Below are 144,179 nucleotides of genomic sequence, written 5' to 3'. Positions count from 1 at the left end.
GGTGGGACACTGTGGGTCTTATTATTATGTATATACTAATTTTTCTCCCTTGGCAATAGAGGGCTTGCTAATTAGTAGTAGCCAATCATAAAACTATCATTGAATTTATGTATTTCTTGTTTTTTCTATTTTTGAAGATTTATTTTTTTTTATTTGTATGTGAGTGTTCTATCTGCATGTAACCTGCATGCCAGAAGAGAGGGCATCAGATCCCAGTACAGATGGCTGTGAGCCATCATGTAGTTGCTGGTTATTGAACTCAAGACCTCAGGGAGAACGGAGCCATCTCTCCAGCCCCACCCCCCCTTATGACATTACAGCTTTTATTCAGTCCATAGGGATCTGCTAAAGGATAGATAGATGTACAGTTGAAAAGAACAAATGAGAGCTGCTTTATGTTTGTTACCGTAGCGCTCCTTGTTTTCCCTAACGTGCATTTTGTATACTTAAAAATACACACTCACTGACAGGACTGGAAACCTCAGCTCTCTAGCTGCCTTCTGTCTTCAGCTTTTGAGTTTCAGGTCCTCGCACAACTGCTAAAATGTACGATATTGGTTTTGCCCTAATCTTGCCAGAGAACACTTTGGATAGGTATCCCTCTGTGTCTCCCAACGCTGGTTCTCCCTCTTCCTAAATGGCACTCACTCATCTCCTTCCCTCTGCCCAGTGCTTGTGTACTTCTTTTGTGAAGAGGTTAGGCTGGGGTTTCCCTAAACAGTCTAGGATGGCCTTGAACCTGCAACCTTCCAGTTTCAGGCAATATACTGATCAGATTGCAAGCCTCTGCCATCAAACCCAGATATGTGTGCTACTCTAGCAGGTGGTCCTGAAATGTGAATGAATTCTTTTCCATTTGGCATCTGGCGACTTTCAGAGCCAAGCTCACACCCAGTTTACCTTGTAATGCCTATTTGGAAAGTCGTTCAGCTTTTGACCAAAGCTAGAGGCAGCTTGGCACCACTGCTACTCTGTAGATTCCTTAAGCAAATCTAGAAGAGATTGTGTCAGACTCTCGATGCTGTGTCACTTTGTGTCACCCTTTGTGACCCTAGATCTTTTGACTTCCACTGTGTTTCATTTCTAGAGTGTTACCTGTTCTTATAATGTTCACTGAACTATTTCTCTCCAAACAGTTGTCCCAGTTGCTTCTAGAGATGTGTGTGATACCATCCCTACACGTCACAATTTCCATCATGGGAAATGACTCTCTTTTCTGGGGAGCTTGATGTAATTATCTTCCTGTAGATTTAGAAATGGCATTTACAATGGCACTGATAATCGGTGAACTGAATGTCACTTAATTTCAACAACAATCTTAAGAGTCTAATCTATTCATATATGTATGTATTATATATGTGAATATCTTTGAATATGTGTATATTATTCTAATATATAATATATTAACATATATACTTCCATATATAATCCCTAATCCTTATCATTATACTAATATGTATTCATAATACTTAATATGTATACATAATACTCCATAGGCTAGTCATTTGGCACTTCATAGCTGGGCTTTCCACTTGATTATGCTGAACTTAAAATATCAGCCTGTTTTCACCTGGAGCTGAGGATTTCTAAGATCTTCTGTTATCAACAACATTCTACCTCTTGAAGCTACACGAGTGGATCTCTGTTTGCTTCATGGCTTTATGGTAGAGCACCTCAAGTTTTAGATTTCTGTCACAGGAACCCTTCTAATTTTAAGCCAGCAATAGTGTCTCAGATTCTCTTTAGCAGCCAGGGATGACTCCATTTGCAAAATGTTCATATAATTATACTACACTCATTTATGCAAGATCATATCTGGCTTACATGAGCCTTATACTGCAAAAAGGAGAAGCTCTATGATGTTTGAAACTGGAAAGAGTCTGGAGTATCTACCAACAATGCATGCTGGGACTCAAACTGAAGTTACTAGAAGCAAGGAAGCTGATCTCCACAGAGCCAATGGGCTTATCTTTCCCCTCTGCAATAGTCACACAACCTAGGATGTACAACATCTGCCTCAGATTTTAATAAATGTCCCTGTGGGAGACTGCAGAAGACAGCTGTTGTTACTGGAAAACACAGGAGGCCATGTAATGGTGCAGCGCTCACCACCATGTCCTAGCCCAGAAGACTGGCCAGTAGGAACTTCCTGTTTATCCTAAGAGTCCCTCGACGTCGCTCAAGTCAGCAATTAAAGGAGAATTTATAGCTGCTGGGTTTCTAGGTGGCTTTCCTCTGCAGCCGTTCCTGAGAGCCAGAAAATTTCACAAGTAACTTATTTCCAACTCTGTAAGAAATGCTGACCTTTTTAGCTTTCTTTGCCGTGTTTCTTCTCATCTTTGCAAAGTGTGCCTTCTAGATTTGAGAAACTGTGGTTTGTGGTGTATATTTATATTTCTCAACATATGCTGTGTAATAATTAATAAATAAAATATTTTGAAACCACTAGTATAATTACTGTGTTTTGTGATATTTTCCTGTCATGCTATTTTGTTTCAATTGTTTCCTTTAAGTCAACTTCCCGCATTTACGAGCTGAACTGAAATCAGTGTGAGCTACCTAGGGAAATTTGCTTATAGTCATTTATGAGTTTGAGGAAAGCATCTGGGGTGGATTTACAAGGATCTATTGAATGCAACAAAACTATAGGCATCAACCAGAACATTCAAACAGATGAAACTAAGATGTTCTGCAGATGAAGGGTCAGCTTAGAAGCCAATATCTATAGCAGTCTGACACATCTATTATCTTTTGTTACATGAAGTTCAGGAAGCCCACTATTGCTAGCTCCATGTTTCTATGGAGACGTTCTAAGAGAATGGTAAAAGTCTGATTAATGCAAAGTTGATGCGGTACACATTGGGATCTCCAAGAAGACTAAGTGAAGGGCGACCAGGATTGCCCAGTGATTACAAACATTTGCAGCATACAACTCAAGACTCGCTGCGGGGGAGATCCAGCTTGTAAAACTTGTCCTCTGACCTCCACACACTTAGGAATATATATACCCACATTCACAAACATACATCACACACACACACACACACACACACACACACACACACACAAAATAAATAAATAAATAAATAAATAAATAAATAAATAAATTTTAAAAGACTAAAGAGGGAGAATTTCTACAAGTTACTATCCCGTTGCTGCAATTTATAGAGAGGACACAGCTGACATTCATCTGTTCCTTATGCCATCTGTCCTTTGATCCTGAGAACAGCAAACGTACCCAAGAGCATCTCAACCTGACTGCGGTGTTATATTTTTAGCTTATAAGGCTAATTTTGCGATCACCTCTATGTGATATAACTTCTGGAATGGGAAAACTGCCTTGTTTTTTATACAACTCAATAACATATCCCCACCTGTTTTCAGCATTAGCTAGTCTTTCAGCTAAGCTTGGTTGTCTGACGGGCTCAGATAATTCAGGCCTTGATCCCTATAATACCTGAATGTGTACTGTTTTTACCCCTACTCAGTGAGATTTTTGTGGTCGCTTATAAGTGGTCATTACTCAACGTGGGAATGTAAAGAACAACCCAGCCATTACATGATTTCTCCAGATTCCAAACTTGCTCGCCTGGTGTGCTTACACCTCTTCTGCTTACGATGACAGGGTAAGTAGCCATGGCCAGCACGAGCTGTGCTTCCTCATCTACTCCTCCAGTGACCTGGTATTGTCCCCAAACAATTGATCTGAATTCAGGATAGTTCTTCCAATGACCCCTGGAAAGGGGTTTATTTCCACTATAGAACTTCATTTTTACAAGTAAGACAAAGCCCAGGATGAAGAGAATGAAGCACTGGTATTCTTCATCTTAGACCCAAATTTGTGACTGTTAGTCGGACCTTATCCAAGACGTGTTGGGATTCACACTTTCATGTATGTTAAGTCAACTCCTATCACCCAAGTGTCCTAGATCTATACCTTTTAACTGGTTCCCTTTTTGACAGGAAACATCTACACAGGAAACTTTCCTCCTAGACTCACACAGAGCCCCGTCACAGGCGTACACAGAAGAAATGCCCCATCCCCGTGTGTCCACTCCTTAGCCCACTCAGTCTGACACCTGCGGCTAACTGTCATGGAGCCTTTGCTTGTTTCTGTACCGCTCTCCCAGTCTCTCACTTGTTATTGTGTGTCTCTGGTGTTACCACATACAGCCAATGCACTCTGCCCCGTTACCAATTAAAGACTATCACTTTTCTTGTGCACCCACGTCTTATTGTCCAGTGGCAAAAAGGCAGTTATCCACTAACGGAAAACTAACTGATGACACGGCACAACATTTTACTACCAGCCATGGATGCTTTTTGCTTTTAGTCAGGAAGCAATATGGTTTTAAATGTCTATTTTCTAGAATCACACTTTAGCCAGATCTTCATGACGCACAGACAAGAGACAAAAGAAGTGAGATGGCAGCACTCTAACTAAAGGACAAAGCCTTAGGGTGAAAACAAAGAAGACAGGTGAATTCGGGCAAGGAAATGCCAAAAGACAGGTGCTGCCTGGCTTGAGCCATATGTCTTTCCTCAAATTCGGGAAAGGCACAGACTTTTGCTGTCAAAAACATTTGCTTAGTATTCAGCAGTCTTTAAGAGGCTGCAAAGAACATTTTCTTCTCAGTCGAATCCACAGGAGAAAAATTAGATGGGTCCAAAGTATGTGACTCCACACAAGAAATCTGGTCCAGGATGTGGGAGGCTATAGGTTCATTTCCCAAGATGCTTCCCAAAAGGACAATCACACGAACGTTCTCACTTCTATGTACTGTCTAGCTTTCTTGGGGCCTTGTCCCACTGCAGGAAAAAAATTCCGGCAGCAGCAGAGGCAACAGCACTGTCTGAAGTAAATGTGTGTCCCTGATGGGACCAAACATCTGGACACGATGCACAACATTAAGAAACTAGATAGACACAATACTCTAACTCTTAACCATGGTCCTGCACGTCACAGATATTCCATGGAGAAGAGGAGCAGAGAAAGCCAATGGAGCCAACACTCCATAGAGAACTCATAGAAAGTTTCTTCTGATTAACATGGAAGTGTGTTCATATTATATTAGAAGTCAAAAAAGTCACAATATTTGTATAGTCTATGCTAAAAATTACATTTATTCTTCAACAACTAAAATGGTGTAAAAATAAATACATACAATTTAAAATGACATATTAACTTAAATCATTTTATTTGTGGTTTGCTTCAGTTTGGATTTTAAATCATATATATATATATATATATATATATATATATATATATATATATACACATTTTATTCTCTTATTCTCCAACATGTGCTTTTGAGGTGGTGGAATCTTTAAGGCAGGAGTGACTAGATGGTTTTCAAGGAATCAGGGGTATGCTCTGTAGTTTGTCTCTTTTTCCTTCCTTTCTTTGACACCTGAGGAGTGAAATGAGTATTTTTTGCTCTACCAAATGCCCCTATTATGGTCTAATGCACTTGCCAGAGGTTCAATGTTTCTGCCTTATCTTGGATTGAAGCTTCTAAATTCATGAGCCAAATAATTTTTAAATTTGTTTTAAATTATAAATTGTCTGCATCAGATATTTGTTATGACAATGAACAGCTGATTTCTATACCTTTTAAAAATTAATTTTTACATATACATTTGTACTACTACATATAAATAAACTAAATATAGAAAGAAGAACCATGAAACAAACAAGAATTATATAAGTGTTACATTCATAGTGATTTTGCTTTTTAAGTAAACATCTTTCTTATCTTGTTGAGTCTAAAATTATGAATGAAAATCAATATCTATAATATCCCATCTCTATCAATGTAAACATCTATCTAGACCTAAAAATATCTTAACACCTAAACAGCTAAGCTTAAGCCTAAGACTAAACTATGTGGTCTTCAACCGCATCAGCATCTTGAGAAGGAACAGAATTTAATTACCTGAGTAAACCAGAAGTGTAGGTTAGCAGCTTCCAAAGTGAACAAATGACAGAGACAATTTGCTGCCTGAACAGTCACCCAAAACTCTTTATAACGGTGGATTTCCATCCTTTTAAAACATAAAAAAGGCCAGGTTATATGACAGAGGCAAAGGTAAAATACAGAGAGGCACAGGGAGAAACCACTCATATATCTCTGAGCCCATGCCAAAAGACGTATCTTTCTCCTGAAGTATACTAAAGTATAATAAAAAGCATAGCATTCTGTCACATATACGTGGTGTTGTTCTTTTGTTACAGCATTCTGTAATGTGAGGTATATGTTTTTGTGACCAATGCGTATAGTATATTGAATTTGGCAAGTATCCAGTTACTATTTGTTGAATTAAAGAATCAATCAGTTCCAGGAGAACCTGCAATATTTTTGTAGGCTGTCTAGATTATTTTAGCCCATACCACAAGTACAAATTACCTTAGTTAAGTGATATTTGCATGAATCTTCACCATCTTTCTCATAACTAATTCTCAGTGCCATAAATACAAAACTGAAAGTCATGTGGCTGAGGGGTGAGCCTTCTAAGCTAATAGCTGACCCCCTGAATTGGGCGTGGCGGAGTTCCCTTCAGTGGGACTTGGAGGCTGAATTGGGCGTGGCGGAGTTCCCTTCAGTGGGACTTGGAGGCTGAGTTGGCCGTGGCGGAGTTCCCTTCAGTGGGACTTGGAGGCTGAATTGGGCGTGGCAGAGTTCCCTTCAGTGGGACTTGGAGGCTGAATTGGGCGTGGCGGAGTTCCCTTCAGTGGGACTTGGAGGCTGAATTGGGCGTGGCGGAGTTCCCTTCAGTGGGACTTGGAGGCTGAATTGGGCGTGGCGGAGTTCCCTTCAGTGGGACTTGGAGGCTGAATTGGGCGTGGCGGAGTTCCCTTCAGTGGGACTTGGACGCTCCCTGGACATGGGATCATGTTGATGCTCACAGGCTTCAAAGCGAAGTCTGGGAAATTTATTTTCTTTATAAAAATATGAAAAGATGGATTTTTGTAGGTTTGTTTGACAAGTCCCTCAGGCTGGAATTATTTAGTTCTTACCATAGGGCAAAATTTCATATAAATAGCACTTTTTTTTTTTACTATTTTCTTAGTTGTTATGTCTTACTCCTCATAGAAACAGAAGCCTAATTTTGACCAAGTCCTTGATCCAGCACATGTCTCTACCTCATGAGTAGAACTAGAAATGAACAGATACTTAATGTGGGCTTTAAAATGACATTGTAATCTTCTATCAGGATTTAATACTGCTAGTGTGCATTAGTTTTTCTACGCCAAACAATTTACTGTGGATAGCTCTGGTTGTTCTTTGGAAGAATGAGTGGTCATGGAACTCCCTGGATGATTCCATGGAGATGCAAAACAGCTGATAAAATTAAGATATGGAGAGAAACGAGATTTTAGTTGCCAGTGAAACTGATGAAAATCTTATTAACCCTGGAGGTAATACTTATGTAAAGAGTAGTGTTGGACAGGTAACATTTACCAGAACTGATGACTTCCATGAAAGTAATTTCATAGGATAATAGCTCAGGCCACTCAGTGACCAGTACCATTCTAGACACATAGGACGGACACACACATGATCTCACAGAGATCTGTGGCCGCATATAATGGGCACATACATGTCTAAGCCACCTGAGGCCCAAGCACAACATATGGAAGTGGTCACAAGCCCCATCTCTAACCAAGAAGCTAGCGCCAAATGATAAACACTCTCCAAGGAAAACTCCCTTTTCTCCCATGGAGTCTCACTGGGTACATACTTAACAGCCAGTCCCATGGCCACCAGTCATTGGCTAGATAACTAAGTTTCCCAGGTTACCCAGTTCTGTTAAACAGGGAACTGATGGAATTATGTCACTTGTAGAAAAATAGGTAGACCAGGAGATCATCATGGTCAGCAAGCTAAGTCAGACCCAGAAAGACAAACAGTGCACATTTTCTCTCATGTAAAATCTGAACTTAATAGTAAGACAAGAGGGAGCTCAGTGGCTAATAGCACTTAAAGTTCTTCAAGTGCCCCAAGCTCAGTTCCCAGCACCAAGTGAGGTGACCAAAAACCACCTTTAGCAAGAGCACCTAGGCATTGGATGCTTTCTCCTGGCTCCTGTGGGCATCTGCATCTTCACATGTGCATGTGCAGATGTACACGTTCATATAAATAAGAAGTAATGAATCTTGTTTAAATATAAGACTACAAAGCTTTTAAAAACAAGGAATTCCCGAAATTTATGGACAAATGGATTGAACGAGAAATGATCATAATGAGTGAGTTAATCCAGAAGCAGAAAGAGTCAAAACTTATATCTGGACACTAGCCCAAGGGGCATGTCCCATGAAAGTCTTCACTTACCAGGAAAGTGGGACAGAGGGGAGGACATCCTATTGGGACTCTAGGTGAGAGAAGCATGGGAGAATGAGGAAATAGAAGGATCCAGAGGGTCCTAGAAACTGACAAGAAGAACATTATGATGGGCAGATCTGGGCCCAGGGGTCCTGCTCAAACTATGGCACCAGCCAAGGACAATATGTGCAGTAAACTTTGAACCTCTACACAGATCTAGCCAATGGACAGGACATTCTCCACAGTTGAGTGGAGAGTGGGGTCTGACTTTCACACAAACTCTGGTGCCCCATATTTGACCACATCCCCTGGATGGGGAGGCCTGGTGGCACTCAGAGGAAGGAGAGCAGGCTACCAAGAAGAGACTTGATATCCTATGAGCATATACAGGGGGAAGAGGTCTCCCTCAGTCCCAGTCATAGGGGAAGAGAGTAAGGGGAAAATGGGAGGGAGGGCAGAATGGGAGGATACAAGGGATGGGATAACAATTGAGATGTAATATGAATAAATTAATAAAATACATTTTTAAAAAAGACTTGAAACCATAGGAGAAACTTTGTAGAAAGAAGAACGGGTCCAGTTGGGGTCCAAAGCAGGACAGCAGAAAGTAGTCATGGGTGAACAAAAGATCCGAGTACATAATACACGCATACGAGAATGACATCATGAAAACACTGTTTTGTGTAAAGAATATATGATCATTAAATGAATATATATTTGATGAGCTATTTCCAAATATAAATTTAGTATAGATTTTATGAAACAAAATTGGTGACAATTTTAAACTTTCATTAGAACATATCAATTATACAAATTGAGGGGCTTCATTATGATACTTTCATTATGATACTTTCATCATTTATCTAATGTACTTTGGTCTCATTTATTAATCAATACGCTTGGCTGTCTCCCTTCCTCTGCCACTGGTCCCTCTTCTTCTCTCAAATATATCCACATCTAAGGACTATTTTTTTTATTTTATGTGTGTGAGTGTTTTCCTTGCATGTATGTCTGAATGCATGCCTAGAGCCCGCAGAAGCCAGAAGACGGCATTAGACATCCTGGAACGGAGTTACAGGCAGTTATGAGTGGCTATGTGGATGCTGGGAACCTAAAAGGCCTCCTCTGGAAAAGCAGCAAGTGTTCTTAACTTAATTCATCATCTCTCCAGCCCATCTAAAGGTCATTTTAAGGAAAGAACTGTAAGGTATCTTTACAGGGTTGGTAGAAATATGTGGCTTTGTTTCAAAGGCCTCCCTCCTGGAATCTTAAAAGGACCTTACAGAAATGAAGATCCCAAAACTTGGGCTGCTCTAGTTTTAACCTTGCTTCCTCTTAAATTTTAAGTCAAATAATCAAGGAGTTGATTGGTTGTATGCTCAGAAATATAACAAAAATGGTGGGGCATAACTGTGATCCCAGCACTCTGGGAGGCAGAGGCAGATGGATCTCTATGAGTTCGAGGACAGTCTGGTATACAAAGTGAGTCTAGGGGAGCCAAGGCTACACAGAGGAACTGTCTCATAAAACCAAAATGAGAGAGAGAGAGAGAGAGAGAGAGAGAGAGAGAGAGAGAGAGAGAGAGAGAGAGAGAGAATAGCTAATAGATGGGACACATGGTTGAGAATTCCAATGAATTTTAAGCTTTGAGAGAAGACTTAGTTTTCAAGAGCCCACTTCATTAAATGAAAGTGTGTTCCTTCACTATGCTATTTACTTAGAGTTTCGTTGCTGTGAAGAGACATCATGACCACAGCAACTCTTATAAAGGAAAACATTTAACTGAGGTTGGCTTAGTTTCAGGGGTTTAGTCTACCATCATCAGAGTGAGAAGCATGGCAGCGTGCAGGCACACATGGTGCTGGAGGAGCCGAGAGTTCTACATCTTCACCTGCAGGCATCAGAAGGAGACTGTGTAAAACACTGGCATGGCGTGCCCACATATGACCTCAAAGCCTACCCCACATTGCCACACTTCCTCTGGCAAGGCCATTCCTGCTCCAACAAGTCACACCTCCTAATAGTGCCACTTTGTATGGACCAAACATTCAAACACACAAGTCTATTCAAACCATCATAATTGATAAATTATGGGGAATACTTAGGGAAAGGGCCTGGCATACAAATCTTGCCATGCAGATGGCATGTCTCACAGGCCATCTTTCTGTTAGGAAGTCTGAAGAGATGCTGCCTCACATGGTCAGTGTACAGGGTCCCATTTGCAGAGTGGGAGCCCTTAACTCTCACACGTTTTACCTGAGCCAAAACAACCAGGCCCTTTACTTGAGATTCCTCAATGTCTTCAGCCATAACTCAGCCAGCTCCATGAGGAAACTTTTCAAGGCTCCAAGCAAAGTTTTTTTGTTACTTTCATAGGAAAAATTCTGCTCACACATCATCTTCTAAGACATTCTCAGAGGCATGTCAGTGACCTTCTGTATAAATACTTTATTGATGGTTGTGTTAACCACATTTTGAAGTCCAAGCTGTCCTTTCTAAACTTCTATATATCCCCTATATATGGGGAATATAATATCCATATTCCCCATTTCATATATGAGTTATACCAAAATCCTGACCTTAAAAATATAAATTATATGAATAGAACAATGGTCTGAGGAGATGGTTCAATGAATAAAGCTCATGAGTCTGTAATTGCAGCATTCCATTGGTGACATGGGAGGAGGAAACAGGGAAGGGCCTAGAAAATTTGAGGTTAACCAAACTAGCATATGCAGTGGCAAACACAAGAAGACTCTGTCTCCAAGGAAATTGGAGAAAGGTATAGACCAACACCAGATGTTGTCCTCCAACTTTTCATGCACACCATGGCATGTGTGCATCCACACTCACATATATTCACATACACACACAAAAGATAATATTTATAGTAGTATTATATTCTCAGCAGGGTATAGTACCTAATATTTAGTAGGTACAGTTCAATATACTTTTGGGTGAACAAATAAATGACTGAGTGTGAGATACACAACGGAAGAAACTAGAGGCTATTGTAAGGATGGACTAATGAATCAAATATGAGAAAATTGCATAGCTCATATGTACAGTGGTTATATATGTTGTAAGGGAGCCAGTTCTTCATGCCTGTAGCCACTCAAATAGAAATTCATGAATATTGGCCAGGGATTCTGCAAAGAAAAAAAATCACTCTGGCATTGGATTAAAGGTACAATTCAGTTTTCCTTAATTTCTACTTCAATAAGAAATAGATACTGCCTTTAACTCATCTGCTAGACTGTTAGCTAGCCTGTGACAGTTAGGGCATGGCTGACATGGACCTGATTCTATCCCTGTCCCAACCCTTGTGGCTTAGCCGAGTTAACTTCTCTGAACTACAGCGTCTGAACCTGGAGACGGAAATTTACACAAATATATCAAAGTGCTTCGGATTAAGTTAGGAATAACTTTAAGGTACAGCTTCAGTATCCACTAACTGAGCACAAATACTAAGTTCCTGCTCAGTTCACACTCCTCAGACTCTTGGTGTCATCCACAAACCATGCAGTTTCAGAAACTATGGCCTGCAGCAGGAGTCCGCTTCTGAATCTAGAGGCGTGATCTCAAAAGCTGCCTACGGTCCTGATCACACCTCGTGATGTTAAATAATTCATACAATGTTCAGCCGCTGGTGCTTCCGTTTAAACTGGGGAGATGGGGCGGGGGGGGAGGGGGGGCTCGGTGAACCAGAAGTGCAGGTTAGCAGCTTCCAAAATGAAAAAAGGATAGAGACAGTTTACTGCCTGAACAGTCACCCAAAACTCTCTCTAACCTTGGAGCATCATCTTCAGTCTTCTGGCCCAACATCTCTGACAGATATATTTGTGAGACAGGAACTATCGAGAATATGCTTACTCTGTCTTGGCATAGTTTGGCCGTCGACTCTGCCTGCATCCAAGCTTGCCCATTTTTAAACAGAATTTTGTTTAAAATTCTGTTTATTCCTTCTCAAGTACTGATGGGGTTAAAGACCAGATAGTTTAGTCTTACAGCTAAGCTCAATTGTTTAAGGGCTAAGATGTTTTTAGATCTAGATAGATGTTTTAAGTTAATAGAGATGAGATATGATAGATATTGATTTTCATTCAGAATCTTAGACCAAACAAGGTATGAAAGAGGTTTACCTCAAGTTTTCCGAATACAAATAGCCAAATCACTATGGACGTAACATGTATATAATTCCTGATTGTTTCATGGTTCTTCCTGATGTATGTAGCTTATTTTATTCATGTGTAATAATATAAATTCATATGTTAAAAAAGAAGTATAATAATAATAAAAAATTTTATTTAAACAGGGAGGCCCCAAATTACGAATTTACTTGATTTTCCTATTTCTTAGAGATACTAGTTTATCTCCCCTATATTTTGGAAATTGCTAAATATTCACAGAAATAATATCTGGGAAAACCTTCGCATGCCTGTCGAGCTGTCTGACTATTGTGTACCAGATTCTAGTATGGGCTGACCCTGACGTGGTCAGAGTTTTACTGTGTATTTTGGGCTTTGTGAAATGCAATAAGGCAAATGTAATTGGCCTTAATCACCTGCCGTAATCCACCCGCCTCATCAGCTATTCTTTTCAAGGCAGACCTCTTTTGTAATAACTTCATTTCTTCCTAGAAGAAGACCAAAAAAATGAATACACTACAGCTATTAGGTTGATATTGCAATTTTTCAGAAGTGAATGATCCTAACAGGAGGCTTCTTCCCTGCTGCTACACAGTGGGAGCCTCTGGCTCCGTCTTTGAACCCTCCATCTAAAGCCCTGAAATCTCATTCTTAACTCGCTATGAGCTTCTTGAACCATGGGGGAGGACATCTTACTTTAACCTCCTGCCTTGAAGTTCTACAGCACATTGGCGTATCATCCTAAAATTGGATTAGCTCTTCCCATAAAAATCCTCATACTTATTGTTGTACCTCCCGTCCCCACCCAACTCTGCCTCTGAACAATTTTCAATACTAGTGAAGCGAATGACGGAGCTCAGCATTAAAGCGGAGTGAGCTGCTCCGTGGAGGTGAGGAGCAAGGAGCGAATAAAAAGACTCCTTTGCCTCTAACTGGGAAATTAAGCGACTTTCTCAGTTTGGGTTATAAAAGGAAGAAAAGATTGTCACTCAGCCCCGAAGGGAGGAGATTTGATTGATGGAGCTGTTATCCTTGGTTAGCTTTATAATGACTTCATTTGGGTGATTTGATTTTAAGAAAAACTTATTTCAAAAATCTGCCTTTGCCTTCATGTCCTCAGTGAAGTCCGTCCCCACTCCCCACTCCCCACCCCCCACCCCACATCCCACACACAGGCACAACGCTGTCCCTTCCACAGCCCCGTCCTCATACACGGCCAGTGTCCAGGTTCTGATGAGGGTGTGCCGGCACACACTGGCTGTGCTAAGTTTGAAATGTTCACCCAGAGGTTGCAATGGCAAACACGTGCTCCTGCTACCTGTCCATAAACTCAAAAGTTTGCTGCTCTGAGGCTGTCTCCGAACTCCCTATGGACAAAATGACCGTGACTCAAAGAGTCCCCCCTGGGTCTTGGAACCAGGAGACAGAGAAATACTGTGGACTACATGAACTCACAGAGAGACCGCTGCAAGCAATGTGGCCACCACCAACCCAAAACGGCTTCTGGATAGAACAAGAGAGCATTACCGAAGTTTCAGAATCCGATACCAACAAGGTCCTCTCTGAGGGGCATCTGTAAGCCAGAGGCATGCCGTGTTTTTCAGCATGGAGTATGCCAATTGAAGCAGTCGTTACTGGCTGATTTATATCAAGAGTGGATTGAGGCTTAAAAAGTTTGCCTAAGCTTCCCCAGGTGACAGATTGCCTCAGGTGAAACCTGAACGCTGCTGAAAATTCCCATCCTGTCTATGGTCGTCTTTCCCTGGGAGACCCGAGTGCTGCACCTGTTGCTCAGTCCCTTGCCCTCTCTAAGTCTCTTCTTTTCCCTAGGGGTGAGGAATGTCCCAAGGGATGCTCCAGCAAAGTGATGCACCAAAGCAAGACAATTCCTCGTGCATCTGGCGGGAGAGAAACTGTCTCACGGCAAAAGGAGCATGACGGAAGCTGCTCCTCAGCCAGCTCTGAAGAACTGCTTGGAGCCACTAAGACTGCATTTTGCTGGTGGCCTTGGCTGTTTATAGTTTCCAGGATAGAGTTGAAGCTTCCTGGCTTAGCCCTGTGGGCCGTTCACCACTTCCCGGCTGCCACTCCGCTCTTCTCTCTTAAGTCGATGGCTTAGTTGTCAACATATCATCTATTTAGCCAGTGAATTCAGAAGCTGAGACTTGAGCACCTTTATCATCCTCGTTCTTCAGTCAATTCAGACTTGCCTTTAAAAGCCTACTATTTACTTGCTTCTTCTAGAAAGCACATCCTCACTCAAATTTAATTTAGAGAACTTTGCTCTGTGTGCCCTAGAGGCCATGAATACCTTGCTCATAGCATTACTGTAATGGCTGACAGAGGTTTCTTGGCCCTCACAGGTTTAATGTTCACTAAGGATAGGGTTAAGGGGGTGTGGCTTTTTAAATTTTTTATTTACAGTTTTTAATTATTTTTTACATACACGTTTATATTATTGCACACATATAAAATAAACTACATCCAGCAAGAAGAACCACAGAACAACCAGGAATCACATTCATGTCATGTTCATAGTGTTTTGGCTGTTTGTATTTGGCAACCTTGAAGAAAACATTTTCCTATCTCAGTGAGTCTAAAATTCCGAATGTAACTCAATTTCTATATCTCATCTCTATCAGCTTAAAACATCTAGACCTAAAACCATTTTAACTCCTAAACAACCAAGCTAAATTGTGAATCTAAACTATTCGGACTTCAACTCCATCAGAGACTTGAGAAGGAGTAAAATTAATTACTTGAGTAAACAGGAAGTTTGGGTGGCTTTTTTGAAATAGGTGTGGCTTGGTTGGAGGAAATGTGTCACTAAGGGGTGAGCCTTGAGGTCCCAGTGTGTCTCTATTCTTTCCCTGATGCCTGTGGATCCAGATTTACAACGCCCAGCTACGTCTCCCACACCATGTCTGCCTGAATACCGCCATGCTCTCACCATAACAATAGTGGACTAAACCTCTAAACTGCAAGCCAGCCCCAATTTTCCTTTATATGAGTTGGCGTGGCCCTGAACCTTAACTAAAGCACCAACCATAGCAGTTATATGGGGCTTGTTTGCATGCTCATATTCTTATTGTGTCTTATATTCTACTTTAATTGAAATGCTATTTACTACTGAAACTGTATTCCATACACCAAAACATTCTACAGACTTGGTATAAATCCATTTACAGAGAGCAATAAACGTCCACATCTGCAGAACTTACCCAATTTGGAGATTGTCCTAGTTTGCTGTATATTACTGAGATAGACCAATGATCATGTGGGGAGGACAAGGTTTATTTCATAGTTAGAAGGTCATAATCTGTCATTGCAGAAAGCCAAACATGGAACTCAGGGCAGCAATCTAGTGGCAAGAGCTGGAGCAGGAGCCACGGGAAAATGCTACTTATTGACTTGTTCCGTGGCTTGCTCAACCTGCTTTCTTTTTTTTTTCTTATTTAAACAAGTGCTTTATTTATTTTTTTAAATAATAACACATTTTTATTGAAAAATAAAATAATTCCTATTACATCTCATTTTCTATCCCATCCCATGCTTCCCCCTTTCCTCCCTCCCTCCCACTTTCACCCCATTCCCCTTCCCTATGACTGTGACTGAGGGGGACCTCCTCCCCCTGAATATGGTGCTAGGGTATCAAGTCTTTTCTTGGTAGTCCGCTATCCTTCCTCCGAGTGCCATTGGGCCTCCCCAACAAAGGGACATGGCCAAATATGGGGCACCAGAGATCCTGTGAAAGTCAGTCCCCAGTCTCCACTTAACTGTGGAGAATGTTCTGTCCCTTGGCTAGATCTGGGGAGGGGTTTGATGATGACTGCACGTTTTGTCCATGTCAACCTGCTTTCTTATGTAACGCATGACCCCTGCCCAGGAGTGGCACCACCCACAGTGGCCTGGGCTCCCTCACACCTATGATTTGATCAAGAAAATGCCCCCAAAGTCTTCCCTCCACAAGTCTAACAGAAGCAGCTTCTCCACGGAGGCGCCTTCTTCCCAGGTGACTCTACTTGGTTTCAAGCTGACACAAACTAACCAGGACAAAGGCTAGTTGCTCAGAGCATTACTGTAATGGCTGACAGAGGTTACTTGGCCCTCACAGGTTTAATGCTCACTAAGGACAGGGTTAAGGAGGTGTGACTTTTAAATTTTTCAATTTTGCACGTTTTGGAAATTACTTTTAAATCAATACAATACCTATGAACAGAGTTGATCCTGATATTAACTTAGGAGTTGGGTTTTTTTTTACTTTAATAATGTATTCAGCATAAGTACATCTTCCATCTAAATATAAATGCTGACTTTCTCAGATTTGAAAACCTACAAGACAAACATAAAATGCTGGGAGAATTAGAATCAGCTCACTTCTGATGTTCTTAAATAATGGTAACAGAAAGTTTATAGGCAGCTTCCGCGATCCCTAATCAATGTTCTCTAACACATTAGCAGTTGGCGTCTGGAGACTGACATTTGCTGCGAACGCGTGCCTGACAGTTTTGGTTGTAAGTTTCAGCTGCTTTTGCCTAGCAGTTTGCGCCCTGCTGCCTTGGGGTATGGAACTTTACTTGTCACTGTTGCAGGAGTCTCTCCAGCATTAACACTCCAGCATCAATGAGGCTAGAAGATAGATGGATCCACTCATGGGAGGAAGCCAGTGGAGCTCCTGAAAGACTTCAGGTTCCAGTCAAAACGCATTCCCCTTCTCTACTCTGAAACTACAAGGAGGGGTGAGCAAGCAAGCAGAGGTTTTGAGGGTGCATGGCTTGTGGGCTTTGCTTTTGTTTTCGTTTGTTTGTTTGTTTTTTTAATTGTTGAGAGTTTTATTTTATTTTTTAAATATTTTTTATTTCTTGACATATAACTTTATATTATTACACATATTTACAATAGACTACTTACAGCAGGAAGAACCATGACACAATCAGGAATTATGTAAATGTTACATTCTCAGTGTTTTGGCTGTTTGTATTTGACAGTCTTGAAAAGAAACATCTTTCATTCTTGGTGAGTCTACATTTCTTGATGTAAATCAATATCTATCATATCTAATCATTATCAACTTGAAACATCTATCTAGACCTAAAAACATCTTAACCCCTAAACAATTAAGCTTAATTGTACAACTAAGGAGGAAACCTAAAGGCGGGACTATGAGGAGAAAGGGGAAGGTATAGGTTTAGTTTTCTTAACCAATATATATATATATTTTTAAATATATTTTATTAATTTATTCTTATTACATCTCAATGGTTATCCCATCCCTTGTATCCTCCCATTCCTCCTTCCTTCCCATTTTCCCCTCACTCCCCTCCCCTATGACTGTATATTTTATTACCAACTTATTAACTGAGCGTACGTCCCTTATAACCTGACTAACCAAAACAGTAGGAAAAAAGGATTAAAGAATAACAAAACCGTAAGGATATCAAATCCACTGAATGATTCTCCTGGCATCGTCAGCAGGACTTCTTCTGTTGGAACCTGGAGTATCCAGAATCCGGAACCTCAGCAGGAGCCCGGAGCCCTGAAGCCTTCCATCCAGCTGAGCGGTTCTCTCTAGGACAATCTCAAAGTGGAGCAATGAACAGCCAAAACTATCCCAGCTCTCCAAAAGCCCCGCCTCTAGTTTTGGGCTCATTTATATATCTCCTCCCAGAGTCTGTTCATGGGATCTTTTCAGCTGGCAACAATCAAGCTCCCACATGAGGTGGTTGGCTTCTAGTGGATTAACCTCACCTGCTCTCTCACAAGGCCGTTGTGATCCCACATTTGGGATCATAACAAAAACAGATTTATCTTTCCTTCAGGAAGGGGCTGGGATCAGGCTATAAAAAAATTAAATAAATAAGTAAAAAAAACAAAATCAAAGTTAAATATTTGGAATTGTAGAAAAATATTTTTTGAGTTGATAAACATATTTCCTGTTACAATGCTTTTGTTTTTCAAAGGCACATGTCACAGCTGGCAGGGGTAAGCTTTCGTGGGCCCCATGGTGTTGGGACCTTTAGATTTCTTTGGTCTTATCCGGCTTATTTTGCTTCAGGTAGCAAGGTGACGTCAGGTATGACAATTATCAGTGTAAGCAGTGCTTTCACTAAGTACATCAATAAATCAATATCTAATAATTGGCCATTTCTACCTTATTCTACTTCAAGCTTCCCTTCACAGTCTTAATATCAGTTTTTCAAAACATCCCAGAGCTTCTCCTCAGGATTCGTGAATGACTCTGTGTGTGTGTGTGTGTGTGTGTGTGTGTGTGTGTGTGTGTGTGTGTATGTGTGACTCTGTGTGTGTGTGACTGTGTGTGTGTGTGTGTGTGTGTGTGTGTGTGTGTGTGTGTGTATGATTTGTGTGGATGACTGTGTGTGTGTGTGTGTGTGTGTGTGTGATATGTGTGGATGACTCTGTGTGTGTGTGTGTGTGTGTGTGTGTATGATATGTGTGGATGACTCTGTGTGTGTGTGTGTGTGTGTGTGTGTGTGTGTGTGTGTGATATGTGTGGATGACTCTGTGTGTGTGTGGATATGTGGATGACTCTGTGATTCTGTGATTGTGTGGATGATTTGTATGGATGACTTGTTCCTCTTCTCTGATTTTAGGACACTTCTCAGATGTACTCATAAGTGTTCAAAATCATATAGGGAACCTCCTCTTTTCCTTAGGACCCGATGAAGACTGCTAAGGCATGAGCTGCCTGTCCTTTATGGAATAGTGACATATAGTTAGTGGTATCTATAAGCAAAACCTAACATATATTCAGCTACCTATACCGCACATGGAAGACAGCATTACTTTCTACAGTTCCAGAGGGTTAGTGAAAACCTGGGGAATTGCTGCTTTAAATTTAGGCTCCTTGTGTCTCCCATCACGTCTAAGCTCTTCTGGGTCCTCAGCTTCTGTGCCCCCTGATGTTTGATATACCTGTCTTGTCAGAGTACCTGGCCAGTGAAACCTGAAGTGAAAATTTCCCTCACTGTAGAGAAAAAAACAGTAATTATTTATTGAAGCTGAGTCCACTGGCTGTATTTCTACATAACTACTGCATTCTTACTGTGACCGTATATAAACTACACACACTGATACTATATACTTCAGCCCTACTGCTCAGACCAGAAATTTAAGGAAACACTCCTGATCTTACAAAACAGCCAGAAAGTGAGGAGAGGATATGGCTAGAGACAGCAAGCATATGGCCGTGGAAAAGGTCACTCCCGATTCTATGAAAGCATCATCACCTCTTGGGTCTCAGTTCACTTGCTGCCTCTTTTACGTGTTGATAGGATGGGAAATTGTGCTTTTGTAGTTACAGAAAAACAGAAGGCAGCACCTTTATTTCATTACCAGATACCTGGCCAAATTTAGGTGTTAAATATATTTAATTCTCAATAGTTCCTTGCCTTTTCCTTTCAAATAATCGGTGAAAAAAGGAACTAAAGCTACTTATACAAATTACAATGTCAAAAATCATTAGCAAATTTATTAGATAAAAGAAGCCATTTTTTTGATCCAGATGTGGTAGTAAACTTCTGTAGTTCCAGCCCTTGGGAGGCTGAGACAGGATGATCTCTCCTTGTGGGCAGCCAGGGCTACATAGCAAGTTCAAGACCAATGAAGGCTACATGGAAAACAAAAGGGTAGGAGAATCCATAGAGAAACAAAAAATTCAATGTATCAAAGTAGTCAATGAAAGGCAAAACTTTTGATAGCTAGGAATAAACCTTTATTTCTAATACAGGGACATAGAACATATTAGGGTTGGAAGAAACAAACTTGCCTAGAAAGGGAGGGGACAGGAGGGAGAGGGAGGGAGAGGGAGGGAGAGGGAGGGAGAGGGAGGGAGAGGGAGGGAGAGGGAGGACAAAAAAGAACAAATATTGGCAGAGAGAATTAAACTACTTGTTCCGTGTTTCCCTTTTTTTTTCTGTGTTTTGCTTTTTTTTATTTTTCACTTTTAGGAGTGATTGCATAGAACCATTTAAAACTGATTAAGTTGCATAAACAGGAACAGTTTTAACACAAACCAACTGGCAAAGGTCGTGTGATAAGAAGGGTTTCCTTAGGTAGATTCCCCTGCGATGCTGTGCTGCACCATGTTTATTTTCTAGCACTTGTGTTTACACTGACTTAGAATTTGACCAAGACAAATTCTAGTATTTAAACAGTTCAACTGTAGAACCGTAAGTTAGATATATACTCAGCATGGTCTTACATTTCTATTTTCCTATAAGGGAGATAGAGGCAGGAGGACTGCAAGGTCATAGGCAGCTACATAGGCCAACTCAGGCTACATGAAACCCTATGTCATACTAATTAAATAAATAATTAAAATAAAATTTAACATCTTGATAGCAATTTGCTATGTTAAGGCAGTAACAGGAAATCTGTTCATCATTTTTTCTCAAATTCCCAACATTTAACTTTGATTTTGTTATTTATTTATTTAAATTTGGGGGGGGGACTGATCCCAGCCCCTTTCCTTTTCTTCTCCTGGTCCCACCCTCAGGTTTCCTCTTCCTATTCCCCTGTGTCCTTCTTCTCAGAGAAGGGGGAGCCCCCAAAAGGTACCAACCCACCCTGGCACCTCAACTCTCAGCAGAACTAAACACATACTCTCCAAGTGGAGCCTGGCAATTCAGCTCAGACAGGGGAAAGGGAACCAGAGGCAGGCAGCAGAGTCAGAGGCAGGTCCTAACTCATTGTCAGGAGACTCACATATGGGCCATGCTGCACATCTGCTACATATGTGTAGGGGGTCTAGGTCCAACACATGTGGATCCTTCTATCCTTCCTCCCACTTTTACATAGAACTCCCCGAGCTCAACCTATTGTTTGGTTGTGGGTCTCTGCATCTCTTTCCATCAGCTCCTGTATGGAGCCTCTCAAGGCAGTTATGCTAGTCTCCTTTCTGCAATCATAGGAAAGTATCATTAGTAGTGTCAGGAGTTGGCTCTCTCCCATGGGGTAGGTCTCAAGCTGGGCCATCCATTGGTTTGTCATTCCCTCAATCTCTGCTCCATTTTTATCCCTACACCTCTTGCAGGCAAGACTGATTTTGTTTTTATTAGAAAGTATCTCCACACACACCCCAGTTGGCAGTACTTAATAAATGAGAAGAGATTGAATTCTTTCTCCTAAGATGAGAAAAATGTCAAGGACAGGTTTCACCAATCTGTGTTGATCTTTCTTTTCAAGGATGTACCAAGGACACAAGGGAATTTGGAGGACTGACATGGTGGTGATGATGGCTTTGTTACAGATATACTTACATATCAAATTTTAACTAATTATATGCTTTGAAATAGTGGCTTATAGCATCTATAACATATGTGAAACAAAGCACAATTGTTCTACATGCCGACTGTTTGATGTGCAGCCTTATAATTCTGTATGCTGGATGTAACCTGTAAGTTGCTGGGTAGAGACAGTCCTGGAGTTTCAAAGGAGTTTGAACATCCTTAATCAGTAAACAGCAAGCAGCAAAATGAACGGCTTCCAGAAAGCACTGCACGAGAAGCAGACAAATTACAGGTTCTGATCTCACCCGGGAGGAAAGGAGAACAGAGAAAAAGGTAAAGCACTGAGAATACATGTGCTTAAAAGTGATTTCTGGATTAACTGGGATTTCTGCTCCTTGTATGCATTTACTACACTTGCTAACTTTCCCTCCTTGCTCTGTCAAATGAAAATGATACACTCTACAAAGTGCTATGAGGAATCATGAAAGTATTCTAATTTAGGAATATATACATTCAATAAATAGTGGGTAAATTATTCCTCCCTTTTCTTAAGTCTTCTAAGTCTCTGATTTTATATTTTCTTATAAAAAGCTTTGAAAGGAATTATTTTTAATTACTCACCAAGTATAAGCCCAGTATCATGTAGTGAATATCACAGCAGGGTTCAGCACAGCTTCTATTCCAGAAAGGACTATCAATAAACAAGTACTGCATAGCCATCCCAATGCCCATGTTGGCTCTAGAAAGAAAAGAACATTGTGTAGCCTGCTTAATCAAAGCTTTTTAGTAACAAATCAAACATCAGGTCTTGAAAGATGGGTGAAAGTGAACCAAGGTTGGGTAGATTTCATTGCTCAGGGTGGCATTCGCAATGGCAAAACCCAAAAGCTGTCATTACATTCACAGCTGAATTAACCTGCTTTCATGGCTATAATCAAACATCTGAGTCAAGCTAACTTTGTAAAGGGCTTTATTCAGACTACAGTTCTGGAGGCTGAGACCCTCAGAGCAAACAACAGAAGCACATGTGGGAACAAGTGATCTAATCTTGTAAGGGGAAGCCAGGTAGAGGCTGCAGAGGGCATTCTGAAGCCTTTATCTGCAAGCTCAAATGCTCAAGCAGCAAACCTGAAACCTTTGCAGTAAGTTATTTTTGAAATGAGCACAAAAAGCCATCTATTGAATAGATCAAAGAGCATCCTTCCTCTGAGCTATGTAAGTTAATTTGACTTAGGTCCATGGGCCTCCACCTCCATTTTCATTGCTTTCCCCTGCATCCTTTCTTGAAGACTTAAGTACTTTGCTGGCTTGATTTCATCTGCTTCCTGGATGGAGATCCAGCCATGACAACTGGATGAACTGCACTCTGAATTTAAGACACTTCACTTCAGCCTGCTGATCCTCAGAGAAGGAGGGTTCCGGTTTCACCAGCCCAGAGATTAACTGGTAAGCAGGGTGCTAGATTCACAGAGCCACTATACTTAATTTATGGTGGGGAAAAAAGGAAATGCTGGTGATTAGAGAGGAGAGTCCGGGATCTGCAGTGGCATGACTTCCTTCAAAAATTTAGTAACCAGGCCAAATCAGCAATCATTGTTAATGTCTCCATTACAGAGATAAGGACACTGCGAACTGGGACAGTGGTTCGTGCACGGTCATGACCAATCAAGATGCCTAGAACCAATGACGGCTGAGTGTTCATCATTAAAGAGGAAACCCATAGCATCCCACTAAACCTCAGAGGACGTTGAAGAAGATGGGAATAAGACAATAAAATCCTCAGTGACAGGGAGAGCGCTTCAAAACAAAGTCTTCCTTCCTTTCTTTCTTTCTTTCTTTCTTTCTTTCTTTCTTTCTTTCTTTCTTTCTTTCCATGAGGTGGCCTAGACAACCGTGAACTAACTACATAGTGCCTACACCAACTGAGCCGGGAAATGGTCACTCACAGATTTTGCCAGGGATTGTGCGGCCCTGTCCAACCCTCTGGAGCGAATGGCAGTCAGGAGCTACTAGAGGCAGGAGACTCATTGTCTTTCTTGATGCCACCACTGAGGAACCATGCTCTGGCACATAGCTTTTCATGCGTGCCCATGAAAGTGGACGTGCTCATACTCAGTAATTCTGAAGGCAAAATAAGAGCAAATCTACATGAAAGTGGGACAGGGGCTTGCTGGGATGAAGACAGGTAGACATCAGGGGAGGCAAGGATAAGAGAGAATAAAGGAAAGAGAGTGGACAGAATGAATTATATACATGTAAAAAGCTGTCAAAGAACAAATTTAAAGAGTGAAAGATCACCACAAAGCCATAAGTCTTCTATAATTCATAATAATCTTACCTAAATACTACATGATACTGTATCATATAGTTCAGTTAATTCCTTCCTTTGCTCCCCACCCCCACACACACTTTTATCAGTATGAAGAGATCAGAGTGCATATTTGTCTTAATTCTATTTTAAAAACAATCACACTGGGCACAGAGCCTTAAGTCCTCTGTCCAATTTCTTGCTGAAACAAGCTTAGCTTGACGTAAAAAGAAAACAGTGAATACTATCCCATGATATAGCAATAACATTTGAGCAGGACTCCACTGAGCTGCGTTGGGCTCTAAGAACCACCAGGATATCTGTGGATTCGTATGGAGTGTGGCTCCTTCACAGTACTGACGTCAGCTTTACTATGTCTGCACCCTGGATAGGAGAGCTGGAAAGCTAGACTCAGTTGAGATTTTTTTTTACTAGACCCAACTCCACAAACTGAATGACATTTACAACCTAGAAAACCATGTATTCTGTTGGTCAAACCCATTCCAAACTCACGCAAGAGAAAGCATAGGCTTCACCATGAAGCCCTCTAGAGGCTCACAGGAAAAGTTCCAATTGTGATTTCTACCCAGGGCTTTGACCCAAATCCCATCCCTCTAATAGGTCCTCTGGGGAGCTACAAACATTTGTAGGTCTGCAGAGAATTAGGGGCCACAAAGAAAAAGGCTGATGGGAAAGAGTTGCAAACCTGAAACCACAGGCTTTCCCACCTATTGGTAGCCAGTGCTGTTGAGCTTTTATGGAAAGCTGGTCCTCCATATTTGTATGTGAGCTCTGATAGTTTTTAGTTATTGGTAAATGTTTCAAAATTTATTTTTGTTTTTAATTTATCCTCTTATATATTATATCCTGACCACAGTTCCCCTCCCTCTTCTCCTCTCACTATCTCATGCCCCCAACACACTCCCCCTCCCTCCCTTCCCCCCCACCTGACCCATCCACTCCTCTTCCATTTTCATTCAGAAAAGGGCAGGCCTCCCAGGGATATGCAACTGCTATATCCAGTTGCAATAAGACTAGGCAGTCACCCTCCCTCACATCAAGGCTGAACAAGGCAACCAAGTAGGAGGACAGGGGTCCCCAAAGCAAGCAAAAGCATCAGAAACAGCCCCCACTCCCTCTGCCACACAGCTGTAACACATATGCAGAATGCTTAGGTTAGATTCATGAAGGTTCGCTGGTCATCAGTTCACTCCCAGTGAGTCCCTCTGAGCCCAGGTTTGTTGATTCTGTGGGTTTCCTTGTAGTGTCCTTGACCCTTCTGGCTCCTACAGTTCTTCCTCTCCTTCTTCCACGGGATTCACAGAGTTCTACATAATATTTGGCTGTGGGTTCTCTGCATCTGCTTCCGTCAGGGGCTGGATGCAGCCTCTCTGATGGTTATCGCAACGGACTCCTGTCTACTACTACTGCAGAAATTGGGAATAATTTCATTTACTTTGCTTTTGCCAGGCGTGTTTGGTTCTATCCTAGGTCTCTGGGCTATGCAGTCTCTGATTTCTGGTCCCCAGGCAGGGTAAAGGGTGAGATACCTCTTGTGGAATAGATCTCAAGTTCAACCAGTCATGGGTTGGCCACTCCCACAATTTCTGTGCCCACCTTTAGCCCAGCACACATCGCTGGCAGGACGAATTGTAGGTTGAAGGATTTGTGGCTGGTGGGTGTCCCAGTGCACCCACTTGGTTTCTTGCCTGCTTACAGAAGATGGCCAGTACAGGCTTCGTGTCCCCTATTACTAGATGTCTTTGCAAGGGTTACTCCAGTAGATTCCATTGCACTAGGTTTCCATTTTGCCCCCTGAAGTGCCACCCAATTTCATCTGTTTCTCACAGAATTTTACCCCTACCCCTGCCACCTGATCCCTCCTATTCCCAGCCTCACTCATCCACGGGCTACCTGCAAATTTTATTTTATTTCACTTTCCCAGGGAGATCATTGTCTCCCCACCACCACCATCACCACGACTTAAGTTCACGTTGTTCCTTAGCCTGTCTGGACATGTGGACTGTAGTGGGATTGTCTTTTATTTCACAGCTAATATCCACTTACAAGTGGGTGCATACCATGTTTATCTTTCTGGGGCTGGGTTACATCATTTAGGACGTTTGTTTGTTTGTTTGTTTTGTTTTTTATTTTTTTTTTTAGTTCCATCTGTTTGTCTGCAAATTTCACAATGAAATTGTTTTTAAAACCTCAGTAATATTCCACTGTCTAAATAAACCATGATTTCTTTATCCATTCTTAGGTTGAGGGACATCTAGGCTGTTTCCAGTTTCTGGCTATTATGAATAAGGCTGCTATGAGCACGGCGGAGCGAGTGTCTTTGCCGTAGAATGGAGCATATGCCCAGGAGTGGAATAGCTATGCTTTGAGGTAGATCCGTCCCCAATTTCCTGAGAAACTATCATAATGATTTCCAAAGTGGCTGTACAACCAGCAGTGGAGGAGTGTTCCCCTTTCTCCAGATCCCTGCCAGTAAGAGCTGTCTCTAGTGTTTCTTATCCTAATGGCTAAGGAAGTTGAACATTTCTTTAAATTTTTCTCAGCCATCTGAGCTTCCTCTGGTAAAAATTTCTTTGTTTATCTTTGCATCCCTTTTGTAATTAGGTCACGTGGCTTCTTGAGTCCTTTATATATTTTGGAAATTACCCTCCATCTGATATATAGAGTTGGTGAAGATAGTTTTTCATCCTGTAGGTTGTCAGTTTGTCATATTGACAGTGTCTTTAGAGAAGCTTTTCAGTTTCACAAGGTCCCACTTATTAATTGTTGATTTTAATGGCCACCCTATTGGTGTTCTGCTCAGGACCTGGTCTCCTATGCCAATGTGTTCAAAGATATTCCCCACTCTCTCTTCTATCAGGCTTAGTGTCTCTGGTTTTATTTTGAGGTCTCTGATCTACGTGGACTTGAGTTTTGTGCAGGGTGATAGATATGGATCTACCCAGTCAGACCAGTGCCATTTGTTGAAGATGCTTTATTTTCTCCATTGTATAATTCTGGCTTCTTTATAAAAAAAGATGTGTCTGTAAGTGTGTGGATTTATGTCTGGGTCTTCAATTCAGTTCTATTGTTCAACATGTCCATTTTTTTCTTACCAATATCATGCCATTTTATTACTAGAGCTCTGTATTAGAACTTGAAGTCAAATAAAGAGTTGTGATTCCCCCCAGAAGTTCTTTTATTATACAGGTTTTTTAAGCTATCCTGGGTTTATTGTTTTTCTATATAATGTTGATTATTGTTCTTTCAAGTTTTGAAAGAACTGTGTTGCAATTTTTAGGGCTATTACGTTGAATCTGTCCATTGCTTTTGGTAAGATGGTCATTTTTACTATGTAATTCTACCAATCCATGAGCATGGGAGATCTTTCCATCTTCTGATATCTTCTTCCCTCTAGTATTTATAACTTTATTTTTATCTTTACATTTTGTTTTTATATCTAAGGGCAACATGAGGTAACTATTTGCCACTGTTAAAACAGTCAATGACTGGTCCAACTTAACTCCACACCATGAGAGACCACGCCTGACCCTGCGTGGATAGTAAGGAAGCAGAGGCCAAATAGCCCAGAGACCTATGACAGAGCCAAATATAACTGAGAAAAATAAAATGTCAACAAAATGGTTCTTAATGATATTCTGCTATACTCCTAGCACAATCATCAGAGAGGCTGCATCCAGCAATGAAAGGGAGCAGATGAAGTGACTCACAGCCAAACATTAGGCAAATGTTGGGGTACCCCATGAAAGAGGAGGGCGAGGATTGTAAAAGCCAGAAGGGTTGAAATCAGCACAAGAACACATCCCACAGAATTAATTAAGCAGGGCTCTTAGGGGCTCACAGAGACTAAAGCGATAATCATGGTGCTGTGTAGGACTGAGCTCAGTCCTCTGCACATATGTCACAGCTGTGTAGCTTGGTGTTCTTGTGGAACACCTAGCAGTGGGAGTGGGGGGTGTCTCTGAATCTTTTGTCCATTCTTGGGGTCCTTTTCCTCGTACTGAGTTGCCTCATCCAACCTTGACATGAGGGCTTGTGCTTAGTCATACTGTAATTTGTTTTGCTGTGTTCAGTTCACATCCCTGGGAGGACCACTCTTTTCTGAAGGGAAATGAAGGAGGAGTGAATCTGGGGGAGAGAAATTGGGTCAGGGGAGAACTGGGAAGAGTGAAGGGGAGAAAAACTGTGGTCAAGATGTAATGTGTAAGAGAAGAATACAAATAAAAAGCTAAACATATAGTCAGTATAGTCTGTAATTTCAAGTTGAGAGCCAGGGTCAGATTTTAATACTAATTTTGTCACTGTTCCTGATCTAAGTCTGTGTTGTCATCCGTAGACTAGGGATCACAGTAACACGCAACCCGATAAGACAGCCAGTTAGGTCAAAAGTGTTGAAGGGATGTAAAGAGCCTTGAAAACTCTATGGAACAAGAGCGGTGTCCAATCATCTGTACATGTCACTGTGGATCAGCCAAGCCCATCTAAGCAGAACTTGTAACAGCAGCACAGCTTGCACCAGAAAAGGCCCGTGTCCTGTTCTGACTCTGCCTTCAGCTGACTTTCTCATTCCATCTTGTCAGAGTTTTGATTACCTCATCTACAAAATGGGAATTAAAGTTCCGGCCCCACCTTCAATGCTGGGAATATCAACCAACTTCATGCATAGAAGAACTTCAGAACTTCTGCCAATATTTAAGGCAAATGCCGTAATGGGCTACTGGGCACCGGTTCCCCATCAGACGTCAGAACCGGAAAGGCAAAGGGAGCATCCACACAGATGTTACGCTGTCAGTTAGGAAGCAGAGTGGCTGCAAGGCAGGGTCCCCCACAAAGCTCTCTGCTTCAAACTGGGAAATGCACAGCTCAGCTTGTGTAAACAGAGTCACGACCTGTGTCAGGCTGAAGGACCAGGAAGGTGACTACTGAGTGGAGCAGGCCATTGCTTAGATGACCTCGGGACTCCTATATAATGTCTTTGAAGTTTTCTTGAATCCCTCTAGAATAAAAAACAATTCAATCTCCTCTTTCAAAGACTGTTGGGAAAGAACAACCGCCCAACTTTGTGTGACTCACCGCACAACACTGGCACACATTGTTAACAACAACTTGTGGAATATGGTGCTGTGCCGTGCAAAAGCTGAGCAAATCACTCAAGATTCTCCTTCAAAAGCAGGGACAGGGCACAAATGCAGTGCAATGCTTGCCTACCACTCACAAAGCCCTGCTTTTGTTCCCCAGCACCATAAAAACAATCAGAAATGACGACATCTAGGAGGAAGATGAGTTCAAGACCCCAGATACACAGAAGGCTTAAAATCAGCATGGCATGCATGAGACCCTGTCTCAAAGACAAGGGCACACACACACACACACACACACACACACACACACACACAAAAAAACCATATACACACATACACATACACACACATACACATACACACACACAAAACATACACACACACACACACATACACAAACATACACACACATACACATACACACACACACCACACATACATACACATACACACACACATACACACACCACACACACACACACACACACACTACACACACACTACACATACATACACATACACACACACTTACACACACCACACGTACACACAAACACACAAACATTGATAAAAACATGGTCTAACTCCACAGATCCACAGATTGTAACAGTGCTGCTTTACTACGGGCATGCTTTAGTATTGGAATGCAAGACCTAGAAATCACAAAGACACATCAGAGTCCCTACCTATATCTGTCTGTGTGCAGGCAGGAAGAGGATATCATGTGACTCTACAAGGCTACACTTCCTCCAAAACAGGAAAAAAAATTTAAAGAAAATAATGAGAAACACTTAACATTAGCCAAACAGATAAAGATACAAAGTTCATCAAGCCACTAGATCAGAAACCAAGGCAAAGAGACAAGAAGACCAAGTCGCAAGCAGGACCCCGTGGGCATCCAAAGACAGCGAAACGCAGGCCATCACCCTGACAGCCTAAAAATGTCTTCCCTGGCTCCTATTCTATTGAGAACAAATATCACAGAGGCAAGCCAGGCCAATGCCGACAGAGAGAAGCAGACATATAGGAGCATGTAACAAGAAAGAGATGGGGAGGCGGGGCAGGCCAGGATGAATGGGGGAGGGGGATGGCGGGGGGAGAAGACAGAATAGCGTCCAGAGAAACCATACCAAATGTGGATCCTTCACTGCAATGTGTGTGGTTTCCCGTTCTTCCTGGGGCTTGCCCTGAGGCAGGCTTGAATAGCATATTTAACTTTCTGGCGGACTAGTTATCATACTCTTATTTATTCAATCTACAGAAAGGTTAATTATGCTTATGACTGTGGTTGGAAAACAATTCTTAGAAAATGCTTTGGTAACAACAGGTTGGCAGTCTATGGAAACCATCTGTTTCCCGCAAATGTTAAGGTAAACTTTCAAACTTGTGGGGTTAGCAGTTACAGGCTGTAGAGTAGTTTAGTGGAGTGAAAATACATGCTGTGTTGATGTCGACTTTCTGAATTTTCTTGACATCCAGCCTAAGAGATGCACCATGTTATAAGAAGAGTGGTCTCCGGGCATATCAAAACCTTAAGTCGTCTTTGCTTGCACATATTAAGGCTAACAGCACAAGGGAATACAGTATTTATACTGAATGTCTTCTAAGTAAATTAAGTTGCTCTGGTTTGCTCTTGCTCTGACCTGCTAATGGGAACAGGATCGTAGAGGGAGGATTTGTTTCTTATAAAAATATTCAGTTTATTCTACAAAGGAACATAAAATGCTGCTCCCCTGACCCCATGGCCTGAGCTGCTCTCAAGGGCTAAGACGCCTTGGTACCAGCTGCATCACCATAGATCTGATCTGTCCTGGACTGCAGGCATCCTTATCTCCCCACCTCCACTCTGAGAGAGAAATGCAAATGGCCAGTGCTCTTCAGGCTTAGCCAAGGCTGCAAGGGAAGTTAATCAGTCACTTAAGGGTGCTTCTCAGAGAGACAAATTTCTGTGAAAATCACCCGGCTGAAACTGAGAGGGAGCATTTGAAGTAGAGAGAAATTCAGAATTATGAATGGCAGTGAGGAATGGACACAAATCATATTTGCTAATGGAAGTGAAAAAAATCTAATTAGTCCCTTGTGTTTCCAGCTTGCATAGCAACTCCTTCTTATGCTTAGACACCCAGGGAGAGGGGAGGGGGCAGGGAGAAGTAGCACGTGGCCATTACATATTGAGGAATGGCCACTAAGATATTTGTGCCATGTCCAGCACAAATACAGGGGCAGACCTAATTGGGCCAGTGAAGAATGAAGAAAAGAAAGACAGATGGGCGCACAGACAAGTTAGATGGACTTGACCCTCTGGTGGAGAGACCACCGCACCTCTGAAGCTCAGCTTGTTTATTATTTAGAGGCTACTGCATACAGCTGTATGAGTTGGGAGCATTTTGGGGGATACAGACAAAAAAGGAAGCAGATTTATGGCATACAGCTAGATCAAGGAGGAAAAAGTAGCTAATCTTGGTAGGGACTGGTTTCTGTAGGAGAGATTTCAGGTTGTAAATATTCAGGGGAAGGAAGCTATGGTGTACATTTTCTGCACACACTATCAACATCTATACATGGACCAGAAAGGACGGCTTTGTTATTTATTTTATTGTTTTTGCCATTTCTGTCTCGTCCTGAGGCCAGGGTTTTGATATGGCCAGGACAATGTCAGCAGCACACATCCATTCCCTCTGAGCTTCCTAAACATACACACACTCACACACACAGACATACACACTCACACACACAGACACACACACAGAGACATACAGACACACACACATACACTCACACACAGAGAGACACACAACATATACAGAAACACACACAGACACAGACACACACTCACACACCGACACACACAGAGACACACAGAGACACACAGACAACATATACAGAAACATACACACACATACACACACTCACACACACAGAGACACAGACACACACATACACACATTAGGTAATGTTTTAGGTCATACTAGACCTATATGTGATTAACTTTTTTTAAACACAGCATCTTCATTTTACCTGATTATTTCTGATGCTTATAGTAAAACCTGGACAGGTAGGAAAACAATAATCATGCGGATGAAGATGAAATAATGTAGGGATGGTTATAAAATAAGGACTCAAAGAAAAACATCTATTCGTCATAACATGATAGTGTAAGAGGTCAAGACACAGAATTGGAGATTTCCTTAAATAGAGACAACAGACGTGATTCTATATACTTAAACTTGTGCTGGGCATTTAAACCCTTCAAATATTAGAGTTCCTATCATTGAAAACTCAGCAGATGATTGGACTATGCTTCTCAGAGGCTTTCTGGAAAGAAGAGAGCTGTCAGCCTACATGGCATTTGTGTATCATTCCCTTTTTGTTCATAAAGTCAAATTTTGGTTACTCATTCTCACCATGACTACATGATCAAATAGAAGATCTCCTTCCGTGTCTAAGAGGTTATTTCTGACCAGTACATAAGCCAAATATTTCCTCTGGCAGAATCAAGTTTGGACATTGGTATGTGACTAATTTCTGGGCAAATGCTGGTGTATGGTGAGACCTTTGGAGAAAATAGGCCTTTACAAAAGTGGATTGTTCACACTTACATAGAGCTTTGTAAAGGTGAGTCTTCTTTCTATTCCTCAGGACTGTGTCAGCAAAGTGCAATGCCTAGCCCTGCTCCCAGCATGCAAGCATCATAAGAGCAAAGCTCAGAACACTTCAGAGAAGGGAAGCTAACTTGGTGATCCAATAATAGCATGAGTCCATGAATTATGCCAAGAACTAGCTTCTCTTTGATGACAGAATTATGATGTTTAAGACAATGACTTGTCCTTACAGTATAGTAAACGAAATCTATATGCTATAACACAAGAATAAAATAATAATAGTCCTAGGGGCGACACTCTGGAGAATGAAGTTCAGGCAAAGAGGACTGTATCAAAAAGGAACCCTGCTTCAAATTATGTTAGTTCTAGACTATGCCAAAGTAACCCGTCCTTTCCTTGGCAATGTGAAGATATGATGAACCTCTCTAGGGAAGAATGACATCACTCAGAAAGACCATAAGCTATCATACAAGCTATGTGACAAATGATGGCCCACACCAGGAGCATCAAGACTGAGTGAGATGATTGATTTACAGTCATCAGACATGAGCTCTAAAGAACTGTGGTTACAATGCTTTAAACAAACCTAAGACAAAAAATGTAATCAGAGTGCTAGAACATATGAAAATTAAATGACGTCTTTACAACTCAATATGCAGTGAGCCATTGTTCGCATGATCGAATCCAAGCACAAGAGGAAAAAGAAGGCTTGTTGCCCCAAAATTGGCTGTAGTCACACAGGCATGAGAATTTCGGATCTCATTCCAGATGAATCCCTGAGAAGGGCAATTGAGAGCCACAAGAAGAAGAAAAGACACCACACTGAGTAGAAACAAGCCACCTGCCCACAGGGATGTCAGCAGCCTACCTCCACCCCAGCCACCTGGGAGTGAGGTTAGGAAGTAATTCAGGGCTGACTGAAGAGCACGTTGTGTGTGGGGTTACCCTTGATGGCAAATTGTAATTAAGAGAATTTTTTAAGTTACACAATAAAAACAAAAGTACAGTATATTCTTTATTTTCAAGTGCTCAGAAAATTTAAATAAAACTTTGATAATCTTAAAAAACATTGAACTCCAGCATGATGCAACACTTGGGAAATTGAGGCAGGAGTCTTCCTCTCAGTTCAAGGTAAACCTTGGCTAACAGTGATCTCTAGGAAAGACACAGAAACTAAATAATGGTAATTTGATATGAAACAAAAATTTGATATAAACTAGGAAATAGGTAAATAGAAAATATTCAAACCAAAAAACAAGCAAACAAAAAAACAAAAGGCGGTATGTGCTGCTGGTTCTGACCCACTGGATTCTTCTAACACTGTCAAATGGCTTACATTAAGAAATGCAAAACTAAACTTCTTTTACAATACCAAATATACTCTTTAAAATTATTTTGTGTTTGTATCATGTTGCCATCTCTCCAATATTTTACTGTTTATGCCAAACAATATAAACACCCACACTACATTGCACCAAACATCAATGTTTTTATTTTACAAGACAATTTCATTTGTTTATCTACTTATGGACCTTCTTCTGCTGCCTTTATTTTTTTTCCTAATGGAGGAATGATTCATTTGTCCCAGTTAAAAGTAGCAGAGGAGCTCCATGCCCGTTGTCCTCTGCATTTGACTTGTTCTAGATTTACCCACCTATCTTTCGGTATATGAATACACTTTTAGAATGGCGTCAGAGACCATGCTGTTTTAGCAAAGTGGCAGGTATAGGTGCTCCTCTAGGGAGGGTGAACTTACCAGAGAAGGATAAAATGGCTAAATTTACTATACCAGGCACGATTAACTTCCCACTGAGTAGCCTGTCCGAGAGGGAGGAGGATCTGTAAGAGCCAGGGGACCTGGCATCAGTTTTAAAGCAGTGTGTTTTATATATGACGTAGAAGCTGTGCCTATGAATTCTTTAAAATAGGATTGTTTTTTTAAAAAAAACAAAAAAGCCTGAATACTGACTCTACTTTGAAAGTCTAGTCTAATGAGTTAGTTGTTAAGCATGAAGAACGCGTCATGATGGTTCTCATCTCTTGCTTGGTCTTGTGCTGACCCTGCTCTTCTCTTCTATAAGCATTTTTGACAACAACCGTCCAGACCCTAGTCCCTTCCTTTTTATTCATCTGTATCCCACTGAATCTAATGGTGACTCTTTCACCCTGGAGTCACTTATTAAGACTAGAATGAATGGCCAGTTGTGCTTGGCCGAGCCTGGTCACACTTCTGCCCACGGACACGTGAGGGCACTTGATCTATGTTTGAAGCCCCATCACAGACTGTGACATGTGTTGTAGAAAGAAGCATTTCTCAAGAACAGAAAGTTTAGATAAAAATCATGCTGGAAAGCCGAAATTTGATCATGGAAGTCAGTACACGTTGCGTCTCTAAGGTTAAGATCCGTGGATTGACGCAGACAATTCACAGAATCCAGCTGTGTCACTTGGTCTAAATATTCCAGTAGTCTGTGATTCATTTACTTCACATATTAAATGCAGCACATATTAAATACAACTTGACTGTTGTAATCAAATCGGTGAGAACTGCCATGATGCTTAGAAATGCTCTGTACGTAGTAGCAATTATTAATGATACTAATCCACATCTGTAAGCATTGAGAACATAAGGCACAGAGAGATTGCGCCCTGCCTTTGGCCACATATCTGAACTCATCAGTGCAGAGATTGTAACAAGTACGAGAGCCTGGAGCCCCACCAACATCCTTTAAACTCTGGGAGTTATGTACATGACTTATCAAGGATGACACTGTGTCCTCAGAGAGACAAAGGCTCACTTTAGCTGTGCTAAGGGACAATCGTATGGTAATCACGTCTTGCGCTGTGTGGTGCTTTTATTTTTCAAAGTGTTTCCCATCAATTACATCATTTTACTTTTAAATATCCCTGTGAGTCAGGGAAGACATTATCGCCATTAGCTGTTGTTCTTATTATTGATTTTTTTTTAAAAATTGTTCTGCTTGTTATGAGAAAATATAGTCATCCCCATTTTTAAACTGCTTTAAATACATTTTTCAGTGAATTCTGGTGCTTAGCTTTCTCTGACAACAGTGACTTTATCCAAATTGGAAATGATAAATTTCCTCAACAAATGCACAGCAAGATGGCTTAGGCAGAAAGCCACTCACAATCAAGAGAGCTGAAAAGTACTTTTTTTTTTTTTTTTGCATGCAAACAAATGAATTACAAAATCCTCATTTCCTAGTTCTAAACTTTTGCAGTAGTTAGAGTCATGAGGGTGAAGGGCTCTGTGAGCAAGCTAACTCCACAAGCCAGCATCTGTTCACACGGGTCCCAGGCAGCTTGTCAGAGTCAACAGGACCAATAGAAAGCCTGGGCCTGATGGAACCTTGAAATCTGAGGCACAACTCTGATACATTGAAACAAATTCTCATCTCCTCTTCCCTTTATACAAAATAGACTCTGATGCTGAAAGAAGAGAATTGGGGGAAAGTTTGAAGTCCCAGAGTGAACCACTCAGCTCTGCCAATGTCTCAATTTAGGAAGTCACATTCCCTCTCGGGGCCCCGTTGGCTCTGCAGGATAGAAGAGGAGAGCAGATATGGGTGTGAACAGTATCAAGGTGCACAGTTACTTTGTCTGCTTAGTTCATAAGTGGAACAGTTTATATTCAGAGATTTTTAATAATGCCAATATATGAAAGGACCTTTTATAACAGCCAGTGAATACCAGGATGTCAGTAATTATTATTAAAGCAAAATAAACAATAATATGTGTATATATACCTTACAGATGAAAATGCATAGATAACATACATAATTATAATATATGCATGCACATAATTAAGAGAATAGTTCTTAAAAATAAATATAGGTGTAATATATAACATGCCTCAAACTTTATATACTGCATGTTACTTAGGTTTCTTGGATAAATTTCACCCCTTTAAAATGAGAGCCACTTCACCATCCAAGGACAATACAGGTGGTAAACTTTAAACCCCTACCCAGATCTAGCCAATGGTCAGAATAGTCTCCACAATTGAGTGGAGAGTGAGATATGACTTTCTCACGTACTCTGGTGCCTCACATTTGACCATGTCCCCTGGATGGGGAGATCTGGTGGCACTCAAAGGAAGGACAGCAGGTTACCAAGAAGAGACTTGATACCCTATGAGCATATACAGGGGGAGGTAATCCCCCTCAGTCACAGTCATAGGGGAGGGGAATAAGGGGAAAATGGGAGGGAGGGAAGAATGGGAGGATACAAGGGATCGGATAACCATTGAGATGTAACAAGAATAAAAAAAAAACAGATTAAAAAATTATCTAAAATATTTAGACTTTTGTACACTTAACATTTCTATCCAATAAATTATACAAGAAATAAAAAAAAATGAGAGGCAATCTGTAAAGGGAAGAGATAGGACCATTCTCTCATGCCACAGAGGTTAATTAAGAGTGGTTTGTGTAACTCTCAGGAATACAGCAGGCATAGTCTCTGCCCCGAGCATAACGAAAAACAAAGGACTCTTCGGCTATTGGTAAAGTACCTAACAAGACCTTTTAGAAACACACAGGAGAAGCAACCGATCTGCTGAAGGTGAATACAAGCCTGGACCTAATCTAGGGAACTGATTGCAGGAAATAGAGCTCTCAGCTGCTGCCATAACATAAGCACCACCCCCCCCCCCCATGTGTTGAAGGTGCTAATAGAACATAGGTAGCCCCTGTGGTGAAGGGAGAGCTTTCTTGGTAGCAGCCTCCTTTTCTAAGATGATCAGTGTACACAGGCACAAAATAGAAGCCGAGAACCCTCAGCCACTCACAAGCTTCAGAGACAAACACTGCTGAGTGCGTCCAAATGAATGGAATCCACAGCCTAACACAGCTTCGTGGGAAGTCTGACCTTGCCATCTGGCAACCCATTCAACAGGGGTGTTTTGTGGGATGTAACTGAATACCCAGGCCTCAATTTCACTACTGTTCTGTTAGGGTAGTCATAAACCAACCTGATCCTCCTCCTCCTCCTCTTCTTCCTCCTCCTCACCTTCCTCCACCTCCTTCTTCTTTTTGTTCTTTTTTTCCGAGACAGAGTTTCTCTGTATAGCCTTGGCTGTCCTAGGCTTGCTTTGTAGACTAAGCTGGCCTCTAACTCATGAGTGCTGCGGTTAAAGGTGCCACCATGCCTGATTTCTTCATGTCTTTAATTGGCAGGAAATCTTGGGATTTCCTGTGCTGTTTCCATAGGCACACGCTATCTCCTTTGTACCCATCCTTACATCTTCCTTCCCACTGGTTTGCTCCCTTTTCCCAAGTGGTCTCCTCTTCACTCTCATGCCAGGTTTGAAACTTAGGTTCTGCATGTGAAAGAAAACCTGCTGTCTGCCCTTCTGAGTCAGGTTTATTTCATTTAACATGATGATTGCTAGTTTGATCCATTTCCGTGGAAATACGGTGATTCATTCCTCTTTATGGCTAAATAAAGCTCCGTTGTGTGTATATATACACCACATCTTCCTAGTCTTCTTTTCAACCAATACATGATTAAGGTTTTAGTGAGAGCTTGCTTTGCTGACACTTTCTGCCATGTAATTTTAAGTGTTTATCATCAAGGCTGATTTTATCATCAGGCAATAACTATTTATGAAAGAAAATCCCCTGCATAATGATACCCTGTAGAAACAGAAATTGGAGCTTACTTACAAAAATCAAGTAGCAAAATGATTTAGCTGTTGGTTTACTCCAGCCTGGGCTGTGCTTTGCATGTGAAATGAGCTCAGTCTCGAACGTAGCAGATTCTTCTTGTTTGGGTGGTGTTTCTAATCGAGGCACATATATTTTCCCTCGATTGCAGGAAAACAAATTGGCAGTGGCATATTGCTTTGATATTTCAACCATTTGCTAGATTTCCATCCCTCCAAAATATCTTGAACGGAAGCGAGAAGCATGAGCAAGCCAAACCAGAGAGCTCAGTATTTATGAGCCTATTTGAGCCTTATAAAGATTTGATCAGAAAATATGCCAATTGATACATGATAATGTTTTACAACTGCGGTTGTCTTGCTCTATAAAATGTATTACTATTCTGAAGGGATTTCTACTTTGTCTGCAGACATTTCTATTTTACTGCCACCGAGTGGTCTAGATTAGAATTGGCAGCATCCTTGCTGATATTTTAAGCAGAGGAAGGGAGGGTGTTTTTCTTCTTAATTGTAAGATGCAAATAACCAGTGTTGAGGGGAAGTTCCACTTCCTGCCAGGTCCATCCTGTCAGCCTCACCCAAACTCCTCCCTCCCAGACCCAACAAGCACAGACACATGCATGGAAATACATGTAGATGCACACGTACATAAGACATAGTCTCTCTTGATTATAATTAGGCCATCATGTGGATGACAACCTATAACATCAAATGGGCGTTCTGTCTTTGAGTAATTCAGTTTCTCTGCCTTTCAGTTTTGGCACAGAACATTTTGTTTTTCTTTTCGTCTGCCTGTTTTTGTTTTGTTTTGTTTTGTTTTGTTTTTGAGACAGTCTTATCTTGTTGTAACCTGGGATGGCTCCGCACCCTACATCCTCCTGCCTCAGCTTACTGATCTGTAAAGCAGGCTTATTGTGACCATATTAGACCTCTTTGCTCTGATGACTTTTGTATATGCAATCCTTAGACAACACTTCTGGTATTTTAACATCACAGTTTATTAGGAGCAAAACTATATTCTCAAAATACTTATATATTAAAGGCATAGCCCAAAGAATCTCAAAATCTGACGATGCAGATGAGGAGATTTAAGGAGAGTTAAGCTAATGTAAGGTCACCAGGTAGATTCTTATCCATTATCGCTGGTGTTCTTTAAGAACGAAGTCACACCAGGGACATGGACACACAATAAGAAGGTGGCTATATGCAGGACAGAGAAGAAGAAATCAAGTCTGTCCAAATCTTGAACTTGGACTACCAGCTTCTAGAGCTGTAACAAAAAAAAAATCTTTATTTATGCCACATGGTTTGTGGAACATTGTCATGGAATCTCTGTTAATATAACATAAATAACTGTCAAATGATATATGAAGTATGCATTTAGAATTATTATTAAAGAGTTTATGACATGAAATTGTGTGAATCTCCAATCAAAGGGGCAAAACTTGAAGGAAATTTAAAAAGCTTCAGCTATGTCTGTATTCATGGACATGTATGTCCATATTTACATAAGATGTATCACATATTCATAGTTACATGTATACAATGTATCTCACATTCAGAGTTACATGTATATGATTTATCACATATTCAGAGTTACATGTGTACATAAGTAAAGATACAATTATAGCCATATGCAGCACAACAGACTTGAGACTGAAGACAAGTCGCTTCTGTGGGGCATTTTGTCACAGCAACACAAAAAGTAACATCTACATTTGACAAATATAAGGCCCTGTCTGGGTGAGGGGACAATGCCACAATCTTAAAGATAGCATTCCCTTCCTGTATGATATTCTGCACATTCCTGCATGTCTGAGCCAAGTAGCTCTTGGCTAAAGCCATATCTCAAAGAAGTCTGTTCTTTAGATTTGCTCATACCTCAGGTATGAACTCAGTGTTAAGGAGATCAGGAGGATGCCAGATTTATTTTTATCAGAATTGTGATCTTTAGTATCTGTTGAGCACAGAACAAGGCATTGGTGGTGTTGAAGAGCAAAGTCCCATTTCGCAACAGAGTACAGATGTCACCTTGGGGACTTAGTGTCCTAGCAAGAATGCTGAGTTGCTAAGTGGGTCTCCTGCCTGCAAGATGCCGAGAGCACTAAGCTCTGAAGAGAAGAGAAACTCAGTCACATGTGCTGAGCACACAAACACAACAGGTCTCCACTACAGAAGCTGCACAGGTCCCCATAGAAGCACTGGCCCTCAGCCAACACAGCAAGGCTGAGAGCCCTCTGGTCAGAAATTGAAGTATTACAACAAATGGCACACGGAAGCTAGTTTCTAGGAGCTGGTGATCCTAAACGGCCTGCAATGCTCTGGACAGTCCATCAAAATGAAGAAGGCCAGTAGTGTCTCACCTGAAACCAGAAGGCCGCATCCAGACAGCAGAGAAAACCTCGCATCTTTATTTCCTCCCTCACCCACAGTTCTGAGGGTCTTCATAGCAGGACCTCAACTAGAATTGATGCATCTGATAGAAAAGACATTTCCTCTAATAAAACCACCATGTCCCTGGTGGGTTTTCCACCCATTCTCACCAAGTGCTGTACTTCTGTAGATTTTTCTCTTCCTCTCTTAAGTGTATCAGGAAAACCATGTGAGCACAATACTGTCTTGCCAGTCTCAGCCGAGGGGGAACTCGAGGAGAACATTGGTTACCTGCCAAGGACCCTCTTGACCATAGTGCTCAACGTACCAAACCCTTGGGAGATGGCCACACAGCTGCCTTTCTCGTGCTCCTCCCCAGTGTAGAGGCCACACTAGGCCTCATGACAGTGCAGAGGGATATGGCATCGCTTCCCTGTTGAGGGACACTTAACCACCTCCTGTACAAACAACTGTTCTGTGAGTTACTGTATTTCACAATCTCTCACACACTTTCCATAATCATATCCTAGCGATGTATAGACTGTGGTACCTGAGACCTAGAATTTAGATAACCACTGATTTTTATCCTACCTCTGCCTTAGTCCTATCCACATTGAGCTATTCTCTCTTTTCCTTCAGCAACTTTTCCCCATCCATGGAGGGGAAGGAAGAAGCCCTCTCCTGAATCCACTCCCTCTGTGGTACATCCAGCTTAGTCCAGCAGGTATATGCAAATCCCAGGTTATAATCATCCTGGAACCTCTCCTTCCACCCCTTCTGAGCCGAGCTAACAATATTTTCTCCACATCTGTTGATGACTGACAGTTTAATAGATGACATGTATAAACAGACAGGTGGGGAGATAGGTGAAAGGGGGAGGGACGTAGGGCACAGGCGGGGTTCAGTAACATGGGACTGTTTCAACGGGGTAGCGCACAGCGCATCTTCTAACCCTGCTCTCGGTGGCCAAAGTCCTTTACCTGCCTGTGCCCTGCACACACACCCATCTCCAAGCAACTCACCTAATCAATCACCTTATACAAAAATAAAATTTCAACAGTTTCTGCTCCAATATATCCGCAATGTGTCCAAAGCCAATCAGGCTGAGCTGATTTTGGGCAAAACTGAGTTCTTATGTGAGCTTCTAAGGAGGCCCTCACATTTACCCTCTATGAAGAGTTGGGCATGCATATGGTTATCATCAGAAGCATTATGGGAAGGACATGCACTATAGAAATTGATCATCTGACCTCATCTATTAATCAAATTCTTTTTCTTGAATCCCATGAAAAGAGTTATAAACCATAATCTGAATCCTTGAGCATAGTCACTTACTTCTGTGGCCACTGTCAATCTTGGTAATTTATTTCTGACCCTTAACTATTGCTTTCCTTTCACATAAACTTTTCTCTCTACTTTTGCAATGTGTAAGTCCTTATGCCAGTCCTTTCGATGTGAGGTCAAGAACCCAAGGCCCTACCATCACCAACAGGGAGGGAAAGAGATATGGAGTCGGGGAACAGGAAGAGAAGACTGGGGCATGGAAGCAAGAAAGTCAAATGTCACCAGGCTCAATGTTTAGCTTACACACTGTTATCAGTGACAACTTAAAAATAGAGAAACTGAGACTTTAGATTCCTAGATCATCTTAGCCAACTCCAGAGTCCAGGAACTTTCAATTAAAGCATGTAACCTCTACATTTTACCACATTAAAAACGAAGGTATTTTGAGGTAATAACAAAATATCAGACATCAGAGGCTATGTGTGTATGGATGGATGTTCACATTGCATCCGTAGGCTTTATTCTATAACCACTGTGTTCTCTCTTGTCATGCTGTGGTTAAGGCAGAAGCTTCAGCTGAATCCAAAGGAGATGTCAGTTGTGTGTCAGCAAAGCCCAAGTCTCATGCAAAGCACACCAGTTTATACCCCTCTAGAGATAATAACAGGCAGATTACAGAAATAAGTAGGTAACTTTCTTTCAATATGTGCTATGAATAGATATAAACAGTAATCAACATTTCCTTCTTTTTAAAGTGGTAAATGCAGCAGATGGGAAAATTCCTATTAACAGTCTACTAGAAATCATATATATATATATATATATATATATATATATATATATATATATATATATATATGTTCTGTTTGCAAATACAAATTTGTTCTGAACCATAGTGAATTTTGTGCAAGTGGAGTAAGGTAGACAAGAGGCCTCAGCATGACACACGTCTCTCTTTCTAGCTCCATGGAAACCAAATTATCAACTCCCCTGTTTTGTTGCTGGGAGGCCCAACTCTTTCATTCTAACCACTGGGCCACAAGCAGAAATAGTGCATTTGTTCCTCTTTCCACAGATATCAAGGACCAGACGTTTGACCCACATATCAAGGATAACTGTCCTAGAAAAATGTCTACATATTGTGTGAATAAAAACTCAACTTTTATTCACTTTTTCCATTATATTCAGTGTGTGTGTGTGTGTGTGTGTGTGTGTGTGTGTGTGTGTGTGTGTAATTCAGAGGACAACTTCTACAAATCAGTTTTCCCCTTTCACCATATGGTTTCTAGGGCTAGAACTAAGGCCAACAGGCTTAGCAGCAAGTGCCTTTATGTGCTGAGCCATCTTGCAGGCCTGACTTTCATTTTTTAGGCACTGAGATATAGGTAATATGTGATTTGTTTTTTTCCTAACATTCTAGAGAGACAATTTCACTCTCATATGAAATATGCATATCCCTTTGCTGTACTTAAAACAAATATATGCATTCTAATCTAATACTTGATATAGTCAACATCCTTTCCACTTCTCTAGATGAAAGTAGAATGTTCCTTGATCTTATCACAATTTTTAGCTTTGTTATTCCCTCTATCTTGTTTATTTTCTATTTTTTATCTGCCAATTATTACGTTTTAAAGGCAGCTCATATATTAACACTTTAACAAATTCTTCCTTGTATCATTATTTAGAAGAAAATTTCCTATCTTCCAATTTTTATTATTTATTTCTTGTTGGTACTTGTTACCTTATATCCCATGTACTATTTATTTGCAGACTCCAGGAGAGGGGCAGTGCAGTTTGGTTCACCATTGTATCCTCAACACCTCGCTACAATGCCTTAAAATTATGTTCATTCTATGTTTGGTAGATGTTTCTCTCCCAGTGAGTTTCATCATAAAAATAAATTCAGACCACTTAGAAGTGCTATCAAGAAACATCTCATACCTAGGACCACATTCGGTTTCTCCCACATATGGTTATGCTTATTGATGAGTGGTAGGGGTGGTAGGTATTGGAAAGTCCTGACTGTACACACAGGTCCTTCATTTAGACCTTGAAATAGTATTAGAAAATAGATCCAACTTCCTTGCTCTTCTTCAAGTGCTCATGAATCAACTGTGATGCTGAGACTGCAGGAAGAAGCTGGGACTGACAACGGCAGGGGCCATCATAGAGGATATATGGTACAACCCAGACTGTGACGTACGCTGTCCATGTGTTGTATGTGCACGTGCTCTTCCCAGTGATGTCCAGAAGATGACTATATAAAGAAGAGTCAGTCCAGTCACCATCTTGTACACAGTGTCTAATTTCTCTCTGTCACTGTGTCCTTCAGTGAGGATAATACTACCTACTCTGAAGATGACTAATGTGTTAGTGAGTACATAAAGCTTTCAAGAAGAGTGTCTTTACTTGGTAAATATTTGTTTACAATAACAAATGTTGTTTTTAAAAAGAATGAGGCAGTAGCTGCTATTATCTACTATTGGTAGATTATAATATTGACCACAAACACCCACAGGCATGGTAGAGTCACACTTGAATCCACAGCTTCTGACCTCAGTGTAAGAGCTCTTAACTTTTCGGCCTTACAGGCACTGTGCAGCCTCCAGGGCCACCAGCCCCTTCTCCAGAGCCTCAGTCCCTGAGACTCGGTTCCTTTGCTGGGCATTTCAACATATGGAGTGATGGAGGGGTGTGTTCAGTCTGAAGTGCTGATTCTGTTTAAGTAGACTAAAACATAAAAGCATGTAACTTTTTGGACAACCAAGAGCAAAGGAAGTTTCTGCTGTGCAGTTAATTCTTGAAATTTAAAATATATATATATATCTTTCCTCTACCTCTTTTATCACACTCCAAAGTTCATAAACATAATGTTCTGAGGAGAAAGTATGTTATCCAGTTCAACAGACATGGCTCTGGGTCACAGTTGTGCCACCTACTGTTGGCAAGACCTTGGGCAAGTTATTCAACTTCCTGGGGCTTCTGATCCTCCGGGCCTCTGGCTAGGGCCTGTGAGCAGCAGTTTGTTTGATTCTGCACTGTACATCTTCTCCTACTACAAAAGCCGAATGGTTTCAATGTTCTTGGGCATGGGTTGGCCATACTGCTTTTTGCTGTAGTGGGGCAAACTAAGAAGTTGTACGTTTGGAGTCTCTTTAATGAACATGATGTAAATCCAGTAACTATGATTGATGATTTTCTTTCATATTGTCTGAGACATGAAAAAAAAACCAATGAATATCAGATACAAGAATAAACACAGCTGATTCACAGAGAAGAGCTGATCCTAATCGGAACAGGGAAGTCTCCTCTGAGTCCCTGACTTTGCAGTCCATGAGAACTTTCCTTTGGCTAGAGTTGGCTCGAGTAGTCTATTCGCTACTATAATGAGGCATCTTGGTTAATCTCTTCTGAGAACAGCTTCCATGTCATCATAATGTCACTGGGAGCCCATCAAAGAACACTCAGATACAGTCTATAGCCAACTGAAAGTCTTTATCCCAGCTGCCTGGGACTATGCTCGGGTATTTGGGACCCAAGTGTAACACTGAGTGTTTAGAGGAAGGGGTTTTTAAAGGCAAAAGCTACACCCTACTGTTTCATTAGGCAGCTGCAGGGGAAGGTTTTGCACAAGCAAGCAGTTTGAGAGAAGCTAAGATAAGCAGTTATCTGGAGATTCTGCACAAACAGGAAGTTTAACAGAAGCCAAGCTAAGTTAGCTGGGACACGATCTTGACTTCACATTCCTAGAACAGAGCTGGGTAATTTTTTCATAGGATTCTCCATCAAGGATATCAAATTCTAGTCAAACCTAAAATGAGTTCAGCAAGAATATAAGCTAGAGGAACCGCTGCAGGGTCTTGCTCTGCCACAATAATAGAGAATGTAATTCTGTGCATTACTAAAATTAAATGAGGTACTACATTAAAAGTGCCTTGTCCAGTAACTCATACAAAGAAAACCTTGAATATTTTGATTCTTTCTTGCAATGTGTTTACATGTCATCATCATTTTATATTACAAAGCTGATCATTTTTTAGGAATTTAATATACATACACGATCACGTGCTAGGTTCCAGTACTCTGCATAGAATGGATGATGTGAATAGGACATAGAATTTATCATTAGTACAAACAGTACTAATGAACACTGAGTATAGAAAGGATAAAGCAGAAAAGGACAGAGGACATGATGAGATAAGGAGAGGGCTAACCAAATCAAAGGATATATGAAAACATCATATGGACACCTAGTATCCTGTATAACCAAATTTAAAATGCAACTAAAATATAACTAGGTGTTTGCTTGAATCTTCAAGAAGGATTGGTTATTGCGGGTTCTGATTGAGGTGGGAGGGAGATACGAAACGGCGGGGAAAGAGAGTGATCACAGTGTAATTTATGCGTGGATGAAGTTGTTAAATAATGATCTTAGTAAAAATACATCCTAGAAAGTAAAAGGCTGATGAGCAGGACTGGGTTACTAAAGCAGTGGTTACGAAGCACAGAGTGGTCACATTGAGACTGTCGGTTTACTAAAAGGCTGATGAGCAGGACTGGGTTACTAAAGCAGTGGTTACGAAGGAAAGAGCCATCACATTGAGACTGCCGGCTTAACTGAGAAGAGTGAGTCCATTCACGAGCCGCTGTGGCACAGCTTCACAAAGAGAATCTGAGCTAACCTTACAAGTCAGGAGCTGAGGCATGAGGAAGCTTCACTGTTTCTCAGCAAACAAAGAGTCTGCAAAGGCATGCAGGCAATCCCTACCAATGCGTGACTGCGCATGCAGGTAGCTAAGAGGAGAAATACTAGACATAAACATAAGGGCTTAAGGGCCAAACAGAGGGGCCTTAATAAAGAACATTAGTGAGGCAAATGTAATGGCAGTGTGCTTGTGCATGAACCAAATGTTTTTCTTAGCATCTTTTAGAAGCATTTTGTCCTCCACTTTTATGTATGTGGTTAGTATTATCCAAGAAGAAATCGGATCAAAGAATAGCAAGGTAGTTTGTGTGAAGAAGTACCAGAACCATGCTAAGTGAAAATCAGGCCTCTGAGCTTATTCAAGTTTGACTTGTGTGTCCCTGTATCTGTTAATACAAGTCTAGCCTGACCCTCAGTATGTCCCACTGCGGTATTGTGTAGATAAAGATGGTAACAGAAGAAAAGAAGTCACACTGAGAAGAAAGCCTAATCCACTCTTTGTCCTAGTAAAGAGAAAAAACATGGACTCATACATACACAAGAGAACATTTTTTTAACATGGAATTAATCTGGAAGTCAAGGAAGAAGTGCCAAAATGGCCAGCAAGCCACCAGTAACTAGCTAAGAGGTGCTTTACACTCTGAGAGAAATAGCCCTGCTAACAAGGACTGCTGGCCTCCAGGATGGCCAAGGACATCATTCTGCTAGTGAATTTACTTACTTTGTGGCACTTTGGCCCTGCATATTCCAAAGTTTGTCCATCTAGTCAGCACTGTTCAGTCTCCTTTCAGAGCAGTAAAGGAAGAGAGCGGTTAACTACTCGCTTCTCCCTTCTGTTCTAGAACCAGCCTGTCCTCCTTTGTCCTGTCAGTTGAGGTTCCCATTAGTAACAAAGACTATCATCTCCTAGAGAAAAGAGGGAGGAAGAGACAGGATGGGGGAAAAGAGAAAGAGGACAAGGAAAGGAGGGCAGGCAGGAGGAGGGACAGAGAAAGGGAGAAAGCAGGGGAGGGAAGGAAGGAATGAAACAGCACAACACACATATTTTTGCAATACAGCCCAGGACCGATGTCTTCTCTATTGGTTGTGGACTCCACTACAAAGCCCCTCATTTTTTTTATAGACCTATGATTAAGATGTTCAAAATCAGTTTCTATTGTTCCCTCTTTATATTCTCCTTCCACTTTGACTTACATGGACCAAAGCAGTGCACTGGACTCTACTCTCCTGCCCCCACCTGTGTGTGGTAGTAAACGGAAAGTCTTGACATTTGGGGAGGGGGCGTATTTCAGCGTTCTTATTGCAGCAATTCATCTTTCTTCAGGCCGAAGGACAGAGCTGACTGCCGGATGGCGACGATTCCGTGGAATCGGTCTCCGGTGACTCGTAGTCTAAAGCTGCTGAATCCAGGGAAGGAAGGCAGTGTTAACCACAGTGTTTAATCTTAGGGAGACATTTACTGCGGAGCCTCTTGTTTTGCCTTGTTTAATATAAACCACAGGAGAGGTGTTTCTTGGTTATGTCGTTTCATAAAGCAAAGTGAGAGATGAAAAGTCCCCAGCCCTACTTCAGGATCACTGCATCCTCTGCAGTGATGCCTGAGATGTCAGCTTCAAAATACCACCAACAGGGACACTCATGGTTATAACAACAACAGGAACACAACGTGAACAGCTATAATGACAACAGCTAGAGAGATTGTGTGGGGGAAGAGCTGATTATTCCTGCAGTGGGGCACACCTGGACTTCACTTGAGCTTCTGAGTTCCCAACTGTGTTCCCACAAGCCAGGTGTCTTTGCTAAGCTGGGCTTCCTCTTCTCTGAAATGGGAGAATGAATAGTCCTTATAAAGATGTTGTGAGTATGACGTGCAGTGTTGATGGTAAAAATCTTAATGCAGTTCCTAGAACATAGTACACAGTCACTGTGCTATTTTCATTGTTACAAGTAAATGCATAGTCTATTGTCAACCTATTTGGCTTGAGGATGTTTCCAAGTGCTTGGTGTACAATCCTGATATAGCCATTATTCTTTGTCTCTACCTTACAGACAAAGTAAATAAGTGGCAGCTCATGCACATGGGTTCAGAAGTGGCAAAGCAGGAGTTCTCTTCGATCATAATATATCAAATTTCATCTGAAAACAACCAAGTTAGTTAAAGGGCCAAGTAGATCCTGCCAAGGTCATTAGTTGAAGTTGGTCATGATAAAGCCTATACAGTCAAGACAAGGTTAAAAGATATAATTTACTGCTCCTTCAAGCCTTGTGTCAGAATTTAGAGTCTACATCCAACAGGTTAACTGTGCCCCACATCTAAATTTTAATGAGAATATAAACTTTCAAGAGAACCAATGGTGACTTTAGAGGTATATATCAATTAAGGTCTGTCTCAACATCTTCAGTAAAAGGGAAGTTAGTTACACCAGTGTCTGAGATTGCTAAGTCCCACTTCAGGCACAGCTGGATCCAGGCTCTGTCCCACCCTCTCCTTCCCACTGGCTTCATCTTCAGCTCTGCTTCCCTCTGTTGACCAGCTTTCCTGACAGAATATGTTCACACAAACATGCACCCAAAGTCTCAACACCTATCCTCCCTGGTAGTCCCACCACATGCCAGGCCTCCGTGTGTTCCAAACCCTGTTGATCAATAATCAGATCAGTCCTAGGAACATGGAGTGTTGAAGGAACAACTTAAGTGACAACCTCACAAAGATTACTTGGAAGGGGAAAAAAAGCCCTTCTCTCTTGCTCCCATGGCAGTGTGTATCCTGAGATGTGCCCGTGTCTCTCGCCCTCCAGAGAGTTAGGCCCTGATGTAAGGCAATCCTTCTCTGTCTGCAGCTGGTAGCAGAGACAGCAGCAAAACTGCAAACACAGCAGAACCAGGCGCTGAAGATGGATCTTCGCGTGTTGGGGCTGAAACAAACAACGACGCCACTTTGGAGTCAACTTAAAGCGTCACTACCCACATTTACAGATGTTCAAACTCAATACAGAGAACCTAGAAATTGGGGTTGGGTGACAAAGCTACCCAGGAGGTTGGATATACTAAGTTATACTGAGAAGCTGGGTAAATCCAACTCCATTGGTTCAGTTGGTCACTAGAGTAGTGATGCTCTACCTGTGGGTCACAACCCCCCTGCCGGTTGAAGGACCTTTTCATAAGTCACATATAAGATATCTTGTATATCTAAAATTTACATTAGGGTTTATAACAATAGCAAAATTACAGTTATGAAGTAACAAAGTAACATTTTTTTTTGGTTTGTGGGGTCCCCACAACATGAAGAACTGTATTAAAGGGTCGCAGCACTAGGAAGGTTGATTGAGAACCGCTGCACTAGACGTTTGTTCACACAGAAATCTCAGGGTTTAAGCTGGAGTTGAGAGATCTACCTTTAGAATAAAATATGCAAACCATGGTCCTGTAGACCTGAAACGATATTTGAGACATGAGCTGAGCTCCTTCTCTTGCCTCTGGGCTTCTGAGTAATTTTTTTCAACACCCCAGCTTTATTTTCTCTTCCCTTAAAATAAATGTAAAATGCTTAGTGGCAGTTGTCAATAAGGCAATTCTTATCCAGTTCAAATAAGGGATCTGGCATTATCGATGACATCCAAGGTTGTTAGAATTATGTTATTTTGTTTTCTTGTTTTTATTTATTTTCTAACAAAATATCACGTAGCCCAGGCTAACCCGGAACAGGTGGCCGGAATGATTTCGGACTTCTGGTCCTCCTGCCCTCTGATTGTTTGGCCTACAGACACTGCCCATCACACCTGTTTCGACTGAGGACTGAGCCAACACCTTGACGCACGCTAGGCAAGCACTCTGACAACTGAGTTACACCAGCGAGGGTTCTGTCATTTGATGTCACCAAGTCGTCATCTTGTATCACTGTACAGCAGGGAAACAGTCCTGGAGTAAAGACTTGAACACAAAACCTCGCCACTCTCAGTGTGGGTCTGTCTAAAGGTTCTGGCTTTGCGCTGGTTTCACAAAGCAGAAGTCTAAGTGGAATGGCGGGCAGCATTAGCCCACAAAAGGGTAAAATGAGTTTACGGAAAGGCTTAGGAATCCTACAGCACAGACTTCAAAACACCCAGCTCCTTACTGCTAGCAGCCACACCTGGCCCCCAACCTCCACCCTCCAGGATTAGCTGTTGACAGCATTGAGGAGAAATCTGGTTCCCCGCCCAGCAACAGCCTCTGCGTCCTTAGTGACAGGGTTGCAAGGCCCCAGCCTCAAGCCAGGCCTTGTGATTGGCTGGATTCCAGAGCTCCAATACAACATTCCATTCGGGCTCCCTTCTTAGACAGAAGCGCTTGGTGTCTCTGAATTTCCTGAGTAGAAAGTACGACTTTGGTGGTAAGACTGCCTGCCCCTCTGATCGCTACTGGGGACGGTCTCAAGGCCGATGTCCCATTGCGGGACATCCCAGATAGTCTCAACTCCTTTTTTGGCTTTCCATACCCATAGCTTCAAAGAGCCTGTGGTGGGCTGGATGGGGTCTCTTTGGGGCTTTAGCGCTCCGCCGAATGAGTTGGAATTGTAGGAAGGACCCTGCTGTAGCTATCATAGCAGAACACCAGAAAGACCTCTGCCCTTCCTGCCTCCAATCTGGAATTCCTAGGTGGGATAGCACTCCCTCTCTGGGGCTTAATTTCCCACTCTGTAAAGCCAGTGTTTAAACCACAGTGAGTTCTAGAACTCTCTGAAACTAGAAGTGGCCAGCCAGGTTCGCCTAGCATCACCCGGACTTAAACACTCTGGGGTCATCTCAAGCAGGTTCTCAGTTGCAGAGTCTGTGGGTAGGGACTGGAGATAAGGAATGCCTTTTTCAATGTGCAGTGCTTACTAAAGCACTCTGTCTTCTGCATTCACCGAAAGTCTGGGAGCATAACAGGAATCACTCGGAGATCATAGACGGGAACAGGAGCAGCAGAGTGGAGTATCGATTCTTCAAATGTCCTACTAACGCCAGGCTTTCTGCTCTGGCCGCAGGACAGTCCCATGCCAGGCCTGTAGTGCAGAAGGATGTAGACACTTAAGTTCTCAGAGTGCCTTGCAGTCCTTCTAGGATTGCCAGCTCCAGCTACACATACCTCCCTTGATGGGAATCAAGAGGGGCCATGATTGTTAGGAGTACCTCCCACCCTGGCTGAGGAGATGGCTGAGCTTTTCAACCTGAGTGCACTTCCTGGGATGCACATTGTAGAAGCAAAAAACTGATCGCAGCTTTTTCTTCTTTGTTTCTTCTTCTTCTTCTTCTTCTTCTTCTTCTTCTTCTTCTTCTTCTTCTTCTTCTTCCTTTTCTTCTTCTTCCTCCTCCTCCTCTTCCTCCTTCTCCTCCTCCTCCTCCTCCTTCTTCTTCTTTCTCTCTCTCTCTCTCTCTCTCTCTCTCTCTCTCTCTCCCTCTCTCTTTCTCTCTCCCTCTCTCTCACATACATACACAAGAATGTAAATTTAAAAGTGTAAAAGATAATCTTATTGGGAGTGTTAAGTGAGATGAGGTATGGGGTAACATCATTTATCCCCAATTTTCCTAGGCCCCACAATATGCTGAAAGTTAACAGGGGAGAAGCATATGTTTTATATATTACAAGTTGTACATAACATAGACGCTCCCACCCAAACCCCAGTAAGGAAATGAAACTTTCCCAAAAGCATTTAGAATAAGTTGCTTATGTCTGAACAAGATAAGGACTAGCTGTGACAAAACAACTGAATTATTTAGGGAGGGTTAAGACTTCTCAAAGGACAAGAATGCTGTCCCTTTCACATAATTTCATCTGGTTTTAGAAAAAAGGTCATAGATTGTAATAATCTTTCTGTTTTCAAGTATATTGAACTTAGTCACTATCCTAGGGTAGACTATATATAATCACTTCACAGGAACAATGCCAGTGGGTCCTGATGTCACTGTTGATGTTGTTGATGAGAAATACTCAACTACCTGATGGAAAATCCACAGGAAGGGCTTGTTTGTTTTCTACCCCTCAGGGTCTGACAAGATTTGGAGAGGGACCATGTCCTCAGCTTGGAATACCCACTACGTGTCAGAGCCAATGCCAGAGATCATAGTAAAAATTATTGGAAGTAAGCACTTTCGATACCTTGTAGAGAAGCCACAGATGTAAGTTTCTTCTCTGAAAAATTACTGTGCTCCTTGAATAATAATGAAATTGTTTTTCCAACTAAGAAATTTTAACAGTGCCATCTTTGCTAAATTGAGTCATTAAGATGTAAAAGTAGAAATAAAATAGTGTTGGTAAGTACATGAGCAATTTTTCTGATATTTTCATCTTTATAATTCCCCAATTCTCTTTAATTACTTGGGCTGATTTTCCAAATAGATGGGAAATATGAGCATTGTGACTCTTATAAATATTAATGGAATATTGCTGCTTCTCCTAGTCAAGTTTGTAATCTACCACATGCAGTAATTTGGTGTTGGGAGGGAGTCAGGGAGCCAGGCTATTAGTCAATTTGTTGTGAATTACAGGACTGGGATTAATAAGGAATCACGATGTGTAGGATTTTCACTTACTCTCTTTCCTTTTGTTCCTTCTCTAAGCAAACTTCTCAGAGCGTGGCTGACATGTCTGTCTTCCCTACCACTAACAACACAGGTTTGAGGAGGGTCATCACACATCACCCATCTTTAATGTTTACTAGGTGTTTGGCACAGAAGAGCATAACAGTATCTTTCCTCTAGAGCTTTAGTGCTTTTTGAAAGAAAGGAATGTCAGTTAGAGCTCTTTTCTTTAGGCAAGTCTGTAGCTAGTTGCTTTTCCCCCCAAAGATGATTTCTTTGATACTTTACACTATTGCATCATTGGACACAGATGTAGGTAGTAGTACTTACAAAGTCAAGACAACCACCCAAAGCACACTTAGCAAAGAAGATCTGGAGTTCAGCTCAAGGCAAACTGACTGAGAATCTCTGAAGGAATGTCCTATGCCCACTGTCACTAACATGGATCAGCAACACCAATTGCTTTTGCTGCACTACTACTAACATTGTCCCCCAGGGCAATTCCAACATGAATGCTGTCATCAGTCACGTCTGAGTGGACTAGGAAGTGCCTATGGCAGAGTGGGCTCCATGATTTTATGATCACTGCAGAACAAAGAGATGGGAGGTTTAATACTAGTCCTGTTGATTTTTGGTTTTGGATTTTTTTGTTGTTGTTCTTGTTCTTCTTCATTTCATTTTGTTCTGATTTTCTGATGTTGAGAAAGTGTAGTGACATGTCTTGCATTCTGTTCTATATCTATAAAGCAGGACTTTAATGACACCTGTATAGTAGATTGTTGAGAAGATTAAGAAAAAAAGTATGTGGGGCATCTTCCAGTGCCCAGGATATCTCATGTACCTCATAAATGATTCTGCCATTGCTATTGAAGTATATCCTTTCAAAAAGATACAGTGTTTAATGAAAACCAAATACCATGCTATGATATGCTTGCCTCTGCATTTATATTCCATGCCTAAGAAGGAAAATATGTTCTGTTTTGTAGATGATGAAATGAGGTAAGTGACCATTTCAACATCTTTTACCAATTCCTTGTCACTGTGAGAAAAGCAAAGAAAATTAGGAATTGAGCACACATTACCAGGAAGACAACATTACCACACCTCTATTTTCTCTTCCTCCTGAGGCAGATTAGCCCCATCCCTTTTGTTCCCATTTTTATTATGTTTCTTTTTAACATATACATTTATATTATTACACATGAATAAAATAAACTATGTACAACAGGAAGAACCATGAGACAATCAGGAATTATATAAATGTTACATTCATAGTGATTTGGCTATTTGTATTTGCCAAACTTGAAGTAAACATTTTTCCTATCTTTTTGGGTCTAAATTTCCAAATGAAGATCAATATCTATCATATCTCATCTCTATTAACTTAAAACATCTATCTTGATCCAAAAAGTTCTTAACCCCTAACCTGCTAAACTTAATTGTAAGACTAAACTATTTGGTCTTCAACCCCATCAGAGACTTGAGAAGGAATAATACTTAATGACCTGAGTGAACCAGAAGTGCAGGTCAGTAACTTCCAAAATGAAAAAATGACTGAGACAGTTTACTTCCTGAACAGTCACCCGACACTCTCTATAACGTTGTTGGAACATCATTGTCAGCTTTGTAGCCCAATATAGCTGACAGGCATATTTGTCAGGCAGGAACTATTGAGGACTTGCTTACCCTGTCTTGGCAGAGTTAGGCTATCAACTCTCCCTACATCTAAGCTCTTTTTAGAAAGAATTCTTTCTGAAGCAGAAATGAGGACATTTAGCCCAGTGGCTGGTTTGCCACATTTGAAGCCATCTCCATAAAGAGGTTCTTTGATGCTCATCATCATCTTTGAGGTTGGCTGGGTGTTGCCAGGAGTTAACTTGTCTTGTTGTCAAAGAATCTTTAGAATAACAAAAACATCTTTAAGTGACATATTTAGTAGGTCTCTGAGGCTTTTGAAGACCTTATTTAACTATTTTACCTTATATATCTATAGAATCATATCTATCTGTTGGACCTAGGATATTTATTCTTGTGATAAAATTAGAGTTGTATTTGACATGACCATGATTTGCATCAATATACAAAATTCTATACCAATGAATTAAAAATAACCTTATTTGTGAGTAACAATGAAGGTTTTGAGTTGAGGAGTAGATTCAATAATCTACCTTTTGTTCTATCCTCCCTCTATATTTCTATATCCCCCTTTCTTTCTTTTCAGCTCCTATCTTCTCACCTATGAAACAAAGATAAAGAAAAGGAGAGACATCCCTCATCCAACCCAGTTTTCTCTCTGTATAAGACCAATAATAACTTATAACCAACTGTAGATGAAGAAAGCAAACAGAAACCTACCCAACCCCCCCTGGAGGAAATAGGACATCATTTTCTTACAGTTTCTTCAGGCTGATTTAGGGCAAATAATACTTTTGAAAGGGGCCCCCCAAAATTGGGGGAAATTGTGAAGCTAGCCAGGGATAGCATTTGTGGTCCAGTTTCTAAATGTTGAGAAATGCCAGGCTTAATAGAAGTCCTGTGTGGGACAGTCTGAGATGCTGGACCAATTGGGATCAGAAGCTTTCTACAATGCTGTCCTCTTTAAAGCCTCCCGTTTTAAGGATTTCAAGTGTAGTTCCTTTCTAAGAAGAAAATGAGGAGGCACCCTTGCTTAATTTAAATTAAAAAAAAAGATAGGTTAAGTAAACTCAAATAAAACCCACAGTCCTTGCTCCTGAGGCACTATAAAAGTGGTACTATTTTTTTTTTCTTGTAAAACAGGTGTTCCATGAACCTAATGCTGTCGTTTCTGGACGGCACAAGGCTGTTTATATGCTTTGCCAAAATAATCTCCTGCAGTTCAAAAGTAAGCAGTTGTCAAAAGCCTACCTCGTGCAGAGGTAAAGGAGTTCAACAGCCATCTTGTCCAGAACGCCTTAACCCAGGGCTGCAGAAAAGGCTGTGTCTTTTGAGTTGAACCAATTAGTAAAAATCTGCATAAGAAGCTTAACTGGATAGCAAAGGGGATGTTGACAAAGGAAAGTCTGAATTAAAGACAAACATAAAGAAGAATGAAAAGTGTAAGTGCATTTAACATAGATTTTCTGTAGGACATTGTTGAAGATGGAATATTAAGTCAAACTTGCAGATCTAGAACTGCCTGTGAGCTTGGTACTCTGTCAATGTGCCAGAAAACACAGAATTTGTATTTTCACAGGTGTGGATACTAAAGATTTAACACTCAGGTAAGCGTCTGGCTGAGTTTCTTCCAGAAGTGCCGGAAAAGGCTTTCAATGTGTCCTGTGTACCCCTGTTTACCAATCTGCTTTTGGGACTATGTGGCCTTTCCATATTCACACCTGTACCCAAATCTTCTTCCCTCTTTATCAAGATAAGGATCAACTGGTTCATGGGCCCACTATATTCACATATGAATATATATATATATATATTACATGAGGTCATATTCTGAGGTATAAGATTGGGACTTAAACATAGTATTTTTTAATTTAAAAAAAATTTAAATTTTATTTACTTCACATTCCAATCATCGCCTCCTCCCTTGTCTCCTGGTCCTACCCAATTCTCCTCCTCCAGTCCTACAGAGGGGAAGCCTTTCTCCCCTATAGACTGACCACAGCCTATCAAGCTTTATCAGGACTCCCGGCATCCTCTTCTTCTGTAGCCTGGTAAGGCACCCTGCCAGGGCAAAGTGATCAAAGAGCAGGCAGCAGAATCCATGGCATGGCAGGGACAGCCCCTGATCTCCTCACTAGGGGACGCCTATGGAGACTGAGACGGGGCCCTAGGTCCTCCAGATGCATGGTGCTTGTTTGGTGCATCAGCCTTTGCAGTGCCCCCACCCCTTTCCCCGGCCTGGGCCCAGGTTTATTGGCTCTGCTGGTCTTCTTGTATAGCCTCTCTTCCCTTCAGGTCCTTCTATCCCCCCCACTCTTCTGTAAGACTTCCTGCTCTTTGCCCAAAGTTTGGCTTTGTGAAGTATCCCAGACACAGAAGGACATGAATGTTATATATTCACTTATAAGCATATATTAGCCATATAATACAGGATAACTGTATTACAATCCAAAATGTAAAGAAGCTAAATAACAAAGAGGACCCTAGGGAGGATGTTTGATTCTCACTCAGTAGGCCAAATAGAGTAGACACTGAAAGCGGCTGAAGAGAAGGAACAGGACGGGAGCCTAACATAGAGGTCCATGAAAGACTCCACGCAGCAGGGGGCCGAAGCAGAAGCTGAGTCTCACAGCCAAACATAGTAATCTTAACACTCACGCAATTCACCCCATAATAACCAGCCATCTGTGCCACAAATAAGATAACTGAGGGGAGCTCTTATAATCAAGATGGAATAGATGTTGCCACCTTCCTTTGTGCATTCAAATTGTGATGATGTTATTAGATTAAAAACAATACTCAGCACCCATTTAACATAATTACTTTTTACAGAGGAGATCAATATATGAGCTTTGAAGAAGGAAGCAAATGCCCTGTGGTTTTTACTATCATCGTTTCCCTGTAAGGTTCCATCCAAGCCTTCAAACCAACTCTTTGTCTCGGAATTCCTCGTGCCCTAGTGGTCTGTATGAAGCCCTGCTCTCAAAGCTTCATGCATGAGCCACCAGCAGCCATCCCACTTGAGAACCTGAGTAGATCCCAAGCTCCCTCTATACATGCACTCAGCCAGAATTGCTTTTTAAGTGGAATCCCAAGTGACTCCTACACATTTCAATATAAGAATCCCCATTCTTCACCATAGCCAGGAGGATCTTCCTAAAATCAAATCCCATGTACCTGATAGCTCCCATAACACCCCCGAGTATTTTATCATGTTAGTATTTCCTGTATTTCTGTCTCTTCCCTTTAAGTGTGAAGTCCTATGTGCAAAACTGTATCCTCTGCCCAAAGTACAAAGTCTTGCACATGTTGAAAGCTGAGTAAGTGAATTAGAGCACTGCAGTTGCCAAGAAAAGTAAAGATCTAAAAGACAACGTTTAGCTGCTTTAAAGGAATGCAGGCCTGAGATCCCAAGCTTTCAAATAGCATACAGATGTTACTCAGGATTCCTGAATAGTGTTTGATAGTTCCTTGAAAGGAAGATCATGCCTCTGTTTAATCTCCAGAAAAGAATAGGTAAGAAAGGGGAATGAAATCCAGAAGCTTGTGAACAACTGTTGAATAAATTATAGCCCTCTCTCTCTCTCTCTCTCTCTCTCTCTCTATCTATCTATCTATCTATCTATCTATCTACGAGAACTAACCATGAAAGCAGTAATCTCCAAGGGTCTGCGCATGTTGACAAAGAGCAGCTTCGATTATGCAGTCCATCCTCTGACTGATGCACTGGTGCAGCCCAAGGGAAGAAAGTGGCACTGCCCGTTTTGATGGGACAGTCCCCTCACAATGTCCTGACACAAGGCATAGTGTCGGGACAGGTGATACCCTGCTGTTCATTTGCTGTTGCTAACACCACAGCCCCACAAACCAGACAAATCTGAGCAAAACAGATTTATTTGTACCCTAGTTCTAGAGGTACAAGGTTGAGGGTCTATGTCTGATGATGATCTTCTTCTTGGCAATCTTAAGTGGTACAGATATGCATGGTGGTTTTTTTTTCTTTCTTTCTTTTAAGTATACGCGTGTTATTTTACCCATTCTTTCCACCTTTTCACATCTCAGGGTTCTATTGTGTGGATAGTTCTACTCTACACTTTTATTTAGTACAGATCACTTCATATAGTTCCCACTCTAAAAATAACAGCTTGGTTATATTTTCTCCTTCAGTATCTCACAATGGGGAGTAAACTCCAGCATGAGTTTGGGAGGGCACAGACTGTACAATAATAAAGTGCACACCAAAATAATTGCTGTTAAGTGATGAAATGATCGGTAATTCTACCTCCTGGAAGTTGGGAGGATTAGTGTGTGATGCTTTTTAACATACAGTCAAGGGAAACCAGGTACTCATCCTAGTAAAGATGCAGGTAGCAAATGCTCAGGGACCCTGGCAGGAAAATACACGAACAACCAAATCAACATTGTTCAGGAAAGTCTATCCTTGGTAAGTGTGTGCAGTCATGGTTACATGAGTAAACACTTAAGTTTTGTCTGTGTTTGCGCTGAGCATGCTCAATTGTGGTTCCTTTCTTCCAAATGACTCTAGCTTGTCTTCAGCTAACTAGGACAGTTCTCCAAGCGCTAGAAAAAATACTGATGCTTGGACTTCTTTCCCTGGCAGCTGCTGAAGAAGGCAGAGAGGCAAGTTCTAGTACTGGGGGCCCAGGCCATCTTTTGAAGAACCTGGTGGCCATGGTACTCATTGTTGAATGTATTGGTTAACTTCATAAACTTCCACAAACTATAAAGCTGGATCCCAACAGGAAACAGATTTACGGGTTTCCTCCTCTCCACAGTTAGGAAGCTTTAGCTATGATGTGACTACTAACAGAGCTACAGAATCACACAAAGAAAACTGCAACACACAGCACAGGGATGGTTGGTCAGCATCTGCAAGGTGGGTACCCATATTAGGTCTGCAAAGATCACAAGAAGAATGTCACAGAAACTAAATGGACCATTATGCACCCCAGGCTACCCCAGAATAAGGAGTGGCCTTTAGCACAGAGGCACAGGAAGGCTGACCTACTTGCAGGTTGAAACCATCTAACTGCTAAAGCTACCCAGCCTAAGCTAAAGACCTGGGAGCTGCGAAGAGTCCACCTGGCCAGTTTCTTAGGCAAGAGAGTAACATGGATCTAGGCATCAGTGAATATATTTCACAGAACAAGATGTTTAAATTAATAAAAAAAACTGTGACAAAGTAAATTTTAATAGTACAGGATAGGTTAAACTCATATATTGAAACCATGTGAAACTATTAAATATTTAAATTATTACAGAAATTATTCATGTGTAAGTTTACCCTTTTTATGTTGTTAACCAGAAATTTAAAATAATCGCTCTGCTGTTTTGTCTCCTTTTGGTTTGAAATCTAAGTGAAACAAAAAGTATCTGTGTGTGTATTTATTAAAACTTTGTATGAAGATATGACATATTTGGTTAAAATTTTGAGATAACTAAGTTTATATTTTCACAGTATACTATTAAAGCCATGATTTTTTTTACATATCCTAATTTAGTCTAATTCAATCAAACAAAATATTGCGGCAATAATTACTGATTCTACTTGGTAAGACTGTGTATAGCATCTATGTCAATACTTATCAACCTTCCTAATGCTGCGACCCTTTAACATAGTTCCTCATGGTGCGGTGACCCCCAACCATAATTTCCTTGCTATTTCATAACTATAATTTGCTACTCTTATGAATCATAATGTAAATATCTGATATGCATGATATCTAATATGCAGCCCTGCAGCCCAGGGCCTGGGGGTGGGGCTGGGGCTGGGGGAGGGGGCGGGGCAGGGGTGAGGGTGGGGGGTCAGGACCCACAGGTTGAGAACCTATGATCTAGGGTGTGCTACAGAAAGAACCTGAGTGCTGTTTCCTTCTAGTGTAGCTGGATCTCACTCAGTGCGCTGAAGTGGAGATGGTTGCTGAAGAGGACGTGCAGTTGCGCATTCTGTTTTGATTTGTAATAGCCAAGTGGGAGGGAAAACAAGTAGAAAGGACACAAAACCTCCAATAGTTACTTATTTCACAGACACCAAAATTGCACGATCTGAAAATAATGTACCTGTGAACACCATAATGCAATGTTGCTCAGGGATTTTCTATGAAATTAAATAATCCTATCTTTAAAAGCCGGCTTTAGTACTAACCAGTCTTTGCTTTTTTCCAAGTTGGCAAGTCCTTGAGCTTGTATTTAGTATGATTCTCGGGTAACAAGATATCAGGATAGTAAGGTATTTTTGCAGCTGTGCAGCTTTCCTTTTGCTGCAATCTAACATATGTTGTGCACTTGAACTTTGGGTTCCGTGTTAGTAAAGCAAGCTCCAAAAAGCAAGAGGAAAAGGTATCTGCTATGGACCTGGGTGGTGAGGAAGGTGTTTATGATGGTAAAACACCAACCATAACAAGCAATTTTGAATCACCATTGGTTGGGGCCACCGAGCACTAGGCGAAGTGCTGTGCTGTGTTCTCTTTCTGTGCCGGCACTGAATGAGCGTAGGGCCTCACACGTGTTAGACAAGTGTTCCACAATGGAACAATATCTACAGCCATTTTTTGTTGTTGTTGTTCTTAGCAGTTTTGCTTGAATGTAAGGTCTCACTAAGTTGTTGTGATGGCCTTAAACTCTGCGGTACGTGGATATGAACCAGGTTCATAGCTTGGGAAATACTACCACTTTCCCCAAGAATCAATTGATCCATTTATCCTAGAATATTTTTTCTTTCTTCTTTTCTCTTTTAATGCTGACTGATACATAGTTCTTTAAAGAGGTAATTTTTATCTTCCTTAAATGGGTGTATTTTGAACCTCCTCTATGGATTCATATTGCTTTTTATATAACTTAGATTTTTATTCAATTTTCATGCTACTGAATATTTCTGTTTAAACGTGTACTTCCCCTACTTAATGTGATCTTCAAGAAAACTCAGTAGGAATGCAACGGCTGAATTGGATATCTACAGCCATCAAAATAACAAGGAAGTTGTACATAACCAAACTGCAAACAAAAGACAAGGTCTGTGGTGCGTGCTACCAACTGCATTTGATGAAGAGAGACTTCAGGAGAGCACAGATACTGATATGTCATCATTTACAATTTTTTTATTTATTATATATGCAGCATTCCACCAGAAGTGGGCACTAGATCACATTGTAGATGGCTGTGAGCCACCATGTGATTGCTGGGAATCGAACTCAGGACCTCTGGAAGAGCAGACTGTGCTCTTATCCTCTGAGCCATCTCTTCAGCCCCATCATTTACAATTTAAAAGTAAATCACAGCAAATAACAATTGCTGGTTGAGTTAATTTTATACCCTCTATATAATCACACTAATTTGAGAAATCTGATATATTCTCCAAAAATATAGTATAAATTGATGAAAACCAATTTTCATTAGTGCCATAACTTAGCCCAGTGCTATAAAGAGTTAAGCTACTTAGGGACTGTAACATCTCTGTCTTTGGGGAAGTACAACACAGGCTGAATGTGCAACTTGATGCTGTCCAAAGACGCTAGGTTAGAAGATAGAATAGATACCACTCTAGCTTAGTTTTTTGCCAAAATTTGTATTCATATTTTAAAGTCGAGATTAAAAATTATATTGTTTAGTTTCAAATAGTTTATGAAATTATAGGTGTGAAATTGAGGCACACAAGTTTTGGAGCTATATGAGGCTGGATTAAAGTCATAAATCTGTACTGACTAGCATTGAGCAAATTACTTAATATCCATGAACATCTATTTCTACCAATACCTACTTTGCAAATCACTAATTCAGCATAAAGTGTGACTTTATTGTGGTGATGTATACGTTTATGCCATCACTAGTGATGGAGAAGTGATTTGATTTGGGCATAAGTATAAGATAATTTTAAGATCCTTCTGGAAACCAAATTTCTTTTGTTGTGTCCCTTAAAAGGAAAGAAAAAAATTAAAAACCCTCACAGGTTTTCACAGTAACATTTTCAATATGCTTTATCACAGACTTTGTCTTTCCCTCCCCAATTGCTATTTTATGTTAAATGTCTTTCTAAAAACTAAGATGGGAGGCAGGACCCTGGTTTTACTGATGATCTCATATGACATTAAATAAGAGCATTTTACTAAAATGAAAATTAGATCACCAGTCCCTGTGCTGTTACACTTCAGGCTGCCTGCTCTAGAGGATAGTTGGCACATGGTTGGAAATTGGAGGCATTGATTGGCTGCCAAGGCTGGCAGACCTTTAGGATGGCATCTGGTGACCTTTTGCTGAGCCCCCTGGGTCCTCTATTTGAGATTCCATGTAATCTGAATGAGATGTGTGATCTGGTGAGGAGGAGTTACACAGGAGGGCCACCAGGGACCCTCCATCACCAGGGCAAAGGATGCTGCTGCTCACCCTGCAGTGTTTCCCCCTAACCCCAGGACTCTGAGCTTCAGCAGTGGGGAGCCCTGAAGGCCTGGTTGCAGCAAGGCTCCAGAGTGGAAGAGGGAACAGTTGGGCAGTTTCCCCTCATTTACTGATCACTCAGCAGCACTGTAATCACTCTTAATTGCTCTAGCCCAGGGTGCCACTGAGTTCTTCACAGTGCCCCTAGGATCAGAAGCTGGAGCCAGAAGTACACGTGGTGAAGCTAACTGCCTGGCTTCCACACACGACTGGTGGCGTGTTTTCTCTTTCCTTTTAAAATGGCAAGCTTCTATTTTCAGTAAAGTAGGTAGCTAACACACTGCCTAGGAGAAAGAACTGTGAGTTTGTGAACAACACAACAAGGAATGTGTGTTGAAGAATTGTTTGTGTTAAGCAGAGACACATGTCGTTTCTCAGCTGGAGAGTCTATTTCATGCTAATTTTTAAAGTGCTATGTATTTTTTTTAAAGATAGTTTCTACTTGAAGCAGACCTAACAGGTTATTTTTGGTTTCACATCTACTGTGGTTGTTCTAAAAGACAGGCAGATGCACTGCAGACTTTCCTGGGCATTTTTGTCTTGAATCTACTAAGAGAAGGAAATTATAGGCAAGTAAAACAAAGATGATATAGGTTCTTTTCCTCCACTCAGGAGCATTATGTCTGCTCCATGGCCTTCAAAGTCTGTGCTTGCTGCTTTGGTTGTCTGCCCTTTATTTTTGGATTCTTAGGCAACGTCATGCCCTCACGCTGTCCCTATAACCCCATTGCTCAGAGGATGTAAAGCCGGCCGTTCTAGTCCCTTATTTAAATCAGAAAGCCATGTAGTCACTTAAAATCTTGGAACCTTAATTTCTATCCTAAAACGAGGATACTATACCTTTTTTTTTAAATTGACTTGAGGACCTAAGTAAGAGATGGAAAGAGCTATAGAGTAGGAATCATGAAAGTAAACAGTCAGTAAATACAATTATTTTATTAGTTACTATAGACCATAGGCATGTGTCTCTCCTCTGTACACTAAATAGTACTAACTCTTTGAAATGCTCACTAGACACGTGGATGTTAGGCAGGTGTATTTGCAACTTTCATGTCGATTTCTCTGCTCCCTTTAAAGAACTCTTTCTGCACTGACAAAAGAGCACATGTTGTGTGTCTACCACCCCCTGGTCCTTCACAATGTACAATCATGCAGCAAGTGCCCAGTTCAAGAAAGGGGAAGGTGCCACACCCAAAGTCCCACACAATCTTTCCTGTACCCTACATTTGACCCCTGTTACCCCACATCTGCTTCCCCACCTCCAGGGGTAGCCTGGTTCCTTGTACACAGAACTGGGCTGGAGGGAATGAAGCTTAGCCAGGCCCATCAGTGCAGGGTGTCAGGAGGGAAGCAGGCAAAGGACACACCAGGAACAGCTTCAGAGAGCTGGTTCGGTTTATTGGAGCGGGGCAGGTATTTATGTTCCTAGGGAGGTGGCCAGGGTCTCTAGGGCAAGGTTTGTGTGGCAAGCATGTTGGAAGATGTTTGATCTGCGTATTTAGGGGCCGTAGGGTCCAGGGAAAAATATCTTAAGGTTAAACAAGGAGTGAAGCTTGCTAACAGTCAGGGTAACGCATCCTCACCAGGGATGATGGTGGGTACCAGCTTCGTGGTACCAGGTTGGGAGGAGGGAGGTATCCAACTCTTGTCTTCTCATGTTTTGAGGTGGCCTGGATTGGATCTTCCCCAACCTTTCCTCTGCAGCCCTGGGCCATTACAATCCCACAAACTGCCCCAGGTAACCATTATCCTGACTGCTATAATCAAGTTCAGACCAGCTCTAAACCATAAAATTCTAAACTTTATCATTTGTGTTATTTTTAATAAAATTTTAAGTACCTTGAATTTTAAAAAAAGATTTTTTTTTTACTCTCTCTAGAAGAAGTATTTGACAAATACGCACTCTTGCTAGCATTCTGCCTTTCACTACTGTCTATGGGCTTCACCAGTATGGTAGAGGCATAGTTCTGGGTGAAACCTCACTGCCTCCTTTCTAGAAATCTCCCTGAAGGATACTGAGCACTTCAGGGGAGAGCATGCGTACTCCCCAGCTGACGTCACAGACGTCTGTGCTCTCCATTTTAACTGGCTGGCAAACTATCCTCATTTCCCATCTAGGGACCAGGTCTCTCTTATACTTTTCATACCCAATAACTCAAATAAATTCTTCATAATTCAGACTTTTCATCACCTACTTTGTGAGTAAGAGCTATCGCTAAGACTTGTCTTCTTACCAAAGGGGGGTGGGAAGGTGTTAGCAGCTATTAACTTGCTGTCACCAAACACACAAATTTGACGGCACATGTCCCTGACTGCATCTTTCCGGCACTGGGCCTCTCTGACATGACGTCTTATTTTATCTTGGTCACATGACTTCTTCATTGGATTCTTCTCTTTCACATTAGTGTTGCAATGTGTGGAAATCTTTGCCACCTCCAAACACTGCAGTAGGCGAGAGCTGTCTGATCTCCCAGATTCTGTGGCTGTTGCCCGTCCTCCACTCGGGCAGCTGGGCTTCTCCACACACTCACCGTGCTTCCTGCCTGTGCTTCCTCATCTCTGTCTTCCCACCACCAGCTCCACTCTAGTGTCTACTTCTCCTAGCTCGCAGAAACAAGCTCTCCCAGCCCGTGTTAAGATCCTTGACAGTTACTGTACGGCTAACCTAGAGACACACTGCAGAACCCACTGGCACTGGAAATTGTTGTCTGGGCCTCTTTCTAGAGATGGCCTTTTGTTTTGTTTTGCTGCTGACTCGGTGATCCTGGATTTTCCTCTGATTTCCCAGACATTTATTATTTTTTTCTACTCACCTTTTAGGAATTGTCCCCATTCTTTTACATAGAGGTTGACCTGAGTTCTTTCTAAACTTTCTTTTTCATTTCATGTTGCTGTTACAAAAAAGATGACTGTAAAATCTACAAATGTATTCAAAGGACTGCTCAAAGCTTAGCCTGGATCAGATCAACAAATGCTGGAGTTTCATGCTCAGACAGAAGTCCTATTTTAAAACAAATCCTCTTCATCGTTAACTACAAGTACAGTAGATAGAAGACTTTCTTGGCACAAGGCATTACCGCTTCAAAATTATTTCTGATAAATAACATTTTCTCATGTAGAAACATAGAATAACAACATAATATGACAGAATGTTAATTCACAGAGGTGACATAACAGCCCAGATTTCTTACCCAGAGATACTTACTATTAGCTTCTGGAATACTTTTTAGATTTACTACGCTTTCACATTGTGTGCATACATTTTATAAAGTTGAGCTGCTTATTTTTCATTTATTTTATAATTGAACATTTGAATCATTAAACTTATTTACAACTATTTTAATGGTTTCATGCATTCAGTCATAAAACACAGAAGAAATATTCAATATATCCACATATTACTAAATAAAATGTTAACTTCTTTTGCATTTCCATATAGATAGATAGATAGATAGAGAGAGATAGATATGAAAATATATCTGTATCTATATATACACATATATGTGGATATATATGGAGAGAGAGAGAGAGGGAGAGAATGTCATCAGAGAATTTCAGCCATTTGATCTTTGGACGCTTTACAAGTTACCATTTTAAGACCTATATTTGTTCCTGTGGTCATTGATATTTAGGTTTTCTTTGTTACATTTATTTGCTTGTTTCCCTGGGGGGCAGGTACTGTATGGAGGTTTAGACAGAGAGCCGTGTTTCCCACTGCATCCCACAGGGCTGTTTCTGCTCTTCACGCTTCCAGAGTAACTAGCACCTTCTGCTTCTCATGCCAGCCTTGTGCATGATGAGTGTTCTTCATGACTGACAAGGCGCAAACTCTCTTCACAGCATGCAGAATGAGAAGTTGAAATCAGAACCTCAAACCACACTCCACAAACCCAAAGATTCTGCAAGACAGGTGAGCAGAGACTTGCCAGGATCCACCATCCATTATGATCAGCAAATCATTGCTAAGGCAGCTTATAAGGAAGAAAGCAAGCGCTCAAGCAACAGCCGGAAACCGGAGAGCAATGAAAAGTTCTTAACAAGAGTCCGTAGTAACAGATTCCTGGATAACAGGGTGAGTAACAAGAAACAGCCAAGCTTCTGCTTGACAAGTCATTACAAAAGTGCAGAGAAAAACATAAATTCTTGCAACATATACAAATAGGAATTCATACCTTTTGCATAGTAAAGAGATTATAAATAATTCTTTTTCAATTTGAAAGTAAGTTTCAAGGGGGATTTTATGTATCTCATGTTTGTCGACAATTGAGTTGGTCAGCCTAGCTTGCCTGTGGCAGCCACTGATACTCAGGAATCAATACAGTAAATGAGTGTCACTAGCCAGGTGTCTTGGTTTGCTTCCTGTGTCTGTGGTGAACACCACATTCAAAAGCAATTTAGGGAAGGAGGAAAGCGTTTCTTTTGTCTTACAGATTACAATCCATCTTGAAGGGAAATCAGGCAGGAAGCTGGAGTCAGGAACCGAAGCAATGACCACTGCGGGACGGTGCTCATTGGCTTGCTCTCCATATCTTGCTTAGCCTGGTTTCTTAAGTAAAACAAGACCACCTGACCAAGGCTAGCATCACCACAAATGGGTAGGGAGCTCCTACAGCAGCCATTAATCAACAAAAGGCCTCACAGACTCGCCTACAGGCCACTCTGTCGGTGGCATCTTATTAGTTGAAGTTCCCTTTTCCCAGATGACTCTCAAGTTCACAAGAATGGAACCGGCACATCATGTGAGGTTCCAGCCTGTTAGAGAAGGAAAGTCTGTCTGCTTTCACATTACAGGAAGAAGAGATTATTAATTTTCAAAATCCCAGGCAACCATATCTAAATATTAAAAAATGGGCCCCAAACTCTCTTGATGGGAATACACATCACTGGGCTCCATTAGAAACGACGCAAACGACCCATAGAAGCTGTCTTGAGAAGTAACTTGAAATCAAAAGCCAAGTGCAGCACCCATTGAAACTGGATCCAAATCAAGACCAAGCCAATGACTCATTGATAACAGAGTGCCATTTCCAAAAATTACTGAAATTTCAATTAAGTGGATACATAGAGTGGGCGTTTCGCAGTGCTGCCAAGCGTTAAGTGACAGCCAGATATTTTAGTAGAATGCTGTTTAAAGTCTCATAAACCACAAACGGAAATATTTTTAGCTTATAATTTTAATAGCCCTTTAAAAACTCACTGAGATGCTAGTTACATTTTAGCCATATGAGGAAATGCATGCCTATAGATTCTAATCATCTGTGTATAAGAAACAGGCAAAAGACTGCTTGACACCCTACCATGTGTGTTTCAGAACGCACACTAAAGGGTCTAGCTGAACGCTAAAGTCCATTTATAAAAGTAACCTAGCCAGTAAATTAGTAATGCAACAAAGGCTGGAACTCAGGTAGTCTAGACTCCCTTTTGTACATACTATTGGCTTTCCCATGATAGTCCTTGAAGGTATGGTTTGTTTACAGCATGAAATATTGAATTAGGAAGACCAATAGTGTTATGTGAACATCTAAAAGTCTCCGAGTTTTTCTCTAATTTTGACTCTGGCACTGATGTATTTCTTCTTCTTGGGAGTGGCACTGTTTTATCACTCCCAAGAATGATTCCCAAGAATGGTAATAGTACTACCATTTTTTTTAAACCTCTTAATTATGGGCAGGTGCTTTCAGATACTTCTCACACCCATGTGTGTATTGCACTACCCGATGCAGGTGCCGCTGTTGTTTCTCTCACTGTGACAGATGACAACCTGAAACTCTAGAGTTAAAGTGATTCCTAAGTGTGCAGAGAAGATGCCTCACCCACTTTTGCCACAGTTGCCACTTCCATTTTCTATCTCCTCCCCTTCCTATTCCTTCCTTTGTCTCCTCCTCACTCCTGCTCCAGATCCTCCTCCTCCTTTTCCTCCTGTTCTTCATCCTCCTCCTGTTCTTTGTCCTCCTCCTGTTCTTCTTCCTCCTCATCTTTGACACAAGGTTCAATGTATCCTATGCTGGCCTCAAACTCTCAAAGCTGGGGAAGCCCTTCAACCCCTTACCCGCCTTTCTTTGCCCTTTGAGTGCTAGAATTACAGGCATGTGTCACCAAGCTTACTTTTTGTGGTGCTGAGGATACAACTCAGGCCCCATGTATGCTAAATAAGCACTAAACTAATTGAGCTACACATTCAGCCCTCTTCTTTATTCAAATTTTAATTGATCCCCCTAATCATAAAATACTACACCACTGCTAGAGAACATCATTGTATGAACAATTAGAAAATGAAGGCTAAACCAGAAAGGTTGTATGTTAATTTTATTCTATTCTCTATATGTTGAGATAGAGTGAGAATCATTATGCTTATATATGTTTTTCTCTTTTGCTCAATTCATTCTACATCAAAGAGTCTTGCACCAGCATGGAAAAGCATTCTTCCTACACCGTGACTTTAGTATCTCTCTACTCTCTTTTCCAGCTAGCAGGCATGATTTGCCATGTGCCAAGCTCTAGTCTAAGCTCTTTACATGTATTAACTAATTTCTACCTCAAGTCACCCAGTGATGCAAGGAACACTTACATTTTTAGTTCATGGATGAGGAAGCTGAGAGATGAGATCAGTTGGCTTGCCAGTGTCATAAGGCTGAGAAGTGTCAGTCTCATCATTGAAGCTCACATTCTAGGCACAGTTGTTTCCAGATTGAGTCCACTCCTTTACTTGGATACAAACAAAGCACATAAGCTAATTCCAATCCCAATGTTCACCTGCCTGTGCTCAGCATCTCACTGCTAACATGGACCACTGGAAAGAAGTTTGCTGTATCAGCAGTTCTGCCTGTGGGCTTCCTCGATCTGGACTCTTTGCTGGCTCTGTAATACCCAAGGGCAATAACTTCCTTCTCCCCACCTAGAATTCATCATGAGTTTGGGAGAGGCTCAGTGTGGGACACCAGCTACCAAAATACAGGAAGGCCTCCTGGGAGGTGTGGGGACTGACTAATTGGTTCTGTCTGCCAGGCAGGCATGTAATACTGGCTTGCCAGATGGCAGCCACAGTTGCCTGGTACAGAAACCCTCATTACCACCTTGACTAAGTGGTAAATGGAATCCTGCTGTAGTTATAGAAGCAACCAATCAAAATGACTTCTAGATCTTTATCACTCACACCCTAGTTAAAAATAAGCCTGGGATATGGCCCACAGTCTGGGCAGATTAATTTGCTCTAAAAGAAGTCACTGATAAAGACTGAGACAGCATGAAGGAAGGCAAGCACACAGCAAATAGCAGATGATGTTCAAAGAGTATCTTTAATAAGAGATAAGGCTTAGCATGTTATAAGAAGACATTTTATATATTTAAGAATAGTAAGACATCTAGAAATGAGTAGGACAGCCTTAACTTCATAGATGAATGAGGCTCAGAGATCTTAAGGAGTTGTCTATGGTCTCCTAAAATGAAAAATCAGCCATTTTGTCACTAGTCTTTTTCTTCCTTTGGATAAACCTTTAAAAATGTATTTGTATTTGGTCTGTGTGTTTGTGTGTGTGTGCATGTGTGTAATGTGTATATATTTTTTTCTTAGAAACATTAGTTCTGATTTTTCTTATAATTTTTAAAGCATATGTGACTAACATCAAAGACAGTAAAAAAAATATAAATTAGAGTGTGCTTATAGCATCTGACAGCATGAAAATAAAAGTGTGAGGGTTTTTATTTTAATAAGCCAACTGGAAACAGTGTTCTTCAAAGCCTTTTTGTATAGATGGCATTTGGCCTTGTGGTAGAACCCCATGACTTTGTCTTAACTGTAGAGATGAGTAGACAGATACGAGGAGTTTTCTCGCTTGCGTGTATACTTGCAGCTTTCTCATATCTGTTCAAAGCAAAGTCTTTGCTGTTGCTCATCTTCCTGTGACCTGACTCAGAATCATTTCAGCTGTGCTCTTCTGGCTACATGAGCAAAATTCCTAGCTATGCGTTCCTCATCTCACTCCACAACTCTCATGTCCAACCGGTCACCACACGCCTTAAATTATCACTTGTCAGCGTCTCTTCCTTTTGCTTCTTCTGTTGTTAATCTACTCAGAGTTCTGTTCTGCCTTACTGGAGAGATTTTAATGATCTCCACACCACCGGACTTTCTGTTTGTAAAGTCTCCACTTTGCGCTGGCCAGCTAGTACGTTGTCATGTAACACCTAGTACTTGGTGTTCTGTGGCAATTACCATGTGCATGTGCACCCACATCTACACATCAAGACTGAGTCAGCCTTTATTGGTCCCAGTTGGATTGGGCTGGGATAACTCACAAATATAAATTTGTTTCAAGTAATATTTCTCTTATTTTTGTCTTTATTGTGTTTTCTCTTAAAGTGATATATGCCTTAATATAAAGATATCATATACTTATAAATATAAATATATTGTGTATGAATAATATACATGTATTTTAAACACTATGCATCCATGTATCTACATATACATATATACAAAAATAACAATTAATTTTTTAAAAGAGGCCCTGAATTTGAAAGAGAGCAAGGAGAGCGCTATGACAGGGTGGAAGGGGGAAAGGGAAAGAGTGTGCGATGTAATTATGTTATAATCTCAAAAGTAAAAGAAGGAATTAAAATTTTTTTGATGAATATATGCATATATATGAGATGAATGTTAATAAAACAGCGTGTGTTACATATTTTAGAAAGAACTTCATAACCTATCAGCTTTAGCCTCTACTTCAAACCTTTAAAATTTAGTGTTAATCCCACTGCCTTGATACAAAATTCAAACTCCTTCACTCAATTCTATCTACTTTATTTTCTTTTACTAAAATAAAATCCCACCCCCTAAGTAGAATTCTCTTATCCTTCCATAATTTTCTTGTTATTCAATTTTAAATAATTTATTTTTGAAAACTTCATCTATTATCTGTATCACTCAGACCTATCTCACTCTACAGCTGCCCCCAGGCTACCTCCTCCAGTGTCCATCGTCTCCACTAATTAAACACTCTCACTCACAGTAGTTTCAAAAAATAACACAGGAATATATGCAATGAAGACGAATGCTATAAAAGACCTTCAAAGAGACTTAATAAACTTTAAATCTTTGAAGCAGGATATTGAGGAAGACACGAGGAAATGGAAAGGCCTCCCATATTCATGAGATAGTAGAATTAATACTGTGAAAACGATAATTCTATCAAAAGCAATTTAAGTATTGGCCCAATCCTACTCTATTTCACCACATCCTTCCTCACAGATATAGGAAAACTGTCCTAAAATCATCCAGAACTACCAAAGACCCAGGATAGCATTCTCAATGAAAAGAACAACTGGGGCGGGGCCAGATGTCCAGATCTCTGTATATATTATACAGCTTTAGGAAAGAAATCAGCAGGGTATTCACAGGCACACACACACACACACACACACACACACACACACACACACACACACACACACCAGACAGGTAGGGAAATGAACAAAATAGAAGACTCAAACATATGTGCATGTAACTACAGCCACTAGATGTTTGACCCAAATGCCAAAAAAAAAAATCCACACTGGAGAAGAAAGAGCATCTTCAATAAATGGTGTAAGGAGAATTGAACATCCACATGCAGAAGGATGAAATTAGACCAATAGTGGTCAATATTTGTTCGTAGCAGCCTTATTCATAATAGCCAGAACATGGAAACAGCCTAAGTGTCCCTCAATAGAAGAATGGATAAAGAAACTGTGGTACATATACACTATGGAATACTACTCAGCTATTAAAAACAAAGAATTCCCAAAATTTGTGGACAAATGGATTGAGCTAGAAATGATCATAATGAGTGAGTTAACCCAGAAGCAGAAAGACTCAAATGGTATATACTCACTTATATCTGCATATTAGCCCAATGGGCATGTCCCACGAAAGCCTTCACTTACCAGGAAACCGAGACAGAGGGGAGGACATTCTAGTGGGACTCTAGATGAGAGAATCATGGGAGAATGGCAAAGTAGAAGGATCCAGAGGGTCCTAGAAGCCTACAAGTAGAGCATTATGATAGGCAAATTTGGGCCCAGGGGTCCCGCTCAAACTAAGGCACCAGCCAAGGACAATACAGGCGGTAAACCTTAAACCCCTACCCAGATCTAGACAATGGACAGAACACTCTCCACAGTAGAGTGGAGAGTGGGATATTACTTTCTCACATACTCTGGTGCCTCACCTTTGACCATGTCCCCTGGAGGGGGAGACCTGGTGGCACTCAGAGGAAGGACAGCAGGTTACCAAGAAGAGACTTGATACCCTATGAGCATATGCAGGGGGAGGTAATCCCCCTCAGGAACAGTCATAGGGGAGGGGAATAAGGGGAAAATGGGAGGGAGGGAAGAGTGGGAGGATACAAGGGATGGGATAACCATTGAGATGTAACAAGAATAAATTAATAAAGTTTAAAAAAAAAGATTTGCTTGGCTTCCAACATTTCAAATATCCCCAGGAAAAATAATTTTGTGTGTGAGATCCTTATGCTTTATTTTTAACAATTCCTATAGACAAATGTCACAAAGCTATCATCGACGGAAGTTACTGCAGACAGTTTTGTCATCCCAAAAGTAGGATTTTGTGATTGTTCTTGAATAAAACACAGACTGTAGAAATACTGAAGGGAATTTGTGGCCTCCCTTTGGTCTCCCTCTGCAACTTTATCTTTTCCCTTTCCCAAAAGTTAGATTCTGAAAAAAAAATATCTTCCTCTTGCTAGAACACTGTGTAATCAATTGGCATTCTCTGTAGTCACCTGCTTTTTTTTTTGTCATATTTCTTCTCTCGTGCTCCTTAACAAGTTTCTAGCCTACTAATATCTAACTTCTTTTTCACATTTTGACATAAGTGACATTGTCTGTCAATCTGAACTACTAAGTCCACATTCTGAGCTGTTCTCGCAGGGCTTTCTCTATGCGCTGTTGTACTTACTGTGCCTCTCACTCTACAAGTTAGGAGAGCAATGCTCTGTCCACTCTAGGTCCATCACAGTGCCTGGCAAAGGCTTATGGGAACCATTATGTTTACATATGTACACACATGCATGCATACATACACACATACATACACACATCTATGTTTTCTGCAAACCTCTGCTTTCCAGCTATAAAAGGAAGCTGAACCCATCTACACCACAGACTTGTTGTAAGAGTAAAATTGATTGATATATATCCCCATGTGGTTCCTTGTTCACATAACCAACCAGCCTTTACCTGCGTGTTCTGTAACAGGTGTTCTTGCCCACTCTGGATAGCCTTTTGATTTTTTTCTTAGGAAAACTTATGACTACAAAGCACCTGTGGGTTTCTGTCACGTGGGTGGTTAATTTCCATCACTATCAGTTGACTGAAGACAGTAAGGTGTCACAGTGCCCTTGATATAGTACCTTTAATGAGCTGGCACTAAAACTAAACCACACATCTGGACTTTTACCTAAGATTTAGTTGAATTCGAGTATGAGCCCAGACTGTAAAGTGATGAATGCAACATTTTGGAAAAAGCAATTTTTTTTCCAAGAGAGAAGACATGTTGTTCCTTTCTGGGCAAGTGAGAAAATACTTACCTCACTGAACAGCCTGAAAAAGACTGGAGAGAAAGCAAGCAAAAGGCACAAAGTTCGTGATTTTTCTGAGGACCAGCAGGGAAGGACAGTACAAATAGCTTAGCACAGGTTATGTTGCAGAATTCCCCTGCAAACTGAGATATAAGGTTTCTGGGAGTCTGAACCCTGGTACGAGCTAGTCCTGAATTTAAAATACAAAAATTACATACAGGGAGTAGCTAGTTAGCTTATGGAAAGTGTTTTTCAAGCAACTAATTTATTTTTGCCAGGAGCTAGCTAGCCTGGGCAGATCAATTTCCCCCAGTCATCAAGGGCCAGCCATCAAGGCTCTGTACACTCACATGATAAGTCACCATAAAATAGAGAAAAAGTTTAAACTATTGATAATTGACCATATTTTATGTAACAAAGGGATGTTAACCTTGACCCTAACTCCATTATTATTTTGTTATAAGGTTTAATAATATTTTTGGAGAGCAACCTTTTTAATTTATTTTCTTCTTGCCAAACCTCATGATTGTCTTTACCACCCTCTATGAACTTGCTAATTAAAACATCCTATGAATACTCCTATTTCTGATAATAATACACATTTGTCTACAGGCACCTTACGCTGTACTTATTTTTTTTCCACAAATGAGACAGTATCTAATTGTTAACATTTTGTTTAACATGTGTTAATTGTCTGATGCTGAAATTAGTGTGGAGCAAGTGTTCCTCACTGGGAATTGAGTTACTTGATGACTGCTTGGTCTGAAGCTCATTTAGAGTTGGAATTTGCTGAAGGAAACCACTTGCTTCACTAATAATTTCCCGCTTTGTTTTCTTTTCCCTTGACCACTTGTGCTCTTAGCTTTCATTTGTCTTTGTTTCTTCAAGATTTCCCATGAGGCGAATGCCTACTGCAGCTCTGTTCCGACAGGAGACCAGTCTCTCTCCTATATACACTGTCTCCCCAGAAGAAAGTCTGGGGACTGGTCCTTGGAACATACAGCAAAGGACAGCTCTGGCCACCCTGAGGTGTGTATACTGAATTATTGGCGTGTATTTTATATCTGGGCAGATGGTAGACATTAGTCATTGACTGTGTATTTTCATGTGAAATATTGACTAGAAAGCCTGAGGATGGACTGACACACGTCATACGCCCCATGTTCAGCAGATTCTCCAGAATCTTCCTTGGGGGCTTTTAGGCAAAGCTTCAGACTTCAACATCCCTCTCTCCAAATTGTCCAGAAGGCCCCTGCAAGTCCAGTTAACCAAATCTGGATTCAGCCTTCATCTTCTGTTTCACTCTCAACACTAATATCCTCAATCTGACAAGTCTTTCAGATTTACTATTCTAATTGCATATTAAAGATGAAATGTTTCTATTTCTGTTGTGCAGGGCATATGATGATGCGTGTTAGAGAGCATATGTCTGCCCTCTATCCTAAGGAGGAGATCCAAGGCCCATAAACTAACAAAATGACCCAGAATGAACACTTTTCCTCAGGTGATACCATCTTGTCTTCTCATTAGTCAGGACTGCAGGTGCAAGCTCTGACACTTTTCCCAGTGATTTCTACTTCTGCCCTTACCTGTCCTGTCTCAGAGCTCTGCTGCTCATATTTCTGTCCTTTGTTGTGTCAGACATTTGCCCAAAGACCAGCTATAAGGACAAGAGAAGATTCCTTTCTACTCACTTTGGTCAGAAGAGAACTCAAGTCATGTCCCTTGAGCTTCAGCCCTTTGGACAACCTTCAGAAGGAGCTGAAGACTCTGGACCCCATCTCTTCAGGGTTTCTCCTCCAGTCACAGCTGACCCACCTCCTCCTAAGACATGAAGTTCCTCTGCACTTACCAACATTGAAGCTTCTCTGCCAAAGATTTTCTAGAAAAGGTTCGCCAGAAATGGTATGGCCATCATGTGGGTTAATTTTATGTCTCTGCCTTTAACTCAAAAGAGTAATAAAATTAAGAAGTTTCTTAAATGTCAGGGATGTCTTTAAAATACAATTATTCACTACCATTTTGCAAACTGTCAAGGAAATGGTTGAAGGAGGCAGAGAATTACTGGTAGACCTGGAGCTGAGACACAAGGTCACAAATGATAAGGCCACAGTGGCTTTATATGCAGCCCTTATTTGGTCACTGAGCCTAAACTCACTTGTGTCTGATTGTAGTATGGTCCAAATAGACACAAGTTACAGAGCCACGGGAAAACATCCTGAAATTATAGCAATGAAAAAACCAAGGCTTTAGATAGAGTAGAACTCACAAAGGAAGGCCAGGGTGCTGATCCAAATCCCGGCAGCAGCAACTCTGTGGCAGACATGACTGACTGTTCTCCTCAATGTCCCTTGTGCTTCAATGATCTTGTCTAGGAAGCCAAGTCAAAACCAATATCAAAGGCATCACCTCAACATTTAGTGACACAGCAAATGAAGAATACTGGTGCTGTATCTAGCTCTTAGCAAATGCTCAAGTAAATGTTCTCTCTCCCCTAAACTTTCATAATTGAGTCTGTTCTATCTCTATGATAATTATTAACCAGTGTGTTGACAATGCATGACACAAGTACAAGAAGCTTCAGTTTGGTACAGCTTTATAGCCTACGACCTGCCTTCTGTGGGACTGGCCTTCCTCACTCAGACTTCTTTCCATGGCTTTCCCTCTGGTTCTCTGGAGCCTCTGCTATCCAGAGCCTCTGGGCAGCTGCTATGTTGGCAGTAGGAATCAGTGACCATCCTTCAATACCTTACTGCACTGAAAAACAATCTTGGTGGGGTTCTTTTTTTCACCTAGCCTAATAAACTCTTGTCTCTAGAATGCATCTAAACTTACAAGCACAGATTATATACAATAACCATTTCTGGGATGTGAGAAGGGGAAATATGCTAGATACTATGTTATACAGCAATAACAACCCCAGATACTCAGAGGTTAAAAAAAAAAAAAGAAAAGAAAACCAATGTAATTGATGGGTGTTTTGAAACAGTTTGATGGAAACCAGGCAGCTATCTGAAGGCACCTGTGTTCCTGAAGATGCTGTTGTGTTCCTGATCCTCCTGCCCCCACCTGCCAAGGGCTATGATTATAGGTGTGTACCACCATGTCTGGCTTAATCTCATGCTGAGGATCAAATCGAGGAACTATGTACATCGGGCACTTCACCAACTGAGCTACATTCTCAAGCCCTGATAGCTGTTAGTTTTTAAATTCACATTATATTCATGGGCACCAATGCTGTCTGAGCTGAAGACCCATGTTGATGATACAGAGTCTCAGGAATAAATTTGCAAATGACACTGGAGGGAAAAGGGGGCCTTGCAAGGCCTTATATCAAAGTATGTATACTAATAAGGCGAATATGCTTACTTATTTCTTTTTAGATTTATGTTATGGGTATGTGTTTTGCTTGCATGTATGTATGAATGTATGCATGCACGTATGCATACCATGCCTGGTGCCTGTGAAGGTCAGAGGAAGGCATCGTAGAACTGGGGTGGCAGGTGGTTGTCAACCACCATATGGATACTGAGAACCAAACTCAGGTCTTCTGTAAGAGCAAAAAGTACTGTTAAACACTGAGTCATCTCTCCAGCACTTCAATTATTTTTTTAATTAAAATATAATTATAATACTCTCCCTTTCATTTTTCTACCTCTAATCTCTCCCCTCCACTCCCTCCTCAAACTGATGGCCTCTTTTTCTTTGATGATGATTATTGTTACATATATAGCTATGCATATACCACAGTGGTGCCATGTTTTGTTGCTTGTGTGTATATGACTAATTTCAGAGTTGAGTTGACTGTAGCCAGACTTGTGGGCTACTTTATTGCATTCCTTTTTTCAACCTTACTACATCACCCATCCCTTCCAATCCTCCAACACTAGATAGAGGAGAAGGAGAGGCAGAGGGGTAAGGGGCTGTCATTATCATCAAACTACCTCATACTGACTGTGGGCATCAAGTTCCTTGGGGCAAATCTGATCTTTGTCATCAGGATGTCTCCAACCAGCAATCCAGCAAACAGCAAACAGCAACAGCAGCAGAAGCAAACAGCTGCCAGCCACTCTTGGGGCTCTAGCATTTAAACACCTTCTGAAGAGTTCCCAGGATCCCAAATGTACACTATCTCTGGCTGGTGACATCACGTCCTTGCTAGAGCATGAGGCAAACCACAGTCAGCTGCTGTGGACAATCTGAAGTAGCCCCGTATCTCACACCTGGGATCAAAATGAAAACATTCTCATCGTATTTCTATGTTATCTTTAAAACAAAACAAAAATTCTCCTACAGTTGACCACTTTGCCTGGATAATCAACGAGGCACGCCATTGCTTAGAGAAAGTAATTCTCCCTTAATTGTCACTACCTGCCTGTAGCTCTTTGTCTAGGGGTGGGACCCTGTGAGAGTTCCTTCTTCTGTATTAGCATGTTTATTGGCATTTTCATTGTTTGGGTCTTGTTTAGGCAGCCATATTATTTCAGTACCATGAGTGAAGCTCCTCTGTCATTTCTAGGAGCAAGCAGTCTCACAGAAGATTCTGTAATCCTCTGGCTCTTACAATCTTCTGTCCCCTATTCTATGATTTTCCCTGACCCTTAGTTATGTGAGTTGTTTCGTGGATATATCCAGTGGGACCAGGATCTCTCTTTTCTGTTGATTTCTGCACTATAACTACTATTAGTTTTCAGTAATGGTCTTCATGCAAAGAGATGTTTCCTCAGTGTGGACTGAGATACAATTAACTGTGGTTATAAGGTAAGGTTTTGAATGCGTTTATGAATTATGCTGGTCTAGTAAACTGAGAGCTAGCCTATAATATACACAACCTCACTAGCAATGAGTAGCTATGTTTCTAGTACCAGGAATGACTTCCATCCTGTTGAGTAGTCCTTGAGGCCAATTAGATAGCTGAGCTGTTAGTTAGCATCTATACATGAGTGCCACTATTGCACCATGCAGAATATCTCAACATTCTCGTCATTGATATGGTACATATAGATATTAGCTGGATAGACAATTGATCACTCCCCTCCCTTGATGGCTTGCATGGCTCCTTCTAATGTGATGAAAGCTAGACTGTAAGAAGGTGGCTTTTAGTTTAGATGCAGAATGTATCTTCCAAGTCCTGTATCTGAAGTGTGAAGTGTCTTCAAAAATAGGGACTTACCTTCCACCTCTGGAAGGCAACAAAGTGCAACATCAATAGACTGTATTGTTTCGGAGTCATTCAGACTACCCTGACCAACAAACTCAAACTGACACTTTGCATACTTGATTCTGGGACTTTTGTTTTGGATAGTCTATGGCTTTTGTGGGGAGCATTGTAAGCCCAAGTTGTATGTGTGTGTGTGTGTGTGTGTGTGTGTGTGTGTGTGTGTGTGTGTAAATGTAGGTAAATATAACAGTATTATTCCTTATGCTTTGTCAAGCATCATTGGTGTTATTTGTAAATAATTAAATCTTGGGCTTGAGAGATAGCTCAATATGCAAATCACTTGCAAAAGAGAAAGTCATGGAGAATGAGAGTTCAGATTTCCAGCACTTACATTCATTCTAGCGAAGGGTGGCATCCAATTGTGATCCAAAGCCTATGGGAGATGGAGGCAGGGACAAGCCAATTCCCTAGACTAGCCAGATGAACAAACCCTGGGTTAGAGCGAGCCCTGCCTCAATACCTACGGTAAGCCATAACCAACGAGGACACTCAACATCCACCTCTGCCCTCCGCAGCAATACACATGTGCCCATCCATATAAACATGTGTACATACATGCATATCACACACATATATATACACACAGAGTAATTTGGTCTCAGCTGAAGATTTGTTACTACAGGATGTAGACCATCTCCAGTGTTTTCTAGATGTTGATTGATCAAAACTAATCAATACTTTGATTTGTGATTATCAATGCTAAGGGTACCTCTTCACATGAATATGTATCTCAGATTGGAGAAAGTCTATTTAATGCTGTATCTGAAGCTGAAAATTCGAAAATCAATCCCAAAGTCAATGAGTGGACTTTCATGAAACTCAAGTCAGAAACTCAAACTACAGCTTTAAAAACCAAACATTCTAACATAACATAATCTAAAGATACAGTAAGTACGTACTAACATGCTGAGGAGTGATCGTATAAAATATTATAAGCCTTTGTTTTCTTAATTAAGCCACTGTATTTCTGTTTGGGCAGAAAACTCCGTACAGTAAGAACACTGCAATCCCCAACACACAGTTGTCTGGAATCCAAGGCAAGGTGTTTCAGGCAGGGCTCACTGGAATTGTATAAGGTGATGGCAAGTGCAGATGTTGTGTGCTCAGACAAGGCTACAGGGAAGTACAGTGAACCAATGGAAATGAAAGATCCAGAAACATCTTTTATGTTGAATTTTGAATTAATATGTACTTGTTACACATTCAAAACCTTTTTCCTATTCTATGTGGTCACTGTCCAGAATTTAAGTAATTGGGCTCTACCCAAACCACAAGGCAACAATGAAGAGCAGCTATTTTGTCATTTGTCCAGGCAAGGCCATTTAGCCAAAACCACTAATAATTATTGGCCTAAATTTTTTAAAAAGTATTTTTGAAAACTATCAATGGTAAATATTTTCCAAATGCATTTGACTCCAACAGGCCTTTTGCTATTCAATATAAATTAAATGAAGATGTTCTGTTTTATATTTAACTTTCAGGTGAATTATGGAGAGCTACTCCAGTTTTTAAAAGAAGCAACTGAAGATCATTTACAGCAAAATGGAACAGCTGTATATAATAAGCCAAGGAAAACTTCAAGTGCCAGCCTCCATAAACACAGGTATCCTCTCTCTTGTTGTAGTCTTGTTATTCCTACATTTCTTAGGTCATAATGCTGTAGCAAATTGAAGTCCTGCTGGTTGCTAGATTCAGAGGTTCAAAGATTTAAATGAAAGTGCCAGCATGGGTTTGGTTTCTCAGATGTTCTCCTTATATGAAAGACAGGAAAGAAAGAAACTCTGTAACCTCTCCTACAACAGCATTAATCCCTTTCATAAGGGCTCCTCTATCATGAATTAAGGCTCCTGAGTTCGACTTTGGGAACCAAACATTTATATTCCATTGCACTAGACTTTAGAGCCTTCAGGATAGTGGAGGCATTTACTAGAGTTACCCAGTTTGCAAACACTTGCCTTGTGTGTGTGTAGTCTCTCTCTCTCTCTCTCTCTCTCTCTCTCTCTCTCTCTCTCTCTCTCTCTCTCTCTCTCTCTCTCCCTCGCCCTTTCTCAAATCTCAGGATGACTGAGAGCAAGAACAACATATAGTGAGACTTCTGCATGAAAATGTCATAGTGAAATGCTTTGTATTATATTTTAACATAGAAATTTAATTTTAAATGTAAGTAACAGAGAGAAGATAACTCTGAGTTCCATGGCAGTCTTTTCTACACAGAACGTTTGAATCAGGCAGAGGAATAGACTGAAATTCTGTAATGAAGTCACTAAAAGACAAACAAACAAACACAAAGTTCTTTAAAACAGACATTGAATTTGGAATCATGTGTTTACCATTTGAAGCTAGGAAGAGTGTCTATCCTAGCCAACTTTGTGTCTCACTTGGTCCTACCATAGTTACTGGCCTATCTGAGGTGCTCAATGTTTGAGTAAAATGACATCTCCAGTTATCTAAAGGTGTTACATCATGTGACTTGCAGGGACACCTAGGCATCTCTGTTTTATAAAAGCACGTAAAAAGATCATTCTGAGTACAACAGAGAGGGCATTGCTTTGTTCAGACCAGAAAGAGCCTGAAGCTCAGGAGGAAGCCCTCCTTATCATCAGCTGGGTGGGGTAGCTCTGTGACTGGACCGCTCCAGCTCTCAAGTGAAGCAGATGAGATACACTCCTGGAACAGCCTTTCCAGACACCCTGCCAACGACAGTATCACCAAACTGAGCAAGGGGTCAGCCCTGATAAATCCTGAACCTCAGCAACTGGTGTGGAAAGAAGGAAGGGAGGAAAACTTGTAATTCAAATCAGAAACCCAGATATCTGATTGGCAGAGCCTACACCATGTGCCCTAGCAGCCAAGGTGCTGATAATGCCAGACTTCCTCTGTTAGAGATGGAGGAGATGGCAACCAGGAGGCAGCATGGGTAGCAATTGTTGTTACCACATCAGGAGCAGTATAGCCCCCACCCAAACGGGTTCTTTGGAAAGTATTGTGTATTATTAGATAGGTGAAAATTGTTTAGTTTGGAGCTAATGTTCTGTACATCTTAACTAATGGGTTTGCGGTGCTGCACTAGAGCAGCGGGAAATAGTGAAAAGTAAGATCGTCTTGCCCTCCTGGAGCAATGTACTAGTGACGAAAGACTCAAGACGTGAACTGAGAAGTAGGGTGGGATCTGAGGAAGGCCTTTGGGAGAAGAGAACACGTAATTACGCACGAGTGTATCAAGCAGGGAAGGGCTGCAGCAGGGAGGCCTGGCTTTGCACACCTCTTCTTAAGTGTCCATTCAGAAGTGTCACACTGGTAGCTTGAAGTCAGCCGTGGGGGAGGATCTACATGAAGAAAGCTGTAGGTGAAGGCTTTAACTTGAAGAACTAGTTTTAATTATTTATCTGCACAGCACTGAAAGGTGCCTTGTGTGTGTGTGTGTGTGCATGTGTGCGTGTGTGTGTGCATTTGTGTGTATGTGTGTGCATGTGTGTGCATGTGTGTGCATGTGTGTGCATGTGTGTGCATGTGTGTCTATGTGTGTGTGCATATGTGTGTGTATATGTGTATGCATGTGTGTGCATGTGTGTGTGTGTGTGTGTGTGTGTGTTATAGCATTATCACTTAATAAGTATAAGTCAGTTTGCCCTTCACAGAGAGGGTGTGATTCAGGTGGATCAGAGGAACATGTGAATTTGGATATAAATGGTTCATGGAAATATCAGAATAACATTTTAGTACCTCGTTATCATGCATCTATTATTTAATGAAGAAGTAATCAGACATGCCTGTCTCAATACTCATGTATTTGCATGTGTTAGGCTATAAGTAAACATTGTTCCCCAAACACCCGGTTAGAGAATGGCTAGAAAGTATTTAATACCTCTGCCCAGTAGAGAGTTTCCCCTACAAACCGCTCAGTTACAATATGGCAGCATCTTTGTTTGCATTGTTTGTGGCAGTGAGTGGTTCAGAAATTTTATTTGTTATTAGTAATTAACTGAATTTAAAAGCAGCAAGATTAAGTAGGTCAAGGACATGGTTTGCTATTTCTTGCTAGTTTCCTCTCAAATGAGAGAAAAGAGCTAGAAGACAGATCAGGTGTCTCGGTCTGTGTAGTAACCCAGTTGGTTTGTGCCCCTCAGAAGAAATTGTGGATCTCATTCCAGTGAAAAGGAAGTGTGCTGATCTCTGACAAGTTCACATGCAGCTCAGCTCTCAGTTCCTAAGATTTACACAGGTCCCAGGAGCTAGCTGAACTGAGAGGCAGCACTGGAAACCATGTGAAGTCTTTTAGCAGGCTGTCAGTTTTCATAGCCTTTGTTTGCCTGTCTAACCAGCACCCCGCCTCAAGGTTCCAGTTTACTGTCGGAAGTGAACAAGAGCCTGCTGCAGATTCTGAAGATGGCACTGAGAACATGCCAAGGCAAACTCAACATAGACAGCCTCAGCCTGAGTCTTCGAAAAGAAGATCACTCGTTCTCTGGCTGCCTCCCCCTCCCCAAGGTAACTAAAACTAGGTCTCAGGTTTGCCAAGAGCCAACAAGCTACTGCAGAACATGGAGTCTGGATTAACAGTAAGGCACAGCTCTGACCTGTGTTCTCCCTGTGGACTACACTATACAACTGTTTGTTTTGGTGTGCACTTGAGAAAACAAAATGGAGATGTATGACATGTATAGAATTGGTCCAGTGATTGCACTGGACTATGTTTAATGTTAATAATAGAAAATATGATAATATCCAAATACTATTTCACAATGGAAACAAGTGCATTTTCAAAGCCAGAAACATCTCTTACATCCTCTCCCAGCCTCTACTGGGGTCAGCGTGTGATGTCTCATGCCTTTGGTATACCGTATATTAGGACTGATGTAATTTATTGCTGATAGAGCTCAGCATGCTGATTTGAGACAGTAATTACCAGTGCAGATGTGTCTTGTGGAAGAGGACCCAGAACAATATTAACTCATGAAACTTCTGGAGCCAAATCATCTGATGTTTCCAAGCTACATAGGGTAGAGGTGGGCCACTGACTGCTGCTGCTATTACAACAGCTGCATTGAGAGCACAACAGCCTCACACTGTCCAGTTCTGACTAGATACTGAGCACTGTGCTAAATGCTTAAGCGACATGATCTCATATAACACCAACAGTGAACTTCTTACACAATATCATGAAATGTAGGTGCTGCCCCTTACATAAGTGAAATAAATTCTAAACTTTGAAGAAGATAATTCGCCTAACTTTTGGGCCGCAAGTAACAAAGAGCAGAATCAAGGTTCCTAGTATAGAAAAGGTTGTAAATTGTCAGGCAGAGGGAACTCAATTGAGAGACAATAAATAGAAATTCTTGATGAAACAGTGCCCAGAAGATAGAAATTAGAAGATCAAGGAAGGTTGGGAATTATAGAGGAAAGGTCCTATCAGAAGCATTTGCAATATATTCTCTATTCTTGGCATTCAAGGGATAAACCTAAAGACATTACAGCAGTTTCTTATATTTACTAAGAAAGCAAAGTTACAATACAGTACAGGTGGGTTCTTATTCTTAAGAAAAAGCTGCCTCTCTCTGGGACTGCATTTATGCAATCAACATTCAAAACAAGGCTTATGCTAATTTCTCTGTGTGCATGTACCTGTGTGTATGTGTATTGTGCATGCAAACATGTTCCAGTAGAAAAAGAACACTAAGGGAAGTCTGAATCGTATAACTTGCCTTTTCTGTGTTCATGAGAAGATTAAGAATAGATAAAGAAGCAGCAGTTTTTTGTTAGATTAGAAACCATATAATGCCACTGATAAAGCCGTGGGTTTTCAGATGTTATTTATAGGCTAAAACACAAATAACTGGAAATTTAAAATACATTCATTTAATCTTCTTTGGTCTCAGATTTTCATCTGGAAAATCTGGGTCCCATATCACCATCTCCTTTGACTATTGTGAAGACTAAGTATGTGAAAGTATTTATGTATAGCATGGTATAGAGTCCCTAAATAAATCTTAACACACACACACACACACACACACACACACACACACACACACACACGCCGGTTTTCTGTCCTGAGAGGTCTCTGTCCTATGGCCAGATGATACAACCATCATAGAATCCTTGAATATTCTTGTCTACAGCTGGCCTTGAAAGCTTAACTTTGTGGTTCAGATCCAAGGAAATGGGGTGTATTTTCCTTAAAGCTGGTCTGTCTTTCATGAGCCATCTGGCATCTCTTAAGACATCTGGAACTCACTCAAAGTATAATACAGTTCTGGAAGGCATGCTAAATAGAATTCTGTTTCCTCAGAATGTGAAGCAAATTAAGGCCTGAGGGATATTTGATGCAGGAAGCATCAGGGTACAGCCACACCACTTCCTCTCGCCTGGACCAAGGACTGAGAGCAGACTGGAAAGGCCATGCCAGAACTAGAAACAATAATATTTTAGACCTATATGTCTTAACTTTCTTAAATTGAAGAAGAGAATATTGTGAACTTTCTTTGGTTGTTCATGACAGCTATACACTACCCCTGCCAGGAAAACAAAAATAAGGATAAAGTGGAAATAAGAACATTGAAGGAGCCATCAATTCAAAGTGTTTACAGACCACCATGGCTTCCAAGAAAAGTAAACATTGTCAAAAATAATTATCTGCAGATGCCGGCACCCACATCAATTGAAATTTGACCAATTACCAAAAAAGAGTCAAAAACAAATTTAATATTGGCCATCCTCATCTATAGACTCCTTATTTTTTTTTAATCTTGCACATTTTCAGTACAATGATTATTTGAAAAGACTGCAAATGAAATGTAGATCAACATATATTTCTTTATTAACTGTTTCCCTGTCTTATCATTGCTGTGCAAAATACACTGGCATAATAAAGGAAGGGTGGGCTTGCTTTGGCTCACAGTAAGAGGTTAGAGACTATCATGGTAAGGAAGTCACAGCAACAAAAGCTTGAGGCACCTGGTTCCATCGCATCTGAGGTCAAGAAGTTGGAAACCATGATTAATGCTTGTTTTCAGCTCATTCTTTTTTTTTAATAGATTTAAGAATTACAGCCTAGGGATTGGTACTCCCAACAATGGACAGGTATTCTCACTTCAGTTAATCTAATGTTAATAATCTCTCACACTCATGTCTAGAAACACATCTCTCTGGCTATTCTAAATATTAGCAAGTTGACAATTGAGATTAGCCATCTCACCTACCCATTTCCTGATCAAGATATGCATTCAGCAGGACTGTAGAAACAGCTTTTGAACACATAGGCTCGGTTTAACACTTTTGGACAACTTCCAAATTTCCTCTTCGAACATGTGTCAAAATATCAGATTCTCCAGGCACCTTCTGCAACTTCTCAGGCTCCATTTTCATATGTAATTGTTTCTATATATCTGTCATAAAACATTCCAAATACTTCTACTAACTCTGAATTGTCCTCTACCTTCAAAGCAATAGCCATATTTCTGATCAATACCCTATTTTTAATTTACTTTGACGTATGGTGCTTAGTCAGTTCTAGGCACTAATAACAACACTGTCAGTGTCCTTGTTTATCAGGAAGGTAAGGAAAGGAAAATAATGACATTGACACTCTGTGACAAGATAAGAGTAGCCAGGAGCTTGAACATAGAAGTAGACATCAAGGAAGCTTATCTTTAAAGTGGTCCAGGGAGACCATGTGAATATTGAACCTTGGTCAGTATGTAGATTTGACAAAGAACAGATAAGGAGGAGATAAAATTATGAGACAGGAGATGAGGGTCAAATGGAAAGAGTGAATAATCTCCAGAATAAGGACGGAAGGAGATCATGAACGGTTCAGGAAATGGCATCTAGTCAACTGTCTAATGAAAGATATGAGCCTGTGTATGAAGGATCTTTCCAAGGAGCTTATAGTTTATCCTATAAAACCACTGTAACCACTGAAGCACTTTAAATGTACAAATGGTATGATGGTAAATGTACTTTCAGAGAGACATTTCAATAGAATTTAGAGAATTTTCTAAATAAGCAAAACAGGAAGGAAAGAGAACCCTGTAGGAAGAAGCTCCCGTAATGTAGCAAACAATGGTGCTGCTTCAAGTAATGCACTAACAGGAGAGATGAAGGCATTAAGAAAGGTAAAGTGGTCTTTGGTGTGTCATTTGATGTAGCCAGAGCTAACTCCAAGTTCAACACCTTGTCAGAAGGCAATGCCATTCACTGAGATAAGACACTAAACAGTCAAGTATTAGAGGGATGGCTGATGGTCTGAGTTTTGAAGATGTTGACCTGGGTAATAAGATTGAGATTACATGATGGTTTAAGACTCTTCAAGGTGGAGCAAACATAATAGGAACAGAGGAGAGTGAGGCAGCAAGCAGGTTGAAAAGGGCTCTCGTTATGAAGTAGGTGGACAAGAGAAGGCAAAGAAGAAGGTAAGAAATCATCCAAGGAGATTTGGGAATACTCAAGAAAGCAATGAAGGAAATGGTAGAGTACTGTAGTCTCCTAGTTCCACACTGCAAAAAGAGCGCCTTTAAACAGGACGAGCACTGTTAACTGGGAGCCCATAGAGGGTCCCGTGTAACTGACAATGATGAATGAGTAGAGTGGTAGTTTAAACACGATACACAGGAAACCAAGAACCTGTGACAGTGTCCTAATGTCTAAGAGACATTATTAGAACGAACGATCACTTTGTGTGTCATTTGCTAAATAACATAGTTTATTGACTTATTTTATAAGAGTTTATTTACTTCTGTTGGAAATATTTCCTCATTGGGAGAAGAAAATTAAACATTTCTTACTAAGGGTCATCAGTATGAATATTTATGCTTTGAAAGATTTTAACAGTAATCCAGCGTAATGCTGTTTTACTAAGATTTTCTGGTAGATGTTTCTATTTCGCCTCACAACTGTCAGTCAGTGTTTAGTAGTCATCACTCTGTCTCTGCCTAGGAGCCACGATGTGCTCTCTTTAATCTGCTATTCATTTTAGCCTACAGCAAAACTGAATATTGACAGAGGGGTCTATTTTGAGAATAGATTTTGAGTATAGATGTTCAAAAATGTACCAGTATGCTCTAATCATGAGGATAATCAGTTTTCATTAAATAAATGTAGAAGAATACATGATCATTTTTTATATCTCTTTGCTTTTTTTGCTAACCTTTCCCATACACATTCCATTTTTATCCATCTATTACATTAATCCTTTATTTTCCAAGATTAATAAACAATATTGTACCCAGCCTTTTGGCCACTTTATTGGGTTCTTTTTCATACCAGCCTTCTCCATCCTAATCCCTCCCAAGCCCTGAACGCTAGATAGGTGTTCTATATCAACACTATTTATTTGCGATTTTAACTTTGGCTTCTGATCATTAACCAGTGTTTGCCAGAACACATGCCTTCCAGTATTTCAAAACCATCCTGTTCTTTCTACTTGAGTAGATTTGCCTTTAGTGTAAGGAAACAGTAACAACTGAGCAGTCCTATCACCTGTGTTAATTTGCATCTCTATTTTTTTAACACAAACCATAATTTTAATTTCTCCTTTGAAATACCCATCTATAATTCCTGTTTGCACAACGAATCCTTGAGAAGTCAATCTACTTCTTCCCGAGATCGTTCCTACTGTCCCTGAAGACAAACGACCATAGAACCCAGTGGTTATTTTTAATGTTGAATTTTGTGGGATAGGGCACGAGATTTATCTGTGGCCAAACTAGGGCAGTGCTGCCTACAGTAGCACACATGAAATGGGCAATAGTTAGTTAATTGCACTTTCTCTGCCTTTTTGTTGTTTCCTGGCTGTCAAGAGGAAAATGGCTCATACTTTTTGCTGCAGAGCCCTGAGCTGTCAGAGCCCCCACCTGCCATTGATTTCTCAGTGGTGAAAAGTTGCCTTGGATATCCCTCTTACACTTTCACTCATAGGTTCAGTGGTATCCCTCACCACGACATCTGCAAACCCTGGGAAACCTATGTGTTCTTCTCAAAAACCCATTGCCAAAAGAAATGGCTTGCTCATCTCTTTGCCAGAAAATACTGTATTTCTCACAATTAATGCACTGGGAACTTGGAGGTGTGAGGCTTTTTGGTGTCTTGGGCACAGTTTCTTTGCAAATGCTTAAATTTACCACAATTAAAGCACCAGGCATTTTGATAATGTTAGCATGATGCTCATGAGAGACAATACCCGCTGTGTCCTTACTTACTCATGCATGGGCACTGCTCATACCTTTAATGACCTAACGACTCATCTTCATTCAGTGTTCACATTCTCAGATGCCGAGGTCTCTGTCCACACTGTCTCACATCAGGGTCTGATTCCGCTTTGTTTACAGCTGAAACTAATCTTTGCAGGAAACCTGTAAAGGCTTCCCCCTCACCTTGTGCAACCTATGTAAATGAGCTGCACCATTTCTTGGGCTGTTCAACCTTGTCCCAAGCTCTTAAAGCCACTAAGCAATAGTGTTCTATAACGGCATCCTAAGATTGAATCTGTCCTTGCAAGTCAGACAACCACCCTTCAACAATTAGCTGATCTTTAGCAATAGTCATCCCCTTTGCTCTATTTCACTGTTCAGTATTCAAGGCTTCCTCCCTCCACCACATTAATCATGGCAACCACTGACTAGCCTCGATCATAGCTAGTACCAGACCTTCCCAGTCATGGGGAATAATTCTATTTTGGGTAGCCGAGTTACTTAATATTTGTTTTACATCAGGGGAATGCATTTCATAGGAAACCATAGCCTCTTTAAAATGCCTCAGTTCTATCATTTGTATAGGATGCCACGTTATCTCATCATAATCATGGTCAGCAGCACCATTAGCAGGCACGGGAAAAGCAACAGAGACCTCAGGCCACCCCTCCTCTGGTGGCACAGTATGCTCCAGATTAAGTCTGTTTTGCTTTTACACTGTCACCTTCGTGGCATCCTCCTCCTCTTACACCCCACCTGGTTCCCCCCCACATTCAGGGGTGTGGGGACTTGAAATCAAAACTGCATGTTGGCAGGCAGGACCATGATCTGCCTTCTAGCCCAGTTCGCTCCCCTCTTTGCTTCTCTTGTCTGTGGGAAGATCCCACTTTCTCACTGGGTCATTGAGCTTGAGCCTTTGTTCTCCCTTCTCAGGCACTGCTGACTTCCCAAGCTTCCACCTCCACCTGCAGTTTCTCCAGTTGCAGAACAAACTCTGCCACCTTATCAAAAATGGAGGGATGGGTTTTTCATTTCATGCATTTTTTGTTTGTTTGTTTGTTTCTCAGATTCCTTCATTTCCATCTGCAACTTTTTAAACTGCTCAGCCATTCTCCCAATCTTTTATGAGACAGAATATAAGAAGAAAAAATAGAAAATCCCCTCCGGGAGCATACTGGGGGAGAACCTGGTGCCAGCAGCTGCAGGAAACATTTGCTGATTTCCTGAAACAGAATATTTATCCCTTCTCCCCTTGCTGTTTTCTCTATGGCATGAGAAATCCGCTTGTCCATTCTGTCTAGACACACCTTGGGTGCCACTTGTAACTGGACTCTTGGCTACTTTATTGGGTTTTTTCCCCTACCTTCCTACTGCACTCTTATGCCTTCTAGTCCCCAACACTAGGTAGGAGAGATAGAGAAGGAAAGAGGGGAGAGGGAGCATCAATTACCTTAGACCACTTCCTGCTGTTTAGGGGGATTGAGGACCTGGGGCACGTTCGATCTTCATTGTGAAGATATCTCCCACCAGCAACCAGTAATCCAGTGAACCGCAGCAGCAGCAGGAACATGCACCAACCATAAACTACGGCACAGTGGGCAAGACAAGACACTTACTATTCTTAACAACACTGGACATTTTTTCACCTTTTATTTATGCTCTTTTGTCCTCTGCCCAGCACTCTACTCAACTCCTCACACTTTTGCTAAAGTTTGTCTCGTTTTTGTTTCAGAGGAATCTTTTATTTTTCTCCTGTAAGTCTCTCTGACTTAATTACTCTACACCTAAAAAAATAACAGGCTAGTTTATAAAAACCTCATAAAGACAAGCAGACAGGAGCCTTTGGCCTTTGCTTGCTTTCTTGCTTACTATGTGCTGAGGATGAGCCTAAGATCTTGCCTATGCTAAGAAAGTATTACCCTGAGATTAGTGCTGTTGCTATTTTACAATGTGGACCCCACTGCTGTTTAGCTATGCTGATACCCAGAGATCTGTAGACAATTACTATTGTAAAGAAGATATCACACCATATAGGGTTTCCTCATACAGAACAAAAGGTTAAGGGTGGTCAAGAGCTTTTACTATGCTTCTTATGGGAGGAAGGAGCAACACATGACCAGCAAGCACAAGGGGAACTAGTTTGAAATAACTCCCTTGAACTCTGGAACTTCAGAGTCTATCCCTGGCTTCCTGGTCCCTTGCCCCAGAATGATAGGTCAGAGGAGTCGTGGAGTCCTGAAGGCACTAATGAAGACCTTTGTCTAATTGTATTGCTCACATGTAACTGGTTTGGTTTTTTGTTTTTTGTTTTGTGTGTGTGTGTGTTTGTTTGTTTGTTTGTTTTTACCTTCTCTGGTAACTAGCTAATTTAAGAAGGGCAAGAGAGTGATTGTAATGGTTAATGTTAATTGTGAGTTTGGTAGAACCTACAGTCTAGAAGACAGGCCAAGTCTGTGGGGATTGTTATGGTTATGCTAATTGACAAGGAAATCGTCCTTACTGTGAGAACTTACCCTGGTGATTCTAGACTATAGAAAATAGAGAAAGCAAGCTTAGCACTGCCTACCACACGTCTCTTGCTCCTTGCTTGTTGATTATGGATGCAGTGTGACCTGCTGCCCTGTGCTCCTGCTCCCTTGCTGCCAATATAATTTGATGGAATGAACCTTCAACTGTGAGTCAGTTAAAGCCTTTTATCCCTTAAATGGCTTTTTTCAGGGTAATTTCTCACAACAATAGAAAAATTAAAAAGAAAAAAGAAAAAGAAAACAAGGCATTACCCATGAAAAAACACACTTGCTTTTACAAATCAAAGTAAATGATACAAATGTTTTACAATTTATCAACAGAAAGAAGGGCAAATCATTCTTAGGCCTTAACCTCACATGGGTTGACAGAAGTATAAGATCAGTAATAGAAAGCCTAGTGGCTACTGAAAAAAAATCTGCACTTGTCTGTCACCTGAATATGTTTCTTACCCATAAGCACTGAGCTGGAAAGTCTTATGCAGAATGACACGTCAATGACAGAATATACTCCTGAGCATCAATTCTTTGTCAGATTCATATAGGCTACAATCATGGGAAGAAGTCAGAACACTAATTCCATTTTACTAAAGCTGCAAATCCTTTCTTATTTATAGGTCAGGGCTATATGTGGCAAGCATGGATTATATCTAACCTGGACCTTGCTGGAAACATTGCTTAACCACCAAGACTTGGGTTACCAAGGTGAAATAAAGTAAGTTGAATTCCGATGTCTGTGCCCTACCCCCAACGAAAATATGGTAAAGTCCTAGCTCTCAATGTGTTGATTCTAGGCGCTGAGGCCTTGGGAGATCTGGACTACCCTGAGAGAACTAGTATCTTTCCAAGAAAATAAGAAATTAAAGTGCCATTCTGCTCTCTACCATACAAAGACACAACAAAGAGGTGATATCTATCTACAAGGCAGAACTAAACCTTTGTGTCATCTCAGAACCATGAGAAAAACCAATGTCCGAAGTTAGACACTCTGGCTAGTCATGCTGAGCTATTTGTGAAACTATGCAAACGCCGTGCCCCCGCTGTCTTCTAACAGGATGTCAAGCGCACAGATTTGCCATCGGAGAACAAGGTTCCTGTGGCAACCAATCAATTTCAGTCACTTGACAGCTGAGTTCAAAAAACGGTTGTTTTGTTAAGACCGAAGGAGGCAGACAGAATGGCTCGGTCTATAAAGGCCTTCACTACCAAGCCTGATGACTGACGTCAGCCCCTAGATCCCACATGGCAGAATGAGAGAAGCCAACTCTAATAGTTATCAGCTGACCACCATGCATCTTTAAATACTTAAGATGAAATTTTCTCAACAGTTGTAAAAAGCAGGAAATCTCTCCTGTCAGCCCTTAGGAACCATCACAACCTGTATTTGCCATTCTGCTGTAAACAGCTCAATGATAGGACCAAACAGTGCTGCAGAGGTTAAGGATCAAGCGTCATAATCAAACAATGATTATTTTGAAAAGGGAAGCTGTGAGATTGCCTTAGCTTGATGCATAGGAAAAAGAAAAGTTAACAGGCTGGAATCTTCAATGAGCAGATAAAACAGAGTTGGAGGTTAGGAAGAGAAAGAAGGATTAGCACACCCCACCAAGCATGCAGGGCGTAAGGTCCAGGGGCTTCTGGAGATTTTAAAGAGTTGCCTTCAAAGCTTCTGATAGGCACTAGCTGATATAAACTTAGGAAACTACTCATAATACTGGAAAGAAAAAGGCAGAAAACCTCTTAGGACTCACACAGTCTATGTGGGTTTATACTAATTACTTTATTCAGAATTCTAACTCCCCACTCTTTCTCCTTTACCTGATTTCCTTTTGCTTTCTCTACAAAACTCTCAACTCCTGTTTTAAATGTTTCTTATAAATATAAATATTCTACACTGGGTGCATCCCCACCCCAAACACCCTCACCTTCTTACAAGTGAAGTAACTATTGGTTTAGCATGTTATGTTCGTTACCATATTGTAATAAGCAGTAAACTACAATATCAAAGGGCAAGCAGGCTCCTTATTTAGTTCAGTTCTGTATCCCAAATGTCTAAAGCAGTAGAGGTCATGATGATAAATATCTACGTACTTGAACTGATTTAGGAGAGAAGTTATCTCACTTCTAGCCCTCGGCTCATGGTCAAGCTGAAGGATGCCTTTCCTAACCATCTCCACAAAATCAGGTTCACTATACTAAACACTCGAATAGCTCCTAGTCCTGGTATTTCCTAACACTCTTTAGAATCACAGCCATATTTGTGTGGTTTCTTAACTGATGTCCATACAGTGACATTTCCCCCCATGGCAAGAGACATAGCTGCTTTTCTTACACTAAATGGTCACAGCATCTAACCTACGATGTGGCACAAGGTGAGCACACAGTGCATATTTGGTGAGCTTGTTGATTCATTTATTTACATTTGCAAAGAGCCAACAATATACTGTCAGTCTAGACACTGGAAATACAGCTATGAGGAAAAGTATCATAAAGGTAAATTTTAATTGGAATGAGAAATGGATGTTAAAAGGTATGGCGGATCAGAAGGCTATAGGCGGAATAAAGAAAAACAAGGTGGGTGAAAGTTGTGTCAAGAGCAATGAATTAGTGAATGAGATCAAGAGTCAAACCTAGTGTGCGGACTTCTAGGGGCCAGTCTTGGACGTGAGCATTTCCTTAGTGAGGATTAAGCTACAAAGGCAGAAAGATAGGTTGGGAGTAGAGTAGAGACCAAAGGGATATTCTCAAAGTGGCACTAGTCAATAGGGAGAAAAATCAAACACCAAAGTTCACATTATAGGAAGGATATAGGAAAGGCTCAACTGATATTTGATTAACAACCAACTCAGAACCAATATCACAGGGACCTGTAATATATGAGCAGAGATTGCTGTATCTGACCTCAGAATATTCTAGGATAACAACACCATAAGAATAAAAAAAACGACATTTATAAGAGATAAACCTATCTTGTCTCTAAACAGTCATTGGCTAAAGCTTCCTCTGTGAAATAAACCCACTCCATTATGGGCTTTGTATGCAAGCCTATATGCTTAAGAGACTAAAGATGCAATTTACACACACATTTCAGGAGCTGAATGCTCAAATCATTATCTTAGTACATATTGTCCATTAATCTGCTTTCAATTGGAAAGCCATTTGGAATGTGGCTGTCTGCTAATTAGCAGGATTCTAGTGCTGAGCTGCTTCCTGATTAAATGTCCTTTAGAATCAATAAAACATCAGGAGGGATTGTGGTAATGTGGGATTAGCCCCATCTAGCCAAATAAAATGAGTTGTGTTCCCTTCTTAAACTAGCATATTGCAAGAGCTGACAAGAGGGGCGATTTGGCCAGCCCTGTAACAAAACGGGTGGGGTTTTTTGTTTCTGATTTTTAAATAAAATTTTAGACCTGAGGTTTTGTTTTTTATTTTTCCATTTTCCTAACAATCTCAGCAGAGACATTTGTGAATAACTGCCAGGATAAGGCGATTGTGAGGAAGACTTGATTACAATTTCTAATCTCCACTCTGCGTCACCCTTATGTAAAATGAGCTCAGGTTGTGTTGGATGGAAATTATTATCCCTGGTTTTGGCCAGGGAGATGGAAGTCAGAATTCACATTTACTGTTTCTACGTGACTTTGTAATAAATGGTAATTAAGGAGGCCAGAGAATGAACAGGAGGCAATCTAATGCTCTAAAATTATATTGGCAAAATTAAATGCTTCAAAGCAGTTTAGAACACACGTGCACAAGCCAAATTGTGTTGCGGGAGAAGATAAATAATAAAGCTGCTACGGAGGCTTCCTGAGTAGAGTAGCGCAAATGACAGCCACAAGTAGGACTTACCATCCACATCTGGCCCATTATTGAAATGGAGTTAGGTTGGGAAGGACTGTTTTTGCCAATCCTGGGGACAATCAGAGGATTTTTAGGAAATAAAGGAAACATGAGGTGCTTTATTCAGCAGTTGCTGTGTAAAGACAATAGGAAAAGTGTTAAGCAAAGACCTACTAGAGATTTGCTGTGGTATGCCTTTTGGCTCAGTCTTCGACAGCAAACCCAGCTTTCCATTCCACAGTCTAATAATGATGTGAATGCTAATAAAGTTGTTGTAGCTTATAGAGAACGCTGTAGAACTTTAAAAATTTGCAAGCTATTTTTCAAGTGCTTTATTTAAATATTAACCCTTTTAATTGCTGTAACAGCTAGGAATTAAATGTATGCACTATTCTATTTTTTAAATGAGGAGGTTTGGAGGTGCCAAAACCTCTATGCACCTGATGAATTCCTCAGTAAGGCCGAGTTGATGCAGGTGCTGCAGCTCCAGCCTTAGGCCATACTGTAGCCATTTTCCTACAAGTCCCTCAGTTCTGAGAAACTTGTATGTGGTTGGTCCTGGGGCTTTGCAGAGTAGATGCTGGAGTTCAACATTGGGTTTGATAATGAACACAGCTTGGATTATGAGGAGTCTGTCTGGAAGGTTTTTCCCTTTGCCTGCACCCAAATACTTGGTTTCCAGCAGCCTGTTTCCATCCATCTGTGCTTCTATAAAACAGCTCCATGAGCCATAGATACTGCTTTCTCAAAGTTTTGGAGGTTGGAAATTGAGTTTTCTCACTGCAACCTCACATGATAGAAAGGATAAAGGGTCTTAGGGACTTTTTTTGGAAGAAAAGTAGTCCAATTCCTGAGAATTTTGCACCAAGACTTGCCCCTTTCAAAGAATCTTCCTACTAATATGCCATGCGTGAAGATTCAGTCGAGGAAGACGTAATATATAAATAACCCGAGGAAACTCTTGCACCTTGCTTTCTAGATGTCTCCTTTGACAGGAGTATTTTGTGTCCTTCAATGAAGGTTTGACTCACAGGATTCTCAGTGGGAAACTGGGCTACTCAAATCAAGATGTACCACTTCTGACCTGGGAGTCTGGCTCCTCTGTGCCACCCTACCTCAGCATGGTGGGATTTACAGTAACTGGTCTGGTGAGAGATGAGAAACAGGAGAGGTCCACCAGTAGGGAAGCACAAGCCTTGCAAATCTGCCTTACCACCCCCTGGTCCTAAGGCTGAAGCAGAAAGATTTGGGAGTAAAGAAAAGCACCTGGGTCCAGTGGATATCCAGTGCTCCTTCTGCCTGTAAGCAACTTCCGGAGGAAGACACTTCCTGGAGCTCACTCCACCGAGATCACAAGGGAGCTCTATAAAATAGCCCATGTTTACTTTCTTTCCAATGTCAAAGTTTATTATATAAAAAGGCATCTGCATTATAGCCCCTACATAAATGAATGACAGCAACGGAAAAAAAGGCAAAGGCCACTGAAGTCACTAAGTTATAGGCACTCCATTTATGTGTCAGAATCAAATGTGAATTGCTACCAGTCAAAAACTAACAGAATGATGCATGGAATAAGCAAGCCACCAGTCCTGGGCTTCCTAGGATGCTTGCCAGGCAGAAGGTGTGCTGCGGTCGCCCTCTTGGTTTGGAGACCACAGACAAGTCTCCCTCACTACAAACATGAAGTGGTGCTGCTAATAGGACCCTGCCCCATTCTTGCCTGAGGACAGACATGCCTTATCTGTACCTCTCCAGAGAACACATCTTTGGAATAATAAATGAGGGAATTGGGCAGAGCAAGGTGGGAAGTAGACAGCCTGGGCTTAGTGTTTGCATTTGGCCATGCCATGCCTGAAAGTTGAGTTGTATCAGCACAAAGACAGATGGTCATTGTATACACTGAGGAGAGAGTGGATTGTGTGTATGATGCCAAGTATCCCGTGGCCAATAAGTATGGTGAGGGTATTCCATGAGCAGCTTAGAAAGAAGAACCTGAAATACCAAAAATGCATGAGAATTGTCATCTATCCCTTGTCTGCGGGCCTAAGGAAGAGTGGTGGAAAATAGGGGAGACTACATCTGTTTGATTATACTACATGTGGACTAACTCTCACTTAATGATGAATAGAGAGAAAATTTAACATATAACGTGTTCTTGAAGAGAGTCTTGCTAACCTAAAAGATAATGTTTTAAAGAAAACTTAAAGTGCCAACATAAAAGACCACTGCAGACCACAGGAAAGGACATGTAACTCTATATGCTTTAAGTTTCAAGGACATTTTGGAAATGTTTCTCCTCTAAAAACCAGAAAAATTAAAAAATTATTGTGGCTATTTTTAAGATACAAAAGCCATGAATTCTGTTGACGTGACTTAGAAAGCAATAAGCATAGTGATACAAACCAATGATAAAAAAGTAGCCTTGAGTTCATCGGTATAGGAGACAGCTTCCTGAACAGAACACCAATAACTCAGGCTCTAAGATCAATAATTAATAAACTATACCTCATAACAGTGAGAACCTTCTGTAAGGCAAAGGACACTGTCAACAGAACAGGGAAAAGATCTTCACCAACACGACATCTGACCAAAAGCTAATGTCCAAAATATATAAAGAACTCAAGAAATTAAACACCACCGAACCAAATAATCCAACTAAAACATAAGGTACAGACATAAACAGAGAATTCTCAATAGAAGAATAATTGAATGGGCAAGAAACGCTTTTAAAAATGCTCAACATCTCTAGTCATCAGAGAAATGCAAATCAAAATGGCTCTGAGATTCCATTTTACACCTCTAAGAATGGGTAACATCAAAAACTCAAGTGACAGCACATGCTGGTGAGGATGTGGACAAAGGGGAACACTCCTCCATTGCTGGTGGGAGTGCAAACTTGTAGAACCACTTTGGAAATCAAACTTGTGCTTTCTCAGATAACTGGGAATAGTTCTACCTCAAGATCCAGCCATACCACTCCTAGACATACCTGAAAGATGCTCCACCATACAACAAGGACATTTACTTAATTATGTTCATAGCAGATTTATTTGTACTAGCCAGAATCTGGAAAAAACTTAAATGTCCCTCAACCAAAGAGTTATATTAAAAAATGTGATACATTTACATAATGGAATACTACTCCACTATTAAAAGCAGGGAAATCTTTAAATTTACAGGCAAATGGAAGGAACTAGAAATGATCATCCTGAGTGAGGTAACCCAGATCCAGAAATACACACATGGTATATACTCACTTATAAGCACATAGTAGCCAAATAATACAGGATAGCCACACAATACACAGTCCTAAAGAAACTAAATACCAAGGAGGACGCTAGGGAAGATGCTTACTTCTCATTCAGAAGGGCAAATAGAATAGACACTGGAGGCCGCTGAAGAGAAGGACCAGGAAAGGAGATTTTTTTTTATTAATTTATTCTTGTTACATCTCAATGGTTATCCCCTCCCTTGTATCCTCCCATTCTTCCCTCCCTCCCATTTTCCTCTTACTCCCCTCCCCTATGACTGTTCCTGAGGGGGATTACCTCTCCTTCTATATGTTCATAGGGTATCAAGTCTCCTCTTGGTAACCTGCTGTCCTTCCTCTGAGTGCCATCAGGTCTCCCCCTCCAGGGGACATGGTCAAAGGTGAGGCACCAGAGTATGTGAGAAAGTAATATCCCACTCTCCACTCTACTGTGGAGAGTGTTCCGTCCATTGGCTAGATCTGGGTAGGGGTTTAAGGTTTACCGCCTGTATTGTCCTTGGCTGGTGCCTTAGTTTGAGCGGGACCCCTGTGCCCAAATCTGCCTGTGGTACATATACACTATGGAATACTATTCAGCTATTAAAAACAAGGAATTCCCAAAATTTGTGGATAAATGGATTGAGCTAGAAATGATCATAATGAGTGAGTTAACCCAGAAGCAGAAAGACTCAAATGGTATATACTCACTTATATCTGCAATTTAGCCCAAGGGGCATGTCCCACGAAAGCCTTCACTTACTAGGAAACTGAGACAGAGGAGAGGACATTCTAGTGGGACTCTAGATGAGAGAATCATGGGAGAAAGGCAAAGTAGAAGGACCCAGAGGGTCCTAGAAGCCTACAAGTAGAACATTATGACAGGAAAGGAGATTACCACAGAGGTCCTCGGAAAGATTCTACTCAGCAGGAGATCCAAGCAGATGATGACACATACAGCCAAACTCTAGGGTGGGGCACAGGGAGTCTTATGGAAGATTTGGGGAATAGAGGGACCTGGAGGGGTCAGGAGCTCCACAAGGAGATCAATGGAGCAAAGAAATCCAGGCAGAGGAGGAGAGTGCTGGAGAGACTGATACATCATACAAGGACCATGCATGGTGTGGACCTAGGCCGTCTGCTCAGATGTAGTAAATAGGCAGCACAGTCTTCTTGTGAGTCCCATAATATAGGGAATAGGGCCTACTTCTGACATGAACTCTGGCCCCAACACGTTGATCAATTCCCCCCAGCAGGGTAACTTTGCCTGGCCACAGAGGAAGAGAATACAGGCGGTCCAGATGAGACTTGATAGGCTGAGGTCAGATGTTAGGGGAGGAGGGTCTCCCTTTCTGAGGACTAGGAGGGGAGGGAGAGTGTATGAAAGAGGGAGGGTGGGATCAACAGGCAGTGAGGGAGGGGACTACAATGGGAATGTAAAGTGAACAAATTAAAAATAAAAATTTTTTAAAATAGGTCTACAAATGTAACAGCTATGTAAATGGAAAATGTTTGTTAGAATAATCTTACAAAATGTATTGGTTACACAACTACTATGTGCCTTTAACGTCAGACAGTGCCCAAGTTGAATTTTTAGGACCATTTATCACCTTGGCCCAACCCAAGACCCACTCCAGAGGAAAGAGCTAATCCCTGACACTATTAAAGATACTCTGCTATGCTTGCAGACAGGAGCCTAGCAGAGTTGTCCTCTGAGAGGCTACACCCAGTATGCTTTGAAACAGATTCTGAGACTCACAGCCAAACATTGGGAGAGGCATAGGGAGTCTTGTGGAAAGGAGGAGAGGGCAGAGAGCAAAGAACCAGGAGGTGACAGGAGCTTCACAAGAAGACCAACAGAGCCAGCTGACCATGGCCCAGAGGCACTTGCTGAGGCTGAAGGGCCATGCATAGACTGGACTTAGGCCCCCTACACAGATGTAGCCAATGGGCAGCTCAGGTCTCATGTGGGTCCCATAGTAATGGGAGGCACTGAGGCTATCTCTGACGTGGACCCTCTTTCCAGTTTTCTGATCACTTCCCCCTGCTGGGACTGTCTTGCCAGGCCACATGGAAAGAGGACATGGCTGCTCTTGATGGGACGTGATGAGCTGGAGTGCATGGGAAGGAAGGCTCACCTTCTCTGAAAAATAAGGGAGGAGGGATAGGGAATAGGGAGGAGGGATGGGGAATAGGGAGGAGGGATAGGGGAATAGGGAGGAGGGATAGGGGAATAGGGAGGAGGGATAGGGGAATAGGGAGGAGGGATGGGGAATAGGGAGGAGGGATAGGGAATAGGGAGGAGGGATAGGGGAATAGGGAGGAGGGATAGGGGAATAGGGAGGAGGGATAGGGGAATAGGGAGGGAGAGTGGGGCTGGGAAGAGAGGAGAGATGGGGGAAAAAAAGTGGAAAACTTTCTCGGAATGTTTTATCTGGGGCCTTGTATCCTATGAGTTTTTTTTTTCACTTAATGGACTCATTATTCATCAGTCTCTCTGTCTCTGTCTCCATGTCTGTCTGTCTGTCTGTCTCTGTCTCTCTCTCTCTCTGTCTCTCTCTCTGTCTCTCTCTCTGTCTCTGTCTCTGTCTCTGTCTCTCTCTCTCTCTCTCTCTCTCTCTCTCTCTCTCTCTGTCTCTCTCTCTCTTTCTCTCTCTCTCTTCTCTCTTCTCCTTTCTCTTCTCTTCTCTCTCTGTCTGTCTGTCTCTCTCTCTCTCTCTCTCTCTTCCCTCTCAGTGTGTGTGGGGGGGCTGTGCATACACACATGTGCAAGGTCTCTATGACCCTTCACTACTTCTTGATATCTGAGAGAACATGGCCTGCCATTTTCTGCCAACTCTGAAAAGAAAACATAATCTAGTCTGTGACTATCAATAGATTTAGGTTCTTGCTTGTTGTGCTTTATTGTGAGAAGTCTGGAAGATGGCCTGGGCGTCTGCCTGCACATCCTAAGTGTCTAAAAGGAAGCAAAGAAAATTTAAAAAATGAATCCATTGCAGTCCAATTTCAGATCTGAGCTAACATCTGATGCTTATATGATTATCACCACTCCCCACGAGAGCTTTCTCTCCTCCAGCTTCTCTTTACCTTCTCAGGCCAGCAGTCACCAGATTTTTCTGGTGGCAGCACTACACATTGTGTCTTATCCCTTCCTTACATGTAGCTCTGGAGGAGACATGTTCAAAGCCGCTATCAGAATACACATGATGATCAAAGAATGCCTCTAACATGTGACCCACATATAGGAAAAGGTTTTTGAGGTATAAGCAAAACAAACTGGTTTCATATTTAACGTATCACTTCTACTTAAAGAGAATAAAATTATACGCTACTGAAACTCCTTGAGAAAACCTAAGACACATGTTTGCCAACTTCTCCCTCCCAGTTGGCCTTCCGCTGGGTGAGAGAGCAATAGAGCTTCTCTCCAATTGCAGTTTGTTTTCTAGCAGCAGAAGCTGTCTTTCACCACCATGAGCAAATGTAAATTTCTTTAAAAGATCATTTTACTATCTCCTCAAGAGCTTCATACAATGTATTTTGATCATATTCAGTCACTCCCCAACTCTCCCTAGTTTCATTGCCTCCTCTCACTCGCCTAACTGTGTCCTGTCTTTCCGTTTCCCTGTACAGAGCTTAATTTGTGATGCTTCATATTCTTGAATGTGCAGCCTTCACCGGAACGTGGTGAAACCACCAGTATGGGATTTCATGCCTCTTCCCCTCTCCATTCTCGGATGGTGCCTGGCTTGTACTTGTGTAGATCTTGTGTGTGCTGTCTCAACATCTGTCAGTGTATATGTGCAACTGCTCTGTTGTATCTACAAAACGGTTTCTCCTCCTCCTCCTCCTCTTCCTCTCCTCCTCCCCTCCTCCTCTTCTCCTGCTCCTCCTCCTCCTTCTTCTTCCTCTATCTCTTATAATCTTCCCCGCCCTTCTTCCACAATGATGACTGAACCTTGGAAGGAGCAGGTGTGACACAGATGGATCATTATGATTGTGCATTTGGCAGTCTCTTACTCTATGCATCTCGACCAGTTGTGAGTCTCTGTGCTCATAACATGAAACAACTCATAGCAATAGGAGAAAATAAAAATTAATAGGGACCAGAGACAAATTCAATGACAGAGATTAAAACAGGGACAGAGGGTGCAAGAGAAGTGAAAAAGAGGGATAAAGAAAATCATAGATAAGTGGTTCACAGCCTTGGCTAAGCAGGTTATGAATATTTGACTAAAGCCATAACTACATCATGTTCAAAAGGAAACCAGGCATCATTCCTGCCAGAGCAGAGCACTTTTATATAGCATGTAAGTGTGTGCTAAGCAAGTAAATATAAATTATTTTTCACTACCAAAGCTTTGCTGAATTACTTCAAGCTTTAGATAACTAATTTCAGTTATGACTTATTATTACTGAATGCAATTTCTTCTTGGGCAACTTATGAAATATTATCTAAGTCCAACATATGTAACTATCCCCGTTCTATGTTTTTTTTCTGTGCTGCAATTCTTTCCACACTTATGACAGCAAAAAAGGGACATTTCTGATAGCCAATTGTCATAAAGATCCCATGGCTGATTTCATTTACCACTGAGAGACATAAGACTTTAAGGTGGAAAAGAGGACAGAATGGTGACCACAGACAGGTCATGGACTCACTTTCCTACAGTAGTAACAATGAAAGAACTGGCTAGTTCTCATCAGAATAGTCACTGGGCACTGGGTTATCCACATATTCTCAGCTTCCTGGTCTCTGAGTGCCCTGTGTTTCCAGCCAACTCCAGTCTCCAGTCTTCTAGCCTTGATGTACTTTGCCTGTTTGGGAGTGCTGGGTTTCTAGGCCAGGGTTCACTAGTGTGTGTGTGTGTGTGTGTGTGTGTGTGTGTGTGTGTGTGTGTGTGTGTTGGACAGCCTGTCACTGTACAACTTAGGCTGGTCTCAACCAATTGATCCTCCAGCCTTAGCCATCAACCCTATCCCTGATATTCTGGGATTGATGGCCTGGGCCATCACACTCAATTCTTGCTGTAGCTCTGAGGGCATCAAGTTCCTGTACTGAAGTCCTTTCTAGCAGGTGTTCCTAAAGGAATCTCCGTTTCCTGCACTGATATCATAATTCTTTTCAGTAGTGCTACCAACCAGTAGAACTCAGCTTCCCTGCGCACACTTCCAAGGCAGTGGGAGCATTCCTACTTGTCACTCAGATTCTTCTCCATTGCCCACACAGGTGGCAGAACTTTGTCAAATGGCTGAATAGGGCTTCTTCCAATTTGGTGTGTGATGTGCCAGCAGGTAAGTACTGTTCTTTTCTCTTTCTCAGCAAAAATAGCTGGTTTTATCTCATTCTTCCCAAAAAATATTCAGTAAAGAAAAAATGGGACTGAAATTTTTCTTTAAAACTGTTCTTTTAGGCTAGTTGATGATTAAAGGCATGATTCTCCAAGATCCATATTTTCACTTTTTTTGTGGGGACTTTGTGACATGAATCTAGCACACTTGTGTAGGACATTGATATTATTGACTTAAATTCCAGATGTGATCTCTTTTATCTAGAAATCCTTCAGGTAGGTATTTATTTGGCTCATAAATCAGAAAATATCATAAATACAGAGATATCAAATATATTTGTGTACATAGATATATGTTTAGTACAGCAACGTTTATAAATGTCTTAAAATTGGAAGCAATGAAAAGAGACTTCAGGGACCATTTAATTAAATTATAGTCCAACCAGTTAATTAAATTGTGGAGTGGTAAAACCACATGACTGGGCTGCTACAGAACAATTTCCATGATACATTATTAAACAAAACTATAGAAATGAATATGTTAAAATATTTAGTAATTAGAAATTTTTAAATGTGGTATGTGAAAAAATAGGCATTAACTCATTGCTAGGACTTCTCTACTTAAGAATCCAGTACTGTGAATGGTAATGCAAGGCACTAAGTGTGTGTGGTGAGTGTGCTGTGGGATTGATGCATATATCTATATACAAGTAAGAAAAATATCCTACAAGGTATTTCAAACATGGAAATGGGAACAGGACATTCATCATGGGTGAAACAAGGGCTGAAACGGTTGATAAACATATGAAGAATGTATTCATGTTCCCAGCCTCTGTAACAGATTCCCACAGTCTTTAAACAGTAGAGAGTGCTCTCCAGTCATGGTTCTGAAGTCCGGAACTACTAAATCTAATCATCATCAAGGGCCATAGTCCCTCGGAAGTCTCTAGAGAAAGGTCTGTGTCTCTTTCAACTGTTAGTAGTAGCCTTATGCCTGCCTCTCCTGCCACACGACTCCACTCGGCCCGCATCTTCTCGTGGTTGTTTCCTCTGTGTCTCTGCACCTACATACCTTCCCCTCCCTCTTAGAAAGGCCTAACTGCTCTGCAAGGCAGACTCAAGGGTGACTGTGGGAAGAAACTGAGCACATCACTTGGGGGAGATGGACACGATTCAGTACTTGGCTGTGACCCAATCCAGACCTGAGTGATGAAGAAACATTTCTAGTTCCTGGGGCTGGAGAAAGCATCCTACAGACCGGCATGCTATGGGAAACTCCAGAAGGCAGTGTTCTTACACACCCGGTCAGGAATCTCTAAGCAAGAATCAAGGAGCTGGAGAGAATGTTCCCTAGGACATACTGGGTATTACTATGTGGTCAAGTTCACATAGTTCAGAAGGCTCTGTTCTTGCATTTCAAACAAAAAAACATGTTGCAGTGCTGAGACCATGTCTTGTGCCTGAGGATTCACATGTGACTCCTGTTAATAATGATAGACACAATAATAACTCAACCCTTCTCATTACTCACTGCACCTCCATTTGGTTTTTCATCTGCGCACAGGCATCCTGACACATCTCTGTGTCCACATTTCCTTCTCTTTTAAGGTTGCTGGTTTACCGTGTTGGCGTCTATCTAAACTGCCTCAATTTAATAAACACTTCTTTAGGCCCTGTCTCAAAATACAGTCACACTCTAAGCTCTCTGGCGTCAGAGTATTAGTATACAATTGCTACAGAAACACAATTCATCCTGGAGCATATGTCACAGATAAAGTATTACTTACGTGAGTGAGTGGGTGATGTATTATTATCACCTTTAAAATGAAGGGACAGAAAGAGAAAAGGAGCATGCACATGCTAAGGGGACATAGATTCTTCTAGGTGTTACAGTAACTGTGAATCTGACAAACAAAGCAGCGAATATTAGGCACTGTACAGCAAGAGGGTTGGCAGGCCAGTATTGCTGTTGTTGCACTGTGTCGTGGCCTCAACCTTACTGGACATTAATTTGATGGCTTTTTCCACTTCTATATCATTGGATCTATGACGATGAAGTGTTCTTGAATTTCGAGTGAGGTAGTAATAGCAAAATCAAGGGTGGCAGCAAAGCATTTCAATCTGTAGTAAGGCCTCAAATGCAAGACATAAACTGAAAAATACACAAAGTAAATCCAATTTTCAATAGAAAGGTATAATCGCAGAATATATATGTATATATGTATATATATATGTCTATATATAAACTGAAGAAAAGATGTGTCATATGAACTTTAGTTTATAGAAAATATATAGATTGTAGCATGAATAAAAATTAAATGTAAGTGAATATACCAGTGAAAATCATACACAAAATGTATAGAAAAGGAGGGAGATATACCTCAGCAGTTAAGAGAGATTGGTGCTCTTACAGAGACCCACTATTTGGTTCCCATCACCAATGTGTACAACTCACACCCTCACTCTTATAACTCCAGCTGTAGGAGATCTTATGCCCTCTTGTGGTATGCATAGTCATCTACACCCACCCACACACACACACACACACACACACACACACACACACACACGCACACACGCACGCACAATGTCCTTCCAAGAAAAAGAGAACTAAGTAGAACATATTTCCTCTCCTTTCAGAGGCTCAGCTTCAGTCTGCTGTCCAGGTTTGATGCAAGAAAGACTGCTTAAGATATTATTAGAGGGTTAGATTAGCTAGAACAGTCTAGAAACCGGTGATCAACCCTACCAAACCACAGTGCACTGGAATAGCAGTTGGGTGGTCCTACAAAATAAAATGTAGTTTCTATTGCCAAAAGGAAAAAAAGGAAGAGGAGACTTATCAGGGAAAGCGTGTAGGCTAGAACCTAAACAGACCGAAGCTAGCATCAGTGCCAAGGCTCTGCAAGAAAGTCTTATCACAGAGCATGTGTTTCTCCCCCATTTGCCTCATGCTATCCCACTAAACACTGCTGCCAAGGCCTTAAGGCCTTCCCTGTGACTTTCCAAGTGCTCCTTCTCCAGGTATTTGCCTGGCTTGCTGTCTTGTTTCCTGTCTACTTAGTATTCTATCCAACTGTGACTTCTTTGGAGTTTGTGGGGAAATTCCTTAGTGACTCCAGTGGCTCTCACGCTTGAATCTGGGTCTGGTTGTGTGGTTACGCATATCATGCCTGATGTTGGTGTGAGTCTCTTTCCTAGCCTCACAACTAGAATGCACACTACATGAGAAGAAAGAGCTTGTCTTGTTCACCGTTGTGGTGTCATTCCCATGACAGTGCTGGCATCTAGTGAGCACTTAACTAGTGTGTCCTCCATATATGAATGAATTGGAAACAGCTGTACATTATCTCTGGTATTAACCAGACAACTGAAATTTTATCATCTTAGTGAGGTCATCTGTTGAATATAGGTAATTGTGATGTCGTAGAGTTATTTTTTAGATTATTTTTTGGTAAATGCTTCTCATTGATAAAAATTTGATATGTTAGTTTGCTGATCACACAGACTTCATCGATTAGGACCCAAGAATCCAGAAGTCTTTATTTCATCAAATGCCTTCAATCTTGTTTCACTCATTTTAGAGAATTTCCTAGAGAATACTTCTAAAAAGTATTGTGCTAGGTTCTCTTTGACTGAAATCAGGATTTAACTGGTCTGGTGAGACACAAGCACTGGTCATTTTTAAAGCTCTATGGATGAAGCTGATGTACAACCAGCAACAAAGAGCCCTGAGTTCAGCAGTGGGGAGAGCAAACAGGATGGATGGCTGTGTGAACATTACAGTCCCCTGGAAGGCCTATAAATCCTCATCCTCCCCATACTTGGAGACCTCTAGAAGACAGTGGGGTTTATTTTCCTCGGTACAAATCTTCCACTGGCTGACTAGACAGATGGTTCTCATTTCCCCTGGCTGCTGTGTTAGGGAGAGGAAGAAGAAGAAGACGAGATCTCCAGCACAGTTCTTTCGAGCAACGTTTACATATGCAAGTTATTACCTTCATATATGCCATGAGCTAAGGAAAGGAGTAAACTTAATAGAAACCAAGTACCTTTTCATATATTCTTGTAAGGGAACACTGAAATGTTTAGAAAGCAAGAAAGAATTATAAGGAGGCAAATCTAGGTTCTAGATCTTATTCTAAAACATGGCATGCATTAACTGGTGCGCAGGAAAATGCTTGTGTGTAAATCCTCTCCTGTGGGGAAATGAGGTATGCCTAGGGTTTAGTACCTTCTCTTGTGGAGTATTTTACATGCATGATTTTTACCTCATGATATTATGGCAAGTTCTTGGAAGTTCACAAAGGAAAGAACTGATCCAAGCTTTCACAGTTGTTAAAAGAGCAAGGCAGGGTTAGTGTCAGGGTCTGAGAGTCAGCATCCCTGTTTTTATGCATACATAGCTGCTCAAGCCCCTTTCATTGTCTGCGTCTGTGATGATGAGTGATCTGAAGCATTTTCTCTTGAAATAAGAAGCAAATCTTTTCTTTCACAAACGTGGTGCAATGAGCAGATCTCAGTGCAAGTGGGTGTTCATTGGCTTGCACAAGACCTTAAATTTCAACACATCTATTCAGATTTGCCTTGAGGGGACTGCCATCATGGCCTTCAGTGAGCATCAGTGGAGGTTTATTCTATGGTATCTGGGTAGCTTATGAGGGATAAAGAAATGAAGAGACACATCCCTGTTTTCAGAGGATTGGAAAAGGAATTAGAGAAAAGAACTACATATTTAATGGCTTTATTTTCTAAATGTCACATAAAAGTGCATAGCCACTCACCTGTGGGCAAACACTGGGGCTTGTTCTCACACTGGGTCCCGAAGCTTCAAGTGACCATGAAATTGCATTGTCTTCTCCATCAAAACATTTCAGAAGAGCTGGGGCTCAGTTGATAAATCCTGTAATGCATAGACATGAGCACCTGGGTTTGATTCCCAACACCTATGTTAAAAAGAAATGCCAGGCAAATCAGGGTGCCACATGGCTGTAACCACAAGGCTGGGAATGCAGACAAGGACTTGCTAGGCAGTCAGTCTAGCCAACTGGTGAACTCTAGATCCTGGGGCAGACCCTGTCAAAAATATAAGATAGGGAGTAATTGAGGAAGATGCCTCTGGCTTTCACATACAAACACACTCAAGCTCATATTGCACACACACACACACACACACACACACACACACACACACACACACACAAACCTGCACACCCATGTGTACTATGCATATAAAAGGCCAGCCAAGCACAAGCATACAGATACTGAAGAAAATAATTTACAATGATCCAGCGAGGCAATGCTAATAGACTTTACAAAGGAGGTTTAAGCATGACATGGAACTTTAGCAAATACTCTTAACTCTTTGACAATTACTGTGTACACTTGTTATGTTCTAGGTAATTCCACTTAACCCTAACAGTCACCCAAACTGTCCTCCTTCTGCCAATAGAAAGAAAGTTTCCTGGGGCACAGAGAGAGTCAGTTAGTTGCTCAACGTCTCATAAAGAAAGTAGCCAAGGCATCTAGCCTCAGAACTGATACTGCCGCCCACTGTGTTACACTGCCTTCTTCCAGTATTTCTTCAGTGTTTTTGGTTCATTTTTATTGAAAATAGTGAGCCCCAACTGAGAACTAATGTATTTTTTAATGACATATTTAAATTTCACTTGGCACTACCTGATAGTCACAAGGACTTGGAGTCAATAAAGTGTTCCAGAAAGTAGATCAGCATCTAAAACAAGTCAGTTTTATTCATGAAGGCTGCAGCCTGAGGCCTGGAAATGGGAGGTTCCCACACACCTAATGGGAAAGGGGGTCCAGGGCTTGCATTCCAGGAGACAGAGCCACAGGGCCCACCTAGCTAAGCTACCTGGGCGCTTCCGGTTCAGTCTTCCACAGGTGTACTCCTGTCGGTCTGCACCTCTGCTGCACGGACTCCGTCACCATGCCTTTCTGCACACGACCCCCCATCATCCTTCCTGCTGTCAGTAGGTTTGATTTCCTCCCAGACTAATCACTTCCCACCACTTCAGCTGTTCCTAAATAAGTTTAAATGTTTCCCTGTTTCCATATGTTTCCTTTCTGAGGTGAGTACGATAACTGGGCATAAAGAATAAGTTTGAGAAACTCTTTATCACCCCCTTCTCACATTCTGAAATCCACAAGGCAAGAACATGGCCTTTTACCCACCAAGTGTCCCTGTTGCCTAACACAAAGGAAACCACCCAACAGAGCCAGGCTGTTGCCTCATATGTATGTGTAAGCTAAATTATACCAAGTTCAACCCGTCTTCTCTCTCCTTTTCTTGTTTAGGGAAAAATGAGAAGGAAACCCCAGTCAACTTGGTGGAAGTCCCCAAGAGACCCCAAAGCCGAGCTGAACATGTGGTATGCAGTTGGGCATGTGGAGCCCCTGGGAGGACCTTGAGGACCCCTGACCACATCCTGTCACCTCTTGCTCTGCTGGTCTAGGCTCGCCCATGTCAGTCCTTAGTCTCAGACTATCTTTAGGACATGTCCCACACAGAAAAGGGAAGCAGATAAAGTCCTAGAATATGGGTTAGCACCTTACCTAGTTAGTATTCAGAAGCCTCTTGTCCTTGCTCAGTGATGGACTTGCCATGTGGCAGTAGCACTTGGACTTGGTCTGTAATGCATGCACAGGTGAGCTTTCAAAGCTTGTGACCACCAACTACCATCAGGCAAGAGGGTAGCCAGAAGATCACTTTAATATCCTATCTCCAGAGTCTAGAACCTGAGGCTATCTTTTCTCCAGGAGTCCATTTTTAAAAAATGTAATGGGTACTCTGATTAAAAAAAGAAGAAAGAAGAAAGAAGAAAGAAAGAAAGAAAGAAAGAAAGAAAGAAAGAAAGAAAGAAAGAAAGAGGAAAAAGACAAAGAACATAAATTTGCAGCAAATGGTTAAAATCCCTCTTAATATATTCAGCAGATAACCAGGAGATATTGAAGAATTGTAAAGTAACATGAATTTCTCTATTGTTGTTTTTAAATGTCTGGATTAGAACATAATTCATCTTAAAATGATGTGAGGCCTCTTCATGCACTTCACACATGGAAATATTTTGCAAAACAATATCCATTTTTGGCAAGCATGTCACCACGCAAAAAACAACCACAAATGCTTTTCTTGAGTGTTAAGTCTGTTGTGAATAAGATTTTTTAAATTGCATTTTGCTCTTTTATTTTGCCTCTCGTTGAAGGCTTTTTTTTTGCATTTCTATAATAATTGACTCTTCTCGCATCTTTGAATAAGCAGTCTTCTTTGCCCCACTTTTTAAAAAGGATATATCCTTTTTAATCAACAAGATGTTGATTAAAAACAACTTCCCTATTATACCAGAGAAAATAATCCATCCATATATCCATCCATCCCTCCATCCCTCCATCCATCCATCCATATATCCATCCATCCATATATCCATCCATCCATCCATATATCCATCCATCCATCCACCCATCCATCCTCCATCCATCCTCCATCCATCCATCCATCCATCCATCCACCCATCCATCCACCCATCCATCCATCCATCCCTCTATCCATCTATCCATCCATCCATCCCTCTATCCATCCATCCTCCATCCATCCATCCCTCCATCCATCCATCCATCCTCCATCTATCCATCCATCGCTCCATCCATCTATCCATCCATCCATCCATATATCCATCCATCCATCCACCCATCCATCCATCCATATATCCCTCCATCCATCCATCCATCCATCCATCCACCCATCCATCCTCCATCCATCTATCCATCCATTCATCCATTGACATATTCATTCAACAAGCATGTGTTGAGAATCTCTGTCCGCCACTAACTAGACCTTGGAGACTTTTAAATAACTATCTCATGTGACCTGATGATAAATCTTTAACTATCTCTAGGGTAAGAGATACTTAGACAAATACCTACCGTAGTCAGTGGCGAGTGCCTTGATAGACAAAGGGACGAGAAGGAATAAATTCTTGGCCATTCTGGGAAGGCGGTAAAAGAAGCAGGATATGAGATGGGTCTTGAAAATTGCATAGGAGCCCAATCGTTCAGGCATGAGCCTTGAAACGGAGTTCTGCAACCAAGGAAGTAGCACTGTGAAGGGATAAAGGTGAAGGGCCTCTTGAGTCGCCACGCTTTATGTGTCTGAAGAAAATAATGTAAGACTGAAAGGGATATGCTGGAGCAATAACAAAAACAGCATTAACGTCTCCTGGGCCAAGCAAGAATTTGGACTTCTCTTGATACAGACAAATGACAAACGACATGTTAGCTACTTGTTCCTTTGCTGAGCCTAAGTTGGGTTCACACAAAAAATTTACTTCTCCTTCTTGTAAATTATCAGAGGGTGGGGACACACCCAAAGAATTAATAAAAAAAATATGTTTCTTATGAAAATACCCATGTATTCAGGTGCGTTAAATGAAAAGCTTTTTCTAAAGCTTTCATCATTTCTAAAGTTGCCTGAAGCTCTAAAAATACGTAAGAATCATCTGTCTGGTTTTCTATATGAAAATGTTCTCTTTGTCCCAAAATTAATTTTATCAAAGAAGAATCATTTTATACTCATCCTGAAAATCTACCAGTTGCTTGTCAACCGTGTCAGAGCAATTTCACACAGTGTTCTAGTATTTCAAGCAAAAAATTCTTCACCTTCCCAGGAGCGACCTCCTCCATGTCTGTCACACAGCTCAGAGGCAAGTTCTCGTTATAGCTGCTCTTCAGTAGGAGGCTGGGGTGTTCACTGCTTCCATGTGAGAAGTTGGACATTAGGAAGCAGACTGCAGAGTTTCCGACATTTGAAAGTCGGAGGAGTGCAAATGGTACAAATCACTTTATGGTGAGTTATACATATTTTAGATTGCAGTCAACAGAACTTAATTAACTGGAAAAATAGGAAACTTTTCTGTGTTAATGATGGACAGAATTGTAGCATGAGCTAAACCAAGGAGTCGAACGTGGGCAAGGCTTTCTATCCTGACTGACTTTCATGTTCATGCACCCTCTCTGTTGGACAATGAGTACACTCCTTGTTTTATACTGGATGCCCAGTGCCAAGCCATGCGATTAGGACATGGTGCTTCTTCCTATGACCATGTGGACTGGACAGGCAGGAGGTCAGTTTCCAGAAAGACCAGAGCAGCACTGATAAGGCCATAGACGTTCACCCCTTCTACAGAGAGGTGTCGGGATGTCTTACTTGGTGCCACTGGGTCTCACTTGTCTGTTTCACTGTAAAAGCACCTCTCTGTTCTGTAGTGGGGTGGCATTAGGATACTGGAGTGAGCTAAGCATCAACTTTGTGTCCTGCTTATAGTTTCAGTTCCAGGGTGAGGCCTGCCCGATCTTAGAAGTCTCCAGTTCTTTCTGAGCTTCCATTTCCCTTGTCGCATTCCAGTCAGCGAGACTCTTAAGGTATAGTCCCAACTGGGCCCACAGGCCAAAGGGCATTAATATTGTGCCAATTATTCTCTCCCCACAAACCACTGAGAATGCAGAGGCTTTCCCCAGAGGGCTGCTCTCTACCGATTACTCTAGCACCTTAGAGAAGGACATCAGATCTATCACTCTGGTCCCAAGTCCTTTGTCTATTACAAAACAAACAAACAAAAAACAAAAACAAAAACTAGATAAAAGTGATGATATCTCCCTTTTCAAAGAGAGAAAAACCTACCATGTTCGCATTCAGCAAAAACTTCGTAAGCGGAGCCTTGTGCTGCCAAGTATGTGACACTTTTCCTTGTTTTCCAAAGCCAGACCTTGCGATAAATCTTTCTAGTTGTGTGGCCTCTTCTTTGGCCAAGAGTCTGGAGAAGCTCTGGGTAGCGAATGTGTGCCAGTAAGATGCTTATGTTGTTTTGGTAGAAAACTCCAGAAAAGAATCTGTGGCCAGAGAACCGAGCTGCTGTGACTTCAGCCCCACGGGACCCTGTGAACCCCTTTAAGGGGAGGCCAGTCTCCGAGCCTGCTGTGAGCCCAGCCTTGAGGAGGGAAGAAGAACAGCCTGAGCTCTGGATAGACAGGTTCCAGAAGATGGAAAACGCCCTTTACCTGTGTGACATGAGCAACACAGGTAAAATATGAGTTCCAAAGCCCAGCAGCCTATCTCTATTTGTGTTCTACTAACCCACACTCAAATGTCTGGTCTGGTTTCATTTGGTGAGTAAATAGTAAATCATCTATAGAACAGGTACCTGGCATGATCAGAAAACATAAAGATGATTCGAAGGAGAATTCCTCATGAGGCAGCTGGCGATGTCATTGTGTTGCCCGTCAGCACCTCCACTCTGTCGTCAGTCTCATACACACTGAATTCTTGTAAGTTCCCTAATTCTCTTCTGCCCCCAGATTACCACCAAACTACTTGGCCAGTCAAATCTGGTGCCTGCCCAGCTGAGCCATCTCTTCTACCATTTTTACTTTTAGTGTTCCTCACACAACCCTAACAGGTCATTTTCTTTTCCTCACACATGCCTCACTTTCCCATTTGTTTACATCTTCTGTCTGCCAGGTCTCCTTTTAGTCGGTGTTATTTACACTGGAGTCTGATCACTGTTAACTGTGCTCTGTGGCGTGAGATGAGTCTAGGTCAGACTTTATTTGGCCGTGCCAGTTTCTTTCATACCTACCATAATATTGGATATCATGATTTTTTTATTTGAAGGTTCGTTGTTATGTCACTAGTATTGGAGCACATAAATTATTTCAAGTATATAAATAACTCAGAACAACATACAAAGTGGGCCATGCTCCTAGGCTGTGCCATGTGACCATCTTGAGAAAGAAGAATCCTTTTGTGGGAGCAGCAATGGCCTTGTTAGTGTTGAGGTGATCAGGAAAGACTGAGCGCCGGCGTGGCCTGTGAAAGCGCTCATATGAAACTAGAGATGTCTTCACTCTCTTGCTGCTCTTTTCCTTCTGCTTTCAATTTCTAAAACAACTCTGGACCTCATGAAACACAATAACATAATTCCCCAGCATTTTCTAATGATTATGTGAAAGGAAGGAAGGAAAAGAAATTAAGAAAGAACTGAAACTTTAAATACAAGATTAAGCTAGCTGACTAGTGAGATATTTGTTAATATTGTGTTAATGACTCCAGTGCCGTGTTAGAAGCTGAACAAGGAAGAAACCCAGAAAGAATGAGCCGTGGCTCTCATGGCCTTAAGGATAGAATTCTAGGTAAGGCCCGGGAACTGGCAGTAGCTAAAAACACTACAAAGGAAAAGTAAAGAGATAATACATAGTAAAAGTTTATGATTGAAGGAAGAATTGAGAATTAAGTAGTCTAAAAGAAAGACATCAGATACTCAGTTAATACTAAGTAGGAGAAAGGAGTTCTAATGTACTGTGTATTTCAAAAGCTCTGAAAAGAAGGAGCTCTGGATGAATTTATTAAAAGAAATGGTAAATATTTGAAGAGATAAATATGCCTACTGTGGTGAAATTTTACAAAGTTTATTTTTATTAGAACACCACATATTATTCCATAAATACATATCAATTAAAACTGCTAATATAAAAAGGAAAGAGGCAAGATATGAAAGGAAGCTTAGCATGTAATGTGAGCTGAAGTGCCAGAGACAGTACTGGGGAGACAGAGATGGGCCTGAAATATGATGTAAGGAGTGAGGAATGCTTTGGTGGCTTGAAGAAGCCATGCTAAGTTGAAATCATCTTTTCCTCTCCAAACGTTAAGAGGGAAAAGGATGAATAAGACAGGTGTGGAAGTATACATCAGGTGATTTGACACATGGTATAGAAGCGAGGCATCCTCCTCTGCTAGAATCCATCAGAAAAGTTCAACCAGAGAAGGTTATTGTGAAAGCTGAGATGGATCATTTAGGGAAGATTGGTATAGGGAAGAAAAGAGGTTAAAAGGTTACTGATGTCCCTGAGCCTAGCTACACACTGGGAGAACAGAAAACCATCCCCAACTCAACTGTTAAGTCATTACAATGCATCCTGGATCCTAAACTTTGTTGCTAAGAAACTCCCCAAAGATTTAGACCTGTCTCATAGGAATGAAATAGTCTGAGGGAAAATGTAGCTTTGTTGACTTTGAGGACAGACCATTATGGCTTTGGGATGCCTTTTTCACGCCCCCTTCACTGTTTATGCCTGTTTTCTCCGTTTCTATGAAGTTTGCTAGTTGCTCAATGGCCAAAGAATGTATCAGCCAGATCAGCCAGATCTGGGAACATCTACAACTGTCTGTAATGGGAAAGAGGATTAGCTAAGGTCACGCTGTTGGTTCATTAGCCACAGTATTTCACAGACCATGAAGGCCTTTTCTAGATGTGGTGCTGACAACACCTGCTCTGCCCACAGATGAGTCACTGTTCTTTATTATGTGCAGGGAGCTAAGTAGGCCAGTGCATTCCTTACTCGGGACCCAGCAGACCATCCATCACCAAATCAGTGTTTCTGGGAACCTACTGAGCTTATTCTGTAATGCGGGTTGTGAAAAAAACATCGCCTCAAAGAGAAGGAACAAGGAGTGACAAGCATTCTAAAGAAAGAAAGGTGTCTGAAATAAATGGCTGAGTAAGTGGTATATTAAGAATTCACCCAGTGAACCAAAGTCTAAATAAAAAATACAAAGCCCAGAGAGACAGAATGCCTTCAGGAACAATCCTTCCATGGCCTGGACATTGCATGTTTTTCCTCTCTAAATTCTCACAGCGGTTACACTGAAGGCTTAGTACCTTTTCTTTGCAGAGAAAGGACTCAAGTTCAAAATGATGACACAGTGGCCAGTATGAATTTGATTTATAGTTCAAGCCTAGCTCTCCTTGACTTCTCCCTACAGCTGGTACTCAAGACTAGAAGGAGAATGAAGTTTTGTTATCTTGAGTCAGAAGATATAGATTCAAGCCCAGACTCTACCAGTTACCTTTCCCACTGTTAAAACTATTCAGAACCACCAGCCTAAAGATGGTACCACCCATAATGAGTTGGCTCTTCTTATGTCAATTAATGATACAGCCAGTCCCCAAAGACATGCCCATGGGTCAACTTGATCTGGATAATTCTGAACTAAGACTTATGAAAGGTGATACTAAGTTGTGGCATGTTGAAAGTCAAAACTAAACAGGACACAGGGATGCATGTTTCATCCTTCAAGATGTTGGAAGCTTCTTATTACTATAGATCTTCACAGTTCAAAGAACAAAATTAGGCAATGTGGCCCACAATTAATCTCTTACCCTCATCTTATAATAAAGTATAGTAGTTAACTTTGAGCACCCTTAAGCAACTGACTGAACAACTCTAGGACTCAGTCTCTCCGTTTGTGGAACGGGCGATGATGGTAAGGGCCAAATGTATCAAGACTGAGCAATGCTTGGAATGGAGCTTGAGATGTAGGCTATTTTGTAGGTGAATTTCATTATTGTAATGTTTGTTTGTTCCCTTTCAGTTACTCTTTTGCCTAACTTATCTTTTCTATAGGTTGGGGAACTTCCATAGGCAACAGATTATTTCTCTGTGTTCTGAAATGCAGCATCTAATGTGTCTAAGCTCACAATTCAGGCTTACTAACCAGTGAGTGATCATTAGTGGTGCTGTGATCCACACTTACAGCCCTCTCTGCAGCTATAAACACCTAACCTGCATGCAGAAAGCACGCTGACATTGTCATCGTTAAGGCGTATGACATATGGATGACAGAATGCATGCTATGCATCCACACATCTATCATATAGGTTAGTTGGAGACAGTCACAGGAAACATGTGTCAGGAAGGAGCAGTTTAACTCCTCCATGTTTGGGAGCATTCATAGGTACTTTGATTAAAGCAACAACAACAACAGTATTTGGGAACACTTTTATCAAGCACACACAAATTCTTCAAAAATTTGCCTTTAAATGTGTGGATACAAAAAAATAAGCTTAAAATCTTTAGAACATACATGTGGTGTTACTGGACCCATCTGCTTTGTTCATCCCAAAATCACCTCCTAAGGTCTATATGCCATATCTGAGACTCTAAATATCTTGGGTCAATTTTTATAATCTTAAAGTCATAAAACATTAGCGTTTAGCTATTTTCTTGACTCATCTTTCCTCTTTAAAATAATAAAATAAGCCTAATCCCCCCTCCCAACACCCCATGTCATCACAGGAGTTCTGGAGAAGGAGCGGGCCAGGCGCCTCATCCACAACTACAATCTTGTTTACAACTTGTCCCTGAGTCCTCGGAGAATAGACCAAGCCTTGCGAAGATTCCGTTCAGGGGAAAACCTAATCTTGGAGCCAGCGCTGCAGTACTTAAAGGAGCTGTGAGAAGAAGCACACACTGTGAGAGCAGATTTTCTCTCGTTCCTCCCTTTTACAAGGCATGTGTTTCTCCTCAGTGTGAGTGCTGGGCAGAAGCTGTGTCAAAGCTAGGGCAGAGGCAGCTGCTCCAGCCATTTTGACTTGGACCAGGCTATGATAAGGAACAGTTCCCAGTGATCAGGAGGACCCAGCTTTTTCTAATACAACAAAACTCCAATCACTTAAAGTGCCCTTCTGTTCTTACAGTGCTTATTGTCAGTGTGTTTGATACTTGTTTCTACATTGCTGGCAAACTGTTTGGAAACACAGCATGAGTCCATGTGTCAAAAGCATGCAGAATGTTGATCACTCACCAGAACACCTGGTAAAGAGTGGACCTCAATAGATCTTTTTGTTGGGTTTGGTTTTGAGACAAGGTCTAAATATATAGTCCAGACTGGCCTTCAACTTGTAATATTACTGCCTTATATTCTTGAGGAGTTCAATCCATAAATTCCTATGTGGGAAATATACCATTATGCTCATCACTGTTGTAGGAAGAATTTCCACTGTAAGAAATATAAAAGCCAGGTGGAGGTGACACATGCCTTTAATTCCAGTATGCAGAAGGCAGAGACAGGTAGATCTCTGAGTTTGAGGCCAGCCCGATCTACAAAGTGAGTTCTAGGACACCCATGCCTACACAGAGAAACCCTGTCTTAAAAAAAAAAAAGTAAAATAAAATAGAAGTATTAACACTGTCTTAAGATTGATCAGGACAATAATTTCAAGTTTCAGCTTTCTATATAAGTTCAGCATGTTTTCCAGGGCAAAACAGGGCAGCATGAACAATATCTCCAGGAATATTTCCCAGCATTCCCAGAAAAGTTTTAAGGAAGAAAACATGGGATAAGACTTGCTCAGGGTTTTCTATCCAACATCCAACAGAAGTCACGATTCATGAACTGAGTAACCGAGGTAAATAGACAGGGTTCATTTACAGAGACTGCAGTGTAACCAGTGTTCCTGGAGCTTTGTGGCTACAGGCTAAATATAAGCAGTACTCCCACCGTTTGGGCTGAACGTACGTCTCTTGGTTGAGGGGACACATGGCCAGATCATAACCCCCAGTTTCCACCCTCACCATCCAGATTACACCAGGAGTAGAAGACAAACAGGCTCGAAAGCAGCTAAACTCCAGTCAATATGCACCAGACTTGGCAGTGCTTAATCTCCCAGAACTCTAGTTTCTTCATCTGCAAGAAGGAAGTAATTAGACTTTTTGGTAAGAGTGTCATAAACACTGGAAGCAATGCCATTTTTATGATTCTTTGCAAGTAGCAGACATGAACTCTCAGGAAACATCAAAAATAAAGTGAAGTAAAAACTGAACAAATGGTCTGTGTGGATAAACAGAGGGGAATCAGGCCATTGCCATACAAAAAAAAACAACAAAATTTGAGATATATTTTGTTCTTTGGGTTCCAAGAAACAATTGTTTTGAATCTTCTCCTGTCTACAAGTCTTCACTGCTTTACCGCCAAGATTGTGTGTGTGTGTGTGCAGCTTGTTTTGAAACAAAGGGAGACAGGAGGTGGGAGAGTAGGGGGAGAGGGGAGATTTGTGAAGAGGTACAGAGAGGAATGGGTAAATATGATCAAAATATATTGTATGAAATTCTCAAAAAATTAATATAGTGTATTTTATTTGTCAAAGAAACATAATAGAACTACCATGGTGGCATAAGGACTACTTAGAGAAAGCTGTGCCCGAGGGAAGAGATACTGGGCTTAACTCCAATACAGCCAGGAGAAACGGGAGCCATAGAGCCAAAGCGGCGGGATAATGCGTGGAAAATTCCAAAGAGGCATCAGAGGTGGGGATGAAGGTTCTAATTAAGCTCAGGCCACATGAAGCCAAGCTACACCATCCTAGGATGGATAGAGTTGTAGCAAGAAGGGACTCATGATATGTGTGTGTGTGTGTGTGTGTGTGTGTGTGTGTGTGTGTGTGTTTCTGTATGAGTGTATTATTATGTATATATACTCATCATTTTTTCAGAGTAGAAATTAATGAAGCAGATTTTAACTTCAGAGAGAGGCTTATTGATCAAGGTGTGACAGTAGAGGTTACATGACATCTGCTATAACGCCAACAAATGGACATAGTAGTGATGTGCTATGAGGTCATTATGCTTCAGAATGTCATTGTGGCCTCTGCTATTTTCTATTATTCTCAGATAGTGGCATGTTGCATACTCCCTGTGTGTCATTGCAGAATTTTAATAAACATGGAGAAATAAAGCCTAGTGTCTGCTGATTGGTAAGTTTCCTATAGCAGAACCTTCCTAAGTGGGTGACAGTGAGCAGTAACTCCTTAGAGACAATCTGGTCTCTGTCTCTGTCTTTCTCCGTCTCTCTGTCTCTCTGTCTCTCTCTCTGTCTCTCTCTCTCTCTCTCTCTCTCTCTCTCTCTCTCTCTCTCTGTGTGTGTGTGTGTGTGTGTGTGTGTGTGTGTGTGTGTGTGTGTGTTAGCTTTCCAAGAACCACAAACTTTAAAGCTCGAGAGAGTAGAGGTCAGAGGCATTATCTCATGAGGAGCAGACTCTCTCCCACCTTCTAGCCTTGAGCAATACACTTCCAGAGCATCACCATTCCATTCATAGTAAATGAAATATGCATCAATGGCTTAGCACTATATCTGGCATGCCACAGAGAAGTACCACAGAAGAGACAATTGTCCTTTATTTCTGTACAATATTCCCCTTTACGACATGCCTAATCATTAGTCTTTTCCAGATATTGAAACTAGCAGTTTGGCTCATTCACAGAGTGCCTTCCTGGTCAGCAGAAACTTTTACATGAGTCTCCTGCCTGCAATTGCTTTACTTAGTACACAAACTAGTTTGTCATTACTACTATGCCTACCCTGCAGTTGAGAAACTGGGATTCAAGGTATTACTGTACTCACATTGGTGCTAACTGGCCTACTAAGAGTCACTGAGCCAGGGGTGGAAAACTATTATGTAAACTCCAAGTGCAACAATACCACACAGGCCACACCGGCAGCAAACAACTTGCAGAACACACCAGGATGAATGACCTTAGTCTCCAGCAAGCCTGGCAGCAAATCCAAGCTGGAGCAGAGCCACTTCGTCTTTGTCACCAGCACCAAGCCCAGATCCTTTACCAAGTGGGCTACTGGTGAGCATCTACTGAAAGCGGGCCACACATGAGCATTATCAAACCCCAGCTGCATCCCCCCAGCTCCATCACCCCTCTGAGCCAGAAACAAAGAATATTTTCCGGCCACCTGGGGGTGGCGTGTTCACAGACTCCAAAGCCTAACAGAAGAGACAGTACAGTTCAGAGTTTGCTAAGTGCTTTCTAAGTCTTCTGAGGAATTTCCCAAGATCATTAGGAGGAACAATAAGGAGGGGGTGATATTATAATTGGGATCAGAAACTGGACAGATTTGGTGCCGTCTAGAGAACTGTGATGCTCTGGAAACAACCGCACTCCTTTCTTCTTTCCCTCTTCTCCGTCTTTATGAGTCTTTCCGCTACAGTTCCAATGCTCCCTAGCAACAAAGGCGGATTTCCCAGAGCTGGGTGCCTCAGGAATGCCAGCCCTTCCCCTCATTAGCATCGATGGGGCCTCATCTGCCTGCACAGTTGGCCAGGGACCATGCAAAAGGCAAAGTGGTTTGGGGGAGGCCCAGCATCTACCACGGCTTGTTGGAAAGTGGGAAGCCGCCACAGAAGTTTCCAAACAAAAGGCATCAACATTATTTGTGGAGCCATCAGGCTGCCTGGGACACAATATGGCTATGGCTTGGCCACACGCTCTCCCCCCAGGCTCCGAGCGAAAACTCCAGGCCTTCCCACATCACATCTTGGCCTCAGGCACTTGCACACTGCAGTGTTGCCCTCCTCCTCCTCCTCTTCTGTTTTGTTGCTCTTCAGACTCAGTTTTTCCCAATTGAACAATGGGTAGACTCCAACTGGTAGTGGGGTTGCCCAGAGGAGGGCAGCTGACAGAGGGTAAATGGTCAGATGGTGGGACAATCACTAGCAGATGGTGCTTCTGGGGATGGAGTCCAGACAAACTCACAGGCAGATTGAGCTCTGACAAAGGCCAAGAGCGATTTATCTTGTGAAGAGCAATTGGCACTCGGTATGCTGCTATCCCTCACAGCTTTCCGTTCTTCCGCAAGGGAGAGCCATACTGAGATTCTGTCTCATCAGAGTTCCAGTTCCCAGAAGATTGCAACTGAAGTTCATTTTCTGTGTTCACAGGGGCAACTCTAGCAGAGATTCTTTGAGGTTCCCTGTACTTGGACACCTTCAGTACTTGGCCCCTCAGACAAACCCAATTTGTTCTTCTAAAAGCCTTCTCTAATCTCTCTGGGGCTGCCGAGAAGATAGCTTCTCTGCCCCGTATAGGACATATAGTCCATTATAAAGATTGGTTTTTGTTCTTTGTGTGTGTGTGTCCAGATTACCTGTCTATTAGAGGAAGAATGGTATTGAAATCACCCACTATTAATAGGTTGACATTAATTTACATTTTAACTTCAGTAGTATATTTTTTATGAAATTAGGTGCACCTGTAGTCAGAGCATATACCTTTAGATAAGGTTTGGCTAACTATCCCCTTGCCTAGGATGGAGTGGCATTCTATTTTCTCTGATTAGTTTTAGTTTGAAGTTTGTTTTGATGTATATTAGGATAGAAATACCTGCTTGTTTCCTGCTCCATTGGGTTGGAGTACTTTTGCCCATGTTTTTCTTCCTAAGGCCATGTACATATTTCAAGTTAAGATAACTTAAGATATATTTTTCATACAAAACAATTATTTTTTCTTGGTCCATTTAGTTAGCCTATGTCTATTTTTTGGTGAACTAAGACCCATTTATCCCATCCAGGAGGGAAATAATTGCTGGAACTCGGCACCCAGACACAACTACCCATGGGTAGTGAAGTCATGAATCCTGGGAGAGAACCTGCAGTTCTGCTTCACCCAAACAGCATTCTCTCCAAGTACACTCTAGATGCTTACCCTTAAACCCAGAGAAAAGGATAGTCCTTGGCGCTCATCAAAGACATTTCTTTTCACAACACACAATATCCATTGAAGAAAACTACAGCCAAACAAATTGCAGAGTTATAGAGCTGAACCGCAATGGATGCATGTACATCACAATTGCCACAGGAGTCCCAGGCAAGATGTTCATAAGAGCCAGAAGATGAGACAGTCTGCTGTGAGACTGTGGTCTCCTGGGAATATCTGAGCTACAACCAACATGAGCGCCTAAACGTGAACTAACAAGGACAGCAGCCATACACATATTTCTGTGGCTTGAGGAAAGCCCAGGAGGCTCCATACAAAGAACCTATACAAAGAGCTATAGTCAAGTAAGGCAAAGTGCAAGGCGAAGAAATAATCTTCCCCAGGGAAGAACACACCAATTGGCTATCGACACCAAAGAAAATATATTGACATGTAATATTATACAGACTGAAAAAGTTGTATTTCTCTGTGTGTGTGTGTGTGTGTGTGTGTGTGTGTGTGTGTGTGTGTGTGTGTGTGTATGAACTATTGGTGAACATGGGACTATAAATTTGGGAAAAAAGCAAGGAAAGGTGGGTATGGTAGGGTCTGGAGAAGTCTGGGAGGAAAAGGAAAGAAAACGATGTAATCATATCCAACAGTGTTTCAGCTGAGTGTAAGTGCAGAAAACACCTGCTGATCCATTCCATTGGTGATATTCATCTCGTAAGAAAATAATTTAAAAATGATTTGTCTTTGATATTTTTTATTAGTGTATGTGTGTCTACGCCTGTGTCATCTGTGTGAATACATAATGTGGGTCCATGTTTGTGGAGGTGTAAAGAGGGCCTCAGATCCTCTGGAGCTACAGCTGTCCAATGTGGGTGCTCTGGAGCAGCAATTGACATTTTTACCCACTGAGCCATCTTCCTAGGCCTTCTTTAACTAATCACTACAAGTTTGGAGATTGAAGCAGAAATGTACTACGTCATAAACTGGAGGCTAGAAGCTGGCTTGCACGGCAGTGTGGCAGGGTTAATTCTTTCTGAATCCCGAAAGGGGTTTACTCTATGTCACGCCCTTAACTTTGCCCAGTTTGCTGACATCCTTGGCAGTTCTTGGATTTTAGGATCATGACCTTGCTCTCTGACTTAATTTTCCCATATTTTCCTTGTTTGGGTGTCCATCTCTGTGTCCAAGCATCCCCTTTCACTGCCTTCATGCTGCACATGACTGAAACTGTGACATAAACAGAACTGACTATGTAGGTAAGATAAACCTTTCTTAGGCTTTCCTTGGGAAAAGCTGCCACAATAGAAGGGAAGAATGTATCAGTGTGTGTTTCCTGAGAGAGAAGGCACTTACTTACACTCAGCTGAAATGCTGTTGGATTTTACCAAGCAAGTGAAGAGAGATAAACTCCCCACCCCCCAAAAGAAAAAAGAAAAAACCAAGAATAAAAGACCAAATAGTGCTGATGAAGTGGTAGTTATTAAAGAGGAATACACAACCTCTACTTTACTAAACAAGCATAATAGTGAACATCAATCTATAAACATCTGCCCTTATCCCCACAGAGAAGTGCACACTTCAGAGCTCATCAGGGAAATTTCCCTTTGTAACAAACTGAGACAGCCACAAACTGTTACAGCCACAAATAATCAAAATGCAGTTGTGCTCAGTACCATTGGATATGTCCACAAAACACTACCATACCTATGGCTCAGGGAACAAGAGGGAAAAGTAGATAGAAAGATAATAAAAAACCAGAAGATCAAGGAGTTTTCTATGAGATTGTGTCTCCTAGTAACATCTGAAGCTATACCCATAAAGTTTCACCAACCACAACTGCCCAAAAGAGAGTCTTACAGTAGGAATGCCAAAGAGGATAGAGAAAGGACCATGAAGTCTCAAGAAAAGAAATCTGGGAACAAGATCTCCCTAGGGAAGAGACACATTGGTTGTCAAGTGACAAATGGTCAGCCCAGAAAACCTGCATATAAGTAACACTAGATGGGCTGACTAGGTTATATGTATGTATATACATATATGCATGCAATAAAAATTAGAGGGAAAAAACGGCCATAGATTTGAAAGAGAGAAGGAAAGGGGTGTATGGGAGACCTGGAGGGAGGAAAGGGAAAGGGCAATTGCTGTAACAATAATATCATGAGTTAATTAGTTAATAACATATGTTTTCCTTCTAATGTCTGTTAAGACACACTGACCACTTTCCCTAACACACATAAAGACTCTAGGTTGCATATCTTCCTGTCTTTCATTGTGAGAACTAAGCTCCAGAGACTCCTGACACAGGCTTGGGTTGTTAATAGTCCCTGGAGAGTGGTACTTGGCCTCAGACATTTATGAACTTGGAAATGGAAATCCTCAGTTATAAGAAGAATTCTGCCAACAGCTGATGCTATGCCCCTTGTTTGGGCTGGTGAGCAGTCCCGCTGGACAGTCTGATATCCTAGCCCCAAAAGATATTCCGGGTCCCTCTTGGCAACATCACACTGCTTTTCAAAACACTATTATTCAAAGTTTCTTTCCTTCCCCTTGGGGATGATACTTCCTTCCCTCATTGATATTGGCCTATGATTCGTGACTTTCTCCTTAGTAAGGGAAATATCAACTCCATTCTGCTTAACTCAATCTCATACTACCATCAGTAAGTAAGTCTCACAGTCTAAAGCACGGTACAATTAAAATGAAATCAATTAAGCAAGCAAACAAAAAGAAAATTCTCAACTTTTGTTTTGCTCCAAACATAGACAATGAACGTACTTTTTATTTTCAAATAACATGTAAACCATCCCAAAGAACTATGCAAGGCACTATAGAAAACTCTGTTCAAGTTGATGTTCCAACACTCCCGGCATCTACGTTCTCCACTCCGTACATTGACTCACTGATTCATTTGTGGTGAGATGTGAAGGTCCATCCCAGAGCTGTGCCCTAGGCAATATTAAATAAACACTGTTGAGTAAATGAAAGATTCATAAACTCAGTTTAATGTAAACAGCTGAAGTCACTGCTAAATGTAACTGCCTTCTTCTCGGGGACATCTTGTATACGTCAACACTTCATTGGGTTCTTCTCCTTTTACATCATCTATCAGTGTTAGTCTATATTAACTTCCAGGCACAGGAATATATACCAGCTTCCTATGGAGAGACTATACATGTTTGTAGATGCTTTTATTTGTGCCACCATCTCTTGCAATGTCTTTTCCTCTCTTTGGTTAAAGAGTTGAATTTTTACTTACCTTGCAATATCTAAATCATATGTCTCTTTACCTTTACAAAACTTTATCCAACCCAAATGCTGGCCCTTCATTTTTAACCTTCTATGAGTGTGGTACAAAACCAGCCTAGTGTTTTATCCATTTCAATTTCCCATGAAGGCTGGCCTTTGTTAACAACACCTGATTTTTACTCAGCATGGCTCCGCCACCTTTTTTTTTTTCAGCATCTATGACAAAGAGTTAAGTAAATGGAAAGGCAAGTAGGAAAGAGCCTCTGCTCCTTAAGGATCAGACATATCATGGGCTGCAAAGTAGAAGAAGTTGTGGAGAGATGAGTATTGATACAACCTAAAGAAAATATGCTAACAGTACAAAACTATTGCATTATGAAGTTGGCTGCTAACAGAATCAGGAGCTTGCTGCCCTTAGAAGAAGATGTCTGAAAAACTCTCTGTAGTAGAAAAGACAATTGGTTGCCTCTAAACATTAGATATTATAGATGACAGACTATTTGGTTATGAAGAACCTGAGTGGTTGTCAATTTCTGGCCATCTTAACACCGAGGCAGAAGGGGCAGAGGACACCACTGCCTCTAGAGGACAATGCTCTATCTACTACAGTCACTTGTGCACTTTCACACCTGCAAACACACCAGCATCTTCTTCAGGTGATTTGAGGTACAAAAGACGTCGTCTAAATGGGGCTCTGCTGTTTCTCAGTTAAATACCCCCCAAAACCCAGTGCACAGTGGCTCTCAGAACCTAAAATTTCACATTGTACCCTGAAAGGAGGGACTTAGATTTATTGTCCCCTGAATACCCTGAAAAGTGTGTTTCTGACCAATCAGTCAGGTAATCAATGTATCATCTAGTGTATGTTTGTAAGTATGCTGCTGACCTTGGAAGAATACATAAAAATGGACTAAAGTATCTCAAACACAGGAATAATGGTGACCACGTGCCGCTGAGGATAGAGGGACAGCAAAGTTTTATGACTTTGCTAAAGACGCTACAGGAGTGAGAGACAGAGATGATCCTTGGTTTCCTTCTCTATAATTCTTCTTCTTCCTTTTTTTTTCACTTCTACACAATTTTATGTTGTCATCCTCATTGGAAATGATAGTTCTATTATACCATATTAGCCAGGTTCCTAGGTCAAGCAAAACCTGCCTAGCAGGACACAAGAAATGCTGGTCCTAGCACAACATTCGGCTGCCGGGACTTGTTTCCTGGTAGTTACCTCACGCTAGGGCTCACTGAATCTAAGGGTAAAAGAAGATTGAACACACGTTGTGGGTCTGTGCGGTGCAATGTCCTCTATTTCACAAATGGCACTGTAAGTCTTTAAAAGAGAGGGCTATCCATGAATAACACACAAAGGCTCTCAGCTCCAGAACGTGTGATGACATCCACCCTGAGCTGCTCTAGAGTGATCTGTGACATCTTCCTTCTGAAGCATCTGCCTCTCCTGTCAGGGGCTGGAAACGAGGAGCTCAGCTTATATATTTCACATTTTCCTGCATAATTGCCTATTAACATGGCATTGGCCAATACTAATTGGTCAATGATTGCCTACTGTGTACCAAGCATCAGTGAGTGTTTGAATGGGTTTCCCAAGCTGTGCTCAGACTTCTTTCATGATGCTCTTCTCCAAACACAACTGACTATCTTGGGTATTTAACCAAGCCTGTTGGTAACTTTGCTCTCTTATACGTACGTAGGGAGTGAAAAAAAAATGTATGTGTCCGCTCCCACTATGTCCCTCCTAGCACAATCTTCCTCACTCTAATAGTACCACTTAGCCAAGACCACAATTGCTTTCAACATTTTTCAGACTCCCAATGAGGCCTAGTAACTAGCTCCTATCAAAATATATTAGCATTTAAAAAAAAAAATCTAAGGCCATCACAACTACCGCAGACACACCTTGTGAATGTTTTAGAGGAAAGCACTTGTCACTTGTCACGGCTGTCCATCCATCTGCCCATGCATTCATTCATTAGTTTAGAAAATATAATTTGTGACATACTGGAATCCTTCCACTTAGTAATGAATAAGACAGGGCTTACTACAGTCTTTGGTGAAACTGGACACTGAGTTGTTCAGTGCAAGTGTATGTTATGTTAATGACATGTGAAAGAGTGCCAGGAAGATCAGCTATAGTAAGGGCACAATAGCAGGAGCATGGTTCCTGAAGGATAACCCATCCAAGGCCAGACAAAGGAAAGGAAGTGGCTGGAGTGCATTCAAAGAGGCTCATGGGTAGCAGACATGAATATGTTATGTAGCGTAAGTAAGATGAGTAAAATTTCTGAGTCAGGGCTCTACTCTTTACTCTAGAAATTAAATTGTTTGCAAACACAAATGATGATCTGGGTGAAAGACAAGGATACAAAGCTAGGAGGAGTGGGGTCAGACACCAATAATCTCTGAATATTCTTTAAGATGACACAGGGGTATCATGTGGCTAGATTAGGTTTTGATTGGCACTTGGGGTAACAAGTTGGCCACTTAGGGTAACAGATCAGATATGCAAAAACAAAGGCAAGGAAAATCCTATTTTGTGCTATTCACATTACCTGGATACATCAATGTCATTGAATTATATATTCTTCATCTGGAAAGTGGGTTTAATGTGCTTGCTTTGCCTACCTACCATAAAGGTTGGATATAAGATATGGAAAGTAACACACAGAGTATCTAATTCTAATGATAGCTGTGTGTGTTTTGCAATGCTCAGTCACAAAGAAAAGTGTCTCTCATAAGAAGAGCATGAAGGATAACACCATCAGCAGAAATAGCTTCAAGGGAATGGTTGACACACACGGAGTAAATAATTTATGTGTTTGGACCATCTTTTAAAGCCCCATTATTATTCCTTCTCCCTGCCTCACAGCGACACTAGCAGTCGCAATGCATTAGTTAATTCCATGGCCCCGCTGCAAATCTAACAATATTTCATCCTCTTAATACAAAATAGTCACTCCAAGTGGTTCCAACTTCACAAATAAATAATTCCTGTCAGAAAATGGAATTTTTCCATCTGCCCAGCCCATTTCCCATCTGTTCCTATGAGCTCATAGCAGGACAGAGCTGGGTCACAGGGCCCTGTTGATTAATCCTGGAGTAGGGAGAAGGAGTCTCCCAGATGGATTTCACATTAGTGATAGAGATTGCCCACTGTTATTAGTTGCTATGTAATGAGAATGGATGAAAAAAATTTGCTAGATAGAAGGAAGGAGGAAAGAGTCACATTGACTTGGATTCTGCACGAACTTTGATAATCTTCTAGGCCTTGTTGCCATAGTATGTGTATAATTACACGATTGCAGCAAACCAATATGGTCATGAGATGCCCACTTCACAGATGAAATGTCTAAGGAGTTGACTAAAGTCACATAATTTATATGTGAGAGAGCTATATATATGTAGCTAAGATCAAAACTTCAAGCGACACCACATATTGGCAAGGATGTGGAGAGAGAGAAACACTCCTTCATTGCTGGTTGGAATGCAAACTAGTACAACCACTTTGGAAATCTATCTGACACAATCTCAGAAAACTGGGAATAGGGCTCCCTCAAGACCCAGCTATTCCACTCCTTGGAATATACCCAGAAGATGCTCCAGCACACAACAAGAAAATTTGCTCAACCATCTTCATAGCAGCCTTATTCATAATAGCCAGAACATGGAAACAGCCTAAGTGTCCCTCAGTAGAAAAATGGATAAAGAAACTGTGGTACATTTACATTATGGAATAGTACTCAGCTATTAAAATCAAGGAATTCCCGAAATTTGTGGACAAATGGATTGAACAAGAAATTATCATAATGAGTGAGTTAACCCAGAAGCAGAAAGAGTCAAATGGTATATACTCACTTATACCTGGACACTAGCCCAAGGGGCATGTCCCATGAAAGTCTTCACTTACCAGAAAAGTGGGACAGAGGGGAGGACATCCTATTGGGACTCTAGGCAACAGAAGCATGGGAGAATGGGGAAATAGAAGGATCCAGAGAGTCCTAGAAACCTACAAGTAGGTCATTATGATGGGAAAATCTGGGCCCAGGAGTCCTGCTCAAACTATGGCACCAGCCAAGGACAATACATGCAGTAAACTTTGAACCCCTACTCAGATCTAGCCAATGGACAGGACATTCTCCACAGTTGAGTGGAGAGTGGGGTCTGACTTTCACATGAACTCTGGTGCCCCATATTTGACCATGTCCTCGGATGGGGAAACCTGGTGGCACTCAGAGGAAGGATAGCAGGCTACCAAGAAGAGACTTGATACCCTATGAGCATATACAGGGGGAGGAGGCCCCTCAGTCACAGTCATAGGGGAGGGGAGTAAGGGGGAAATGGGAGGGAGGGAGGAATGGGAGGATACAAGAGATGGGATAACAATTGAGATGTAATATGAATAAATTAATAAAATATGTAAAAAAAAGAAAAAAAAGAAGAAAAAAGGAGAGTTAAGGCTATTTGCCAAACACGGATTCTGTCCAGGACACCAACTAGTCAAGTACTTTTCAAATGGAGTCATTGACCTTGAAACTGGGATTTTTGCATCCTTCAATAACTGATGTTGAAGGGTGGAAGATTATCATGTGAAATAATGATAATTCCATCTAAAATTATGACACTGCATTGGAGCTAGACAAGGGAAGATCTTAGAAAAGGAACTGGGAAAACTGTGCTTATGTTCAGGATTCCCTACATATTATTCCAGTGGCAAGGGGAAATTACTTCATCCCCTGAGGTCAGCTTCAATTGGAGTGTGATATGTGGAACTATCTTTTCCAAAGTGGCCTGATGGGCAAGTTGTGCCCACTAGGACAGCAGTGGCATGACTGTTATGGAGATAACAATAAATTTTCTGATTAGATTTGAGACCTGCTCCACAGCAGGGAATTCGTGGCTGGTTCCTCTAGGAAGGTCATGGGCACTGCCGAAGAACTTACTATTGTCATTTTCTAAGTGGCAATATCATTAAAGTAATTTCTAAATATTTATGTTTATATGCACAGATCTGTGCTTTTTTTAATATTGGGGAGAGAAAATTTTGCAGTAGGAAGCAATGCAGAGATGCACTGTACATGAGAGTAGGGGGTGGGAGGAACAGGCTATGAGTACCCAGCCATAAATTGGATATCTGCATTAACATCCCCTGCCCCAAGCTCAGGGAACATCACAAAAGAGGGAGAAAAGTGTCATGAAATGTTATCTTCAGGACACAGCAGGGTTGTTGTGATAAATGAAAGGAAGCGTTGCTCTTGTGTTTCTGACTCAGTGGCCAAGGCTCAAGAAGAGGTGAGCTTAAGGTGACGTAGTCTCCGGGCTGTAAGTCTCATGACCACTCATAGCAAAATCTAGAAAAAAAGGAAGTGCTGTAGGGCACATCAGAATAATTACTAGCACTAGTCTTAGAGACAGAAGACTTGGGCCTGAGTCAAACTTACCTGGTCCTCTGTGTTATGGATCAGTGATAAAGAGAAAAGAACCATAAGATGTTACACGTTAGCCATAAAATGTTTTCAGAACACTTCAACACCTGAAGCTCTAAAACAAGATGTTCATTTTCTCAGTCTAAAGTTTTCTGTCCTTTTCTTTCTTCTTTCCTCTTCTGTCTGCTTTCATCCTCTACTTCTTTCTCCTCCTCCATGTGTGTGTGTGTGTGTGTGTGTGTGTGTGAGAGAGAGAGAGAGAGAGAGAGAGAGAGAGAGGCGGGCGGGGGAGGGAAGGAAATAATGGTAAGAAAAAGTACTTACCACATGTCGGCTGATTGCTTGCTTCAGTTCAAACCTCATCTCTCCCAATTACTGTGAAACCTTGGAGAAATCATTTCATCTCACTGAGCCTCAGTCTCCTCATCTGCAGAAAGGCCACAGTTAATGTCACCTCTTCACTCTGCTGTTGTGAAATTTTAATATGTTAAAATTCATAAAGTACGTATAGACCAAGGTCTGTCTCCAGGCAAGTCTTAAGTGTAGTACCTGCTGTGGTTGTAGCTAACCACTTGTTGCCCTTACAGTTTTTCCTAGTCAAGAGAACCCAATTCGCTTTGCCAAGAGAAGGCCAAGCTCTCTTCCAGACACGGTGTTGGCTGCCTACCTGCCAAACTTGAATTTAAGGATTAGGAGCTAGCAGCTCCCTCTGCTGCCCAGAACTGGAACAGCACTATCGCCTATGACAGCTTTATTAATGTTCTGTCCTTCGTGCCCTGCCAGTCTTGCCTCCTGAAAATGTGCTTCCTAGACTGATGAAATTGCTCTGACGTACTAATATCATCAGCGATGCATTTTCCTAAGCAGCTGACTCATGTTTTTTTCGATTAAAAAGAGCTATCCTTCACGACTGGAGTTAGAATTTGAATAGCTGCCTTTACTCCACTCACATCAGAAAGGTTCAGGAGGCTCACTTAACAGAGTCCTCCCTGCATCTGGCAAAAGGCTAGGCCTCAAACGCTAGAACAGACTGTTTCCAGCTACAAATCATCTCCACTTTGTAATGTGTAACGCAGCTGTTTTCAAGGGGAAAGCATTGGTCTTGGCGAGTGAAGAGAAGAAGGGGAAGGAAAGGAGGAGTGAAGGCCCGTGGAGGGGATGGAAGGAGAGGGCTCCGTTTGTGTCTAGGACTCACGCTAGGAAGCTCTTCTCAGACTCAGAGGTAGGTAAACAGTCCTTCTACCCAAGGATGGCCTAGGATGCCAGAGGGCAGGGGTGAGTGGGATTGGCACTGAACGTTTTCAGGCTTCCCAACAACTATGACTGAGTTATATAATCATCGTACATTTAAAGGTAGAGAGAATATCGAATGTACCCACACCAAAAAGCTGATACATGTTCAAGGTGATGAATATACCAACATTTCCTGACTTGGTCACTATACAGTTGTGTAGATAAATTTTAAAAATTGTATCAATCATATATATATATATATATATATATATATATATATATATATATATACAATCATAGATATATTCCTTTAAAAATTCTGAAGTCACTTATGACTACTCTGTCAGACATTTTGTAAGTAATCCCCCACTCCACCCTCACCACAGCTAAGGCTCCTTTGCCTAGATACAGAAGGAACTAGGGAGACTTTAGAGTTTCAAGAGCGACGGCTGGAGCCCGAGCCTCCTGCCACACCAGCTCCAGAGACTGAGACTTCATTTGGGTAAATGCTGGCCTGACATGAGAGGAAGAGCATCAGAAGTGGTGAGGTAAGTGGCTCTTCAAGAATATCCTGTTCCCCACAATGCATTGCTGTCGTGGGTAGGCCATCAAGAAGTATTCTGGGTCATCTGGGACTCCCTAGAACATGAGAAAGCTTCAAAAAGATGGCGTTTCCAGATGGCTGGAAAATTCTAACAAACATTTAAGAAAAAAATCAATTCTAGCCAGATTTTTCTACTACATAGAATAGGGAGTAAGTAGCACAGAGCACACATATTATTCATAAGTAAGAAAAGCAAGAAATTACAATTAAATGTACATGGTAATACCTCTTAAAACTAAACACTCAAAATTTTTTATAAAATATTACCAAATCAAATCCAACAATGTATGCTACAAAGTTAGACAGTGCTAGAGATGCAAGGCTGGCTCAACCTCAAATGCCAACCAATAAAAATCACAATACTAATAAACTAATAAAAAGAAATCATCACATAAACATAAATTGTGGAGTCTAATACTGTAGTTCTTTTAATGAGGAGACCAAGGACCTGACATCATTGATGTTATGTAGTAAAACTCATCTTGAGTCCATCTCTTTGGCCCACAGAGCTGTGTGGACGGCCACTGAAGCTCTCAGGTCTGTGAAGGCAATAGCACAGATCCTCTGCTCACAGCGTCTCACTCAGCCATTTGATATTTATGTTCTTGTTACATCCTACTCATGTGATACCTTAACAATTACCAAAGGGATAGCTTATTAATTCTTAGTTGTGACTATTGGAAAATCACCAAAATTGAAGTGTCTTTTTGTTTTTGTTCTTGCTGTTCAGGTCAATTTCATTGGTTCTATCCCTAGAAAATCTGACACTTTCAACTAAATACACACGCACACACACACACACACACACACACACACACACACACACACACAGGGGGGGGGGAGAGAACTTTTCCTTTTCTGGGTTCAGAATGCCTCGATGGAGTATATTTAAACTCACTTGTATCTCTATGATAATCATCAACTGCAAACTAGTCTTTTAGACTCAGAAGCTTCAAAGTGAAGTACAAATTGGCCAAGACATGTCTCTGTGTATTTCTTCTTACATTGCCACTGCTTAAGTTTACTTAGATTGGTTTTAATATTTATTATGTTAAAAATAGTCATATTTAATTCTTCCATTGCATATATCTAATTTACAGACAAGGTAGTAGGTCTCCATGGATGGATAAGTTTCTGCCACATGCAGCTGTAGGTGACAGTACCCAAGGACTTAGATCATACTACGGGGATGCACAAGCACGGCATCTAACCCCAAAGAGATCAGTGTCATTGGTGGCATCAGGCAACTATGTAACCAGTCATGGTGTAACCACATCTATTTAATGGGATCTTACTATGTCCATCCTTAGCATCTGTGACCAATAGCTGACAGAAAAAACATAATTGATAAAATATTTGTTTTGTCTTTCAGTCCCAGTGGTTTCAATTCATTGCGATGAAGGAGAGTGACAGTGCAAAACAGCTCACGTTATGGCAGCCGGGATACAGAGAGGAACAGTGATTCTTCCATCTTTCCCTTTTGTCTTCTGGGTACCACAGCTTAGGGAGTTGTGCCACCCATGCTTACACTGACACTCTGCTTATTCTCTTAGGAAACATGCTCACAGGCAAGTAGAGAAGTGCTTTGTAAATGTTCTAGGTAGTTCCTGATTTAATCGGCGGGACAATCCAGGTGGGACTGATCTCTGGTGCCCCATTTTTGACCACGTCCCCTGGATGGGGAGACCTGGTGGCACTCAGAGGAAGGATAGCAGGTTACCAAGAAGAGACTTGATACCCTATGAGCATATACAGGGAGAGGAGGTCCCCCTCAGTCACAGTCATAGGGGAGGGGAGTAAGGGGAAAGCGGGAGGGAGGGAAGAATAGGAGGATACAAGGGATGAGCTAACAATTGAGATGTAATATGAATAAATTAATAAAATATTTTTAAAAAGATTAACAATCACAAGCTCACTTAATCCACACAGTCATCTCTTGGAGTATAATCCTCCTCACCTCTTTACAATATGAAGGGTGCAGATTTGACTCAGCTGTTAAAGGTGATCTTGCAGGGGACTTATGTCCAGTTCCCAGTACTATAACAGACAGATCACAAGCTATAACTTCAGCTGCAAGGGATCCAACACTCTCCACTCACCTGCACATATCCACACATGGCATACACACACAGACTCAATTAAAAATAAATTTTAAACAAGTAAATAAAAGATAAAGTTGGTAACAGTCATTTAACATGACCAAAGTGATATATGACCAATCACTGGCAAAGTCTAGACATGAGCTTAGTCCTGTAGCCAAACTCTGGCCTCATCACAGAGGACTTCACTGCATCATGGAAAACAGAGGTTCTTAAAGAAATGTGTTTCCAAGTGTTATGGAAGTGGTGTGTAGTCAGAGTGCCGGTGTACATTAGGATTCTCTAGAGGAACAGCACCAATATGTATTTTAAAGGAGGTGTGTTAGGCTGTCTAATACAACAATGGCTGTCCTAACACTGTAGGTGTTGAGAATGTAGTAGGTGTACGTTCCAGTAGGTGGGATATGGCAGTCGTCTCTGCCTGGCAATGAAGGCCTAGAAGGTTTGTAGAGACACTGGTCTTCCACCCTCATTGGAAGGCTAAAGAAGCTGGGTTCTGATGTCAGAAAATGAATGCCAGGGCAATGGCAGCAACAACAGTGGTGGCAGCAAGAGCGCAGATGAACTGACAAACAGGCAAATGAACTCTCAAGGAAGACATGAAGGCACTGAGGACAATGCATGCAGTAAACCTAGACCCCCCACCCCCCCACTGTCCAGATCTAGCTAATGAACAGCGCATTCTCCACCCGTGAGTCAGAGTGAAGACGGGGACTGCCTCTGACATGAGCTCCGGTGCCCCCTATTTGATTGCTTCCCTTGGTAGGGATGCCTGCTGGCACTCAGAGGAAGGGGAAGCAGGCTATCCTGAAGGATGAGACCTCATAGGCTCTGCTCATATGGTGGGGGAGGAGGTCTCCTTCTGTCAGAGGTCTAGGGGGAGGGGAATAGGTCAAAAGAAGGAGGGAAAGGAGGGAGAGAGGGGGGAACGGGAAGACACAAGTGATAATAATCTGGGAGTCTATACAAGGGATAACAATCTGGATATAATCTGAATAAATTATAATAAATTAAAATTTAAAAAATTACCACCTAGAAGCAGCTGATTATAAACGTGTACTATTTTGAAATATATGCCTTATATTACACTAGAATAAACATTTTGTTTTTAACTAAAAAAAAAAAATAGGCATGAAGGAAAATTGGCAAAAAAAAAAAAGAAAAAAATCTTTTTATCTGGACTTAGAGTGGATCTTCCCATGTCAAGAAAATGCCTCAGAAGTATGCCTAACAGTCTGTCTCTGAGTCAAGTCCAGACCCAGTAAGGCTGACAACCAAGATTAACTGTCACAAGTCCACTCCTTGTCAGCTTAATACCTAATCTTACCTCTTTATGTCATGCTTAATTTCCAAATCAAAATAATAACAATCTCATGTTTCATCCCAACATGATAGTTATCTGATTCAAAACTTCAACCCCACCCTTTTCCACCAGGATAAGAGACAAAGTCCCTCAAGCAGTGTTTAGTCTTTCAGTGTCTTATAACACAAATATGATAGTGTAGACTTAGCCGTACCCTTCTGGCGTTATCTGATTACCAATGTTATACTATGTGACACAGAAATAAAGGAGAGAATACACAAATATCTGCTTAATGTATGTATAATGAACAAATATGTTCTTAACACAATAGGATGGAAACACTCATGGCAACTACAGTCCTCATTTCTTCAACCTGTCACGTGGTCGTGGCTGGTATTGACAACTGCCTTCCTCTGCTTACTAGTCCATGCTTCCCTCACTGTCTGCCAGCCCCTCAGTACATGTTGGTCCTATACTCAGAATAGTGACCCAAACCTTCATTGCTGGAGTGTTAGGTTCGCCGTCCGCATTAGGTTGTTGTAGTTTGCCATTGATCTGAATCCCAGAACATCCTAGCACCATGATGTACCCTAAAGGTTCTCCTGAATACTTAAAGCACGCCTCTTCCTCACCTCAACTTTGCAGAAGGAGTCCAATTTACCCAAATAATCTGAATCAATGATGCCTCCTAACACCGTTATTCACTGAGAAGCCTGTTGAATCAAGGTCATGCAGACCTCCAAGTGCCCAGGGGAAGTCTGAGCTTCCAGGTCATTGGAATGCCTGTTGTGACCTCCTGGAAGAAGCATTTCCTCTTCCAGAAATAAAACTTCAGGCCAACAAAGGTTGTGGGAACAGGAAGCACAGGACTTTCTAATGGGTCGGGGAGTAATGGAGAGTCTTACTATTCTCATTTTCACTCCCTGATTCCTGGACTTGTGAGTCGTGGCCACAAAAGAAACAGAACCATATATCCTATACTGACTGGGAGTCTATAAAGCCTTTTCGACAACTCCCAACAGAGCCATTCACACTATTACCACTTACTTGGCACTGTGTCTTTTAAAGGCCGTTCCACTTTCTCTCAAGCCAGATATTTCATGGTGGTAGGAGACCTGGTAAGACCAGCAGAGTTTTACAACCATGAGCTCACTGCCACACTGCAGTGGAACTCTGTGGGACAACATTATGGTGCATAAGGTATTCTGTAAGCCAATGGACGGTTTTGGAAAAAGTATTATCTGAAAGAAAGGACAACCAGTAACCAGAATAAATATCTTAGTAGAGACAAGCAGTTCTTTTCACGTGGTGCAACTGGTATGACGCAGCCAACGCACTACCAGGTCCCTGCCTTGACCATCCCTGTGAAAATGCATCAGTCATACCAGGGTCTCTGCTGCTGGCAGACACAACCCTCAGCAGCAGCCACAGCTAGGTCAGCTTTGGTAAGTGGAAGTCTATGGTGTTGAACCAAGCATGATATCCATTTCTGCCACCACAGCTATGTGTTTATGGTCCCTTTGGACAATGGCAGGGATAACTGGGAAAGAGGTAGGCTACTAACTCCAGAAAGACAACCCTATATACTTGATTACTGAAGTCCTTTTCTGATAAAGTCATCTTCTGATGAGCATTTACATGGGATACAAGTCTCTTCATGTCCTTGACCATTTGGAGATATTTCTACATAGTTCTTTCATAAATGTTTTTCTTGTCACTTTTCTAATTATGTTCTTCAATTCTCTAATCATCCAGCCAAACCACTGGCAATAGTCCATAGGTAGGTATATAATTACGTGTGTGCCTATTTATCCTTTCAAGCAAACTACAAAGCCATTTTCTCAAAGTTCCCCACTGTGAAGGTCTTGCCTTCAGCAGTGTCTTTCAGAGTTGGCACATAACAGAGGCTGGGATGCTGCAGCAGTATACTTCTGAGTGGTACCTGTGTGTAGAACTCCATGTAAAAGAAGCTCCAGTCTTCTGTCATCAGCCAGTCAACCAATGGAGCACGCCCCATGAGGCCATGGTGCATTCTTGGTGACAGAAGGCGTTATAACAGTAAAAGGAATCATACACATTTGGGCAAATTTTTCATGCACCTGCTTGGAGATGGCCCTCGCATTTGGAGATAGAGGCTTCTGCTGTGCACTTTGAACATTATGCCTTCGTGGGTCAGACAATGTCTATGCCACAATGCCAGCTCAGGTTGCAGGGTAACTTGATGACCTGATGGCAAACACCTAGTTTCCACAGCAGGGCCCAAAATTTATATCAAGAGCTCTCTCACAAAGGTAAATGGTTGTCTGCAGATCACAGTAGAGCCCTGCTTTAAAAAAAAATCCAAAGGTCCTCCCTTGTGGTTTACACACTGCAGGTGGGGGGGTGGGGGTGGGGGCGGGGTATCGACAAAGTCTTCCAACAGCATCTGTACCTACCACCATCAATTTATGAACCATCAGATCTTCTGGATCATATGACTGCAGTGGTGGAGGAGCCTGTACAGGATCCTGAGTCTGTTATAGAGCCTTCTTCTGTTCTGGGGTTACTAAAAAATGATCAGTCTTTAGGAGAGAGACACACCCATATGAGGAATGCACTTCTTCCAAAGCCCAGTTAGGCCCACTAAACACTGTGCCTCTTTTGTGATGACAGGAGGGGCCAGGTGCAACAAGGTATCTTTTGTCTTCGAAGAGACATCTCTCAATGCCACCAAGATGATTCCAAATGCAGGATATAGAACTGCTAGGTTTGGGTCTTGCCTTGGTTCCACCTTTCCTTGCTGTGTCCCCTCCCTTCCTTTTGGAGTGGGAATGTATACTCTGCTAACTTATGTCGGCGTTCGCAGTTAGGAGACGGCCTTGAGTCTCAGAAGAAACTTTGGACCTTAGAACAGTGTTGAGACTGTCAAAGACTATAGGGATCATTAAAGTTGGACTGAACAGGATCCAAAGATGAACCTTATGATTTAAGCGTGAGATGTCCCCTATAGGCTCACGTTTCAAATATTTGGCCCTCAGCTGTTGGTGCTGTTGAAAAGTACTGTAGAGCATTACCACAGAAAGCAGATCACTGGAGTGGGACTTGAGACGGACCCCGTTTTCCTCCTTCTGCTCTCACCACCTCACCTTTCTCCCTTAAGTCGCTTCTGCCGGGGTGTTCATCATCATGACGCAGAGAAATCAATTAACGTGGAGTGTCAGGGAAGCAGCAGCAAGACGTGGTCACACGCGTTTGGGAGGGTACGCCAGAGGAACCGGGCCACAACACAGAAGCATCCTGACGGGAAGAGGAGACTTGAAGGAGATGAATGAGAGAGGAAGTGGGGGGCGGGGGGGTAGGAAATGGTTCTGTGCGCACAGGGAACTGTCCTGTGTGGAGGCAGAGCGAGGCCACCTTGGCATTGCTACTGAATATTTAGTGTTTTGCAAGAAATGTGGTCCTGGTGGCAGTGAGTGAAAGTTTGCGTCGGAGTAATTTCCCCTATCAATTAAAGCCAAGATTTTTCTTGCAGATACCAGAGTTCTTGCGCTCAAAGAACTACCCATTCGGCTGAGGAGGAAGTCAAGCAAGCTACAGCAGCACAGCAGTGAGTGCTATGAAGAGAGTAAGCAGAGCTGCGAAGACTCAGACATAATCAAGGCACATCGAGGATGGAGCTGAGAACTGGAGACCGCATGGGTGTTGCTCGCCGGACAAAGAAACCTAGTCTTGAGCTGTAGGAACAGCTTGTGCCAAGCCCAGACGGGAGACAGGCCAGACGCAGCCTGTTTGGGAGGCTGCAGGTGTTAAGTACTGCAGAAGACAAGCGAGCAGGTGGGAATTGATAGCACGGAAAGCCAGGGGCCTCCCAGAGGTCAGCTGCTGATGAGACTGTGTGGTGTTAACGCGCGAGGATGTGGTAGGGTGCCCTGGCCCTGAGCAGGCATGGGCTGGCTTCCCACTGCAGTCAGCAAATCAATTACGCCCTCCACCGACTTTCGCCTTGTGTATTTAGAATGCATGGTGTTCCCCTGCCAAACATCTGCTCTCGCTATTAAGCATGCCATGGTAACCATTGCACTCCGTGCGTCAGCGCCACCAGGATTGGTAATAATCACAAGTGTCAAAACGGAGAAAGAATGGAGAAGGGGAGCTGCGCAAAAATCCAGCAGCAAGACGGTTTGGACTGGAGCATCAGTCTGCGGCTCGCCAGCTGCGCCTTCTGCTGCCCTGCTGGGGGCAGGAGAGCTGATAAGGCTCTGGCCGCCTCTTGCCCCTTCTGTTGATCCCGCTCCCTGTATTATTCATTCATCCACTGCCTTCCCTCGCGACACTGGAAAATATGCCCGGCCTTGCCAGCGCAACATATGTGCCCCTGCGCCATTGTGTATGATGAATAAGCCCGCCAAAAGCTCACCAGACCTAGGGGCCTCTGGGTGCAGGCCTAGCATTGACACAGGCAGGCAGTGGCGTGTCCTGGAGTGGAGCCACTGGAAGACACAAACCAGGCGTGGGCCTTCAGCATGGCTGCTTCAGAGCCTGGAGACTCTAGCAAATATCTGAGGCTCTCCGAGCCCAGCTATTGCCGCTTTTGGGGGAAAAAAAAAAGGAGTAGGAGAGCTTATCAATTACAGCCACTTGGGTGCTTAAAGCGAACCAACCGCCTTACATGAGAACCCAGCATAGGCCTTCTGGGTCAGTTATATGATCTTCTATTTAGTTGTGCTCTCAAAAATAGAGATAAATAAAATTGCTAGGCCCTATACTCAAAGAAGTATTCAAATTATTGTTTCGCATCAACCCTCCCCGGGAAACACAGCTGATACTGTTTCAGTCATAAGACTGAGTTTAGGAGCCTTTGAAAGGTTAACTAGTTTGTGGAGCCCTAAGGCGGTGGCATTAGCAGGCCAGAGGGTGAGCTGTGATCTCAGTCTCAGCCAAGCCTGCTATTGCAGCAGCGCTGCTGGCGCTCTCGCCTTCTTCTTCCATACTGAGAAGGAAATACTATTTATAGGCCCCAGTTCAGCAGCAGGAGCCATAAAATGAAGTTATTTCGTCTTCCAAACAAAAGCCCTTCGGAAAGGCAGAGCCAGCTCCCTCTGCACCAGATCTGTACTCCGATCTGACCAGTCGCTGCCAAGTCCCGAGCAGAGGTCCCCTCCTCTCATTATTTCCCTCCCACTCCCCCCACATTGGTGAATGCCTCGTTTAAAATGGCCTCAAACCTGTGCTGTGGGGTTCCTGATTGGGAGTTAGGGTTTCCCTTTTCAGCGAGTCAGCACATTTCGAGGCTCACAGATAGGCGGGCTGGCAGGTTTGGTGCCACCATCTGGAGCATGTCCCCTTTGGATGGCTTCTGAGCATCCCTGGATACTGTCGGCCACAAAGCTCGGTAACGTGGGTTCCAGCGCCCTCAAGTGGACCGGGAGAGAAATCCATGAAAAGGACACTGGATCACTTAAGAGGAATAAAGAGAGAACTCATCTCATTGTCCTGATTAACAAAGCAAGATAACGCCCACAGCACAGTTACTGCTTGCATCTCTTTCCAGCTTGGTGTGACATGGGTGATCACAACCTGCTGAGGGTGCAAAGCAAACAAGGACTTCCTAGGTTGCTGCTATTTCTTAAGCCAGCCAAAT

The 144,179-nt window shown here is 41.6% G+C and overlaps 1 protein-coding gene across 5 annotated transcripts; it reads left to right on the top strand.

Annotated features, from left to right (window-relative positions):
* The first annotated feature begins 51,023 nt into the window (after nucleotides 1-51,023).
* On the top strand, nucleotides 51,024-121,645 carry LOC311604101 (uncharacterized protein C1orf87 homolog). Of its 5 annotated transcripts, none has more exons than XR_014781380.1 (13): nucleotides 51,024-51,152; nucleotides 52,788-52,920; nucleotides 67,249-67,480; nucleotides 75,873-76,013; nucleotides 76,626-76,889; nucleotides 81,687-81,808; nucleotides 84,528-84,693; nucleotides 93,535-93,632; nucleotides 105,235-105,299; nucleotides 111,611-111,684; nucleotides 115,181-115,388; nucleotides 119,441-119,654; nucleotides 120,726-121,645. XR_014781380.1 is itself a non-coding variant. In XM_084793642.1 (13 exons), the coding sequence occupies exons 2-12, from the start codon at nucleotides 52,814-52,816 to the stop codon at nucleotides 119,599-119,601; spliced, it is 1,638 nt and encodes a 545-aa protein (XP_084649768.1). In that variant the 5' UTR covers nucleotides 51,024-51,152; nucleotides 52,788-52,813; the 3' UTR covers nucleotides 119,602-119,616; nucleotides 120,726-121,645. The 5 variants fall into 5 exon arrangements, 4 of the variants coding, with proteins under 4 accessions (XP_084649768.1, XP_084649767.1, XP_084649769.1 ...); XM_084793642.1 differs by having other exon boundaries at nucleotides 119,441-119,616; XM_084793641.1 differs by lacking the exon at nucleotides 120,726-121,645 and having other exon boundaries at nucleotides 119,441-120,706.
* Nucleotides 121,646-144,179: the final 22,534 nt, after the last annotated feature.

Source organism: Acomys minous, assembly GCF_964271855.1.
Source record: "Acomys minous genome assembly, chromosome: 1".
In the NCBI taxonomy this organism is placed as follows: Eukaryota; Metazoa; Chordata; class Mammalia; order Rodentia; family Muridae; genus Acomys; species Acomys minous.
The sequence above is the reverse complement of the archived record's forward strand: the minus strand, read 5'-3'. Positions and strand labels throughout refer to the sequence as shown.

Coding starts and splice junctions, on each gene's coding strand:
- LOC311604101 (XM_084793642.1), top strand. CDS start 52,814: ATGTCCTCAGCTTGGAATACCCACTACGTGTCAGAGCCAATGCCAGAG. Junction 76,890..81,686: donor GAAAAGGTTCGCCAGAAATG/GTATGGCCATCA, acceptor TTTAACTTTCAG/GTGAATTATGGAGAGCTACT. Junction 115,389..119,440: donor GTGTGACATGAGCAACACAG/GTAAAATATGAG, acceptor ATGTCATCACAG/GAGTTCTGGAGAAGGAGCGG.